This window comes from Chamaea fasciata, unplaced genomic scaffold (assembly GCF_029207755.1).
Source record: "Chamaea fasciata isolate MVZ Bird 193981 ecotype frontalis unplaced genomic scaffold, bChaFas1.0.hap1 SCAF_6, whole genome shotgun sequence".
Taxonomy (NCBI): domain Eukaryota; kingdom Metazoa; phylum Chordata; class Aves; order Passeriformes; family Sylviidae; genus Chamaea; species Chamaea fasciata.
In genome coordinates, this window is record NW_027094091.1 from 22,154,377 (window position 1) to 22,298,555 (window position 144,179).

General features: G+C 39.8%; 1 protein-coding gene across 7 annotated transcripts; it reads left to right on the plus strand.

Annotated features, from left to right (window-relative positions):
• The first annotated feature begins 4,159 nt into the window (after positions 1 to 4,159).
• On the plus strand, positions 4,160 to 109,502 carry TBC1D1 (TBC1 domain family member 1). Of its 7 annotated transcripts, none has more exons than XM_066185606.1 (22): positions 4,160 to 4,691; positions 12,807 to 13,329; positions 53,927 to 54,460; positions 57,554 to 57,643; positions 59,393 to 59,497; positions 60,122 to 60,254; positions 61,642 to 61,733; positions 63,332 to 63,442; positions 66,422 to 66,550; positions 68,601 to 68,687; positions 69,772 to 70,061; positions 71,733 to 71,891; positions 74,282 to 74,401; positions 75,558 to 75,697; positions 86,095 to 86,280; positions 90,055 to 90,216; positions 92,053 to 92,211; positions 97,303 to 97,547; positions 97,973 to 98,132; positions 102,413 to 102,582; positions 105,259 to 105,429; positions 107,705 to 109,502. In XM_066185606.1, the coding sequence occupies exons 2-22, from the start codon at positions 12,913 to 12,915 to the stop codon at positions 107,900 to 107,902; spliced, it is 3,858 nt and encodes a 1,285-aa protein (XP_066041703.1). In that variant the 5' UTR covers positions 4,160 to 4,691; positions 12,807 to 12,912; the 3' UTR covers positions 107,903 to 109,502. The 7 variants fall into 7 exon arrangements, with proteins under 7 accessions (XP_066041703.1, XP_066041699.1, XP_066041700.1 ...); XM_066185601.1 differs by lacking the exon at positions 4,160 to 4,691 and adding an exon at positions 4,867 to 5,039 and having other exon boundaries at positions 71,763 to 71,891; XM_066185600.1 differs by lacking the exon at positions 4,160 to 4,691 and adding an exon at positions 5,481 to 5,819 and having other exon boundaries at positions 71,763 to 71,891.
• The last annotated feature ends 34,677 nt before the right edge of the window (positions 109,503 to 144,179 follow it).

Sequence of the window (144,179 nt, forward strand, 5' to 3'; positions counted from 1 at the left end):
TACTGAAACATACTTAGGATGGCTTTAGAGCATCCTCAAAAACAGTACAGACATAGGATGATGACTTAATCTTTATCATTCTCTCTTCCTAACATCAAGGAATTTACTTGCTCCATTCCTTTCTCTATTGCAGACAGAAGTTCACAATTTGGGGGTGAGGGGGAGCCCAACCAAAAAAAATAGCCAAACCCACAGTGGTTTATCAAGCTGCTTGAGCATTTACAACAGACTACAAAATTACACGGGAAAACTTGTTATTGCTAAAGTCTTTGCTAGCCTTGTCTTGCATCAGAGAAAGAGGATCTAGAACTGAAATAAAGAATCGAAACAAAGGCAGCAAGAGTATAGCAAAGAGAGAAGTTAGTATTGCAAGTCAGAATGGGTGTTAAGCTACAATTTCTTCAGAGCTGGTCTAATTTTTCCACTTAAGTGTTGTGTAAGATAATGAAGCCTACTTAGACCTTATTAGTCCCAAGACAGATAGTCAAACACAGACAAATGTAATTTGTAAAAAAGCAGCCTTGAACTGGGAGCAGGTGCACTAACATTTTATCCAGAAATGGAAATAGCCATGACTGGAATAAAGAGTGCTTGCAGCCTGGACTGAACTCAGGTGTAAGGGAATTCTTGGCTATTTCTAGAGAAAGACACATCCCTGTGTCACCAAAACCATGTATAATGAGCTTGCTTTTTATAACAGATGAAAACAATTCCAGTGACCGTCGTGAGCATTGATCCTATAGGGAATCAGGCCTTTGGGGCTAGAGGGAAAGACTGAGAAGAATTAGCGTAGTACTCAAAACTCTGCCAAAATAAAACCCCAAAACAATAATGCTTTAAGACTAGATCAATGGACTTCACTTGAAGGTTATTAGTTTTTTTACAAGTCCTAGATTCATAAAATTTACTGAATAAATTAAAATTCAGGAATGGACTGAAACAGTTTTGCTGAAAGGAAGTAAGTACATTTAATCTTCCTTACAGGCTATGAACCTAGTCCATGGCATATTATGTAAAAGTATTGTTATGATACTCAAGTATTGTACTTGAGTTGCAGAAGGATTTATTTGATAATTTCGCTATATACAACAAATCATACAAGGATAACTGGAGTTCATTCTAAATGAAGATTTATTATATAAGCAATTTTTCATATTGTACAAGTGTGTGCTTAAATATGTAAGTGATTAACCTACAGAGTTTCTGTAAGTAAAGCTTTTCTCCTTGGTAATCCTTTTAAAAATTCCAGTGGGCATGGGTTTGATTTTCACGTACCATTAACAAGCAAATCTTATGTCCTTGATTAACAATCACTGTGAATAGCAACATTAAAATTATATTAAATTAACAGTTGTTAACCACCAGCATAAGTATTAACAAGTTTGGGGATTTTTAGGATTCTGATGCTGAAGATGCCATACGTATGGATGCCATACATATATCTAATTAATTATAAATAAAAATAATCACCAATAAAACAGTTTTCTGGTTCTAAGTACAAAACTAATCAAAGGTAATAAGCTGAATTGCTTTCCTTTCCAGTATATTTTTGCACTATATAAGATACACGTTCATCAAGATTATTATTTCTGATTAACTTCCAAGTAGAGGCCAACATCACTCTGCTGTATAGCAATTGCCAGGTAACTGAAATGAGGTCACGCACCATCAGAACATTGTGAATAATGGGATGACACTATTAAACTCTCCAATTATATCCAAACACCTGCCTAAATGAACTGTAATATAGGTGATTGCATAGAAACAGCAGCTTCCAAACAGAAGGAAAAGCTTAAAATACTTACATAAACACTAGTAAGTAATTTTCAAATGTATGTGTGGGAATGAAAAAGAGAAGGGGATTTATCATGACATCTGAAATGCTCAAAAATACAGAGACAGCAGCAGGCAGGATCTGTAACAGTAGCTCAACTCCTTCTTGACTACTTATCAGTGATAATAGAAAGCCTCTTATCTACAAAGATAATCACTAGTTAATGTCACTGGCATGTATTCCTACAGCATATGCAGTAGGTAAATGGGCTATAATAACAGATGTGCAAATTTTGTTTATGAATTGAGACTATACATAAATAGTATCTGGAGATAAAATGCCATTGGATAAGGATATAGTACTTCATCCAGAGGTCCCTGAGTCAAAGCATGGCAAAACAGTTAGTAACATCCCTTAATAATGTACTAAACAAATTTACATGACAGAAATCACAGAAAAAGACTGGTTTAAATAATGACAATAGAAAACCATCATTACGGGTTACATAGAGGGAAAAGCATAGACACTTACAAGGCAACTGAAACACAGTATAGGTGCCTGCATTCAAATTCAGAATCCAAGAACAATATTGCTCAGCTGCTGCCCAACTATGGAGAAACTTGAACTCTGAAAACATCTTGGGTGGAAATTTCCTGTTTGCCTCATGGTACTTCAAAGGGTTCAGCACCAAGTTCTGTCCCTACTCACAGGCTGGCACATTCAGCCTAAATTTATATTGATCTACAATCCTACCCCAACTGGGACCAAGCAAGTAGATACTTCTGGTCCTTAACCTACAAAAGAAGCTTCATTACCCACGTGTTGTCATAGAGTGCCTCATACAAGCCTGTATATTCAGGTTCTGCACAAAAGGAAGTGGTGGAGTTTTCCTTGCATTTTTTTAGAATGTGACTGGACAAAGAGAAAATGGTTAAACTGGTGTTATTTTTACATCATGTTTGCAGGATGTTGAAAGCACAGCTTGATTTTCCTCCTCAGTCTGAGGAAGTTAATGTGGTGGTAAATGTTTTAGTTAGTAGGCTACTGTAAAGAAAATTTAACCTGTGAAGGAAAAAAAGAACAGAAATCTCCTCTTTCAGAAAACAGAAAATTATTAGAAAGTCTAGTGCTCATAGCTTTCACAGGAATACTGGGACTCCAGTCCCTGGAACACATTAAAGTGTTTAACTTTTAGGGACTGAATCCCTCATTGTGGTTCTTTTTTTTTTTTTTTTTTTTTTTTCCCCCTACTTAAGTAACAGTTTCATCAGGGAGCAGAGAAGGAATGCTGTCCAGTGTAGCCTGAAAGGTGATGATTAGCTAACTTTCGTTGCAGGCAGGCTGAACATTCTGAGGCTGATTTCTTTCCCAGTATCAAAGAGGAGAAAGAAGAAAGTATTTCTAATTGTGATACTCTAGTATTGACTTCTGTTGTTGTCCATGGATTTTCCAAGAAGCAAGAAATAGCCTTGTAGGATCCTTATCTGTTTCATTACATTTTATGAAAGGCAACAGTGAAGCAGTAGAAAAAGTCTTCCTAAGATCATCGATTGGTAATTTGGGAATGCATGAGCCTCAGCTGAAGTGTCAGGGCTGTCTGGGTGGGAATTGCAATTCACCTTCTGCTAGAGCATGGTTACTAGAGGCGTATTAATGCTCAGTCAAGCTTAAAATGAGCAAAAAGGGCATACTTGACTAAGGTACTGATATTGGGTGATAACTGGAGCAAGAGCATTGTCCTTAGCTGTGATGGTTTAAAAACTAAGGCACTGATTGAAAGGAGATGGCATTCGTCTTTCTAAGAACTTTAAAGGTGTCTCTGAGAAGCAAGAGGCACTTGTCCTTATTCCCATGTCTGGAGTGGAAGCAGCAAACCATGACCTGAGCACAGACTGGGAACAAGTTCTCTGGGTGAGCTGCTACTTACATACCTCAATTCATTTACCAGCGATGCTATGGAAGTATACCTATATGCCAAAGGTCAGGCAGACACAATGCACTTTGTACCTACCTGTGTAGATAAAAAAATCTATACCACATGTGTCTACATGTGTAGATACAAAATCTACACTTTGTAATTAGGGGATGTGCTTGGATACCAAAATCTGACTTCTTTTTCATAATCTGAGGCAACATTCTGCTTGCATTTAACAGCTTGACTCTTTCCCTCACAGGAACAGAGCAGATTTCCTTTGGAAAGTTCTGATTCTACGAATATGGACAGGCTGAAAAGTAAGTAAATCAGTGGTCTTGCTGCCGAGAAGACTTGAAATTAATTAAATGCAAAAGTGGTTTGCCCAATGGGGATGTAGGGTGCCTTAATCATCTCCACTTGCAGAGAAGTATAATTAACTCTCCATATCCATTCATGCCTTATCCTTTCTGGCAACTGGAAGACCTCCTAATACCTACTCTTACAATGATTTTATTAATATGCAAGTGTGGTTTCTTTGAGGAAGCCGTAGAGGTGACTCAGGTGAGCTCTCAAAAGGCTGCCCTTCAGCCAGGGCTGGGCCCACATTTGAGTGGGGACTTGACAGCTTTAGAGCTCGCCAGCCGGGCTCGTTCCAGTTTTGTGAGCAAACTTCGTTCGCCACTTCAGCTGACCCCGCCATGCGCCCAGGCTCACTACCACAAGGCGACAACGACACGTTTTCCGCGAGATCAAAGGCTGTGCCAGACAGAAGGGGCAGAAGTCGCCGAAATGCTCTTCGAGAGGAACTTAACGGGCGACGGGAGGAGGCTTCAGCTGCCCGCTGTCGCGACACGGGTGCCCCCCTGTCGCCGGCTGCCCTTGTCTCTGCCGGGCGCCCGTCCCGTCCGCTCCCCTGTGCCGGGACCCGCCGCCTGTTGCTATTTTCGCCCGCGCTGGCTCGCTGTGCGGCGCGGGTTCCTCCTCGTCCCGGCCCGCCGGCAGGTAGGGGCGGGGCGGCGGGCAGTGCCGCAGGCGGCGGGCGGGCGGCGGAGAGTGGCAGGAGGCGGTGGGCAGCGGGCAGTGCCGCAGGCGGCGGGCGGGCGGCGGAGAGTGGCAGGAGGCGGTGGGCGGCGGGCAGTGCCGCAGGCGGCGGGCGGGCGGCGGAGAGTGGCAGGAGGCGGTGGGCAGCGGGCAGTGCCGCAGGCGGCGGGCGGTGCCGGAGGCGGCGGGCAGCCCCTGGCCCGGCCCGGCGCCCGATACCGGCCCCTCCCGCCTCCCCGCGCGGGAGGTGCCCGGTGGCGCCCGGCCGCTTCTGAGGGCACTTGCCTGCGGCGAGCGCATCCTGCGGCGGTAAGCGGCACCGGGCAGCCCCAGGCCTGTCAGGGGGCGGCGGTGGGGCCCCGCTGCGGGCCGGCCCGGGGGAGCGGCGCTGGCGGGGCCGAGCAGCGTTTTGGGAGGGTGGGAGGAAGGAGGAAGAGCAGCTCTTGGCGCAGAGGAAGTGAAGAGTTGTGGCGAGGAGTGCAGCACCCGCCGCGGGCGGCCCGTGCCTGCACCCGCGCTGCCAGGGGGGGAGAAACCTCCGGCCCGGGCGGGTCCGGCCGGGGCCCCGCTCCGTGCCCGCGGCGGAGGGGGCGGGTGCGCGCTCCCGGCGCCCGCGGCGGGGTCGCGCCGTCGCTCCTGACGGGGCTCCCGGCGAGGGCGCAGCTCTGGCTGTGAGAGCAGCGTTGCTGCGAGACGGGGCGGCCGGGCGGGAGCGCAGCGGGGACGGGGGCGCCGGTGCCGCTGTTCTCGGCTGGTGGGGCTCTGGGAGAGCTGGCTCCTCGTCAGAATAACCAAAAGACCCGCTTGAAATTCATCTGTGAGTGACCTGAGGTGCCTTTAGTTCTTCTCTCTTGTCTGCCGTTTCCTCGCCCGTCTGTGTAACATCGCCGGGTATAACTCCTCCCAGACCCCGCTCCGTCTCAGAGCAGCAAAGCGGCTCTTCTCTGGGCAAAACCGAACCTTTCCTAACCGCGGCACAGCCGAATGTAGCTTTCAATCCGCCCACAGCGGCACAGTGTTCTTACGGCCCTTTAAATTCGCGAACTAAGTCAACAAGGGAATGATCTCTTGAAACTGCCTTCACGAGAGGTATGAAACGAATGTGGTTATTTATAGCGCAGTTTGAAAAGATTGAGACCTTTGTGTGCTGTGTTTTATTTGGGAGAGAGGCTAACATGGCAGATCTGCTGTAGGGACCTTTAGGAGTGCAGATGGTGGGATTTGTGTCTGCGTTAAGCCTAGAGATTGAATGGAATATCGTGGGTCAAAATTAATAAATTATACAGTTTCTGAATAGCGAATACCTCTGAGCTGATGCATATGACTATACTTTTAACACTTGTAAGTGCTGAAATAGAAATTTGTCACGGGTTGTTTTATAGGAATGCTGAAAATCATAGGTAATGCACAAAAGTGGAAATGTTTGCAGGTGAGAAAAACGACAGGATGGAAGGAAAGTGAAACGCATTCAGTGATATGTGGATGGCTTGACACTTTTTTCACTTTAATTTGGTTAACTGCGAAGTAGAATGCAGGCATTTTGGCTGTGGATATGCAATTGAATAGAAAGGAATGGTATTCATAATGTCATTTACCTAGCAAGCTTTTTTTAAAAAAAATCTTTTTAAAGTGCATTACAGTTGTAGAACAGCTCAGTATTTTGTTCAGGCCTTTATGAGGCTGAGTCAGAAGACTTCACTCACCAGCATATTAATTTCCATGGACTTGATTAAGGAAATAGCCACAGGTGTTAAGGGCAGGAACAGTCTGCTATTTTCTTCATTTGATAGTTGATTATAAATGTGCATGTTTGTAATCAAGAATATACTATCATTTTGTTGCATTTTTTTATTAATAGCCTGTTTTTAAAACTTATTTGAGAAGTGATATAAATGCTGGCTGTACTGGTAAATATTTTAGGTGTGTTTATTACTGGCACCAGTACCAGAGTATATGGTCAAATGTTATTCAGCACCCAGTTTGGAGTTGTTGACAAGATTTAAGCATTAAAAGTGAGCATTTAATGGAAAAATAATGGAAATTAAAACTGATTTCTGGGGCAAATTGGTTTCTGGACCTGCACATGCTGTTGCCCACAGCAAACCATTGCTTCAGAAGGAAACAGCAGATAATAAATGGCTATGAGATAAAAAGAATATCCTCGCAACAAGAGGGGTGTATCATGCTTCCTAGTGCCCTTAAAAGCATAAAAAAACCTTTTTAAACACTGTTCTCAGCTAATATATATTCTCATTTGTGTTTTTCTACATATCCTGCCAGGTGGATAGAGAAATCTCTCAGCTTGAGCAGAGACAATGCTAATTTCAGTTAGGGGTCAGAAAGAGAGGGAGACAAGTGGTATTTAGTTCTGGCTAGTGTTCCAGAGTTCTGGCTGCAGGCCAGGGCTCCTCATAATCCTTAAGTAGTATGATATTTCTGCTAAAATAATCAGTGGTGAAGTGCAGTCAGTACCATTGCCTCTGGTTCCATTTGTCAACAGGGTTCAGTGCTAATGCCATGCAGAGAAGAGCTGAACAAATTTGTGCTATTTAAGACCAGCTGTTTTTCATAAGACCTTGCTGTATGGTTGCTTTTTTTTTGCTTAACTTGAAGGGGAGAAAAACTGACTTACAGAAACTTACATAAACTAAAGCTGCTGTCATGTCCCAAGCCTGATGTGGAGTAACGGCGCAGTTGTCTCTCAGAAAAGCTGCAGAGATTGAGGAAGATGGTATCTTTCCGTTCAGCTCCTAGCTCAACCCCTCATTTATTCATTGCTGTGTGAAAGCTCTGCCTGCTTCCTTGCTTGATACGTCTTGTAAGCCCATCAGTTCTGCTGTGAGTCCCAGCACTCCAACTGCTACCAAAGCAGGGAAGGAGCTGGAGAATACTGAAGGGTTGCTTAAATCTGCAGTTACCAATGTTCTGAACAATAGTTTAAAACTTTTAGCTGCATGTCTGTATTGAGTTTAGTCTGGTTGAGAAGAAAGAAAAGTCAAAAGAAGGGTAATGCTGCAGCACTGTCAAAGTCTCTGCTGCTTTTTTTTTTTTTGGGGGGGGTGTGGGTGGTGTTCTTTTGGTTTAGAATATTCTCTCTCCTCTCTTTGTCTTTTTCTCTATTAGTCTGAGTCTATCCCAAATCTGCCTGGTGTTCCCCCAGGTGCACAAACCCAGTTTCAGTGCCTCACTTTCCCAGGTTATTAACACAGTAACCTCACAAGATTCTCCTTCCTAACCTCCAAGCTTACCTGACCCCATCTAACCAACTGGCACCTGGAGCCAATACCTTGCCCTTGTGATATAGTCTTTGCTCTCTTGAGGGAAGGTGAGTTTTAAGGAAAGCTGTCTTGCATGATGCAATGCTGCTTAGACATGTACCTTCACATGAGGCCCAGAATGGCAGAAATAATAATTTCTGTAGGGCTTCCTTTCATGCTGTCTTGCTATCACCCTGACTTCTCTCTGAAGGGGTCCCTTTTAACTTGGTGGCATAAACACAGTGAGAATGTAATTTGATTTTGGAGAGCAAGAGTCTGATGTGTATTTTTTAAATTAGGTTGGGGTTTTAAAAAACAATATCAGATTTTGCTAGAACAGTTTAGTGTTTCATGCTAAGTCTGCTCCCCACTTGTGAGAAGTGACTGGGTTGATTAGAGCAAAAGAGAAGTTGAGGACAAAGGGCACACATGTTCCCATGTGTATCTTCTACATTAATAATAGTCTGATGTCCCGTGGTATAGAAGGCAGGGATAGATACATTCATGTGGTTTGTGTAAATATGCATTACAGTTCTACTGTTTTTATGCTGATGGAGCAAATACAGTTGAATCAAAGCAGGCTAAACAGTAGGAACAGTAAGGACCATATTCTCTATATCTCTGCAAACTATATCTTTCTCAGCAGCAAAGCTGTCAGCTGAGGAGTGCCACTCAAGCTGTTCTCAGTTTTGAGTGCAAGGGCAACCAAGATCCTTCAAAAGATGCCAGTGGAGAGGAGAAAGAGGAGCTGTCCCAGTTATGTCTGTGAGCGCTGGGAGAACAACTGGAGACACCCAGTGTGCTAAGCAAAGCCCAGAGTAATGAATCTGAATGGCGCTTAGGGCTGCCAAAGGAACATCAAAGTTGAGGTAGAAGGAAACCAGTGGACAGCTTTATTTTTATATTTTTTATATTCCCTCTTGGATTAGAGGTGAAATAAACATTTAATAGGCATGAGTTAATCGGACACTTGGGAGGAGGAGGAAACTTGTTTGAATCTACTGTACTAATATGTATGGTAAAGTCCTATGGCACCTGCAGAGCCAAATTTTGGAGGGGATGGACTAAGAGGTGGCAACCAGGGATGGGTAAAGGGGCTAAAATTCCAAGCTGTGGGGTCAGGGCAGACATGGATGGGCTGAGAGCATGGCTACTCTTTGGCCATAATGTGTGCTTAATTTTATGGCTGTGAATAGGCATGTTGAGAAGAACAAAACTATTTTTAGGTCTAAATTAAAGCAGGTACATAAATACTTCATGGTCTTGAAGTAAAACCCAGTCCTTGGTGTAAATTTGAAGGACATTAACACCAGCAGCATGAAATTGGCATAATTTCTGGTGGGATTTGTTTACAATAAGTGACAGGAGGGGAAAACCAAGAAAGAATGGCTGAGAAAGGGAAATGGAACGTGCAGAACAGTAACATACATAATGATACGGGTTAGATAAGGAAATTTTCTGATGCTGCTAAATTTGTGCTCTGAGAAACTGCACTTTCAGCCTCTCCTAACATTAGGAAAAAAACCTAGCATTTTGACTTCTACTTAACTGGTTTGATTTATTTGTATGTGTTTTTCTTTGGAAATAACAAATGCAGACATTTGAGTATTTATGCTGTTGACTTTGCAAGGTGTTTATTATTTTAAAAAAGAGATGAATGCCAAGAAGCTTCACGTTTATATTAAATACATTCCAGCAGTACAATGTTTGTTTAAGTATGACAGAGTATCAACCTTGGGTTTTTTATATACTGTTCAGTCCTTAGAGTTAGCATGCAAAGTAATATATTGTATTGTGATATTCATTTCTCTTTGAGGCTGCATTGCCTTGTAGATCTGGGGTAAAAGAGCATGGTAGATGGTGGTAATCAAAAAGAAACTTGAAAAGTTGATTGAAGCAAGGGTGACCTTTTTTGTATTTTTACTTGCCTTTCATTACATTTTTTAAGAAGGGTTCTCAGAAAATACAAATAAGAAATTGACTACAAAAAGTATGTGGCTAATACATCATTGTCTGTGTGGTATCTCAGTTCTCCTGCTTTCAGCTAAGAATAAAGTTTTCTTAGGCTTTCTTATCCTGAGATTATTATCTATGCCACTGAGTGACAAGAGCACTAAAAGCTAAAACCTTGGTTTTTTTGTAGTTTAGACTACACACCATGGTAGTTATGAATGAATCCAGTCTTCCCTGCAGTTGCTGAACTGTTTTTCCTTGTTGCAGTTAAGGAGAAAAAAATTGTAATAGTTTGTCAAAGAAGAGACCATTTTGATTCTTGGCTGATGGAAAACTATAATGGTAACTGTGTTTAGCAGTCTGTGCTAATAAGGTGTAAAAATGCTTCCTGAAGCTGCTATCCCATTTAGAATCGCAGAATCATTGATGTTGGAAAAGATCTCCAAGATCATCATGTCCAGCATTTGACTGAACACTGCCATGTGAATTAGATCATAGCACCAAGTACCACATCCAGTTGTTTCTTGAACACTTCAAGGACAGTGACTCCACCACATCCCTGTGCAGCTTCTTCCAATCCTTACCACTCTTTCAATGAAGAAATTCTTCCTGATGCCTAACCTGAACCACCCCTGCCACAGCTTAATGGCATTTCATTTAGGATGTAATGTGTGGGAATACACAAGACAGAGAGTAAGACAGACTTAATTAGCTTAGCTAGTCTGATGACTAGGATGCTATGGCAAGGACAAACAGAACTTTGAGATTATGAGAAGATGGGATTAAACTTGCTTAAGGGAAGAGATTTAATTAATTTTTTATGATAAAGATGTTGTAAAATGCGTAAGTTGCATGTATGATATTTTAACTTAATTATTGTAGTAGAAATTATTAACTGTACTGAAATGGTATGTAAGTTCTTGGAAAACTTGAGTAAAATTAAATTCTGATGACCAAATTAGGGTTTCCGTCTCTCCATCAATCCCCAATAGTAATGCATTTATATTAGTCTAAAATATGCTTATTTTCTTGCTCATTTGTGAAATAAACAATGAAATCTCCCAGTTGTAGTATACTTAAAATGAGGTGTACAAATTCTGGATTTTCATGGCCCTTTCCCCCACACCTCCCATGTGCAGATACACAGAGGTTTATGAAAAGACTTTAAAAAAATTGATCTACACTTCTAGAATGCTATTTATTATGAAGTCATTGAATAGTGTCTTGGAAACTTGCACTCTTGCTAAATTTGCTATTCTTGGAACTGGTAATGTTGCCAGTGTTCATGTGTCAAAAGATGAAAAAGTTTCAGAAACATAAATGCACCCAAAGATGATTTCTGCGGTTCTGTTGTTTTTACCATTTGCCAGTTACTGCAGAAACATTTTTCCCCACTGGGACATTTACAGATTGGTTGCATTTTAAACAGTTGAAAATTAATTTCCATCTTGAAATTTAAAAAGTTAGTTTTGTGGCTTTTTTAATCCTGAATTTTCCTTTCATTTTCAACAAGGTGAAAGACTGTTAAAAATTCAGTCTGAAAATATTAGTACAAGAGCAAATGAAGGACAAAGTTTAATGGAAACTCTTGAGGAAAATAGTGCTGGTTTTGATCATGCTTGTAGATGAATAAAGACAAGATATACTGTTACCACAGTAAACAGATGCCACTTATTCAATACTTGTTCACATGTAATTAAAATGTTTGTTAAGGATATCTTGGTACTATTTATGTTTTTGCAACAGATGTTATAATGGGAAACTCTCATAAGACTGATGGTGAACTACTGTCCTGGTATTTAAACACAGGCAGTTGAAGTCCTGTCAGCCTTGTGTCAGTCTCACACAATATAATGTAACAGCTGAAACTAGGATCAATTAAAGAGGAGTTAAAACAGGCTAGTATAACAAATGACAATCTATATGTTTTCATGGACTGCATTTTGTGAAATGGAATTTATAAATAAATGCAATTATTGGATTTCATTACTAGAAGTACTAATATGTAATAACAGTAGTGGTAGTAAATGCTGGGTATAACAGGTTTACAACAGGGTTGTGTGTTACTGGTATATTCCATTTGATATTTTAAGAAATGAAAATGATACAATGTCAGTCTGGCTAACATTTAAGTATTTCTGTCTGGCTGACCAGTGTTAAAATATAACCATGAATTGTGATCGTCATCTGGTTCTTCCCAGAATTGCTGTAAGGACTGCTGCTTGTGACTGCTATCTGACAGGTTTTTCAGCGATCACTCAGTTGACTGCTGCTAGCCTTTTTAGGTGACAGTGGTTTCTAGGGTGTTATTTATTGAAAATATCTGTTTGGTTACAACAACTCCATGTTAGTAGCCAAATTAAAAGTCATCCACCTATGGACAAGAAAGTTGTCAAGCTGACTTTTTTTTTTTTTCTTTTTTTTTTTTTTCTTTTTTTTTTTTTTTCCCAAAATGTAAATATGTCTTAGCAGTCAGTGACTTCAACTGTCATGAAGGTCAGAATAGCTCAGCTGAGTTCTTCCTGTGATAACAGGTTTGAAATAGGCCAGTGTGATTTACATGTGCCTGCTCATGAAACAGACACAGGCTAGAAAGAATGTTCATTGTAATTTAGTTACTCATTAGATAGTTGAGCTAAGGTCGTAAAGCAAATTTTAAATCAGGACTGACTCTTTCCCAAGCAATATATTTATTACAATTATGTTTGTTGGACCTGAAATAGTGAGGCCCAAGGTAAAGAGGGGGAATTTGCTAGATGGGCCATGGTAGCTCTCTTCTGATGTTAAGCTATTAATTATTTGGGTTACTGAGAGTTGGTTTTTCATACAGTTCCAGCACCTACATAACTCTTCCTTTTTCTTTCAGAACTCTTCTGTTCCTTAATCAAAGGAGCCATCCAGCCTCCAGATAATGTCATTCCATGGAACTGAAATATTGGTGAATTAGTCCAGGTTCGGTAAAGGACTGTAAAATGGAGCCAATAACTTTCAAAGTTAAGAAGTGTCAAGCACCTAGTGACTTCTCAGCAAGTTTCAGTCTCCAGCTTGTGGGTTCTCTCCCAGTGCATTCCCTAACGACTATGTCAATGCTGCCTTGGATTGTGGCCGAGATCCAGTTGCTCAGTGCAAAGTCTTCCAAAGAAGAACCCAGCGTCAGCCAAATCCGACTTTGTGTCTCACCAGCCAGTCTGCGTTGTGAGCCAGACACAGGGAAAACCCAGCAGTGGGATCCTTTAATTTGTTCGAGTTTGTTTGAATACAAGCCACAGCAGGTCCACAAACTGATTCACAACAGCCATGATCCGAGCTACTTTGCTTGTCTGATAAAGGATGAAGCAGCAAATCAGCAAAGTATCTGCTATGTATTTAAAGCTGATGATCAGACAAAAGTAAGTTAAAAAAAAAAAAAAGAACCAAAGCAAGCACCCCTGGAGTTGCTTTTGTGCTATTTGAATCAGCTTTCACTACACTGTAAGACCTTAAGGCTGTAGTTACAATTAGAGACTAGATCTCATTAAAACTTACTGACTTACTTTATTTGATGTTAATTGCTCAGTGGAATTTGAACTGCTCAGTATGTGAAATGATAGGTGTGTACATCTCCTACAGGATCAGGGCCTGAATTTCATCAGCTTAAAAAACACTTTAGTTTGGGATATGGGCTGAAATCTTGGCCCTCAAGTAAGTGAGAGCTTTTCTGTTGATGTCACCAGGGCTAGTATTTCACTCTCGAGTCACTGTGAACTTTATCTAATCCTGCACTCAGACCTCTCAAATTTCTGTTTTCCTCAGTTGAGACCTATGTGACTGGGAAACAGAGATACCCCCTTTCTCAGAAAGAGGAGAGGGTAGTGTGGAACCTCCATATGTATCATATCTCTAACAACAGGACCCTGTGGAAACCTTTTCCTAGCTCTATAATTCACAAAGCCTGGCAGGCAGGTTTAGAGAGTAGGAGAAAGGCACAGTCTCTGCACTTCTGTGACATGCAGGCTTGCTGCTGCATGGTGTGAGACAAGAATTGGGTATGCATGTCTGGCAGTGGGTGAGATTTGGCTTAGTCTGCATTTCCTAACCAGTTCCTAACCAGCTGTGTCTTTGCTGAAAAAGTGGAAGCATTAAAAATGTCTGTCTCTTCTGCTTGAGAGTAATGTGAGACACTGACTCTCACGAATGAGTAAAATGAGTAGAATTTAAAACAAAGTTATTGTGAACTGCTGGGAACAAAATGGTGACATATCCTTCACCTCTTGAATGTGAACTCTAGTCTCCATAATGTTGGAAAACAGCATGATCACTTGACTCATAGGAGGTGTCCTGCTGAAGTGCCCTGGAGGTATTATGTGAATATACACCACATATGGGATTTATGCCAACCTGCCCAATAGAAAAACATTGTACAGTTCCAAATCCATGGTCTCAAGCTTACAGCTTAAAACATATGGAAACAGCTTTAGTTAAATCCTCCAAGATAAAATGGCAGTTCCAGTAAATTAAATGGCAAATATGTTGTAAATCATAAGCATTCAAGTGAGAAATCTTGTCAAGTTAAATGTAGAATGCCAAGTTTATGTATGTAAGAGCAGAAATAAGGGATAGATATTTCAAAACTTGGAACTGGATAGCAGTGGGTGAATGCATTTTTCAATTTGCTTATGCATTTCCTTGTGCTTGTGGTTTTCCAGGATTATGGTGAGAACATAGAGCACTGATCATCTTCAGTAGATTTTCTTAGGCATTTTCTTTTGCAACAAAAGATTCAAGTACTTTTTCTTCATGTTTGATCAAATTACTGGATATGTTTGAAATGATCAAGAACAAATTAAGTTTCTAGTAAAATTTGCAGCTGTGTCTACATGTTTTTGGAGACAGCACCCAAAATTTTTGGGTACCTGTTTTAACTACTTAGCTCTAGATTCACATAGATATCTATCCTTTCAAAGGCTGCCTTGTGCTTTGTCTCTTAACTTGTCTTGCATGCAAGAGTTGTTTCTCTTGACTTCTTTGCACTCTAGGTAGACATCTAATCAGCATTTGTGGATGTATGGTTTAACAAAAGGGTAGTGGAAATGTCAGGTGTTCCTACCATCCAAAGTGAAGCCCTGCCTCTTACTTAAATTTTGTGCAATTTCCACATTTTAAGTAAGTTTTTTGTGCTTTGTAGGGTGATATTACTTTGCCCTGAATGTGGCCGTATAATTCCTTTTAGCTAATTGGTGTTTGTGTATTTATTAGGAGGAGTGAACTAATGTTACCTGTTTTGCAGATCCCCAGCTTGAAAGGATGGGGAGTGCATGTATGCCTTTGTTACAGACTGAAGGAGCTGTTTGTTAAAAGCCACTGAGTTGGGATGAAGAATTAGAATTGTTACTGCAGTTTATGTTTTATTCCAGAAGAAATAAATTTTAGAAACGGGACTTTTACAGCAGACTCCTGTACTGGCACTCTTGTTTGTGAGGGCTTTTTTTTTCCTATTTGCTTCAGGTCTGTAAAAGAATCACAGCAGTCCACATATGTTTAGTCACAGAATGTAAATGTTCCTAACAACCTTTTGCCAACAGTCTTGGACATCCAGACTTTTGTGATAATTACTAATTACAATAATATTGTAAACTGCAAGAGCCACAATTCTTTGTGTCTGCACATACAAATCAGTACTAGGGTTATATTTCACAAAGAGTTCTTGGATTAAGTTGGGTCTGACTGAGGATTTGAAGTAGAAGGTACTTTGTGGCTTTGCAAATAAGTTCTGAGTATATCCTCACCTTAATATAAGTAGAATAAAAGGGGGCAGAAGTATGTCTGTGAGAAAAGTACAGTAGGAGGATTAGGATGTTAAGAGGAAGGCAGTTGAGTAGAAGACTAAACAATTAAAGCCTTTAAGAGGAGGACAAGAAACTTGAAAGTCATGCAGACAGAGGCATATCACTGGAGATGGTAGAAAGTACAGAAATCCAGGAATGGCCAGGCTTTTAGCATCGGCATTGCAGATAGACTGCAGTCCATTAACTGTAGTTTTGTTCCTTTATAAATATAAATTGAGCAAGAACATACAACTGATTAGTGAGGGATTATTTTACTGTTTAATTTATTAACTTATTTATTAATTTAATTTTTTAGAGTTTTGTTAATGTTGCTGCATAGCATTTAGCTCAGCTCTGGAGTTGATGGAGGTGCCTGCATTGTGAGGTTTTTTCCTGCATGTGAATACAACGCTCTTGGGTTCCTTGTTGCTGCATTTCCAACATAACCACTTTGGAGAAGAAATTAGTAGACAGGTAATTAACACTAAGTAATGTCAGGATTCTTTGCAAGGCATTTTTTGTTACGCTGCTCATTAGCAGTGAAAGAAAAAGTAGTGTTCTTTGTCTTCCCTCTGTAGGATCTTTTATAATTGTTTCCATTGTACAACATGGCAATGTATGGCTCATTTTCCCTACTGGATAGCAGTAAGTAGGGAAGGATGAGATGACATCACTTGGATAAAGGCATCTGAATATGGAAATCATTCCACTCTACTTTGTGCTTAAAGGGTGGGTTTACTCTGCCTAGAGAGAGCTTCTCTCCTTTCCAAGTAGACTTGTCAGACATGGGATCTGGAGTGTTCCTTCCTTCATGTATAATCTCAGTAAGTTTCCACTAGTTACAGATAGTGGAGTTTCTTATCCTTACACCCTCATTCTGCAGAGGTTCTGATGTGGCCTCATGATTAATTTGTGCCTGAGGGTGGGGCCGAAGCATTAATGCATATTCTTTGTAGGTGCTCAGGAATGGAGCTGGATTCAATTATATTGCCTGCAGAGAGCTTATGAAGGCTACTTATAGGTCAGGTGAGTAATGGTGGGGGAAGCTGGGAAAAAATTAAATCTCCACTAGATCTGTTTGCAGAATAATCCTTTCAGAATAAGAACACAGCCTTGCTGAACACCTTGGTGAGAGTGCTTGGCTACTGTAGGAGTGCAATGGGAATGAAACCATACCTGCTCCACCCTCTTCATCTCCCCAGTGACATTGGGAGATGTCTGACATTTGCTTAATGTACTACAGAAGTGGGATGCTATTGATATCACTGTTGGTGTTGAAAACTTTATGCTTTAAAAATTATTTACATTTTAGTCCTACATTTGAGATCTGCTAGTTCTGAACTGTTTGGAACTGCAGGTGAGGTGTGCCATTTCCTTCCTGAGCTGATTTTCCCCAGCTTTCCTTCTGTATGATGCCCTGCTTTAGCACATCATTCACTCCAAGAAATGAAAGAGATAAATAACGGGAGGTTAATGGCATACTGTAACAGGGTATCCCCCTCCATCAGATGCAAAGTAGCCAAAACATTACGGAGGATGAGTATTTCTATTTTTATTTTCAGCTTGGAAAAGTAATTCCAGATGTCATTATGTTGATCCTTCTTTGGTGTATCAAATGATTTGTTTTACTTAGGTATGTTTAATCTTACTTGGGGGATGTTTGGGCTGGCAAATGGAACACGGGTCACTAGTTTATCTGACTCATGCCCTGAGCTAGTTTAGATTTAAATCAAGTTAAGGTTGTGCTGTCTTTTATTATACTTTTATATTTATTGTAAGTGAAGACTAACAGTTCTACATTTAATGGTTTCACAGAGATCTGAGTCAAAGAGGACATTCAGTATCTCAGCCTTGTCCTGAGTTCCATTCAGAGCAGTCTCACATTTTCCCAAACCTGTCTTCTGTCACCTGCAGAGTTATAAAGACTTTTTTGTTGCCTTTGACAACCCTTGCTAGATTCAATTCCAGGTGGACTTCGGCTTTGCTAATAATGTCTCTGTCTTGGCATGGCAGGTTGTTATTGAGGCTCTCTGGAAACTGGATGGATTGACTATGTCCTGCTGTGTTTTTCCTACAGCAGATAATTGAGTGGTTGAAGTCCCTCATCAGGACCAGGGTATGCCAATAAGGCTACTCTGAGCTGTCTGTAGAATGCATCATCCACCTGTTCTTTCTGATCACAGAGTAATATAAATTCCTGTATGCAGAGTAGAAGTTGGCAGACAGCACTGTCATTTTTAATTTTTTTTTTTAAAGTGAAGCAGATGCTCAGAATGCTTGAAAGTTTCCCCCTTTTTATTCTGTGATATGAACTGGAGGTTTAGAGAATTTGAGGGAAAGCCTAGAAACTTGAGCCTGATGTCTTTCCAGGAAAATATTTCTGTGACATTACCAATGCAGAACTGAAGTGTGAAGAAAGGTAAAAAGTTCAGTTCAGAATTTTAAAGGGTTACATTTTGTACTGGTGTTTTTGTTTGTGTGAGTTAGGTTTTTTGGTCCCCAAGACTCTGGACACAAGTTGTCATAACAGCCTGTAATATATGCTTGTGTTTACCAGAGCAGTTAATGCTATGATGGCAAAACACTGGGAAGAACTTTTCTGCTTAAGAGAAATATATTGCCTGTGATTTAAACAGGATCACAGCTGCACATGACATGAACAAGTCTATGTGGTGCTTCTGAATCTTCTCTCTGTAGTGTCATCAGTCAAGGACAGCTTTTGGCCTGGGCAGCTGCAGGAGTGTTACCGTGAGAGCTGCAGTGTCTGTATGGTCGCAGCAGACTGGGACACCCGCTGGAAACCTGAGCCTGCTGATTGATTTCACCTGTGCCAAATCTACCCCAAGGCAAACACAGATACGACCCATCTCCTTACACTGAGGCACTTCTTGAAATGTAGCTCTTGGACTGTTGTTGAGCTTTTTGGTTACAACTGTGACGTCTTCTGTTGTTAGGGGTCTTCAGGTTTTTTGTCCACCCATTGCTTTAACAGTTACTATGCTTTTAAACAACCTTCACCTGCTTTCATGAGTTAAAATAGCTTATGCTCTTAAGTAGATCACGCTGTCTTACCTGGAATGCAGCACTCTGTTACATGTTGTTTATGATCTGATTATGTGCTGAAGAAGCTGGTTTCAGATAATCAACACTTAGCTCTCTGTGAGGCTGCACAGAGCTGAACTTCACATTATTCATCTATAAAAGGAATGGCAGGGGCCCAGTGAACTCCTAAGCAGTTGTTGTGAGGCTTGGCTTCATGACTGTCGATTCTTGCACAACTTGTTTTTACTTTAGACTCTAAAGTATAGCCTCACTAAATACCTCATTTTTATTAGCACCATTTCCCTTTCTTGAAAGAATTCAGGGAATATAATTTTAAAGGTAGAAGTGATGTTTTTCCTCTCTGTTTTACTGCCTGATGAGTCTAGGGTGATTAAAACGTGGTTCTTCCTTTGCAAAAAAACATAAAACACTGAAACAAAATTAAGTAACTGGACTAATGTCAGTGCAAATGAGAACTTGATTTGGCAGTTTTCTGCCTCCTTATGCACCTTTAGGGTTTTTGATTAGATCTGTGTAATTGCAGACTGCTAGCACTGCTTTTTGATTTAGGACATCTGTATCCCAAATACTAACTGAAGAAAATGTAAAATACAGAAAGAAAAAAAATGCAGCAGAACAATTTAAAAATCAAATACATATTTGTGCTGTGCACATATACAGTCCGGTTTGTAAAGTAGGTCAAAGTTTAGCTGTGTAAATCCTAACAGAATATCCTGTATGATGCAAACAACCAGCTGTGCATTCAGTGCTCTCACAATTAATCAAGCTTTACAGGCTTCTTGAGTATGAGTGTGACACCAGTTCTATCCTGGGATCTGTTCAAACACTTTATGTATGTGAGCTTTTCTGTCAGGGAGCTTTAGTGGCCAGTGACCCTGTCCCTAGCAGCATTATTCCAAGCCTTTATGGGGCTCATGTCAAATCTTAGAGACTTTGTGACATTCTGCATCAGCTAAGTGCTCGTCTGTTTGCTCTCGTTTTATAAAAAATATTGCAGGATTTCCCTAAACTTTTTGTGATTACCACTTGGAGGAATTTGTGTAACACCAGTACTGCTGTTTGACTTAGTCAGAGATAATGTCTGATCAAGGAAGATGAAATTAATCACAAGGTTTTTAAAAAGAGTTGCCTATTCCCACTCTTACGGCAGCAGCAACATAAAATTTATATATTCTTGTGATTTCTTATCTTAGTGTAATAGTTAACTGTATAGTAAACTGATACTTTTCATGTATTTTTCAACTTAAATAATACTGAAAGTAGCTGTGTGTTGTGATTTTACATGCACTTTATTTTAGAGTCAGAGTTCATGCCAAGGCTATTTATTGTTCAAGGCTATTAACTGTTCCTTCAGTATTGGGGATTGTAGCAGAAATACAAAACAGCAGAACTGAGGCAAAAACATCATTAATGGTTTTGTGATGGCTTCTCATCTGATTACTAACCATTTTTTTGTCTTAACTTGTGGCCAGCACAGGTAACTGGAGCCATGAATATTTAAGCATTCTCCAGAGCTGTAGTAGACTTTTCTTTAAAAGCTCCTGTTCACACAGAGAAGAGCTTCCTTACAAATCTCCAAAGAGAAGCTGACTCCTAACATCTTAACCAAGTTTGACTCAGCTTTCCGTGGCCTTGTATTCCCTTGTTTGCTGATTTGCACATTCCCAACTTTCCCCCTATTCTTTATACTGTGGTATCACTCAGTGAGGTGTTTCAGAGCAATTTGAATATTCCAAAGGAAAAGTGACAAAAGTTTCAATGAAATCAGCATCCTAACATGATCACAGAACAGTTTAATGTGCACCTTTGTGGGAGTCAAGAGCATTGCCATCTAGAGCAGAGAGAAGGCTTGGCCTCAGATCTCCAGTTCATTCAGTCTTAAACTGCTGTGGGGTTTTAGTTCAAGTGTAATCTATGATGGTTCACTGAGGAGATTTTATAGCTGTCCTCTGTCAAAAGAGGCAATTCTGTTATTCTTTTCTCTTCTGATCTGTCCCTGGATGTACTTTTTCGTTGTTTTCCCTTGTGCTGGCACTTATATTTGTCTAGCTTTTTGTTGAGCTGTTTTAGGGGCTAAGGTAAAGGAAACTAATTTCATTCTGCTCCAAAACCAATTTAGTGCACTTTGCCAGATCACCATAGATATTTTTTGTCAAATTTCAAGTTGACATAAATCCGGAAACTAAAGTGAATATAAAAAAATTCGGGTCAAGTTTTTCCTGGTCCTTTCATAAACAGGTGGGGGAAATAGATGTGCCACACCAGGTGTACTCCAAAGGGGTCGGGCTGTGGAGCAGGAAACCTGTTGTTCTTTCTTTATAGGATGACATAGATCTTAATAGTAGGACTGTGAGGATGGGGGTGCACAGGGACACTTGCAGGCTTCCTTGGCCTCTGTACACAGAGCCACCTTTGGAGCATGGTGCTCATAACACCAAGTTTGTGGATTCAATCCCTGTATGGGCCATTCACTGAAAATTTGGGCTTGGTTATCCTTGTGGGTCCCTCCCAACTCAGAATATTCTGTGAAAGTGTCACTGGCATTGAAATCTCTCCTGCTAGTAAGGTGTGAGGATAAATCAGTGCACACCTGCCCTGTGAGTCAAAGTAGCCTTGCTGTAAAAAGACAAACATCCCAGAGTGAGTGATCTTCAACTGGGAGACACTCTATCCCCATATTACCCGAGCATTAATCATATTAAAGTCCTCAGCTTCACAACTTGTAACAATAGCAAAAAATGTAGCAACAAAGTTATCCAGCTCACCTTACTGTGGTGTAGTAAAGTCTGATTTCTGCAAAGGTGTTGGATGCAAGGCACAAAGGAAGTGAATGGGTCTCTTCACTGGCTTGCAGCCTCATCAGTCCTATGGCTTCAAACAAACACGCAGCAAGCAGACAGTACTGGGCAAATAAAAACCCAAACTAAACTGAAAAACTTGTGCCCATGGAAAAGTTCGGAGTGAGAAATAGGAGGAGTGTGAAAATGTAAGTTGTGTATACAGAATTAAGAGTTAAAAAAATACTGTTTGATTTATAGCAATATTGAATATAAACTGCATGCACACTACTACATGAAGAAATACTTAAGATGAAGGAACTCCAATGTATTTTCTGAATTACCCACTGCTGAGGCTTGCTGAAGTTGATTTAAGACTGGAAGTTTGGAAGTTTGAATGCTGCCTTATTGATCTCCAAACTCAAGTCAGAAAGTCTAATCTAGACTCAATAGATGGGTTTTATTTTTTTGTTTATTTAGTGAACACTCTTAAGTAATGCAAAGTATAAACAGTTGTGAAGTTCTTAAATTAATTTTATGGATACTTGGTGCAATGATAGTTGTATGCAGTTTAAAGCCAGAAAGTGTATAAGAAAGGGGAGAAAAAACTGCTTTGATAATAACAGTTTTTATTTTAAAAATCAGTATTACCTAAAACAGTGTTAGTTTTTTTGGCACACAGTACAATAGCATACTGAGGACAGTGTGATTTATTTAACAAATATGAGAAGATAGTTTTTGTCAAATACATGAATAAGCAAAGGCCATATCTGTCATGTAGGTTAGTACAGTCTCTACAGACAGACTAAAGAGTAGTTCTCACTCATATCTGATTGATATCTGTTGTCTTTCCTCAAGACTAGTAAAACCAAAACCTCCTATTTTCTGCTTTGAAAGTTTCATTAGGAAGCTTGGGCTTTAGCTCACTTGGAGCTACTTAAACATGGACATTCATGTTCAGGCAGTTGTTTTTTCTTCTTTTCAGATTTTAAAATGACCCTAAAAGACAAATGCAAGCCATCCACATTAAAATATGAAGATGCCAATTCATAAATTATGATACTGAGTAAATCACCTTCCCGAAATAGCTCCTTATGTTTCCATGCAGTTGGCTTTTCATTTTTAGAGTTTTGCCTTTCCTGGGCTGACATTTATGCTGTGCCCCCTAGGTCATCAGATGGGGACTCTTTGGCTGTAGTGAAGCAGAAAACCAAAGCAGAGGAGGCATATATAACTGCTGTATTTACTTTAGCAGTACAATCTCCCATCCTGTTATATGTCAAAGTGAATAATGGTAGAAAATCATTGTCGTAAAATCAGTGCTTTCCCTTGCCTGGTGTAGACATAATTGTTCTGTATTTCTGTTTTCTTTACCCTCTCTGTGGACGTCAAGTTATGGGAAGGGCTGTGGGAAATATTTTCCTAAAGAATGATTTGTGTGACTGGACAAATACAGGCTTAAATGGATATGTGTGTTTGCCCTAAAGGTTGCTCATCGAGGATCTGATATAAGGATTGAGTGGATAATGCCAGTTTATACTTGGTTTGTCCTTTGTATGAAACTGCTGGTTGATTTGGACTTCCCCTTTTTTTCCCACCCTCCCCCCACTTTTCCCAGAGTGACAGTAATTGAGATCTATTGCTGGTCATAAAAACAGCTTCACTGATGGTGATTCCTCTTGCATTGGGTTAAGTTTGGTCCTTGCAAGCTTCTTGTTTCAGCCTTTAAAAGAAACCCACAAAACTAGCTTCACAAAGGCAGGATGTGCTTCAAAATTGTATTTTTAGTAATTGTGATGTGGCTTGTTGTGTTGCTTTGTTGCTTATATGCTGTGCTTCTACTTATAAAGAACTTGCACAGGAAGAGGGAATAAAAGCTAAATCTTATAACTCCTCATTTGAGATTTTTGGAAGCCACGTTTAACACAAAGGTGTAAAGTGGAGCTTGCAGTGAATATCTGGTGGTGTATTTGCATCTAAACCTGTGGGTAACTGAAATGGAGGTGGTTTTTTGAGAGTCAGAAAGCAAATTATACATAAATCTTATTTCTGAGTCTTCGAGGCTGAAAATCTGTATGCACTTTAACTTCAGGCTGGTTCCTTTGAAGACAACAGGCATACTTGCAACAGTGACTTTAAACATGCCTGTAGATACTTGCTTGGTTAGCACCAATATATGTAATATGCATAATATATTATTCTGCTTGGTTTTGTCCTAGATTTTTTTTAATGACAGTTATGTTGTTCATGTAGGAAAAAAAGGTTTCCAATACCTGTAATTAAGTAATTTAGAAAGATTTTTAATGAAACAGTACTTTTAAAGCCAGACAAGAAAATTTATAATTCAAACACAAGAATATATTCAAGATAATTAACATGGTTGATTCAACACCACTATTACAAAAATTAGGTTTCTTTGCTTTTTTATAATTTCAAATAGAAGCATGCCATATGTCTACAAAGCAATAATTTACTAAAGTCTTAAGAAGAGCAAATCCCTGTTCATCACTTTTAATTCTCTATGGACTAAGAAAACTGTGTTCTAATGTGCATCTTCAGGTACAAACGGTGTTGGTACCTTCAGAGGTCTCTCACTGAAGCTGTATTTGGAGGCATTTCTAGAAGTTGTGTTATCATGTTAGGATTTCCTTTGTTGGACCAGCTGTCCAGCAGCAATGAGGCACTTCAGTTTTCCCGGTTTAAGTGCATATTTCAAAGCGACACAATAGTGGGTAATGACACACTGGAAGGAGGCACTCTGATTCCCAGATCAGGACTGGGATTTAGGAGAGAAAGCAGTTGCTTCTGCGGAGCTCTCTGCAGTATCTCTGCTGCTGTGGAGAGCTGCACAGCATTCCTGACAGTAACATTCCTAGCCAGGCCGTTACAGAAGCTTTTCTAATTGCAGGGAGAGAACTTCATTGCTCTTAAAAGGGATTACTCCCCGGAGTGCGTAGCTCCTTTTGTGCCTCCAATCCCTTCACAAGTTCGCAGATTCATCAGGGTTTAAGATAAGGTGTTTAAGTGCCACTTAGTGGCTGTCCGGGGCAAATGTAAGATACTGCGATTGCTGTGACAGTTTTCACCTCTTCTGCTTTCCACCAGCAGGAGAATTGCTCACCTTACCGTGGAGATACCGAGGGCTAAATCTAAAACTGGTTGAAATCAGTTGAAAGATGCTGGTGGGGTTTTCAGTAAGAAAGTTTCAGTACTGTAATTTCCGTTTTCCACTTTTTTTTTTCCCGAATTGTCCTACTGAAGTTCCGTTAGGGTTCTCCTATTGGGTTTTTTGGGGGTTTTGTTTTTCATTGGGGTGTTTTCCCAATATTTTTGCAATGCCTCTAAAAGTATTGGAATGAGTTTGCATTTTACTATGTAAAGTCTGTAGAACAGAAATACTGCTGTTTCTGGAGTTTATTCTTGTGTGTTGAATTTCACAAAACAAGACGTGCTTAACATTGGTGAGTGCTTGAAATCAGCCACTGTTCTGGGGTGTTTCAGCTCCCCTCAGCAGAATATCTGACAGATGTGAAGACATTAGCTCTCTAGTCATGGTAGGAGCTTGCTATGGTAAGTTTTTATGTGTGAAAGGACAAAAGTTTATCTTCTAGAAACTTGCAGGACTTCTGAATATTCTTCACATGTATGTTATTAATTGTGTACTGAACCAGATACATCCTTAAGACATATAAGGATATAGTAGCAACTTGATCTGTGATTTAAGTGGGGGCAATTCTCAAAAGAATAGCTTTTACATCTCATAGTGCCTGCATTGCCTGAATGCAGGGTTCCTCTTTACTGGGAGGAGGTTTCCAGTGGGCTTTCTGCAGTGTACTGCAGAAGGCATGCTTCAAGTTTTTATTTAGAATGGAGTTGTCTTTTGGGGTTTTTTTTCTTCTCTTTCAGTTTTTGTGTTTAATAGACTATCCATATGCATGCTAGATTTGGAAGAGTCAGAAAAGTTCCCAGGAACCCCAAACAAACAAAACACAGATTTCTGATTACATTTCTTGTTAACGTTACAGCACAGAAACTGTCAAGGTCTCAGGATAAACCCCTTCACACGTGTTGAAACAATGTACTTCCAACAAGCCATATAAAACCTAGATACGTGACAAATTTTCCTTAGCCTGATAACCCTCAATGACCTGACTTTAAGTACACGTTTGGACAGGCATATCAGCCTGTTCTGGAAGTCTTGATGCCAGCTTGAAACATCAGCTGAATTAGACTTCCAGGTTTTTGTCTTAACTGGAGTTGTGAGTAAAATCAAAGCACTTGCATGGGGTTGACATTGTGGATCTACAGTGAGAGAAAGTAATACTTGATTCTTATTAAGTTCTTGTTGTTTGACTGTATATTACAGCTTTTTGCATGCTAAGAGAAAAAACTGGGAAGATTGATTAAAACTGGCCTATATTCTACTCATAAATTATAATTGAAAGCAATGGGACACTTGAGAATTTAATATACCCTGAATGAAATGTCCTGTTTAATATCTTTATCAGTGATCTGGACAGGGGGATCAAAGGCACACTCAGTAAATTCACAGATGACATCAAGTTGAGCAGGAATGTTTGTAGGAGGGCAGGAACGCTCTGCAGAGGGATCTGGACAGGCTGGATAAATAGGCCAAGGCCATTTGCAAGAGGTTCAACATGGCAAAGTGCTGGATCCTACATTTGAGTCACAACAACCCCAGGCAGTGCTACAGGCTGGGGCAGAGTGGCTGGAATGTGGCCACAGCCAGCTGAACATGAGCCAGGATGTGCCCAGGTGGCCAAGAAGGCCGGTGGCATCCTGGCCTTTGTCAGAAATAGTGTGGCCAGCAGGACCAGGGCTCAGAACTGGTGAGGCCACACCTTGAGTGCTGTGTCGAGTTCTGGGCCCCTCACAACAAGAAAGACATTGAGGGGCTGGGCCAGAGAAAGGCAAAGGAGCTGGGGAAAGAAAGCTCTGGAGCACAAGGCTTATGAAGAGCAGCTGAGGGAGCTGGAGGTGTTCAGCCTGGAGAAGGCTCAGGGGAGACCAGATCACTCTTTGCCATTATCTGAAAGGAGATTGTAGTGAGGTGGGGATTGGCCACTTTTCCCAAGTAACAAGTGACAGGTTGAGAGGAAGTGGCTTCAATTGCACCAGGGAAGGTGGATGTTAAATTGGATATTAGGAAAAAAAATCCTCAGTAATAGGGTTGTCAGGTATTGGATCAGGCTGCTCAGGGAAGTGGTAAAATCACCATCCCTGGAAACATTCAAGAAATGTGTGCATGTGATACTTGAGGACATGGTTTAGTGGTGAATATGGCAGTGCAAGTTAGTGGTTGTACTTGATGATCTTACAGGTCTTTTCCAACCTAAATTGGTTCTAAAAGACCTGCTCAGATGACTTCTGAGGTTCACTTATCCGTTTGAGTCTTTGTGCCTGTGAACACATTCAAATATATGAGTTAAGACTTGTAAGTTATTCAAGTATGTGAGCTCAGACTTTCAGTGGTATCTGTGAATATACTTCAGTGAAGAATTCAGCTGTCTAGCCCATCCATCCAGCTTTGTACAGGTTTCTCCTGGAATGCCAGTTCCCTATTGGTGCTAAGAATCCCCAGAAAGGAGGAAATGGCAGAACTGACCCATGATTAGTTATGAATTTATGTATTTCAGTAGTGTACTGCATGTCAACTAATAATTTAGACTTTATTCCTGAAAATATGTACACATTTCCAAATTTTTCCAACTCCATGAGTCTTACATGAAATGATGCGACTGTCTCCCCTTCTTGGTGATAAGATGGTTAACAGAACCTGTGGGGAGGGGCTGCGTGGATCCATGTGTTTTTGGATGGCTGACTCAGCACTGCAGAGGCTCCCATTGTTGTGGCAGAGGAGCGGAAGCGCAGTCAGCACATGTGGGTGAAATGTGCAGTGGTGACTTACAGTAGTATATCCTGAGCCCTTTGAAGCCATGCAGTTTTATCAAAACCACAAAAGAGCCATAAGGACAAATCCTGCTGCTGCTGTCTGTTTTAAAAGCCTCTCTATTGTGTGTTATATTTCACAAATGTTTTCCAGTGTGTTTTTTAGAAGTTAAAACAGAATTGTCTTAAAGTAACTAAATGTGGAGTGTTGTTTGTAATGGAACCTGGAACTGTAAATTTCTGAATGGAAAGCCAACTGAACCATGGGGTAGGTGATTTTTCAGATTGGTAAAGACAGTGTTTGAACCTTGGTTTGAAAGATGGTTTTATTGCCATTTTGTGGCTTTCACTGTAATTGAAAGACAGTATGACTTAGCCAAAAATACAAAAGCAAAAGAGTCCATATCACTGGTGAAGATACATGCAATGGGTTAATAAGCCTGCAGAAGAGTGTAGGAAGGGGAGAGATTAGAAATAGTAAGGTAAAATTGCAAGGGAGCCTTGCTGGTAAAGTTTTCCGCTTTCAAGACAGCTGAGAAGGAATATAATCAACAGCACAACATAGCATAATAAAAGTCACAGATAATTTAATAAAAAGGCAGATTTATATGCTCCATAAAAAAATACTGTACATGCAAATTATTATGTTAGTAAATTTCAGTGTATTCTCAATTTCACATTACACTGGAAATATCTAGGGAAGGACTGTGCTGCAGCTTGTAATCAAATGGAAGGCTGGTGATGATAAGTGATGTAGAGCAAGGGTTGGGCAGGCAGCTGAGTGCACTTCTTAATCAACTGCAAGGGGCTGCAATAGTTCTCAGTTGGCTGCTGCAGTTCTCTCACCAGGGTTTTTTCCAAGAGCACCCGAGCGGGGAGGCTTATGATGTGAGGGCAACCTTACAGACATTAAAATTTCTTCAGCTTGATTATGGAAAAGAGCAGGACAATTCAGCATTTGTTTCCTCTTTTTGTTATCTATGCTTGAGATTTGTAAGGATATAGTAACAACTTGGTCTGTGATTTCAGTGGGGCCAGTTCTCAAATAAATAGCTTTTTCACTCAGCTGCCCATCACATGTGAACTGCAATATAGCTCCATTGACTGTAGGTAAGTTCTGGACCCTACACCTACTGGGAGAGAAACATGAACTGATAGTTCTTATTGTTAAGCAATTCCCAGGAAAACCAAGAATATTTTGGTTTGGGGGTAGAAAAGTTAACACTTAGAGTTTTATTTTAACTGTTGGTGTTTTTTCAGTTTACTGAAATGGAGGTTGCTTTAGAGTATGTGAACTACAATATAAGCTCATTAGAATCTGTGTACTGTCTATGGCGATTGTGGCTGGATTAAATAATTTTCAATCAATCAAGAAATCAATGCTGTTAGAAATTTAGTTATTATGTAAATTGTGGAGAACTGAGAAGGCTGGCTACTTTTCATGGCTCTTCATACTATGCAACTCAATATACTTCCCTAGTCTCCTACTGTTGCAACCAAAGTATACAAAATAATATGCCTAGGACAGTGGGACTATTTTTCTATCTATTAATAATTATGTGAACAAAGAGCTGGGCTATAACTCTGTAAAATGATGCATACATGATTGCTTATTTTATATTACTCATTACTACAGTGTTCTAGTAGGCTACAGTAAATAACTAATCTAACATTGTCCCATGTAATGGAAATAGGCATTCATGGTATATATGTCTCCCATATGGGAGAACTGATAAAATTATATAGCATATGGGGAATTGATAAAATTATAATTATGTTTTGATTTTAACCAGTCAAATGAGAGGTGGCATGTTCTGTTCATAGGTTTTCCTCAATACTTTCTAGACATTTTTTACTCTGTAACTTATCTATTATTGGAAGTAGAAGTGCTTAGTAGTTTGTAGGATTTTTTCCACTGTGAGGTAATGCTTCTTTACAAAGGAAATGAGACCGATCTTCAAATGAATTGTCTTTTTTCCCTATCTGACTGAGTTAATCATATAAGCTTTAAGATCAATAAGCACTTTAAGTATAGCTTTTAACTAATTGTATTTTAAAAATGTTTTTTTAAACTTTAAGAGGGTTTTTTTTTTTTTTCTTTCTGAGATCTGTGAGTGCTTATCACAAAGAATCAGCAGTAAGATGATAGAAAAGGGTGTAAAGTCCTTTCAGGACCATGTATCTAGTGCCAGGGGACATTAATGGCAATTTGATTTTCACATGTTTTGCATCCCAGTGCTGGAAGATTTTTAAAACAAGGAGTCTTGCATAATTAGTATTTTATAGTTTATCCAGTCGTGTCAGGGTATGTGTGCATCTGCTGCTCTCCGCAGAGCCACCTCAGCATTCTGGAGAGCTCAGCTAAGTTATCCCTTAGCTTGGTGACACTGAAAAGACCAAAAGCTACTGCCTTACAAGGCGGAAAAAATAGAAGGTTTCCAGCTGTTTCAGCTACAGTCAAGACTTAGCTGATGATCTCAATGGCTTGACCTGTGTGTTTGTCATTGCACACTAGGAGCATCCCCATTTATTTTGTGCTCTGTAATTTGCTTCTGCAGTTTCCTGGTTTGCTCTGCCTGTTTCCTGCTCTTCCTGCTCATTTCACAGCTTCCAGAAAACCCTCATTACTAAACAGAATAAATGCATGGAACCTCTGATGTCTCTTTGTGGCAGTTCCCTGCTGTTGCTCATTTTCCATATGATCCTTGTGGGTTTTTTGCATCCAACTATTCAGATCAAAGTGACCTCCTCACAAGAGATCTTCATAAGTCTTGCTTGGACTTATCTGTAGATTCAGACTGTGTTTTTTCACTCATTTATAGAGATCTGATAATTTGATTACAATTATATCACTCAGCAGCGTGCATTTCATCTTGGTCAAATGCAGACATATGATTATGCTTGAGTGGAATTAGTCACAACCCATGGCAAAGTTCCTGACAGCTTTAAGCTTTATTTTGCTGTCTGTGGGAAGACAAAAAATACACAATCCAGCATAATGCTTGCCAATCCAAAGTTTGCTTATCAATGTTTTTGAAAGTGTTTGAAGTGGCACAGTGATTTCAGTCCAGATGTGCTCTTTGCATCAGATGACACTAATGTTTATGAATAGGTAGCAGTGGACCCTAAAGCTAGATTGTTTCTGTTATGCTGATTATGTATAGCCTTGGTTACCTTTACAGGATGATGGATTCCACATACTGTGAGTAGTATTTTCTCCAGTCCCTTGTTTGACTAAGGATTTCACTAAAGCCCTTCCACTCTGAATTTTCTGGAGCAAGTACTAAGAAATTATCCATTCTGTTCAAGGTAACTGACTGATCATCCCAGCATCTGCTATCACCCACAACTGCCTTCTAACAGGGCATAAGGAAAGCACAAACTATTTTCTCCAGATAGAACTTCTCAAATTAAAAAAAGAATGCCTAAATACTTTCTTGTTCAAAACAGACCCATGGGGAAGAATCTGAAGATAATGGTAGCCAATCAGGAAAGCTGCTTCAACCTTATGAGGTGTTTTATCCTCTAATACTCTCATGACCTCGCTCCAGCTGATGTAACCCTGCCTCTAGGATATTACTTGCCATGGGAAGATTTCAATTCTACGGTCTGCTGAGTGAACAACGTGGCCCATGTGCTCTTACACTTCTCTCCTACAGGTGTAGGTCACCTTTCCCTTCATAGATCTTGCTTTCCCTCAGTCCTCTTGCTGAGGTGCAATTGAGCCTCAGCACATGGTAACCCTCTTATGCTCTGACACTGTTGGAAAGAGAAGGGATAGTGGGGAAGAGGAAGGGAGGAGGACAGATAGCCCATCACCAACATGACTTTTCATTCCTAAGTGAGAAATCCTAATATCACTTGAATCAAAGCATTTTAGCAATTTCAAATTTTGTGGTGGAAAAGGCAATTATATGTAAGCTAAATGTACAGGAGATGTTGGAAAGGACTCTGCTGCTGAATTAGTGCCCAGCAGTCTGGTGAGGAACTGTTCTATCCTGTCTGCCACATGGGGAGTGAATTGCAAGTTATCTCTGGGCACCAGCCCAATGTCATAATTTTTCATATTTGCTACTGGTTAGCAAATAGCCAGAAAAATTCACTCACAGTACTAAGATTATCCAAATCCGTGTAATTTCTGTTTCCACTGAGCATCTAGAAAGCACCAAGAAAGTCATCCCAGGTGCTTTGGTGAAAGGTGGATTTCATCTTTAGCATGGGCAGTAGGCTCCTATGCACTTTAACACAAAGGGAAAGCCACTACCAGTCTGTGGTTAGGTGTTGGGTCTTGCTGTTGTCTTTCATCAGGGGGCTGGTGCAGATCTGGTTTGGTGGAGTAGTTTGGTTTTATGATTAATATTTTATTTTTGTATTGAGAAAAAAGTTTGCTTATAATTTAGCCAAAAGTAACAAAGCTTACTCTTTTCTTCACCACAGTATCTATTCAGAGGCCACTGAATTAGGCTTGATTGAGTCTTTGGATAGGATGAAATCCAGAGGATTCTTTACTCTTTTCCATTGATGGATTCAGATAAATAACTTTTTGCATCTCACATTGTGTGAAGGTGCCATAAAAGTCTAGTGTTTCGTTAGACGTCTTTATTTTGGTATGATTTATTACAGCTGCACCTAAGAACCAAAACATTATTACATTTTGAATTCACATCACAAATAGTACTCTTGCAGTAGTTTCTTTCTTTCTCTTCTTTCTCTGATAAAGTAGAAACCATCACACCTGGAAGGGGAAAGGATGAGACAATACTCAGGGAAATCCTAAAGAACAGTGAGAAATAAGTTATAAAGGGTAAAAATTGTGGATGTTTTTAAACAAAGACCAAATATTGGAAAGGGATAATAAATGGCAGGCTTTTTTTTTTTTTCCTTGTATTCTTTTCACCTGAATTTATCAAGACCTTCTTGTGTACAGGAAGGAAGGAGATAAGTGAAAGTTGCAAATGAATGTGGACAGAGAGGATAATTCATGAGAGGAATAACTGCCAAAATATGTTTAAGTACAATTCAGAAGAAAAAACTAAATGGGAATAGGATCTGCTTTAAAATCACCACTAGTTGTAACAACAGAGCAACAGAAGAGGCCAGTTCTCAGGTACCACAGCTGTGGCTATACCCTTAATGCAAGTTCTTGTGAGACATCATTCAGTGATGATGCACTGTGAACACACAAAAATATTTATGGCCATTAAACCTAGAGAAACTGTAATCAGAGGAAAATGAGCCAGAAATACTTCTTTTTTGAGTTGAAAGGTCAACTGCACCCTTCTTTCTTCTTAATATTTTCTTATGTCTCCCTTCTCTTTTTTTATCTCTTTCATTCTCCAGATTGCTTCTTTTAATGGAGAAAAGTTTGTTGGAGAAATAATAATAGGGATATTCGTGTATGTGTAAATTTATGTAGGACATCTGTAAAACAGAAAGTTCACCTTTCTGATGATGTGGCTTTGAAGTATTTTAATTGTTGCTATTTTGAAGACAGCCACAAATATCTTGCTAATACTTTCCATAACATGGAACAGCTTATAGGACTGAGGGGTTTGTTTTGATTTTTTAAGAGATCATACACTTGGATAAGATGGTGTCAAGTGCTACTTACTATTTATGTAGTACAGATGTTATTCCCTGGCCCTGAATTTTTCCATTTCCCCAAAATGGGTACGTAGTATTTTTGGAGAGACAGTTATCTACACAAGACAAACTTAAAATACTAAAATACAGAGGTTCTCTTTTTAGAAATTTGAACATCCTGAAAACTGAATGCAGTTATTGTTCCCACTACATTACTAAATGCATCTTTTTTGGAAGGTAAACAACACAGTGACCTTTTCATTTTCACAGAAGAATTTCATGTATTACTAAATGTTTTTATAGCTGAACACTTAAGCTTCACATCCAGCTGTTTCCCAAATGCCAGTGTGTCCACTTCTCCTTCCTTCAGGGCCAGCATCTATCATCTCTGTTTAACAGATGAACTAAAGCAGAGAGAGCAGTTATCTAGCATGCCTGAAAGCCATGTTAACAGCAGAAACTGGAATTCATTCATTGTTACTCTATCTCGTAATTCAGTATCTTCACCGCCAGACCACTCTTCTTCCCAGTCCCATAAAAGCATGTAGAAGTTTTCAGAGTGCATTTAAAATCATACAAATGTCACTATAACAACTAGATGCAACAGGTTTGAAGTTAAGTAGTGTGAGGTAACACACTGGAGATGGCTGTTTGAGCCAGTTGCAGACAGGGCGAGAAGCCAGATATCCTGACTGACATCAGTGTTGAATGTGGACTTGGGGGCAGATGTATGTATTGCTAGTTTAAAATTGTGTAAGGATGTCAGTTGGGAAGGGGAAGCTGGAAAAAGTCCCAAGCTGGCTGGATCTCCTCAGAGAAAGGGGAAGAAATAATTATTTAGAAGTAATATTGTTCACACTCAGTGTTAGAGAAATGAGGCTCTTGAGACTCTCATGCTACCACCAAATATAGTGGTGATAATGTGCTGTATAGTGGTTATGAGCAGCGCATAATGAGAAGCATTCTGCCTTGCTCCTGCCCTCAGTTACTTTCTGAAATAAAAGCAGACCTGGTTCTATACTTGAGATGGTATTATTTCTAGAGTTCTTTCAGGTTCTGAGTTTAAGGCCCTGAGAACAGACGTTATTTTTTCATGTATGTGCTCTGTACATCATGAACAGTAGCAGCAGTGAAAATTTCTCCATCTATCATGCCAGTAAGCCTTTAGAGACTGCTACCAGAATGGGTATCAATCATATTTAGTCACTGCTACCAGAATGGGTATCAGTCATATTTAGTCACTTATTTGGCTTACAGCTAAGAACACCTGTACAATTGACAGAGAGAACCACTGGCCATCTTTGTGAATTATCTTTAATCTGTAGAACTATTAAGAAAATGGAACTCTATATTCTCCTTTTATGGAGATCTGAAATGTGTTTAAGGTTTTCATTTCAGAAACTGTTGCTTAGGTAGAGCACGGGAAGAACCACTTCCGTGTTGCCCCCTCATCCCTCTGTGACCCATTACAGACATACAGCAGTGCTAGGGCACTCACCCGCACCACCACGTTAGGAGGTGATAGAGCTCTCTGGCAGCTCGCTGCCTTGTTTGCTTTGCATGAGCCAATCTCAGGGCTGCAAGGTCATGCAGTCTGAGGCAGGCACCAAAACTACCCGTTTTCTGCCTCAGTGAGCTGTGAGGTTGGCTCTGGTTCTCCCCAGCCCATGTGCAGGGATGTCACTCTTTCCCTTCTGTTTTCATTTAATAACTCAAACAACTGGAGCAGTGTCAGCTCTAACGCGGAGATCATTCCATTGGCTGTAATTGTGGAAGTGCAAGCATATGCAGGGCACTCTCACAGTGGAGCAGCTGTCTCAGTGAGTGTCTTTGGGCAAAACGAAGAGCTGCATTTGGCACTTCATCATCCAACTTTGACCAGTTGAATTTTATTGAGAAGTGCATAGCAGACCCCTATGCTTTCCTATTACAGTTGTGCAAATCTGGTTCTTCATGTTGTTTCTGTGAGGTGGTGGAAAATAAAAGGCTTTTTGTTTTGAGCCCAGTGGATTATTTCCTGTGAACTCCAAGCCTTTTTTTCCTTTCCTGGTTCTGTGCCCTTCCTCCAAACTCAGGAAAATTAGGTGTTTCAGGCAGCCCTACGGCCACTTAGAAAGCGAGGAGGGTGTTCACAGCCGGCTCAGCCGGAGCACCGACAGGAATGAGCATTCCTGGCTGAGTGGCAAGTAACATCCCTGGACCTGCCGGAAACATGTACACTACCGTCTGGCCTTCCACAGAGGAGTCTGATTTCTGGAAGTTGAGCTGTTAGTGTGTGATGTCAAATGCCATTAGTTAACACGAATGGCAAGACAGACTGGAAGTGTAACATTTCACAGTGGTTTCAAACAAATGATTTTTCGCTCGATCCTTTAAGGTTGGGAATGGCTTCGATGCCGGCATGTTCTCAGAAAGTTTTAGTTACGGATGCCGTCGTCAGCGCTGAATTACGTGGCCGGGCAGCGCGAGGCGGCGGCCGACGGTTGTCTGCTTTGGCCGGGTGCGCTGCCGGGGGGCGAGCCCGCTCCCTTTCCGAGCACTCTCCCGAGCCTGCTCCCTTTCCGAGCACTCTCCTTTCCCGAGCCCGCTCCCTTCCCGCAGCCGGGCGCGGGGAGTCCGCCGGAGGCGGAGCGCGGCGGGGGCGGGACGCGGCCGCGGCCCTTCCTTTCCTTCCCTTCCCGCCCCGCAGCCCCGCGGCTGCAGCCGGCGCCGCCACGGGCAGTGTCCCCGGCGCGGAGAGTCGCGGTGCCGGCGTTCGGGGACACTCCAGGAGGGCCGGTCCCCTCCCGGCGCATGAGGCGGTGGGAGCGGCGGGCGGGAGAGGCGGAGAGGAGCGGCTGGAGCCGGGAATCGCCGTGCCGGAGCCCCTAGGATGTCACCATTGTTCAGCTGGGTGGCCAAGGTAGGCGGCGCGGCGCCCGCCGCCCTCCGCGCTCGGGAAGTAAAGTCCAGCCTTGCAGATGTTCGCGTGTAATTTCAAGGCTAGTCGGTCGTCTCTGGGAAGGGAGCGGAGCCCTGCTGTATTGTTCAGCCAGGGAAAAGGAGTACTCAAAGTGACCAGTAAAGTCAACCTGCTGTCAGACGGCTTGGGTTTATTTAGGGGCTAAAAGCGAAGCTTCAGGTCTTGTTCTACGTTTTTGCGGGTCTGCCGAAGGGGAGAGCTGTAATTAAAACTGCTTAGAAGGCCTGATCTTAGTGCCTGTTGAAGTCTAACGCTACTTTTGCACTCTGGGGAATGTGTAACAGCGCTCCCACTGTTTGTTTTGGAGTCTTTTTTTTTTTCCCCCATGGTTTTTGTCATGCTCTGAATTTATGCAGAACAATAACTTGGATTTTAGTTGGACACTTACGCGTTTAACTATGACAATGCGCGTGTCGTGCTGGCGTCTTCATCTGTGTGGCTAGGGCTTCAATAGGATTTTCCACTGTAACTGAAATTACATGTGAATACAAAGCAGTAAAGATGGTTAAAGATCTCTGCAGTTGTGAGTTGATGTCTAAGAAAAATTCTAAAGTAACAGTCATTCTGAATTTAAAATGAGCTGCAAATGATATTCTGTGTCAAGGCACAATTTAACACGTAGAAGAAGACAAGGGTGTGAAAAAGCTGTATGGCAGTCAAGAATTGTGGGTTCCTCGAATAAATCAGTTGGGGAAAAAAAACCCTGTATCTTGAAATTAAACAAACGGCGTAGGCTTCTAGACAGACCACATAAAACCTGATTCAACCTTCTCTGTTGTCAGGTGTAAATGGTCAGTTGCCTAATTACTTCTGCATCCCTGTTCCTGACTATTTAACGGGTGAAATACCTACCCTCGGGTGATGCTAAGAGGGAAGTGCTTGATATGTGACTGTTGCCTTTGTTCAGGTTCTCAGATAGAAGGATTTGCTCCATTCTGCTTTGAATGGACTTTTAGACACACCCTGATAAACCGAAATGTGTCCTTCTCTCTTTCTACCTGCTTATTTTTCTCTGGGTGAAGACCTGTTGGGTGGAACACGTGTAGTTACCTCTCCTGTCACTCCTCAGGCTCTGTCATGCATAACATAAGACCCGGTTTCCTGTCTTATCTGAAGGAATGATTCCGGCTGATGCCCGTCCCGACTCTTATATATATGCCGGTCTCCTATACATGTGGCTGCTGTCAAAGATGAGTGATGCCATTGAGTGCGGACTTTAAGGATGCCCCCAAGGGATGGCTCATTTCCTTCCCTTATTGTTCACTTGTCAGCTGGGCAAGGCAGCTGGTCGGAGAGGAGTTGGTGGAGGAGGAGGTCGGAACTTGCCCACCGAGAGTTCGCTCTGTTTTTAGACAAACAAGCTCTTGCACAAACACACTTCTAACTGCTTTCAGGAGTGCTTTCTGGGCTTTCAAAACTAATTATTTCAATGCTGGTACCTCACAACTACTTAGTTTTATTCTTTTGATGGCCATTAATTGTCAGCACTAATTTGGGAAGGAAAGCAAGGCAGTGTACTTAGAAATATAAAATGAGGCTCGATAATAGAGAAAGCTTTCCTGCCTGCCAAAATCTGATCAGTAAAAATGTGGGAGCTGGTGCTGTGGGCTTTCAACACAAATGCAAGCCCTTCCAGTTTTTATGAGATGGTGGCCCATTCCAGAACAGGGAAGGACTCTAGGATGGGGGGAGGAGGAAACTGTCCTCCTCCAACGAAAGCTGTCCCCTTGCACCTATTACTTAAAAATGAGTGACCCCCCACTTAAGTAAGTAAGTATTTTGTCTCACCAGGCCTGCAGATAGTCGCATGTGAAGCAAGTTACTCCCATGTGCTTTAAAATTGATTACCCTGGTGTTTGTATAAACATTACCTTTTAACATGTCTTGTTTACACATTTTACATGCAGTTTTACCCAGCTTGTCTCTTACCTACACACAGGCTCCTCAGGGCTGAGTTTTGTAGTGCTGCCAGGCTCAGCCATGGGGCCCATTCTGGGCTGGAGGGTAAAGCCCTACCTGAGTCTTGTATGAATTGATGTTGCCCCCATTGGCCATATGGATACTGGCTAAATCCCTGAATGATGGCTCTGTGGATAATGAAGTCTAAAGTACTGACTTGTTTTAGTCTCCTAAAATTATTTAAATAAAAAATAATAGTTATACGTGTTTATTCTGCATGGTTTGATACAGTTAGACAACTGACTTAAGGGAAATCTTTGACTAAGCACCTAAAAGAACTGTCTCTTGAAAGTGTAAACTATGTTTGCACTGTTCTGAGTAGAAAATACAGTTGCTTTTGTAGATACACAAAGACTATTCATATTCAGTTTAGATCTCTGAAGTAACTGTTACTAAAAATAATAATTTTGGGGGTTGAAAAATGTCAAAGCTTTCAATCTCAAAAAAAAGACATGCAGAGTTTTAGTGGTAAACTGCACATTATTAATTCATTAGTAGGAGATAATAATGCAGTTACAAGTGTTAAAAGTAATTTTATTTCTGCTCCCATAATATTTAATACACATTTAGTTAAAAGAGAACACATTTAGTTAAAAGAGATTTGTCTTAGTTCTTTACAAATTTCTTAATGTTAAAATGCAAATTTCTCTTCAGAAGCAGCTTTACAGCAACCAGAATTAGAGAACTGGTTGCTGAAGGAATAGAAACAGTTCTTAGTTCAAGAAATTGTATAAATTGAAAATGTTGAATAAATGTGTCCCCAGATTCTCAGCAAGCTCTGAAACTGATACAGTTTTTCTTTCTAGTTACAAAAAAAAAAAAAAAAAAAAAAGGAGGTGCTGTATATGATTTAAAAGCTGTGTTAACTTCAACTTATTTGTCTGAAGGATTATAAACCAACAAGGAACCAGTAAAGAAAATAACTAAGATAAAATGCAAAGCAAAGTTATGCAATTAATTCAAGGTTTCTCCTATAATGATTTTGCTGGTAGGGATCAATCCCCCTTGAGCAGCTGCCTCCCACCTGTAGGACAGCAGGTGGGAAAGAGATTCTGAGGGGAGCTGAGAGTGATAGAGTGTGTTGCTGAAGCCTGAGGAACCTCCACTTATGTGCCACCAGCACTGGAAGAAAAGGGTGGATTTATAATGTAGCTGTCCCCAGCTGGGCTGCCTCATGTTGGACCTTGAGTTGAGAAAGCCAATTGTTTGGATTCCTTCTCCTATGAATATCAGATTTTAGGGTGTGTTCACAATAGATGCTCTGAAATTCCCGACAGCAAAACAAGAAGTAAGTTTTAGTATGGTTTGGGGTTTTTTCGAGGATTTCTGATTCAAAAGGGCCTATGAGCTTTGCTCAGTTTGGGAAGCTCTCAAGCCATCAACAAAGCAAGTTTCTATCCTATTCAGTGCAGCAAGACATGGTTACTTGGCTTGTGCCATCAAACATTACTGAAGAAGTAATCATAATAATATTGTAAATGCTGCTAATATTTCTTGTATTCCGAATACAGCTTTATATGCTCTGTTAGAATTGATCTTGCTGCTGTTTTGCCACCATTCCTACTATTTGCTATATAATAGAGTGCCTAGTAGACCTCTGGAGGAGCATGAGAGTATGGGAGTAACAATATACTTCTTAGTTTAGGTCAGAAGCTACAAATGAAATTAATTTGCCTTCTGCAAAGGAATGAAGAGGATTGAGAGACTGAAAATCAGGATGGTCAAGAAATCCCCTCCTGCTTCTTTTTTTTTTCTCTCCTTTTTAAAAGTGTTTTGAAAGGATGATTTTGGCTTTTTTGCTGGTCTGTTCTAGGGTATATCAAACTCATTTTTGAGAATGTTTTGCTCCAGTTTAACTGATATGCCTCTTTCTTTTATTCCCCACAGCTTCCAGCAAAGTTGAGCACCTTTAGACATCTTTAATCCCTCAGTGAATGACTTACATTTTAGACAAACAAATCAAGTTTTGGTCTCTTCAGGAGGCCTCATAACCAAGCATTTTAAAACTGTCTAAAGCCAAAAAACTTACATGTTTGTTAAACCTGTCTTACTTCTAAGCCCATCTTACTTAAGATAAATTATTTGGGTAGGTAAGTGGTGGTGAAATTCTATGGGGTGCAAGTTTTGTTTGTGCTAGTGCATTTATCCCTGATAACCGTTATTGTAAAGGAATTTGAATACTTGCATACTGTATCAAGAATCAAGTAGTTAATAGTGAGCTAGTGCCAGGGAAGAATTGGGAATCGCTGAGGAGGGAAGGCTCAAAAGCCATAGTTTTGCTTGTGGAAGAATCTCCTTGAAGCCATTGACACTGTGGGTAGGGCTGAAAGGACAGACCCTCACTTGTCTCCCAGGCTGGATGCCAGCAACGTAGCAAAGAGAAAGTGCAGATTTTTGCCAGAGCTGTGTTTTGGTGCCCAAGCTTGAACAATGCCCTTGTCAGAGAACTCTACGTTTCTTCCCAGTGTGATTCTCCAGGTCAGTTTATGTTGATGTAAAATGTTGTTGCCAATTGACAGCTTTCAGATAAATGCAGATTATCACGAAATACCAGGCAGTTCAAATGCACTGTTTTCTGTATGCCAGTCACTCCCCACCTTCCCCTGCAGGGGCCTGGGTGATGACTGAGGAATATGCGCTCAGCATTTGAAATGAAGTCAGTCCTGTGGTGAAACCCCTCAGTTACTCAGCAGTTAAGTTCCCTTTGGAACTATTTACTTTTATTCTTCATCCTTCTGTTTCTTTTTCTGCATGCCAGGCTCGACTTGCACCTGTTCTGCTTAGATGCTCCCTGTTTGATGGGAGAGGGCTGGAATATAGTCGTTCAGATGGCATTTGTGTGGCTGTGCAGGTGTATTAGAGCAGTGTCCTCTGCATTTGTCAGGTACATTAGGGATGCTTAGTAAGGAGTAGAGCTTTCCACAGAGAAATTCCTGGCCATGTAGATTGCAGTTCAGCAAGGTTTTTCTCTTGAATCATTTATGCCTTTATGAATTAATTTCTCATGAGTATCTTCTTTCAGGTTCATGTTGACCTTCAGATTAAACAAGCCAAGCCTGACAAGGTAGCTGAGCTTGCTCTTTTGTACAGGTTCTGTCCTCTGCAATTCAAAACAACTTTTAGCCTGTAGTCAAACACTGTTTGCTTTTCTTTGCTGAAGAGCACTCTGGAAGTTGGTGCTAGCTGTCTTCATGTGGTTAACTTGTTCTGAGCCAACCAGTAGCAAAACTACTAGTAAATCCTGCAGGGTCAGGGAAAACCCCAGGTCGTATCAAAGGCGGATAATACAACTAAGGATTTGTTTGGATTTTTTTGCCACATATATACGTATGTGTGCAGCAGTGCAGTTTAACTTTATTTGCCTTACATTTGATGATTGAAAATACTGTTTCACATCATAGCCTTTTTTTGAAAGGCTACTGTAATGAAGTAGTCTTTTATGTGTACTAGAGGTGTTAACGAGAACACCAAAGCAGCAGTTCCACTCTGGGTCCCATAAATAGAAATATCCTTAGGGAAAAGTCAGGTAAAGAACCTCTTTTACAGTTTGTAACTTCCCATCATCCTGAATGTAGAAGCTGCAGAAACTTTTGCTTTAAGGGGTTATTGGAACTTTTCTACTGTGCCATCTAATAAAAGCTTTAAATGCTTTAAGAAGTCTTCTGAACCATTTTATTTTAAATTTGAAGGAGCTGTGGTTGTGTATGGTGTACAGAGGTTGACTAATGACTTAAAAAGTAAATCCTTAATGGAATTATTCAGTTATTATTTAATTAATGGAATTACAGCTTGGCTTTTTTTTTTTTTTTTTTTTTTATTAGAAGCCTTTACAGCTCAACTGTTAAAACTGAAATACTTTTGGGTGGCAGTGACTCAGAGGAAAAATATTCTCAGCCTCTGCTTTGCTAGTATTTTACATATCAGTTAAGATATACAAAATATGTCAAGAGATGCTTACTAATTTTTATGGGGAGGTGAGGCAGCAGAGCTGGGAAAAGCAGCCAGAATTCAGAGCAGAAGCTGAGGCAGGGGAATGACTTTAGCTACTGCGTACTGGTTTCATCACTGAGTTAACTCCACTGAATTGTATTTGAATTGTTTTCAGTTATTCTTGCTTTTTAACCAAGTTACAATAACAAATCATAACATGCATTAATGCATAAATATAGAATTTTAATCGGAGTGTTTTCACAGAATAAGCAGAGTTGGAAGGGATGCACTAGGATGAAGCCCAGCTTCCTGGCCCTGCACAGGACACCCCCAAGGGTCACACCACGTGCATCATCCAAACACTTCTTGAGCTCTGTCAGGCTTGTACTGTGATCACTTCTCTGGGGAGTCTGTTCCAGTGCCCAACCACCCTCTGGGCAACGCACCTTTTTTTAATATCCAACTTAAACCTCCCTGACACAACTTCAGGCCATTTCTTCATGTCCTGTCAGTGGTCACCACAGAGAAGACATCAGTATTTGCCGCCCCTCTTCCCCTCATGAGGAAGTTGTTACTGCAGTGAGGTCTCTCCTCAGTCTCCTCAAGGCTGAATTGACCAAGTGCCCTCAGCCACTCCTCACACAGCTTCCTCTCAAGGCCCTTCACCATCCTCATTGCTCTCCTTTGGGCACATCCTAACAGCTTTATATCCTTATTATACTGTGACACCCAAAACTGCACACAGCGCGTCAGGTGAGGCTGTACCAGCTCAGAGTAGAGCAGGACAATCCCCACCATTACCTGGCTGGTGATGCTGTGCCTGATGTACCCCAGGACAGCGTTGTCCCTCCTGGCTGCCAGGGCACTGCTGACTCATGTTCAACTTGCCTGTGGGTCAGGACCCCCAGGTCCATTTCCATGGCACTGCTTTTCAGGACCTCATTCCCCAGGCTGTCTGTACATCCAGGGTTGCCCCATCTCAGGTGCAGAATCTGGCACTTCCCCGTGTTGAACTTCTGTGGTTATTGCCCAGTCTGCTAGTTTATCAAGGTTGCTCTGCAGGGACTCCCTGCCTTTGAGAGAGTCACAGCTCCTCCCAATTTTCTATCATCTGCAAACTTGCTTAGTATCCCTTCTTTAAAGTAAAATCTTTCTGAAAAGCTTGGTTTTCTTACTGAGAAGCAAGAGGGAGGTTCAGGCACCTTTACTCTGTTTCAGTGGACTAGAGCGTAACAACAGGATTACTGCTGCCTCTTTTCCTTTGTGCTTTCAAGTTCCCAAAAGACTAGGCCAGTATTCCTGGATCAGCTGGCCAGGGGTATGAAAACTGCAGTTCTTAGCCTGGATGAAATCCCCTGTGGGTTGCATCTATGGTAGTGAATGCCATACAGCAACATATTGTTCAAGGGGGGCTGCTGGTGCTGAGGATAGTCACTCTGGGAAGTGACTTCTACTTTGAATTGGCCCTAATTTGGTGCTGTGAACCAAATGCCTGCAATGAAATGCATCACAAAATAAAGGTTTAGTTCTGATTAAATGGATGACAGTTCTGGTATTTTGAGACACCCCCATAATGTAGTCTGTCACACAAGAAGTGGAATGAGAGAATCCACTCTGAAACACATTCCTTGTTCAAAATAAAATAGTGAAGCAGTCACACCAGATTATACTTCAGAGTCCAGTTAGAAAAGCTGGGCAAACAGCATACACATGGCTTTGGCTATGTGGACACACTGTGGCACAGTGGATGGCCCTGATGGAGGAAGTAGGGGCCCATCAGGGAATTTTTGTTTTATTGGGATGTTGACATTTTTGGCTAATGCTTAGTGAAAATATCAGGCCTGAAGAGGTTATCTGAAATTTCTGTGCGCTAGACTTCTGCCTGTTTCTAACTGAAGAACTGTGAAGAGAGTGTAAAAATGTTTGTTGTCTTCCATTCTCATGGCTCTGTGTATGTAAGCACACATGCTGATGGTTGCATTTTAAAAGCAAACCAAACGTTATTCTGGAGTATCTGGAAGCTTCTTTCCAACTCAAAAGTTGCTAGCTTTGGACATCTTTATGTCCAAAGTGAATGTTTTACTTTATACCTTTGCAGCACCATCACTATAATCAAAAGCATTTTTTTTTTCCAGGGGAAACCTTTGAAATGCAGCTACCAAACAGGATTTTCAGGTACAGATATTCTGTGAAATTGCAGGTTTGGGGAAAAGAGGCTGCTTATGCATAGTTGCACAGGCACACTCCCTGCTACTGAAAATGGCAAAGCTGAGCTAAACTAAATAGCTTCTTTCTTTTCTTTTGTTTTCTTTTCTTTGGTTTTTTTTGATGAACCATTTTGGGGGATTTATGTGTTTTTCTCAAGGACCCATGTAACCAAATATCTTACTTTTACCAGATTTTAACAGTTACCTCTGTATATTTAGTGAACTATTGGTCTGCTGCTGTAGTACCAATGAGGTGAGCTCACTGAAGCCGTTGTCATGGAAATTTGGATGGTTGGCACTAAATGTTTCATGCTGGTTTTGTTTCTGTGGAGCTTTTTATAGCTTCTAATCTCCTCAAATGCAAGTCATGGAAAGGGAAATTTGTAGAAGTGCTTTGGAGTTTTAGACAATTATGTACAAGGAGCTTGTCTTTAAAACTGGTGTTACTTACGCAGAACCTGAACCAGTAGTATGTTTTGGAATTTCAGATTTGGGTATGTCCCATTGGAATATAACCTACAGACTTTATCATTCTGTGAAAGCAACAGTTCTGCATGACATACAGTCACTGAAGGCTGACCTTTTTAGACTAAAAGGCTAAAACATATTTTTTAATGTGCAAACACAGTTCATGCAGCTGATGTGGTTTTGTTTATGAAATGTGGAATCATATTAAAAAATTTATTGTGGTTTGTTGTAATTCCATCAGCATTTTTTTTCTTCTGTTTTACAGCAGAGAAGGATGAAAACTGGTAAACTAACTGCTTTTTTAAGTGAAAGTCAGAGTAGTGTTCATGGGATGTTTAGTCATTACTTTCCCATCCTGTTCTCCTGTGAGTTGACCTGAGGCAGCTGAAATCTGTTACTGTATGACAAAGCAGTAAATGTGCTCATCCACAAGAAAATCAGTTCACCAGGATTTTGTACCAGTCAGGCAGAATACTGGAAAAAGCTGATCAGCTTCTTCGCTCCAGTTCCCATGGGGCCTTCATAAGTTTAATGTTCAAGTAAAATTCCAATTAAAAACATCATCTGTTCCTCTGCCTCCCACCAGCAGCCCTAGGAAGAAGGGCTGTGTGGCTGGCTGTTTCCTTTGGAAGTCTGTCAACTCTGTTGTCAGAGTAAGAGATGGTGTTTTACTCTGCTGCAGATAAAACTTACACGTCACGTCAATCAAAAGCATTCATAGGTTGACTTCCCCCCACTACCTTCCTTTGTGAAAATGTCAAAATAAATTTTGAGGGGAGGGAGATTTTGACACGTATTTGGGTCAGCTGTCAAGAAGGTTGTATCAGAAGTAACCTTAGTTATAATGAGGATACACATGGAGTTTTCCTCCTTTCTTGTTTGGAATTGGATATTGATTAAAAGGACAGAAGAATTCAGGCTTTTTTATTTTTTTAATTTGTAAAGAAATTATATTCACTTCTGTCTGTTTTGCTAACCCCTATTTTGCCAGTTGTACTAATTTTGATGACTGCCAGAAGCCCAAGAGCAGAGGAGACCAGGCGAGAGCCTGTTTTCTATTGTACAAATGAAATTTGTTCTGATTAATAATTTTAAAAAAAACGAAAAAACGTTGCTACCTAATTTCCTGTTTTAAGTCCTGTTATTGCCTTTCAGTTATAAAATACAAATTATCTGCTCCACCTCAAAAAAAAAATCAAAACAGAAATGAACTCTTGTCCTGAAAGCTTTAAAACGCTATTGCTGTCTTTTTCCATTTATAGCTATTTAAGAATAGGCTTCCTTCTGTTTACCACCCCATAGCCTCCGGCAAGGTCCTAAGCCTGTCTCAACCCTGTGAAGGGAGCTGCTTGCAGTTCCATCTTGCACTTCTCCCAAAAAAAAAGATTTAATCTCTGTTGATAATGAACACAGATATTTCTAGTTATTGCTTAACAACAGGTACTGCATTGTTCAGTACTCAGCTTGTAAAACGTGAGCCAGGGACCCTGTAGGTATGACCAGCAGCTATTTCTATGTCTTGAAATGCTGTTTTCATTTGCAAAATTGTGTGAAAAGAAACCTTTGAAACAAAATATGGAGAAAATACATCTGAAGATGTTAATGCCTTATTTGAAATATCTTTCGATTTATTTCACAGTTGATCTGTATGTGTTTATGGTACTGAATGGAGGAGCTGATAAAGCTGTGCAGGATGAAAAGTAATGGTTTTTATTGTAAGGACAGAAAGGACTGGGCAAATATGAATTAGTGAACACTGTGTGATAAGCCCACTAGGTATACGGCTGAGTATACCTATATTCTTCCCAAAAGCACAATTTGTAGGAATACTCTCTTCAGAACCAGTCAGGTGCTGTTGCATTTGGAGGTATTCTAAAAGCATATGGAGACTTTGCCAACTGCAGTTTACTTCTGGGTTATGCATTTTCATGGGGAAGGATCCAATGGTAAGAGCATATCTAGGACATGGCAATTTATTTATGGAGAGTTGAGAGAGCTTTTGTTGTGTTTCAGGCTTCAAATAAGGTATGTCTTAAAAGCATGTGTAAGAAGCCCTCTAAGTGTATCAGCAACATGATGCATCTCTCTCGGGGAGAAAGCACCATCACAAAACAGAACAGTCCAATTTCATTAGAATACTGAGTGCACTTAAGTTCTATTTCTGAGCTTGTTTACAATACTCTCTGAACAAATTCTGCAAATATTGGTTTGGGTTTTAGTTTTTTTTTCTGAAGGAAGTAAAACCTTTTGTATCTCTTTAAATTACATGGAGTGCTCTCAAACTCACGTGATTTTGCAAAAAGTGTACTCTTTTCTGTCTGGCTAAGGAATCATGAGGAATGTTCTTGAGCTGAGATTTGCCTGTAATATTAAAAGGAATGCAATACTGTGAAAGTAGCATACTCATGACATCAGTCTGCAGTACTTTAACAATCTTCTGGAGGTAGCACTTGATGTGTGTGGGAAGTCTAGTCCCCTTGACAGTTTTTTATTATAATCTGTAAACTGTTAAGAGTATGTGTTGGCTACATAGAGCTCTACTCTTGGTGCTTACTGTGTCAGTCATCTCAGACGGTGCTACTGGCATACGTCCACTCATCCAGGTCAAAAAGAACTAGATTTAAAAAGATAACTATTCTGCCCCATACAGAATATCCTTTGAATTTTAGTGCAGATTCATCAGCTTCTTACATACGTCACTGCAAAATTTGAGTCTTAGCCTTATCACCCTCACTTGACGCCCATTCAAACCTTACTAAGGAAACCATGCCCACAAGTAGGCATGTGTATGACTGTTCTTCTTTTCATGGATCCATGGTGATATTGAGCTGTTGAGCTCTCCTTTATTAAGGCTGAAACAACACCTCTGTCTTGCTTTTGTAGGTTTCACAGCCCTTCCTAAGCAACACACCGGCCCCGTGGTTAGTCCTGATGGCTGCTACCCTGGCTACCCCTCCCAACTCTGTTTGTGCTCCAACTTGTTCTCCTTTTCAAGACATTCATGAGTTTCCTGGTTAAGTGGGGCACCCAGTGCATCTTATGTACTGTGGAGAGGAATGTGCTGGCCTGATGTGTGGCTGGTGAAGCTGCTAAGAGTGGCACAGTTTATAGCTCTTTTATGAGCAATGAGGATACAGCAGTAAAATTTGGAATCATTTGTGTTGAGAAGTGAAGTCATGGAGTAAAGGTGACTTGTGTCTCTGTGCACTTGCCAGTCTTAAGGACTTGGGGAGCTGTTGGTAAGCTTGTCACTTTAGTTCTACCCCTGGTGCATTCACTGTGCGCAGAAAAGCTGACAGGAGCCTGCAAGGACACTTGTCAGTCAGGGACTGAAGAGCTGTAAGCTTTGTTGTTCCCTGAATTAAATCTGGGTTTGAAAGTGGTTTTGTGGGAGGAATAAAAATCAAATGAAATCTGTTTATTAAGGGCCAATGGGTAAAAAGGTTTTAAAACAAAAATTTAGGTTAATGACTGGAAAAAGTCATGGAGGTGTAGGAGACTCTTAGAGACCAATCTCTAAGCAAGATAACAGAAGAAAAAAAAAACCCTCTGAAGACACTTGAGATAAGACCGGAATATAAAAGGCAATTCACGGAAATAGAAATTAACTGCAAAAGTTTATAATTCTTTTCTACCTTGAATTTCTGCTAATGCTGGAGTGTAAGGAAATTCTGTCTTGACATTCCTACTTGAAACTTAGCTGGATGTGACTCCCAGCATCTCATCAAAGTTTGAAGTTGTATCTAACTTAGAAGTTTGCCTCGCTTTATGTGGGAGACTGCACCATCAGAAGTCACTTCCAAATTAAATTATTCTGTGATTTTGGGAGGAGAAATTGTGCAGTATCTTAATTTAAAAGAAGAAGACTATCTGTAAAATATATTCATTTAAATGCTTTTGGTTTAAAAATACCAAACTTTAAATCCTGTGAGTGGAGAAAAGTGTTTGAGAAGTCAGTTGACCACTGCTGTGGGTGAAGGAGTGGTTAGGACAGGAAATGCTTATCTGCATTGATTTCTGGACAGCTATTTTGCCACCAGTGTGCTGACAACAGACCAGCTGTTTTTTATTACTTATCAAACTACTGAAATTAAAAATTTAATGCAATCTTTTTAAAAAAAGCAAGTAAATACTGTACTCTATTACCTTTTATATGTGTTGTGTGTTTTTAAAAAATTTAATTTCTTATTCTGCTACTTTTACAAAATATTCCATTATTGTAAATAATTTATGGGTGACAAAAATATTGCTACCTGTCCTGATAGAACTACATGGCTTCTCCCACAGTTAAATAGCTGTGTACACTCTCTTTTCTGTAGCAGTACTCTCTACTAAAATAAAGAAGGAAAGATAACAGCAAACAGTATTAGATTTCTTGGCATATTTTATTTAGCTTGCTCTATTGATCAGGAAAAAAAAAAAAGCAAGTAGAAGCACTTAAAATAATTCAGATGTTCTCTCTCGCTTGAGTAAGCTAGCAAAATTTATTCAAAACATCTACTTGTTTCAAGAGCTCTGTGAAAGGTTTTCAAGGCTTTGCTCCAGCTGGGATGGGGTGAGACCTTCTGAGGTTCAGCCTAGGAATCTGAGCCTAATGTTTTTCAGTCTCCAGCAATTCCTGGAGTCGGTTGCACAAGACCAGTTCCTGTCAGCACAGGTCTGTCTTAGGTTAAACAAAACCCCCTATGTCCTTGAAATCATTAAGCTAGTGCTTGAGCCCTTCACTGACCTGAAGCCTTATGCAGACACTGGTAGGTATAAACAGGTAGATTTGTGCTGCAGGTATAAACATTGCATAACATCCAGAATAATAAATCATCCCACTTTTTTCATTTTTCACCTAGTCCTCCCAGCTGATGTGTTAACAGTTCTTTTTCTGCAGTGGCACATTTTCCTTTCTTAGCTACTATGTATAAAAAAAAGGAGGAATCTCTTTTTTAGTCTGGTCTTTCTTACCAAGTCAGCTGCTGCATTCAGCTGTTACTGGGCTCTTTTCATTAAAATAGCTTCTAACTCTTTCTTACGTCTACTGACAGGATAAAGACCTTGACCTCTTACATGCTTGTATGTAAACTTACAGGGTGACTGCTAGTTTCAAGGGGTAAAAATGCAACTGCAGTTTATATGAGGGGGGAGAGCCGATTTTTGCTCTTCTGATGCAGTAAACCCGTGCATGCTTAAAAATTACTGCCTTTTGTCATGATTTGGGGCATGGCAAAGAAGCTGTAGCTATTTGTCTTGTAAATGAGTAACATGCACTAGGAAGTCCTAGGTGTTGGTTTGTATTTTGCTTGAATACCCACAAGCCAAGTCACAAGAATACTCAGCATTTCAGTTCCTTGCTTTGTCTCTGCAAAGTAAACATTCTCATTATAGCAGAAATAATGTGGTACGCTTTAAAAAAACCCACAAGTCCTGTGTTATTTTAATGGTTATATATACACGATCTTTTTCTGTATCTAATTCAGACACTCTAAACACAAAACCTTTTCCCTAGTACATTTCAGATGTGTCTTCTGCTCAGCAGGCTTGCTTGGCCTGAAGTCATAAGAAGGTAATGCTCTGTGTTGGGTACACGTTCATTGTTGCTTACACTGATGTTCTATACTTAGTTTTGTGGGTTTAGGGAAATAATTTTGGGTCAGCAGTGGTGATTTTTCTAATTACAGAAATAATATTTATCCACTTATTATATATTTATATTAAGAAACAAGTCAGAAAACACTTAAGCATAGAAGTATGCTAGAAAAGAGTATTTGCATGTCAGGAAGAAATCCTACCTGTGTGCAGCAGTCTTCCCCCACTGTCTTAGCAAGTTCAGATTAGTAGGCACAATTACCAATAGGTAAGTATAAAAGCAGTTGGTATCTGTATCACCAAGGTGATCATAGGGTGACCTCTCAGGAGGTCATCTAATTCAGCCCCCTGCTCAAAGCAGGGTCACCCAGAGCAGGCTGCTCAGCCCATGTCCAGTCATAGTTTGCATATCCACAGTGATGGAGGCTCTGCAATCTCTCTGAGCAACCTGTGCCAGCTTGTGGCCACCTTTGCTGAAAAAAAAAAATTTTTTTTTCTTATGTTCAGAAAGAGCCCACAACATTTAAAAGACTCCAAGCAGCATTAACTTAATTCAGGAGCAACTTCATCCTTGCTGCTTTCTGATACAAATTGAAGAGCCATAAAACCTGATTCTGTTTACATCCTAATTAATTTTGGAAGTTTGCAAGAGATGTGGTTACTGATGACCCAGTGGCATGCTGCCTAATCTGGAAATGTTCCAGCTGTGGGTAATAAACATTTGCCAAGGTAGAACTTACATGTTTATTCTAATAACCTGAAATAATTGTAATATATTTATTTTTAACTACTGTTTACTTCATACTTGTTTACTCAGCATCCAGGTCTATTTACTCAGAGAGCCTGTGTCAGAGGATACAGAGGGCAACTGGATTGTTCATTTTCCATACATGCATAAAAAGTCTGGAGTGGTACAGGTGGATAAAAAGAGCACAAATCTTGATCAGTCAAAGAGCAGTTCCAGGGAAATAAGTATTTTGGATTTCTTTTTATTCATCATGGATCTTGTCTTTACTAATGAAAATAGATAAATGTTTAACATACATAAGCATCACAGGGAAAGTGAAGTGGTGATTTGCTGCTTCTGCTGCATCAATTGCCTAATCATAAGTAATAAAATTTTATTAGCAGGCTGAAGATTTTTTAAGGTCTGTAAGTGAGAACAGAAGAGTCTGTGTTTTTTAGCAAGTGTAGCACAGAAGCCAGCTGTTACTTATCAATGACATGATTCAAGCCCTAGCATGTGTGAAAATAAATAAATAAATACTTCCCCTTGATTTTTCATCAAGAGGCCTGCTGACTCTCCTCAGACACAAAGTTTATTAACTACTGCAGAGTCCTTCTGTGTGATGTAGTGTCTTTCCCTAACCACTGTGCATAAAGTATAGCTGCTGTTGAATAGCTATTTTGTCAATGTCCAAGGTGTTTGATAACAAAAACCACTGAAGAAGTTAAATTAAATAGCTGCATATATGTGATGGATCCCTAATGCCTTGTCAGGGCTTTAGCTCAGCTGTAACCCTTGCAGCACCTGCACTGCTGGAAACTGTCCTTGTAGTCACTGATGTGTGTGTTGCTGGGGGAGCTGAACTGTGGTTGAGATAGTGGTCCTCTTTCCCTGGGTGAGAGCTGATGTTCCTGGCTTTACCAAAGTCAGCAAAATTCAGAAAATGCCTCATTCCTTTGCTACTGCCTCTGCAGCCTCAGCAGAAGTGGAGGTGGGATTGCTCGTCTCTGCTGGTGCCCATGTATCCTGGGCAGCTCAGTAGTAAAATTGTCTGTGGCTGGTGAGCCCAGACACTCTCACAAGAGTAAAACATGTTTATGAAAAATTACTAAAACACTTCAAATGTGGATAGAATGAAGTTTTAAATTTTACTGTAATTCTGATATGTTATGCCACTCAAAATTGTTTCTTTGGAGGAATGTTGAGGAAATAAAACTGAGGTAGACCTTAAGCTCCCCGTAGAGCAAATGCATATTGTTTGAGGTACTAAAGATTTGTTCTACTCTTAATGTTCTTCTTGTGTATGATTAAGAAGTTAGGCACAAAGCTGCCTGAGCACAAGACTTTCTGAGGGGTTTGTGACATATCAGAGAATGGACTTATGAATTCCTGATCCTGCTTTTCTTGCCCATTCTTCCATATTGTCTTTGCTGAATGATTAGCTGATGACTCAGGCCTTGCACTGAAGGATGAAGTAATGCTTCCTGAGTTCCTATTTTGTAATGTGTTACTGTTTTAAATCTACTAACTATATGCATATGAATACCTATCTATCTATTTAGCTAGCTAGCTAGCTACCTACCTACCTAGCTACTTACCTAACTACCTACCTATCTATCCATATCTTTATCTTTGTTTCCTTGTCTGTAAAAGGAATCCTATTGAGGTCTTTATGAGCGCCCAGAATATTTATTCAATTTTCACTGTTAAAATTTTTTTCCCCTCAAAGTCCCTTGCTGTTTCCTCAGTTGGTTTATGCACATTACTGCATTATGATTAAGCAATAGATAACCACAAAAAAAAAATGTCTGAACAAAAACAGAGGCCAGGTCTTCCAAATATTCTCTAGGTTTAGTGATGCCTTTTCTCATAGGGGAGGTGGTTCTTCTGGGCTGCTATTTCAGTCTGCTGCTCCCAGACTTTTTTCTGTACTATCTCCAACCAAATACTTGTAAGTAAAGCGAGTTCCAGTTGATGCTTGACAGGGGAAATTTGTTTTGTCAGGACTTTAGCACACTTTGCATGGATTTTTCTCAAACTAACTTTGGTAAATAAAAAAAGCTGGCAGAATTAGCATTTGTAATCATAGATGGTAGCCTCGCATTTTTTGTTATGGCAGGAGCAGCACAGACTTATAAGAACCTTAATCTCCTAGGTCAGTCAACACAGTGTGATGTAACCAGGCATTGGCCTCACAGCAGCTTAGCAGTGAGCATATGTGTATCACTACCGTCTAACCATATCAGCAACTGAGACTGTTTACTGTCACTCAAAATGCATCACATGGCAGTTTGGGTTCTAATTAGAACATCTGTGGTCTGTAGTAGACTACTGTCTCATACAGATGCCCTGCAAGTCATATTGTATGTGAGGTAATATTATTTAAGAGTGTGCTCTAGGATAGTAGAATAAAAATGAACATCTTAAATAATAAATATAGTTATTAAAAAATACAGCTATTTACATTTAAAAAAACCCCCACCAAACTGCCATAACAATGTAATATGCTATTATGAAGGGGAAAGCAAATTTGCAAGAAACTCATTAACCTACGTGGCATGAGTGTTTCAGTAAGAGAAGGGAGTGAAAAATAACAGAGATTATGACTTTGCCAATTAATTATGACTTTACCAATTAATTAGTCCATGGCTTCTTGTATGCTTTCTGAAGTGCTTCTGTCTTTTGTTTTGAATTGGAATTTGTCATGTTATACTGGTTGCTTCAGCGGCAAAAGTTTTACTGAAGATGAAGAGCATTGCAAGGGGCAAAGCTCTTTTGACAAAGTGTTGATGATGGTGAACTCCTGGCAAGGAGACAAATGAGAAATTCCTCTTCTCAGTGTTTAACTGCTATAATGTGTCTCTTGAATAAATACAGGATCACTTCAACTGGTCTTTTATTTTTGAAACTAAATTGAAGTATCCTTCCAGAAAAATCACAACAGGGTGCCTCTTAATTTTGCAATTTGTTTCTCATAAAGCACTGGATGCTAATGTGCATTTTTTTTCCCCTCCTGTAGGTGCCTGAGATTATAAGCTCTATTCGACAAGCTGGAAAAATTGCCCGTCAAGAAGAGTTTCAGAATAATCTCTCAGATGTTGAAGACCCTTTTGCCAAAAAGTTTGAGGTGCTGTTCTGTGGACGGGTAACAGTAGCCCATAAAAATGCACCTCCAGCACTCATAGATGAATGCATTGAGAAATTTAATCGTGCAAGTTGTGCAAAGAATTCAGATTTCAACTCATCATCCCAACAACATGAAACTGCCAATAACTTTGGAGGCTTCTCTTTCAGCAGCAAATTGCGGTCTGTATTCCAGCCCTTGGTCAATGAAGAGGAGGAAAAAAGGCCAATTAGGAAATCTTTTTCTCAACCTGGACTTCGTTCTTTTGCTTTTAAGAAGGATTTCCAAGAGGGAGGCCTTAGGAGTAACAGCTTTGTCAGCTCTTTTGAAGAAGATGCAATTTCACTGAACCTAAAAAGTCAACTCATCTATGGACACAGTGTTGTGCAGCCAACTGACATTGCAGAGAACCGGACTATGTTGTTTACGGTAAAGCAGGATTTGCAGCTTCTGGTGGCGTTTTCACATCTTGGAGTTTGGAGTGGCAGACACCGAAGCAGATGTTCTGACAGATGGCAGTTACTTCTTTGATAACTTAATTGCAATTACCAAAGCTTAACTTAAACTTGCCTATTTCTCTGGAGAGCATTACTTGTTAGTGCAAATTGGTTTACATGTTCTAAATAAGTTTATATTAAATAGTTTAAAACAGTACTACCTGAAGCCTTGGGCTTCTAAAGAAAGCTTTTAGATAGCTCCTGCAAGTTAGTAGGTAGCTGTGCAATTGCAGAATGGTATATACACTTACCCTAGCTAGTAAGAGCAGAAATTAATTTCCAGGGGAGTGAATTACCTGTAACTAGAACAGAAGGACCAAACCATGACTGAGGGCTAGTAGACTTTATCCCATGATAAGCAGTGTAAACTAATGAAGCTGCTCCTGCTGGCAACATGTCTGTGTAATGACGGAGTAGTAGTGTAATAGCTTCCTATGCTACTCCACGCATGCCTCCACTCCTGCCCTGCTTTGGTGTGGCTAGCAATGCAATGATAGCTGAGTAGCAAAACTGTTTTCCAAGAACTTAGAAGCAAGCAAGGAATGTGGTATGTGCTCCTCTTACAATCCTCATGATAGATAAGCTGTGTAGTATATTTTACTTAGCTTGTGTCTTCTGAGCATAAGACAAACTTGGAGCTGATACTGCAAAGACTGACTCTCCTAAGGTCATCTTGGATCCATCAGCTGCTGTTGGAGCTGGGCCTTCTTAAGGCCAGTAGTGGAGTGGAGTGTGTGCAATTATAATAGGGTTTTTAAAGTGGAGAAAAAGAATCCTTTACAAGGATTGCCACTGTGTTATATCTGTATAAGGTAGCATGCAGAAAATGTTGTAGTCAGCTATACCTGAATTAAAGCTACTGTTTGGTTGTGGCAGGCTGACATAAGAGAGTGCAAGAAGATGGAGAGATGTTTCTTCTCTAGTAAAATGAAACCATGTTCACCTTCTTCCCCGTATCATGTATTTCACATAGAAAATATAGGTACCCTTTGTAATAATAATAATGCCTAGTTTTAAATAAATCATGACTCCATTGTTGATTCACATATGATGGTACATATTTTAGAAATAGATTATAGTTGGGCTGAGTAGGTCCAGATGCTCTTACTCCAGTGAGTGCATTCTTTATTTATATTAAATAGATGCAACAGCTCTCAAAGGTACCCCTTCAGCTTCAGCCTGTGACTATAATGTCAGTCACCTGCTGGCAGGCACATTCCTGAATTGTGAGGCTTTGCTGATCTGGCTTTGTGTCTTGGGTTGCTTTTTGCCTGGGAAAATATTGTTTAATTTGCACAGCTGTATTCTTTTCCTATTCAGCCAGTCTAAATTCAGCTGAATATAAGGAAGTGAGGTAACTCTAGTTTGTGCCTTCAGTATCCACAGGCAGCAGCTCATGGCAGAGCTGAGTTTGTTGGTTACCCGTTCCTTGTGTTCAGCCGGTTCTAAGTCAGGGAATGCAGGCAGCATGCTCAGGTCTCATCAGTTTGTGTGTGGCTACATATAAAACACTTATAAGTAACTTAATATCCAGAGGGGGGGGAAAAAAAACCCAAGGTTGGTATATTTTCAGTTAGTTACTTAGATTTTCCCCAGGACTGAAGCAAAAGTTGGATGATGCATGAGGTGTGAAAAATATTCAGACTAGCTGTCTGCCAGCTCTCCTCACCTGACTCAAACAGACCTGATTTTCATATATCTTCCTGAAGAACTGCTTTCCTAGCCAGTTTCTTAGGATCAAGGGGGGAGGAGGGGTTACTATTAGGTTATACTCCTGGGTGTATATTGGGGGGGTGGGGGGGGGAAAGAGGTTCATTGGTTTGGGTTTTTTCCTCTTGTTCAGTTGACTTCTAATGATCACTTCTGCCCAGAGGCCAAATGTGAAAGAATTATATGGGACTGAGCAGTAAGGAGACTTTAGCTGCAGGGAGGGGAAGACAGCAGCAATCAGGAGGCTACTGAGTAGGTGTTGGAAGGAATTGCTCCATGAACACATGCTAGGTCAGCCCCAGGGACAGTACAAGGAAACCAGCAGGCATCTGGGGAAAACCATTGTGACTGGTTGAAATGAAAGAAGAGGGGTAAGGTGAATGCACAGGACCATTTTTAAATGTGCAGAGGTGGCACATCTGGCTTGATCTGTTCACACACAAGATTCATCCCTTTCCCCTTTCTTAAGAGAGTTCAGTTATATTAGTGCTGCTGAGGTTTTTATGTGCATCTTTTGGGATTTCGTAGTAATTGATGCAGGTTTCTCTAAGTCATATTCATGAGTGAATCCAAATTCCACCTGCCTTCCTAAAATCTGAGACTTGTTTTTAGCAGTCTCTGACATTCTAGAAAACATGAGGAATTTAAATTTTTCTGTTACAATCTTACAAAGATGTTGCCAGAAGCTGAAAAAATAAAACAATAGTTTTACCTTAAAAACACCCTTGGCCCATCAATACTTAGCATCATCTTTTGACTGTACAAATGGCCTACAGATTAAATTGCATTAGAAAATATACTTCAGTAAATTCGTTTATATAGTTTTTCAGTTAAGTGCTTTAAATTGTTATGTGTGCCAGAAATAAATAATAAATAAATAAAACTCTAAAAAATTATTAGATGACATACAGGAAGAGGCACACACTTGGATTTAAATTTTAGAGCAATCTCATTAAGTACCTTCTGCGACTGTGGTACATTCCAAGACTGCAGAAAATAAGAAAGGCGAGCATGAGTATATATCTCTCAAGGCAAAATAGGTTATTTGTGATACAACATTGCTCTCATCTGTTTAAACATTATTTTCAGTCTCTTGTCTCGTTGAACCTCAGTGCCTTAATGTGCAGAACTCTCAATGCCAAATCAGTGTTGTTTCAGTATTCTTTCTGGTAGTAATACGCTCATTGGTATAAATATACAGGTAGAAAAAAATCTGAGATCTGTATTTCTGTATTCAAGAAACATTTTTATAGTGGGACAAAGGGAAGTGTAATGTTACTTGTTAGCACCTTGCAATTTATTTTGCTCTTTTTAGATTGGCCAGTCTGAAGTTTACCTTATCAGTCCTGACACAAAAAAAGTCGCAATTGAGAAAAGCTTTAAAGAAATATCCTTTTGTTCTCAGGTAAGATTGTAGTGTATTCTTCTCTTTTTTTATTGTTTAAATGTTCTCTACTTGTGAATGCTCATGTAATCCTCTCTTCTTGCACTCCACATGGATTCTCTCTACAGCAGTTTTAGTGGTTGCTATTGAAAAGCTGCTAATTAATCAGTAATTTTATAAGATCATCATTCTTCTTTCATGCTTTGCATTGTGATTTCTGAGATAAAGACTCACTTCCGTGGGCAGTGGATGAATAATATTAACACGCTGGTCAGGAACACACTCTTGTTTGAGATTGCAGTGAGCATGATTCATGGCTGTGCAAATCTTGGGATCTCTGAGACATATTTTTCAAGAAGTGAGAATGAAAGGAGAAAAACGATATGCAAGAGTGTTGGGGAAGATGAATCAGGGAAACCTTATAAATATGATTGTTTAGCAAAGGATTTTGAAAATATGAAACTTATGATAGAAATGGAATCTTTCTTTGAGTTGTAGGATACCGAGTCTTAGTTACTATATAATCTGAAAACAATAGCTTAGCCAGCTAAAGGAGAATCCCTTTTGATTGAACAGTACCTTTCTGCTGGCTAAGGAACCAAAGGTCAATGTAGCAAAACAGAAAAGTATAAAGAGTAGTTTTTAGAGTTTAAAATATAACATAGTATGGTAATGTAGTAGTTCTTATAGGCTATATGTAGATTCTATAGGATTTTGTGTCTTGTATTGGTTGGTCACTGTAAATTAGAATATTCATCATAAAAGGAGATATAATGCATTGTAATAAGGACCTCGCTCTATTTTCCTAGCTCTATTCCTGGCTCTTACTTCTACCGCTCTATTCCCTGCTCTCTTACTTCAACCTCTCTATTCCTAGCTCTTACTTCTACGTCTTTTAGCTCTTACTTCTACTTCTTTATTCCCTGCTCTCTTGCCTCTTCCTCCTGCTCTCTGACCCCTGCCACCTGGCTCCCTTCTCTCTTAACTCATACCCCCTTGCTCTTCATCTCGCTCTCTTTGGGACTTTCCTTCAGCCGAGGCTGGTGGCTGAAGGCAAGGCCCTTTTTACCTACGACCCATGCAATAAATCCACGTAATCCAGAATATCTCAGGTCAGCAGAATTCCTTCTCCCTGCCGTCCGCGGATGATCCTACACAAGAGTTATCTCAAAAATACTTTAAAAATGTTTTTTTCAAGAATATAAGTTACATGTGTTTAAACGAGGACAATTGTCTGCCATGCAGAAGTACTATATGTCATGCACTGAGGGCAGGCATATGTTAGAGCCTCCTCTTTCGCTATTAATCCCTGTTCCTTGTGCCACAGAGTTTGCTTCTCTGTCCTTCTGCCTGAGTTTGGTTTGTTTTGTAGGTTTTGTTTTCCATAAATTACTTTGGTTTTTTCTTTGATGGCAATAGCTTTCATTACTAATCATACAGGCACTTGTTCTGTAAATTTCAGAGTGAAATACATTTTGAATAGAATTTGTTTATCTCTGGGTCTGCTATATGGCTCTTTTATACTTCATCCATTAAAAACAAAACAAAAAACCAAGCAATGCCTGACTTAATTGAAATTCAGAAGATTCATGAAGTATTAGGTTCTATAACAGGACAGAATTTTATTAGCAAGATGTCTTTAATGTAGCTCTAACAGAGATAAGTGACCTGTATGTAATGCTAATTTGTTCTTTCCTTTCTGGAAGAAATACAGGTACAATGAGTTCATTAAAAGTAGATATGACTGTTTCATTGTTGTTTCTTTGCTAGGGAATTAGACATGTGGATCACTTTGGGTTCATCTGTAGAGAGTCTTCAGAAAATGGAGGCTTCCACTTTGTTTGCTATGTGTTTCAGTGTACAGATGAAGCACTGGTAAGTGAAAGAAAAGAGCAGCCAAACAGAATATTAGGCCCTAAAAGTCTTCTATTGCTTCATGCTCTGTATTTTGCTGAATGTCTTCAAATCCTGTTCCACTCAGAAATACAAGTATTTCAAAAATGTAACTAATATAGCAGTCTGCAAGAGACCTTTTCATTTGTTTTGAAGGCAGAAGTTAAAATCCTCTTTAAAATCCACTAATCTTCCTTTCATTTCACAAACTAAGTTAGACCTTACGCCTCTTTTTGGGGGAGAGTTTTCTCTTAGGCACCTGCTCTGGAAATCAGGAAAACACCTCTGTGCTCTAAGTAAAACCAGTGCATCACAATTGCAAGAAGCTTTTTAATCATAGACAAGAAAGGGGCTGGAGATAGAGAGCAGGATCTTTCATTAAACCACAGTAATAAAATTGGGTGGCCTGGAAGAGACATGAGTTCATGATGAGTTTTACCGTGCTTGTGTGTTTGTGCACAGAACTGACATAGGAACAGCTTGTCTTTTTAATCATAAGCACATTCCCAAGCAAGGGGCAGTATCATTCTAAAAGACTGTTGTGTTTGTGTTAAGGAAAACAGTGGAAGAGTGAAATTCTGTTCTTATGCATGCCATTCTTTTCAGGTTGATGAAATCATGATGACGTTGAAACAGGCTTTCACTGTGGCTGCTGTGCAACAAACTTCCAAGGCACAGCCCCAGCTCTGTGAAGGGTGTCCTATGCAAAGTTTGCATAAACTCTGTGAAAAGATAGAAGGTGAGGTTGAAAAAATTTTCTGGTTGAATATTTTTTGTGGCAGTTTCATTGGGGGACAGTATGTAAAATCCTAAGGAAATGAATGCTCAAAAAGAGCTTAGGACTTGGGGTGGGAACTTTTATTTAGAGGAGCGTAGTGTCAGGTTTTCTGTAGAGAAATAAGAATTTTCTAATAGTTAAGCTCCTTTATTGTGTTTTAGTTGAATTTTTGAAAATCATTTACAAGTGGAAACATTAGTGAGTTGCAGCTCTTTTGGCTCTGTAAATGCAGAACACTGTAGATAAGAAACTTCTGAAGGATAGATGCTGCAATAGCTATGACCTGCTGTCCTATTGAATCCACTTAGAAACTGGCATTGTGCTATCACTATGCAGGAACTGCACAGTGTGCTTTTAATATGTGTATTTGTGGTGCTGATCTATGCCCCTTCATGAAAATGCAGAAATTAGAGTTGTAGCTGTCACTCAGAAAGGACATTCAAACCTCTTTACGTTTCAGCAAATTTCACAGTTAGATTTTGTTCATTTAAGTGATGTTTGGGGTGAATAAAGGGAAACAGCAGCTTGTCAGACCACGTGACAGTGGCTTGTTGGACTAAAACCTGCCTAGTGTTAATTTGATGAAATTGGAGAACTTCCGAAACTACTTTCACTCTGTTTTGGTTTTCAGCTAGCTGTAATTTTTGGGAAGTTTCTTAAATGGAAATGTTCCTTAATGCCTTCAATCATGCCATTTTGTTAATTGTATTGTCTGATTCTGAAGGAGATATTCCATGATCAGAAACTGAAGTGCACAATACTGTTGATGGTTTGCTGGTTTTCCACAGAAAATAGAGGAAAGGAATTTAATCCAGGATGAGAACAGAAAAAATAATCTGAATGAAAGGATAGTCTGCTTTAGGCTGTCAACAAATGTTCTCATCCAGACGCAAAGTAAGACCTTCACTAACAAGCAATTAATTTACTTGTTTTCAGAAGAGCCCACAAGACAGAAATTGGAGAAAATGAAAGGGAATTCTATTTATACCATAAACTAAATCCAAGCAGCACTGCACAGAACACCAACAAAACAGTCTGCTAAAATGCAGTCGATTGTGGGTTTATTTTATCTTGTGTGATAATGAAATCTTCAGCTAAGAGTATAATCCTGGTCTGTGCTCAGTAAATCTCCTCATTGCAGAGTTCATGTCCCTCATTTTAAAGACATGAGTTTAGTAGTAGCTTTAAATTAACCTAGAGTTCTTTCTAATGCCCTCTTAAGAAATCATGGAATGGGCCAGCTCAAATAATTGACAAGCTTTGGCTTAAATTGTGAGCATATTTATGTGGTTGATTAATTCTGAAAAATTTGACCCTGTAATTTGTTCTTTTTTGTTCCTCTTGGTAGGGTTGCATCCTTCTAAGACTAAACTAGAACTACAAAAGCATCTAACCACACTAAATAACCAGGAGCAGGCCTCTGTTTTTGAAGAAGTTCAGGTAAGCTTTGTTTCCTACAAGATTTTAAAGCAGTTGGTGTTTTTTTGCTAACATCTGTATAAAACACAGAAGTTATTTTCATTTTTTGAGAATCATTCATTAATTTCACTTAATAGACTGTTAGCCAGCTTGTGCTTTAATTTCAGTTGTTTTTCTAGAGCTGTTAAAAACTTATCTTTTGATGAAAACGACTGTTTTACTCATTTTTCTTCCCCTAATACTCCTTGCTTTCCATGAAGATGTTGCCTTCTCACTGAGTAAAACTGAACACATTTTTTTTATGGGTGAAGGCAATAACTTGTACTGTGAGGGCATTCAAACTGTTACTTTGACCAAAACAAATTACTCTAATATTCCCAGATTGGAAAATTTCTTGCCTAAAATTTGTCCTAGATATTAATTCTTGTCGAACTAACTAAATAAGTTTAACTTTCTATCTTCTTAATTAAATCTATTTTTGGACAGAGGAAAGCATAGCTGGATTTAAAACAGATGATGTGCATTGTAGGAAATGTCACTGGCATTGACGCACTGTTGAAGATTAAGAAATTTCAGACTTTTTAAAAAGTAATGCTTCCCTCCTCTCTTGAGTCATTTCAGTCTCTTTGTGTGTTTCCACATGGCAGTTTATCACTCAGTACCAAATTTGGAAGTTACTCTGTGGGACCAATTCCATGAGCTAAGTAATTTCTTAGCATGGGGCAGCTAGCAGCACTGGTGCCTTTTAGTGTTGTGTGCACAATCTGAAGCTTCTAGTAGTCACAGGAAACTGTTAATTGCTTCTGGTGAGGGTCTGCAAACGATTAACTTGGTAGAACTAAGGGTAAAGTACAAATCTCCTGCCCATCTTTCTCAGCTAATTTTTTCAGTTGGACAGCCTGGAATGTTGCATTCTTGCAGATCCATGTGTTGTTACCACGATTTGCATTTTTACGTAATTGTCTTCCTGTGGTACTTTTATTAATGTAATGTACTACCTTGGCATTAATTCATACTGTATCCTCTGCATTATAGCAATAGGCTTAAGGCAGCATATGCTTTTCTAAAGTTAAATTTCTGGGATTAAATTCTTTAATAAATTGTTTTAAAATCTTATCTAACAATAACTCAGATCTAAATAAAATGCACCACAGATAAATATGTTCACATTGTGCACCAATTTATAAAAAACCTATGTCATTTCCCAAAAATTAACTGTTCAGTGTGAAGGACTTCTAGGAGAAGCATTGTGAATCCTGTCTCTAGGATGGTACTCCATGTGTGCTACAAATTCAGAACTACAGTGGTTCAATTTTCTTTATATCAAAAGAAAATTGGCAAAAATATTTTTAAAGCCTTTATTTGCTTGTGGCAGTTAGATATCTGTACAGTTGTCCTCTGTCTTAGGTGTCAATTCTATCATGTATGAAGTGAGGTCAGGTGTTTTTGTGCCTGTATTGGTGCTTTGCCTGGGACACTGGTGTCCTCTGGTGGACTGGAGTAGTAGCATTAGCAGACTAAATGTGTTCCTACATTGCTGATTTATTACAGTGACAAATGAAAAGAGTAAATATTTTCTAACGGTATAATTACTGTGCTTGTGGTGACTTCAATTACAGAAATTAAGACCACGAAATGAACAAAAAGAGAATGAGCTGGTTATCTCTCTTTTGAGAAACATGTATGAAGAAAAACAGAAGGAGCATGTTCATGTTGGAGAAGCAAAACAGGTAAGTAATCATTCAATTTTAGTTCATGTAAGGAGAGGCCAGGAAAAAATTTATCCTCAATTTTTGTATTTTTCCAAAGGCAAACTTCCATCACTTACAGTTTGAAACATCAATGTGTAAGCAGTGGTGAATAACTGGGTTTGCTTATGGTTCATAAACTATTGTCATGCACCAAAACAGGTATCTCAGATTTTGAAGTCTCTGGTACAGTGTGATTTCAGGCCTAGGAGACAGAGGTGCAAACAAGACAGACTACTAAATTGTTTATTTGTTCTCACTGCAATGACAATTCAATGTATGTGAGAGAATGTATAATGAGTTTGTGATTGCTCTCAGCTGACCTGTGGCATTTGCCATCTTGCTCTCCATGTTAAGTCAGTGTAATGGCAACACATTGGATTTGATCATTGATAAAGCCTTTTACATTTAGTCAAGACTGAAAGTTATTTCTTGTGTGCAAATAACCATTTGAAGTGGCCTTAAGATGATGACGATTGCTGCAGAAATGGCAGCAGAGACTCTCATCCATGTCCAAAGAGATGAGCTACCCTTTATTCTCTATCAGGTTCCATCAATGCTGTTTAACTGTCTATTTATACAGCACAGTTAAGGTTTTTCCAAAGGAATTAGTGATTTTAGATGCCTTGGTTTGTGAGTAGCTACCTTGAGACAACTCAAGGAGGTTAATATTTTAAAAAGGATTTCATTTATTCTCTGAAAACTTTCATTGCCAATTATTTAAACCCTTTTAAAATCTTGACTGTCCCTCTATTTTGCTTGGCAATTCCACTGTGATGATTGCTGTCAACCATTTGTGATACAAACTAGCAAATGAATAAATGGAGAGTAATTAGACCTGTGAAGAAATTAGCAAAGTAGCAGCAAATTTTCCTTTACTGTACTTTCACTTTGTTAATCTCTTCTCTTTTTATGACTTACTAGCTAGTTATTGACCTCCCTGAGTAAACAGAAAGAAAATTACATATTTCACTCTCTGATTTATTGTCTTGGTCACCTTACCAGAAGTATACTTTTAAGAAAAAAGCATTTCAGCTGTGGGATAAGAGGAAGAAACATTTCCTGAGGTCCTTTGTCATCATATGTGAAATACTTCTATTTGGTGTAATGCTAGCTGATGGTCAAATAGTTGTCAGTCACAGACAGCTTGGAAATAGGGATATACAAAGCAAGATAAGATCTTAGTATGTCTTCAATGATTTGAAAATTTATAAGGCCTGCTGCAATCTGTTTGCTCAATTCCTGAAACCAAATTTGTCAATCTGACACTTGCAAAGATGCCAGTGTTCTAAGAAGAGAACTGACTTCCCCTCAGTCTATCATTTGTCTCAGCATAACATTTTATATTTACTCTGATAATTTATCTCCAGGCCTGTGTAATAACAGATACCTTTGAACACATACTCTGATATTTGTCTCAGCAATCATGAACCCATGACACCCTGATGTCCCTGTTCCCATCTGTTCTGCATATTTGCTTTCATGCTTTTCATTGCCTTTTTAAAAAAATAAATTTGAATCAGGGGAGAAAAATATGAAATGTGATACTAATACATGAATCTTGTTTAAAAAAAAACACTTCAAAAAGTGTCTTCTCATAAGAATATAATAGCAAACAGCATCTGATTTACCCTTGGAGAATGAGGGAAGGTGTCATGGTTTAGGAATGAATGGTACTCCCCATTCAATGCCTCCACCAAGACTCTCCAGGCCAGGCACCTACTGCAGTGGGATGGAGAGGACACTTGGAGGCACAGAAGGCTAAGTTCACAGGCTGAGATAAGAACCATTTACTGGAAACAGCGATGAGGTAAGAAAATGACCAGTAATAGCAACAATACTAGTCACAGAGGGTACAAGAAAAGAAATTATTCACACAGAATCCTCCCCCAGTGATAGTACTAGAAGGCTCCCTCCTGACACATTTTTTTGACTGAAAGGAGCCCCTTCTCTCTGAAGAGCGACCTTTCCCCCCTACCTCCAGCAATGACAGGTATAAAATATCCTTCAGGTCCTGGCCATGCCCCTTCCGGGCCACTGCAAAAATTAACCTTGTCCTGGCATAACCAGGACAGAAGGTAAAAAGAAAGTACAGGAGCCTGTAAAGTTGTCATACTGGAAACAGGATGCTTGAAAATTACATCTAGGCAGGACAAATTGGTGATGATTATAATATGTCACTCAGCTGCCCAGTACTAGTAATTACACAGATCAAGCATTCAGATCTCTGAATTTAGAGACAAGTAGGGAGGGTTACAGTGCCTGTCAGCTTCAAGATGAACTTCCCAAAAGAGCATTGAAAACTGAGCTCTGATTTCTACTGCAGATATTGGGTTTGGATGGTAATATTTGCATCATAGTATTGTTTTTATGTTAGCTACATTAGTAATCACCAGCACTAAAAATGGACTGCAGTATTTATTCAAGATGCAAAACTCTCAATTGACTGTTAGTTTTAAGGTGGAAATGTTTCTACTGCTGAAATATACGTAAGAGTTAGATTGTTACACATCTTCGCAGCCCTTAAAAAGACCCATTTTACTATAAGGGAGAAAGTTGAGAGTTTCTCTTAATAATGATGAGATTTTGATTCGTTTCTTGGTTAAAGAAAAGAAAATCCATGAGAAATCTTTAATCTGTTACACTTAAACATTTAGAATTTGTACAATTCTACATTGGCATAAATGAAAATTTGTCAACAGAGCTGTAAATCCGTATTAAAATGGCAATTCTTCTGAAGCAGGCTAGTTCACTCAACACGTTTCCTGTAAGAGATTTCCTGTCCTTATTTTAGGAGAGTTTGTTAAACTTCAGTGTAAGTATCACTAGAGAAAAAGGCATGACAAGCTGAGGACACCAGGAAAAACTTTTGTTTCAGGTTACAGATGTCTTCAAACAGTTCACTGAGGTTTTCTCCATGCTGTTTGAATATTTCACGTTTCTGTTTTTAAACACTTGCAGGCTTCACAACCTCCTGCTGAGAATGCGGTAAATGAAGTGTCCAGCAGTGCTCCAAGATTCAGATTAGACATGTTAAAGAACAAAGCAAAAAGGTCTCTTACAGAATCTTTTGAAAGTATTTTATCACGTGTAAGTATCTTCATGTTTAATGTCTTTGAACATAATGTCATTGCTTTGTTTATTTGATAGAAAAGTCTTATTTGTTATCATTCCAAGCTGTAGCCCAAAGGTTATTACAGTCACAGTGACAAAAATATTTGAGTGTACATTTTAGAAGACAAAAAAAGCAGGGCTTTGGTAGAGAGAATACGAAGTCCTGGTTGAAGTGAACTAATTCCTAGATAAGAAAGTGCTTATATAGGCATTTCAAAAAATTAATATGAAGTTTAACATAAGGACTTATGAAAAGCAACAATTGTTTTATTTCTTTTTTGGATTTAGCAAATTAAAAAAGTAATTATAATTTTCAATTCTCTTTATGTAGAAGGAAACTACTAAGGAGCTGACTAAGCATTTCTAATGAGATGTGTTTATTAGTGACACAGAACTGATTAATAGTGGGATATCTGAACTTTTAAATCCTGTAGATTATTTGAAAGTGAGGAATGTAAAGAATGGCACTAAGAACATGAAAGCATCTATGCAATATTACATCTGGTAAAATTGTCTGTAGACAGTGTCTGGAAATACTGATTAGTGGAAAAAACTTTAGCTTCCATGTGATAGTGATTCTTTTCCAGCCTAGTTAATTCTGTGATTCTGTGAAAATGTTTATCATGGACAGATCACTGAATTTAGGTTCCAAAATTAATCAGCAACAGCTTGAAATTAAATCAAATGTCAAGTTTAGTCACAATTTAAATCTATGGAGTGTCTTCTCATTCAAATAGCCTTCATTTTGCACCTCATGAGAAAAGTCTGATGAAAATAGTAGGAGGCTTGGAAGGACTTCTGCTTGACAAAGGATTAAAAAAATCAGACCTTCTGCCTTAAAACAGAAGAGTTGTGACATAATGCCAAACAACAAATATTCAGGAATAGAAATTGGACATTCTCATTTGTAATCAGCAAAAAGCTACATTGAAGCAATATGTAGTACAATTTATTAGTTCACAGACAAGCAACTTGCAGTGACAAAACTAGGTTTTCAAAGCTTGTTTCACACATCATATCTAACGCATTCTCTTAAGACAAATGATAGCAAAAGCATGGTTTTCCTGTTACAATTGTACTTACAGAGACAATTTTTAGTTTTGTATCTCCTCTCATTACTTCCAAGACAGCATTTCTAGAATTCACCCCTATAAAATCCTACTGCAGCTGTGCTTGGCATATGAAACATAATGTTAGTGGTGTTACATTAGCTGTAGTACTGTTCAAATTTTTTTCAGTTTGCTGACTGGTATAAGCTGCCTTCTCATACCTGTACATTGGTTGCATTTTCACTGGCATTGCTGTTTTGATGGAAACTCTTGATTTTGATCAGATCTGAAGCCAGAAGTTTTGACTGAACTTCAAAGAGAGGTAGTCACTGTTGTGAATAATTTTATATTTTACCTGGGATAAAACTTCAAAGAAAACATGAGCTTAAACTTAGAACATTTAAAAATGATATGATTTAAGGTTAGGAAGATACAAGTTCCATAATTGTGTTAGCACATCAGGATTCATCAGGTATTTTTCTTGGTTACACAAAAACATTACTCAAATGATACAAAAATATTGTTCACAGATACTAAAGAAATATTTATTCTTTCTGATTTGTAGGCACTGAAATGGTAGTACCAGAAATTATGTTTTCCTGTGTTTTAAATTTATATGGGTTTATTCCTTTGTAGAAGACGTCCTTTTCATTTCTCCGTATCCTTGTAGGTACCTAATACAGAAGGTACTTTAACAGTAGTTCTAGTACATGTGAAACATGTGATTATGTACATGTCATGGAAAGCACATCATTGCCCATGAGAATTCCTTAATTCTGCAGGATCCTTTAAGTTGACAGAGATCATTCTGAATGAGGCTTCTGCTTCCCATAGGGAAAAAAGATATTTTTAGGCATTTCGGGAAATTAAATTTGATACTGCCTGTGAAAATTATAGATTCCAACTGTACTACCCAAATCTCTTTGGTGTGCCCCATATATCATAATCTTAACTGCTGATGTGCTTTATTTCTACAGGGCAGTAAAGCCAGAAGTCCACTGGACAGTTCTGGTTCTGTGGATTTGGACAGCTCTGTGTCCAGTAACTTAAGCAGCACAAATAAAGTAAGTAAAATCTGGGATAATTGTGCATATTTAGACACTTCAAAAAATATTCCCTGAAACAACCAAGCAAGTGTGAAATATGGTCAGATGTGAAATGTTTCAAGTTGCTTTCAAGTTTTTCGTTCTGTTCCCTTTTTTATAAACCAAAGAAGTGCTATTGAATTAGAAATGCCTTGTACCGTATATAACATGTTTTGTATGAACATGTGAGTATATGTGAAATAAAACATTATATAACATCATCTGAGTATTACAACAGTGTGCAGTGTAACAAGTGCTGTAATGACCATGCTGCCTATCCTAATCTGAGTGGTTTTAGCCCTGAAAGTTCATACCATGAATGTAGGATTGTATTAATAAGAAACATAAAACTGAAACAAGAAGTAGAGTAATCTCCCTGTTTGTGTGATTAGAAAGCTTTTAGTCTGCGTAAAACAATACAAACAAACAGCATGGAAGAAGCCAGTCTTCTTCCCTGGAGGCAGCATAGCACTCCGCAGACTTAGATATAGAGCTATTGATTCTGCTGTAGTGCCTGCTCACCATCAGACTCCTGATGTCATGTAAACAAGGGTCTGGTCCTTCTGGTTATGTTTTTGAAAGAATGGCTGATTCTGCACACAAGGTGAGGAATAAAGAAAAGGCATAGCTTGGGACTGAAACAGACATCAAGTAATAGGCTTAAGTCCTTTGTGTGAATCTGCAGATAGACAAGAGAAATACTATATAGTTAGATGGATTGCTAAAGATACAGCATTCTGTGATGCCACCCTTTTCACTGTTCGCCAAACATCACCCTTTTGTTCTGACCCTATTTCTTCTGAGTTGTATTCAGCATACTGTAAAATACAATTTCTCTCAAAATCACTCAAAATTTTCTCAGCAAAATAAAGACTCTGCTTTGTTGGCTTAAGTGATGAATAACAAGGACATAAAACATGAAACATCTTTCTTTGACCTAGCTTGATAAAAACGTGTATGTTTGAAGCAGAGGTCTGTGGGATGTGAATAATGATATGATGCTGCAATCTCAAAGATGAATTCTAAGCCCATGTATTGATAACCTTATTTCTTGCACTGCTAGGAGCCACCATTGTGTGAAAAGGAAAATGACAGACTTCCTAGGCTTCTTGCAGAAAATGCTGTCAAGAGCTGTGGGTCAGTGGATGATCTCTGCAGTGACACAGAGGATTCCTCTCTGGAGCGGTCTGTTGCGTTGCCCCAGCAGAGCTTTCGGAGGCGAGCAAACACACTCAGCCATTTACCCAGGGAGAGCCAGGAATCTCTGGGACCAGCTGAAACATCACCATCTGTTCCTCAGAGGAAACTTATGAGGTATCACTCTGTGAGCACAGAGACTCCTCACCAAAGAAAGTAAGGCTTATTGAAAGCAGGCTATGATTTTGTTTGTTGAGGGCATATTTGGGAATGATAATTGCATACCAGGTATGTCCTCTTAATGGATAAGAGATGTGTTGCAGCAGTGTGTCACTCCTTGGAGGTTTGTAGGTATTCTCTTTAAAAACACCTTTAGCTCTGTGTGCATCACAGGGGAGAGAAGACATGAGATGTGTAGTTCCACAGTATATGTCACAAAACTGCCTGATGTGGTTATATTTGTCCAAGCAATCGTTTTTTTGTTTTGATCTGTGAGCAGTATAAATAAATGCTACTTCTTGTTTTCTATTTACAGAGAAAAATCCAGTAGCCTGTGATCCTGAAAACCTTACTAGTTGCTGATTTCATATGTAGCTTTGAAATAGCACACAAAAGTGACTCAAAGTGCTTAGTTATTGGTAAAGGTGGGGCTCCTGTCTAGCTTTTCAATGAGCCTATCTAGATTTTATTCATAAAAACAAACTACTACTTCCTTTGATATGAATATTCTTCAAGCTGTCCTTCAAAGGCCTGCCTCTGTATCTCTAGCCTCCTCTTAACTTTATGGCAGTTTTCTCCCATCCTTCTACCTGGCTTTTTTCAATTACTGCTGAAACACTTCTGTCCACAGGCTTCTGTTTTACCACCCAAACTGCTCATTTACACAAATTAGTAGGAAATCTCTATGTATTTCAGCCCATTTTTTCTCTGCAGGAGGCAGGGCAATAAATGAACGTGCCTGGAATGGATGATGACAGTGGAAAAAAAAAAAGAGAATTATAATATTTGAAAGGAAACATAACCTGGGTAGCCTTTTTGTCCCTTTTTTGAACCCTTTTAATTCTAAAGTACTAGAATGTTTTTGTAGTGCAATTTAGGACTCGTTGATGGTCTGTTATCTTCACAAGAGCTGCCCAGGAACTTGTAGCTGCTTGTTCAATCAGTTATTATCTTCCTATAGGAATGCAGCTAGAAATTAAGTATATTTTTTATTTCCTTGGTTATTTCTGTTTGGGTTTAGTCATGCACTTCTTAGTAAGGCCTGAGTGTGCTTGCTCCCTCACATAATTCAAACCCAAAAGAAATAACTATTGCTTCCATTTCATAGCAAATGTACAGAAAGAGAGGAAATGGAAAACCTATGAGACAAGTATACTTAAAGTTCTCAGAAATAATGTACATTATAGATTTTTAACAAGTCCTGTTTTATGAGTATTCTTGAGCAGCTTACCTCAATTTAAAAATGGTTTTCACAGTAGAACTATATTCAGTTCATCCTATAGCATTTCACTTCTCATTCACTGGAACTCTTGATCATATGCCTGACTTTATCATAGAAATCAAGGGGAAGCACAAATAAGGAAAAAGAAATGGGGTGTTAGTGCCATTTTTTGGTGAGTTATAATTAGTCATATTCTGAAATGCCTTGCTGAAGTCTGTAAACATGAATTTGGGACTTTGCTGATTGAGTTTAAAAAAAGTTTGTGTTCTTACAGTTACTTCATTAACCGAAAAACAGGAAATGCCTCATTTGTGTATGCCAGCTCCCTTTCAAAGATTAGAGAAGGGATTTCATTTTTTTTTTTCTTTCCCTCCTTTCCTTTCTTTCTGTTTTGTTCTCTGTGCTACCTCAACTCCGTCGCTCTGGTTGGAACCCGCACTATGTGGTGTGAACGAATCTGTCGGCAAATCTAAAAGTTCCTCTGGTCAACTTGCACGTTCTCCTACTCTAGCTCGTCTTAATCCCTCGGCCTCTTCACCCAACTTTTTAAAATATCTAAGGCATAATTCAAGTGGAGAACCAAGTGGGCATTTTGCACAAAAAAGGTGAGCTAGTGCCTCCAGATAGTTTGGGGTAGGGTTTGTTTTCCTGTGTCATAAATATGAAACTCTATAGTATAAGTAATTAAAATAATTTAGTATAGACCAAAAATGGTAGATTTTTATAGGAGAGGGAGGTCTTTAACTCTCCACTACTGAATGTAGAGCTGGTACATAATTTATTGTTTTAATCAATCAAATTCTTTCAGACACTGGCTCTTTCTTTAGAGCCAGTTGTTACAAAGCAATTTGTTGTTATGCAGCAGACAGCAGCACTCCTTAAATTGTGTGAGGGATAAGTTGCCAAGAACCTGAGAGCTCACTCTTGTCCTTCCTGAAGCATTTGGTTCTGCCCTTTGTTCATGGAAATGCAAAAACCTACTACTGTTCTTTTGTGCCTGACATTAAAGGCAAGCTGACCAAGTTAACTACATGGAGCAAGAAGCAGAGGGAATATGGAGAGCTGATAGGAAAAAAAACCCCACCACATACAACCCCACTACCATCCCCACTCCTCACAAAACAAAAACCCAAGTACAAACAAACAAAAAAACCCAACCCATCAACTCATAATTTGTCTTGCGTACTTGCAGCAGTATCAAATTATACTTTTCCATGCCTTCTTTCTTAGAATTAAAATAAAGAGAGCGTTGAAGAAAAGGACATTAACACTTTGTTTCCCTAAGAACCTGAAACTAAGTGGCTTCCTAAAAATCATAAACTGTGAAACTCTTTCTTAACCTCCTGAGCTAAAACTGCTTATTTTAGCTCAAAAGGCTAATGAGACCAAATGTCCTCAGAAGCACTGTCAACAATCACTGCCCACTGGCAAGCAATTTTTATTGCTGTTGCTGTTTATTTTTCATTTTTGTTCTCTCATGTGAAAGTTTCCTGTTTCCCCAAGGTGCAGATTTTTCTAAACCTGAGAAAATACTCAACTGAGGACGCTGTTTCACCAGTGTTTTCAGTTGTACGTGCTGTACTAACTAGCATCTGTTAATTCAGCTTTACCTCAGAAGTATGACATAGCTCAGGGCAGGAAATGTCAGTCTGCAGAATCCTGCTCACTCTTCAATTTAGTAAGACTTCTTTTAATCCTGAAGGTTAAATTCTCAAAGCAAGTGTTTCCAAGTGATTTGGCAATGATTCTGTGCATACAATTGCAACTTCTCCTTTCCTTTCCCTGTCTCTTAAGGATGTGCCATATTGAACATCTAAGCAACAAGACTGAAAATGGAAATTGATAGGGGTGCCAAATAGGTTAATGAGTTTAAATCGATACAGTCAAGTTTCCCAATTCTGTAAGTGGAATTACCATGTAATTGTAATGGATTTACAATGTGATTGTAAGTGAACCCTGTTTGCAGGGCACACCATGCTACAGCCTTATCTTCTTTATCTCAATACCAGCTACTAAAGAACCTACTTCACTTCATGCTAGCGATTATCCCAGAGTATTCTCTCCCCGCCCCACCTCCACCCCCGCTTCCATTCACATCTTCAGGAAACAGTGCTGAATGCCATCCAGATAGAACATTATGGTTTATCAGAAATAATTCTTTCTTAAACTTACTTTTTTCCAGAGTAAATTCTCCTACTCATGATTTTGTGTACTCATCTGAGAAAAGGTCTTCTAATATCATCAGCCAAGTAGTTTTCTATATTTTCACTCCATGCAAAAACTTTACATTATCTGAGTTGTTCTTACTTCATTCTATTAACCTTCTTCTGAGTATGTTTCAGACTTGTTATTTTAAAAGACAAATAATTCTTTTAAATTAAAATTATCTCTTTTAAAGGAATTATATTGGCCAGAAAACTGTTGATGAAATGTGATTAGCGCTCCTGTCTGTTGCATAAATAGAGGCACAGTCCTGAATGATCAGTCAGAAGACTTAAAAGGCTTTTAACTTAAAAGATCCAAGTTTGTCTGAATAAATCTCTGTTAATGCTTTACAAAAGAGTTTTTGCCAAAGTCTTATTTTTCATTTGCCAGCACAATGATTATCAGTGTCAACATTTCCTAACCTTTTCCCCCAAATCTAGTTGGTCATTGAAACTGATACTTAAGAAAATGTGATAAAGTTGGCATTGATTCTTATTAAATTAAAGGAATTTATTTGAAACATGCACTAAAAATCTTGGGATATAGCAAAGAATAATAACTCTACTAGAAGTACATTTATATACATTGGAACATTTTCGTTTGCCCAAACAAGTATGTATCTCAAAGTAGGACTTTGTTAGCAGTTTTAGTTTTGGCTTTGGTTTCCTTGATATTCAGACCTTCAGGATTTAGCTGCTTTTTGTTTGAAACGTAGGAATGTGTATTATCTTTATTCTGTGGGTTTATACTTCTTTGTTCTAAACTATACTTTTCCCAACTGCACTCTCAGCATCTCCTACCGTACTGCCTTAAAGAAAAAGCTTCATTCTTCCTCTTCTGTGCCAAATTTCTTAAAATTTCTGGCTCCTGTAGATGAAAATAACACCTCTGACTTTAGGAGCACAACAAGGTAGGGTTCTCTCTTAAAAGCCTGAAGGTAAAACTGTATTTTCAAAGATTTTTTTTGTCTGAAATATTTCAAATGCTTCTTGCACTTGCAAAACCTGATTTGTACAATGGTTCACCTACGTGTATTCTGCATGTAATTGCTGTCAAAAGGATGAAGCTGTCCCAGACTACTCTCCCATTAGGATTGCAGATCTTAGTCATTTATGATGTTGCAATGGTCATGCAACTTCCATCCATGTACTTCTGTGATTATTCCTGACATAGGAGAGTTTTCAGTTAAGAGAATATGTGATTCATCCTAAGCAATGTCAGTGCCCTCCAATTGGAAGGAGATGACCTGTAAAATGCTCCTCCCTGTTGCTGCCAGAGCTATCTGAATTTCATTTATCCCTTTCAGTTTCTGCGAAGACTCATATATCCATTTAGCCAATGGCTGGAATAAAGCAATAAATAGTTTAAAGTTCGAACAAATGAAAGTTATTAGTGGGATTTTTAATAGGAAAACATCATTGTTCCTCACCATTTCATTTTGTTTTCTGAATAAAAACCTCTGTATAGCATGTGTGGATGACATCAAAGGAGTAAAATCCAAGGTTCTTGGATTCTGTTCCCAACTTTGCTGCATGTTTCAGAGGTACACTTGCTAACAGAAAAATTAAAAGTTTTTCTCCCAGTCTGTGTTGGGAGGGAAGATATTGCATACACAGCGCACAGAAGATTGGAGGTTTAGTTGGTGTTTATAAAGCTTGATGAGTACTTGCATCAGCAAGTCTTTGTGTCTCCTGTGAATAATTGCTAAGTTTTGTGGGTGGCACGTAAATAGTGTAATGGTAAAGCTACATTATTGTGTATGTATCTTTAATATATTCTGATTAATATGCTGCTGCAAATAAAACTGAAAATTAATTAAAACTGGAAAGAGTAGACTGTGCAGAGCTCCCAGCCCCTGTTTGTTAACCTCAGTGCTGTTTGCAGCCATGTAAAAGCTTCTGCCACAAAGCAAGTTTCACCTTCCTGACACTGAGAGCTTGCCCGGCATGTGCACAGCACTCTGCACTCCCAAGGCAGTGGCCCATGTGTTCACTGAAGGCTGTGTCCCTTTTTCTGGCAGATTCAGGTGCCCTGCTCACAAACTGTTCTGTGTTGTGCCGTTTTAGCGACTATGAATCCAAACACGGGCAGCAGGCCCTCGATGCGGACAGCCCCGTGAGGACTCGAAGGCATTCCTGGAGGCAGCAGATATTCCTGAGAGTGGCAACCCCTCAGAAAGCATGTGATTCTCCCAGCAGATACGATGGTAAGGTCTGGATTTGTTTGCTTCTGTGAGCTTATTCGTGTATGTAGTGTGTGAAGTGTGAATCATTGTGTCTGCCAAGGGGATATATTTGTACTGTCATTTGTACTGCCATTGCAGTTTAGCACCTACTTTTTGGTAATACTCAGCTCATTAGCTGTTGAGTTTTTACTTTTCAGCTTCATATGTTTGTAAGCTGTTCCTATTGTCTCATGTTAACTAACCAGAGGAAAAAAAAATTTTGTGTATACTATTTTAAAGAGCTCTGGGGAAAAAATGCATCACCAAGTATTGCTCCGAAGAAAAGAGATGCTTCTATTTCATCTTTCTGAGTGGAGTACAGACCTACAAACTAGAAAAATCCAGGTGTACCAGCAGGAATTACTTTTCTTTTATGATCTCAGTTTATTTCTGTAGTGCATACTTTGTCCTCATGTATGCTGCTCCAGTCTGTGACATTTGTCACTTGAGTCATAATTATCCACTGTTCCATAATTATTTTGTGAAATTCTTTAGAGCTGAAGAACCACAGACTAGAAGAAAACCACGGTGCATAATCATGTATGTGCATAATTTTGTGCATTCACTTTATGTAAGCCAGATAGTACAGGACGTGCTGGGGCCAAGAATGCCTGAGAAAATCATCTGGCTCACTAAAGTTTGAATGTCACAGCATGAGCTTTGTAAGCTATAACTTCTTACTTGCCTCTAAGGCCATTGTATGAGAAATAAGAAAAAGTGTAAGGAAACAGAAAGGAACAGTACCTTATAGTAAATGAAGTAAAAAATAACCATCCTAATGTCACTGAGATGTTTTTCTTGCATCTTAAAGTAGACCTTGATAACTGGAGTAGGCACATAACAGAAGTGTTTCTATCATTAATGCGCTGCTTGCAATGTAATTTGAGTGACAGTGAGGTAAGCTGCATATGGGTACAGATGCCTCTAAAATTTAGTGTATGTCAAACTGAAGTGATCTCAGGGGCATGTCAGGTGGATGTACATGTGAAATGCTCTGTTGTACTTTAAGGCATGTGAAGGGCTGTTATATGAAACTTCTATTTTTACAGGTTCGATGCATCTCTTTGTGTCTGGAAATAGTCTTACTTGTTTTTGAAAGCCACAAAACCTTCCCGTATTAAATAGGAAAATAAAATCCGCCTAAATTGCCTACCCAAGCATTTCCTCTGAGACATAATAGCTGCAAGATACAATCTTAACAACCTACAGCTGGGTAAGCAGAATAGTTTGGGAAACAAGTGCGGCCAAAATGGAAAACAGGATGTGCTATTAATAGGAGCAGTAATTTAAAATATTTGGCCTTTTTTCTTCATTCATTTTCTTTTTCATTTCACAGTATATACTCAACTTATGACCAGAAGAAAACTCAAGAGTCAGCGGGGTTTTTTAATAATTTAGAGCAAATATTGGGTTTTTCTATTTGAACTTCTATGCATCTCCTGGAACATTTCTGGCAGTGAAGGATACACATTTGTTATCCAGTCTCTGTAGCCTTGAAGAGAGCTGCTGTACAGCTGGTCTTACATTGGACCCAACGCCACAGTTAACTAAAAAGCCCCTCTAGTTCCAAAGTAAATGTAACTACCTGTCATTCATCATCTTGTTTTTCTTTCATATTCTGTCTTTTTCTAAGTTTTTCTCACTCTTTTTAGACTGATTTCCTTTAACTTGTACAAACAGCTGATGTATCACCAAAAGATCAATTTCAGCCAAATTCGACACAGGACAAAGGAGGTTTTAAAGATAACATGCTTTGTCATGTTCTGCAAAAGTAAGCATGAAGGGAGGGAAATAAGGGAACATCTGTGATTTATGGGTTTCCCTTTATAGACACAGACTCCACTGACCAGTTTCTCCCTTCAGGTGCCATGGTCAACACCCTAATACAGGGTAACCTGCAGGAGAGGAGTAAGAAAAAAAGCTGGAAAAGGGGTGTGTTTAAAAGCTAGTAAGTCAGTCAGCCAAGAGACCCAGATCTCTGCGACTCAGAGATGATACAGTTTTTCAAGTTTAGCCTAGGCTGCTTTGCTTAACTTTGTGTTAAAGGTAAAATCCACCAGGGTGCCTGAATTGTGCATCACTTTGACCACATGTGGCCAGGCATTGTCAACAAAATGAAACTGCTCTGTGGCTGTAATTTCTCTGGGTTGTAATGAGTAAATTGCACATAAGGATGTGTAAGTTGTCACAAGAACTAGAGACAGCTTTAAGCTTTATACTCACAGAAAAACCTAGGCTCTGACATTTGTGGTTACTTTTGTATAGGCAGGTGGTGAGCTCAATCTCAGGATGCACCATGTTCATTGCTGCTCTCTGTGTGGTTAACAGAGCAGGATATGAAGGTGTATTTACTAAAAGTTTAAAAAAAGAAAAAAAAGAAACCCCAGACAACTGGTACATAGCTTTTGCTGAAATTCTGATCTTACTCTTTTGAGGTACTGAACTTGATAAAAGTCTGATATCCTGAGTTTCCACTTCAAGCTTGAACAGTTTAAACAGCAATGAATCCCACTGTCTTGCACTTCTGAATCCTTTAATTCTTTAGGAAGTGCTCATAAATAGTTTGAGCTAAAACTTCATTTTCTGTAGCTCAGGTGGTGCAAAATGGTTGCTGGCTATGCTTTGGGGGTTGCATCGTGAATTACCAGGCAGAGAGCACAGCTTGTATTGCAGACATCATTATTTAAAAGGAAGGATTTGCTATACATTAAGGAGGGTATCCAGTCCTAAATCAGTAGAATAAAAATACTGCAAATAGATATGTTCAAAAGCCATTTTTTTCTTGCCCGTTGAGATTCCTGCCTTGCCTGATGATTGGACTAATGTAGCAAGGCAAGCACTCTGAGGCAACACAAAGCCTTGTATAGAAACCATTACTTTGGTTTGTTGTGGGAGCAAAGCCCCACATACATGTCCTTTTCCAGCCACTTCCTGCTTTTTGGTGCTGCCACTTTCCCCTTCCCCCAGTATTTGTCCCTCCTTCTGTACATAAATTTACAATTAAGCACATCAGAGAACTATTATGCAATTTGCTCCCTGACAGGAGAGCCAGGTGATCCCTGGTGAGCCTGAAGATGAGGCTGATCTCCAGTTTGAGGACCTAGAAAGAAAATTCTACATGGGTGAAATGATCTGTAGAGACTTCTAATACTTCACAGCTGGTAGCTGGAGGATGGAGTGTTGAATTATGTTAGTTCCATTGTAGCAAGCTGCTGTTCAAATTCTCCAGCCTCAACTCCTGCAGTTAGCTGCTTCCCCTGAACGGCTGTGATGCTGCGAGTGGTGTGGAGCACCAGGGGGCAACGTTTCTCTCACTGGCACCTTCAGACACAGGGTCTCATCCTCAGAATTTCATTTTTGTTGTTTATTTGTGGGAATGTAATGAGTGTTGAATCTTGCAAAGTAGAGAGATGGAAAAAGGGAAGCAGTGTCTCCTTTCAAAATGGATCACGCTTTGATCTGTTACAATACTGCATTTATTTTGAAAGAAGGTTTTTATTATTTTTTAAATAAAACTCTGTTTCTCCTACTCACTGTCCTAAACATTCTAAGTAATAAATGTGTTTCCTCAGTTACTAGATTTTTGCCTTTATACCTCCCCACCCTACTTGTAGGCAGATGTTCCTGCTTCTGTAGCATCACTCAAGAGCCACATTTTTTTGGCTGTGCTAGTGCCTTCAGTTCTCTGTTCGCTGGTAAAAAGGTGAAGAGAACAACAACTCAGTGATCATTTAAAACCAGATGAAGTATGGGCACACTCAAAGGCTCCAATTTTCAGCTGGATCAGTTTTCTAGTCCCATTCACAGTATTACACAAGCAATAGAGCAGGCAGCGACAGGTGTCTGGAAGGTGAGGGTGGGTGCCCTTACTCTGCTCAGCAGCAGGACCATCCCTGAATCAGTGTAGACTGATAATGAAACTTCACCTTGCACTGCAGTGCAGCAAGATATTCATTTACATTTATTAAGCATCTACAAATCTCTGTGTAGTGAACAATTTTCACTACAGTTTTCACATATTGACTGTTCAGAATTGGTCATAGTAGGAGAACTATTTTGCAGATTGCCAGAATCTCCCAGCGCAGTCAAGCCAATTGCTGGATTTAAGGGGGGTGTGAATAGTTTTTGAAGGAAATGGTAGGAAAGTAGTGGTGCTTGTTGAAGCTTTCTTGCTGAGGGAGGTGTGTTGGAAGTAGACAACAAGATTTTTTGTTACAGCTATGTCAGTTTTAGGTTGGAGAATGGGTGATTTGTTTTAACGTGGGCAATGTATGATGAAGTTACCTGTTGAACAGTGAAAGAAGTTGAAATTCAGAGCAATGAGATGCTTGTATCACTTAGCAGTAGCCAACAAATTAATTCAGATTAAAAAATCAACTACATTTCATTTTAGAGCTTGAGTTGCAGAAAAAAATGGTTTAGAAAGCACAGGTGTCTCTGTACAGGAAAATGAACTTGATTCATTAACTAAAATAATTTGGTTTCAGCCTGTCAGATAGAGGTGGCAAACTTAAATCCTAAGTGCTGAAGAAAAGTTTGAATTTGAATAACTGTTATTCTTGAAACCAACTCAGTTAACACCTATCTAGCTGTTTATGTGCTTTGTGGTGTGGGCTATATTTCTTGATTATTTAAAAATAATTTTGCAGTAGCATCACAAATATTATAAACTGTTGCTTTAGCATTCTGTGCTTAGAGTGTTTATGGGGTGTAAATTATGAGTAATGTGTTTGCCAATAATGTTTTAGCAACACAGTAATTATTAATTAAAGCCAGTTGGTTATAACTGATTACTCAGTTCTGTTTCTTTCAGAGCAAATATGTGCTAAATCTTGTTTTGCAGCACAGAAGTTTGTCTACAACCAGTACGTACATGGTTAACGTTTGATGGCTTCTGTGCCCATTGAAATATCAGGGCATTCTTTTCTCAGGAACTGACAATATTAGCAAATGAGGTTAATTTGGAGGTAGTCAGTACTTTTTAAGAAGTCTTGGCTTTAAAAGAAAAGCAAAGTCCAAAGCATCCTTCAGAACTGATTTTAATCAACAGTGTTGAAATACACAATTTTTCAAGAGTTCCTCCTTCAGCCATTGCTTTAAGTTGTATGTCAGATTAGAAGAACTTGTTGCTTCTTGTGATTCTGCATCTGAAACTTTCTGATTACAGAAGGATCCTGGTCATTTTACTACATCTGGTTATGATGTTAAATATTCCAGGCAGTTGTCTAAAATATTAGGACTATTATATCCTTGGTTATAGAAATTTTCGTTCCTCTTTATTTCTGTACCATGTGTGAAAGAAGGTGTTGCACTGCCTGAACGGAAGATCTGAAGAAAACTAAGGATGTTGTTGATGTCTTTCCTTTTGGCAATTGAATCTTAAATGACTGTGAAGTTCTCTTGTTTGCCAAGATGAATTTTGTAAGGTTTTAAAATGCAACAAAGAAAAACAATACAATCCAGTAAATAAAAGGCTTAATGGATTCTTCCATCCACATTCTTATCGTATCTTGTCGACTTTTTAACCCCAGAGAGTGGATATCAGTGGTAAACACTACATGTAGAGAGCCACGTGTAAACAATTCCATAGTGAGGATGGTGGTAATGCATTATTATTGAGCCTCCTCCCTATGAGCCCTTCCTTTCTACTTGAAGCATTGGAGTTTCTAGTCAAAGATGAATCTTGTTGTCTTGGTTTTGATAGTTGAGGTTGGTTAGATGAAGTGCTTCTGAAAGAATGTTTTTTAAATTTAGGCTTTTAGGTTGTTTATCACTTAAAACTTGTTAAATACTAAGGTGGATTGATTAGGAAAACATTTGAGAAACTAATTTTTTCTTAGTGATTTACAAATGAAATATCCCTGTTCATATCATTTCTGATCAGATATTGTCTGTTTTAATCACTACTGAGGTCATTCACCATCTTTCCATGTACAGACTCTTTAGTGTGGTCCCTGGTAGTAATATATTATGGTACTTCATTCTTAATATTTTGTAGTTTGTTTTCTTGTGTCATCTTTCCACATAAGAGATTTGTGTAATGCATTTGTTGATCCTTTTGGAGTGTAGAGATACTCTGCATCTTAGGGTTGAAGCACTGCCATGTGAAGCCAACACCTGAGTATAAACAAATTGATGAGCTGTACAAATTCCATCTCAGTCCATTGTTCCTACTGGCCTTGTCCTTTATTGGGTCTTACAAGTAGTGGAAGCAGAAGAGGAGTGCTTTTGAGGTACATATGGATGTGCTAGAATATTTGGGCAACATTTCCATCTGGTTCATGAGCAGTGTCATCTGCAATTCAGTACCTTCAAGAAGTTCTCACAAGGCTAGGAAAGATGGTGGTTTTCCCAGTGAAGTGCAGTTTCTCAGGGAATCCTTGGGTTTGGCCCACAGACTTGTAAAATTCCATTGTGCAGAATAGTTCTGAAGCATAGTCCAAGTATGAAGCTCAAATGGAAAATTACCATAAAATTACCATTGATCAAATATATTTACAGTTGTTGAGTCAACTTGCCAAATCCTGAACCTTAGAGAACAGAAGTGCAATAGGCTTGTAGGAGTAGCATGTCTGGAGGCAGAATTTTATACGGAAGCAAAAGAAGCAAAATATTTGAAAGGAGTTAGGGTCAGGTCAAACGTGGACTAGGAGTCAACAAAAGCTGACTAAGTTGGCAGATGAACAGGGAAGCAATCTTTCAGTGTGTGCTGAAGCAGTCAGATCCTGTTTAAGTGCACCTACTAATCTCATAAAAGTTCTGAAGGCTGCCCATTGCTTGGAATTTAACACATGGCAGTTTGGTTCAGTGGAATGTGAGCTCCCAGTTACGTGCAGTTGAATCACTCTACTGTTTAGCTTTACTTTCCCTGCTGTCCCCCAGATCTCTGGTGCGTAACAATGCAATACTCAGTTCCTTGTCACAGTATTTCTGCTCTTGTCTGTTCTGGATCTGGAAGCTGGGTGGCATGTCTATCTCTCACCTTGTGTTTTCTTGGACATGGGTTAGTGCTGACTTTTCAAATGTCTGAGTTTCTTACTTTGCTTTGAGGGATTACCTTCACATTCCACCTTCCTCCCTCCTTTACCAGCCAAACAGCTGATGCAACTCTGCAGACTTCCAGCAGGCCACCTGAGCAGCTAAACAGGTTCTTCATAATGTAAATCTTGCCTCATGCCAGTGTGCAGACAGGAAGGAAGGCAGCTTTTGAATGTGTTGAACTTTATCAGAGTAGACTTTAGACTTTCTGTTAAATGTCCACAAGTGATAAGAAGCAAAAGAAAAAGTAGAAAAGGAGCTGCAGTTTGGAAGGCAAAATCAATCCTAGGATTCTTCACAGAAGCATTAGAGGTAGGGTTGATAATCATAATTGCTCAGCTTTTAGAATTTTGTAACCTTTTGGTTTTCTTTTATAGTCTTAAGCATTATTTCTTTTAATGAGTACTGATTTTATCAGATTAGTCAGCAACAGATGGGAAATTTTCAGCCTAAATGGAAGCAGGACCATGGTCTTCAATAATTAATGCTTTGCAGTAGTTCAGGTGTTGCCACTTTATGCTCACTGGAGAACGACGAGTAATGTCTCTGATCAACTTGTGAATTTGGTACTTGAAGACCAGTCCCTAAAATTTGTCCTGAGGAAGCAGGATGTGTACATTAAAGACAGGAAGATTCTGGATGTGGAATGTGTTCATTCTTGCTTTAGGAGTGCAGTGGGTTTAATCCATTTCCTTGTATGTGTTTTGCCAGATAGGAGTTTTTTGGGTTTAGGGCTTTTTAGCAAGTAGGCAGCCATAAACTGTATCTGGACATAGTCTATTATTTTCTAACATATTAGTGCATATATGCATACATAAAATCAGAATATACATCTGACTCTAAAAGAGGTATATAAACCACTGGGAGGATATGTAGAAGAGACTTGTTTCCCCCAGGATGTGCCTGGATTCCATATTGGATGCTATGAGAACGGAACGTGAATGTAAGATGTGAACAGACCACAGACTGTGTGCAATAGATAAGGGGTGTCTTATCCGGATAACTTCTACTTTTTTGCATTGGTGTATGGTGACCACTTCTGTTGATTCCTCTTTCTTATGGTCTCATTATTCTATGCAGCCTTAGAGGAAATTAAAAACTTCCCTTGAAGATTGTCTTTTTGTTTCTTAATTATTTTATTCAAGCAAATTAAGTGAATTTTACCAGCATTATCCTTAAGACCATTTCCCTCTAAATATTTCTTAATATGCACTAAGGAAAATTGGGATCAAAGCTACTATATTTAGAAATTCTACATAAAAATGTACATAATATTGTTGACAGTAAAGCATGTGCATCAAAACCAACAATTGCATCAAAACCAGCAATCAAATAAAAATAATTTTCCTTTCATGGTCAATACAAACTGAAAATTATTGAGTGTGTGTATATCTTCTCTATGTGCTGACATTTACTTGTATCTCTTTCATAATTACAGATCTTAGCCCATTGATGTCTTTCTGTTTACCTGAAAAGAAAAAAGATTAATATTTCCCACTTTATTTTAAATCATATAAGACAGTCTCTTCATTGTATTGATACTTGCTGTATTTCTGAGTCCATCTGTCAGTTTTCATATCAGTGTCAGTTTTCCTGTTTTCTTTGCAAAAATGGTGATAGCCATTAAAGTGTCAAATATTTGACCTTTGCCTAATTCTCATTCCCATGATGTTCATTGCTCTTTGAAATGCTGTAGATACCAGAAGTGTGGGTATCCACACCTATATCCAGAGTGCAAGGTTGTAAATGTTTAAATTATTCTGCTAGCTGAAAATGTTGCACTCATTTTTATATGTATATTTTAGCCCTAGACTTTCTGGTGGCAAGCAAATAAATGTTGTATAAGGAAATGGGTGGTATTTGGAGCCACTGTACTTCTCTCTGACTCTTTGGGAGGAGAAGATTGACAGTGGCAAGACTTAGAAAAGCAGAAGTGAGCAGCTGTGAACATTTCCATTCTTAGTCATTGGAGCTCAGTTGTGTGACTGCCTTCGAACAAACAAGGAAAGAATAGCTGAGTATGAACTGCATGAGTCAAAGTGGAGTGACAGTCTGGGCAGAACTTAAAGGGGGGGGAAAACCTTCCTTTTTTGTTAAATTTGAAGAGATGAGAAGAAGTGTGTGTTTAATCTTTACCACCATGCTGGACAATGATAAAGTGGACCACTGAGCTGCAATCAGAATAATTGCTTCAGGAATGCTCCTTCTGCAGGGGCTGTTTGAAATAGCACACACAGATGGACTTGTCCTTGGCTGGCGAGTCTGTGAGTGGGTTTTGTTGCACTAACTTTAAAGCACTGTCCTGCATGTATTGCTCAGGGAGCCATTTCATAGCCATCCTGGTTGGGTGAAGAAGTGCTGTTTGATGGCCTTCCATTTGAGATTTGGTAGGAAGAGATTGCTTGTTTTGACCATTCATTTTAAAGTTGGTGAATTGAGTAATTTTTCTTCTAGATACAGGTTTTGTCAAATACTACTGAGCCTCCAGAGAAGCTGTATAAAACAATAAAATTAAGTGACACTACAGCAGGTATTAAGAAAACAAAGTATAACAGCTTGTGCTTCTTACATTGATTACTTGATTTTAAACAATGTTATATATATATCCTTTCCCTAAAAATAAATTATTTTTCAATTTGCCTGAGATTTATTTAATGTTCATTTCTTTTCGTAACGTTTTCAGTCTTAGAATTACCTTGCATGCTTGACAAAATGATATATTTTGTGGTAGGCCAGCTGAAGCCAAAAGAAAAAGTGCAGAAGGTTATGATACAGTTAAAAATGAGAAGTAAAATGTCTTAAGGGCCTGTCTCTTTTACTGCCTATTTACTTTAAGAACTGGTAATCATCCCATTGCATGGCCTTAGGTGGTGGTGTATTTGTGCAGCTAAGGGCGTGTGTTTCCTTTGTTAAACATGCTTTAGAGATTATTCTTCAAATTATGTGGGTGCTGTATTTGATTTTATCTGCTATTTGAGTCATGCCACGTTTCAGCTGTAGGTTATGTTTTTGTAATTTCTCAAACTTGCCTTTCCCTTTCAGTTCTCTGCGTGCAAATTGTAATTAGCAAGACGTGGTCTTGGTGTGTGGTACAACATTTTTACCAGGTTATAGAAAAAAATTATTCTGAAGCAGCTTTTAAGTGCTTGAAACTGTCATTTGGGAAACCTTGCTTGGCATTGCTACCTCTTATCAATCTATCTATCTATCTATCTATCTATGGATACATGAGTTAGTGTGTAGATGTGTGTATCTATATATATGTTCAATCTTTCAAATTGTGTCCATTCACCTGTCACTATGACATCCAAGTAGTTAACAACAGCCTCTCTTTTTTAAAGATTACTGTGAACTGGGAGATCTTCCACCCAGATCCCCATTGGAGCCAGTGTGTGAAGATGGTCCCTTTGGGCCAGTGAAAGAAGAAAGGAAACGGACACCCCATGAGCTTCGTGAACTGTGGAAGAAAGCCATCATTCAGCAGATACTGCTCCTCAGAATGGAGAAAGAAAACCAGAAGTTACAAGGTTTGTGAAGTTCTTGAGTACTATACCCTATTGCAATACAAATTCACCTTTTTGTTTTCTGTGGCCTTTGTGGTGGACTGCACCAAGCCTTAATGAAACATTCTAGTAACACAGTGGTAAGTCAGATTAGTAACATCTCCCTCAGCACTCATTAGTGTAGGTGACAACAGATGATCATTTTTTTTATTACTTCACCTTATTATTTGTTTACTTGATCTGAAGAGACACTCTCTTTACCATGGCTGGGGTTTTTTAGGCTGGTTTTAGAAGCTCTCACAAGGAATTCAGCATGATCAGTATAATGAACTGAATTCTTTTCTACATTCACATCCACAGGTCCTTGTCTAAGTATTAGTCATTTCAACGTTGTGTTTAGCCGGTCTTGAGGCTCAAAGGAAGTTCTTAAAGAGGTTGTTGTGGGCTTGAAACTATGGGTTCCTGCAGTAGTACCCACACTGTGCAGGCAAGGTTTCTGTAGAGTGGTAGCGACTTAGTTCAGTCCAAAGGGTGAGGAGAAGGAACTTGAGAAACTGTAATTTGCAGTTGTTCTTAATCACAGTTTTTCTGTGAATGACTTAGCTGTAACAAATCCATTTTGGTGGCAAGTTTTACACATAAAGAACAGCTGTATGCAGAACCGCAAGTGGTTGCCTTTGAGAGCTGCTCCTCTGATAATATGAATGATGACAACAGAAATTTTTATCTGGGTGATTTTAGATGTTCAGAAAGGGAGTGGGCACCTGAACCCTCAAAAGGGGAGGTACCTAGCATGAAAATGACAATATTTATTTTTCTTTTCTAAACTTGAGGAAGGATTGACTTCCAAGAAGTGTGCAGAGAGAGGACCAGCTGTATGAAAAGTTCAGTACACCAAACATGAAATCCTTCTTTAAATTCAGGCTAAGCCACATGGCTGCAAAGACAAAACACCTCTTAGATATTGGATATGGCCTGCCAAAGCGCTTAACCCACCTGTAGGCTGTTTATTCCCAGCAGTGTAGCTCTCCTATTTCAACCCTATCTGAAATACACCTGACACCCAAGTTTCCTAAGAACCCCAGAGATGACAAGCATGTTCCCAGCAATGTATTAGCTAATCCAGTAAAATAAAATATGGCAATGGATACCAGATATACAGTGTCCTTAGCCAGAGGCTGAGACCATCTGGAGAAGAGGTACTTAGAGAAATGATTTATACAATCTCTTCAAGCTTAGAACAGTGCTGTTTTAAATGAGCTTCTGTAACTTTTTTATGGCACTTAGAAATAAATTTTTTCTGTTTTGTGTATTTATACTCCTGATTTTTTTTTTTTATTTCTCTTGTATTTAAATTATCTGAATCTACAGCCTGAAGTCAAATTTTTCGCAGGTGCAGGTCATTAATATCCATGCACATTTTCGCAAGTTTAACTATGCTCCAATTCTGTCTGCCCCAAAAAAAAAATTGCAAAACCGTCACACATACGTTAAGATGAGCATGTCTAGAAAGCTAGTTAGTGAATGAATGAGGTGACTGTTGGCAGAATTGAAGGCCCAGCTGTGCTGTGCTATGTATGCCCTGTGGGATGAGGAAGTTGTCCTAGGTAGCTGCTGCATGAAGAGCTCAGATGGTGAGACAATACTGGAAAACAGCAGATGACTGTGCTGCAGTGAGCACAGCATCTTTACTAGTAGTGCTTATGTGTGATATTGGGAATTGGGCAGTGTCAGGATTTAAATAAGCTTGTTGATAAAGGCACAGTCTCACCTCAGTCCTTACACATCACATTTTTGCACATAGCATAAGAAGACTGAATAAAGCATAAAAGTCTGAAAAGTTGCCAAGTACCAGAAAGCATTTGTTTGTAGAAGAGGAAACATTAAAAGATTTCTCCCAAGTTTGTTTTCCTATAAGCTGACATTTAAATGGCCTTTTTTTAGTTAGATTCATACAATACCATCTGTGTTTTAAGGTTTTTAATATTCTGATTTATGAATGTGTTGGTTTTGACCTGACAAAAATGTGGAGAAGTTGACAAATAGTTTAGATAGACTGAATTACTTTCAGTGTGAACACACAGCTATAATAAAACTATGAGTGCATGTATTTCATGTATCTGTAGTAATCACTGAATTAAAAATGAAACATTCTGAGGTCCAAATCTTGCAAACACTTAGGTAACCTCACAACTCAGATGAATAAACTCATTGAATAAAGTCATTCACGTGTGAAAGCAGCTAGAGGTTGTGGAGGTGCACTTCCCAGATATAAACAGTTCTTACCAGTTTTTAAAATCTAGAAGCTTGTGTAGTGAGTGGGAGTACAGGGCAAGATAACCCTTTTTGACTGTCAGAATTCAATAATCTAAGAAACCTTAATTGCAGATACATATCTCAGAACAAGCTGAGTTTAGTGTGTCATTATGCAATGTAAATGTCAGGCAATGTTTAACTGTTTATTAAATTTATATAAAGGAGTTGAAAATACAAATAATGGAGAGTTAAATTATCAAAAGATAATATAATAACATTTTAACATAGATTGTCTCAAGACTGAAATGGACAGGAGTGATTCTATGAGTTCACACTGTGAAATCCTCAAAAGTAGCAGCAGGCTTGTGATATATGGCAAAATGTCCTCAAAATAAGAGTATCTTATAACATTACAGTAATGCATCATCATAACAAAGAAGTACTATACATATATTGGGGAAAATTAATTAAAAAAACATGGTCACTTCATGATACACTATTTCATAAACATAGTTTCAAATCATGTTATTTGTAGGAGAATTGCCTTTTAATTTTTGTTTAATACTATAGAACCTTTCCAGACTTTTATGTATTTTGAACTTTTGTTCTGCTCATTTTTTGCAAGTAGAGAGCTGTTCTTGTCCTGCAACTAGGCGCATTGAGTACTCAGCCACATTACAGCCTAGTTAAAAAACTAAAACCTATTTTGTTAATTTCTCCATAAATTTCCCACTGTTTGTTGCTCCTTAGTGCTGTCTTTGTAGCTTCATCTTGGTTTCCTTATAGCATTCTCTTTCTTCACTTCATCCTTTTAGGAATAGATGACTGACATATCTGTATCTCATATGAACTACTATTTTTCTCCTCTTCTATTTTTTCAGTCTTATTACCTGCACAAATTCATCCACTGTCACAAAACATGTTTTATTATTTAGTTTACATGATTAACATTAATAAATCTTGTTTTCCAGGCACATTATAGTACTAAAATGCCCCACAGGAAAAAAAACTTAATAGCTTTACCAAGACTCCTTTGGAAATTCTTGCTCTACTTCTAAACTTTGGAATTACGCTCAGCTGCAGAATCATTTTCATTTCTGCCATGGTTTTTTGATGCTTTGCCAGCTATTCTTTTTACTTTGTCATTACTATTATGGGCCTGTATGCATAACAAATAGATGACTAAATTGGGTTTGTGTTTTTATTTGCTGAAAATCTTCTGCACTGAAGAGCTGGGAAAATTAAAATTCCTGTTATTAAAATCTTACGCTTATTTCATTAGTCATTGTCTCTCATGTTTCTTCATGAATGAAGCAATCATCTTTTGATTAGGAGTAGGGAGTTCAATTTAACTGGCCAAACACAGTTAATATTGCATATAATATCTTTAAAAAACCAAACAAACTGATTCAACCCCAGAATCATGAAATTTTACATATGAAATGTTTCAGGTGGATAGGACGAGAGAGTTGTAAGTTAAATTAATCCCTTTTACAAATAGTAAACAATATTAACTGCTACATTCATTATATCACTTTTTAGCATCTGAAAACAACTTGCAGAACAGACGCCTGAAACTTGACTATGAAGAAATCACACCATGCTTAAAAGATGTAACTTTGATTTGGGAAAAAATGTTGAGTACACCTGGAAGGTCAAAGATTAAATTTGATGTAGAAAAAATACACTCTGCTGTTGGACAAGGTAAACAGTTTGTTTTTTGAGTTGTTGAAATGCATGTAAATTGTATCTGAAAAGGAAAAGTGTGGCCACTTAACCACTCCTTATAACCATATTGTCTCTAGTGCTGTTCCTCAGGCTGCTGACAAAACAAGTAACAACTTTTTACCATCATGCTTATGCAAATGCAAGTACCAGTCCCTTTCAGTGGTAGCTGCAGTTGTATCACTGGAGCTACAGCATACATTTTTAAATAACATCTGCCCTTTCCAGGAGAGTTGTATGCTACCTCAATGTATTACAATTTTTGCAATCTAATTTTATAAATTAAGAAGTTACAATTAAAGAAAAAATATCCTGGATAATGCCAATAAATGACTGTGTGAATAACTGAAGAAGCCCTCTGCACTGTTTTCTGGAAATTCTCTCTTCCAGCCTGTGTACTATGTCTGTCCACAAACAGTAGACACGGGTATCTTTGCACAACTGCCTTTTCTCTGAGTTCAAAAACACTTTGTCCCTGCAAACACCACTTACAGTCTTCCTCACAACTGCAGGACTGAGCAACCATCCCTATCTCCACTGCAGCAAAAGGAGTATAACCTAAGAATGTTTTTTAAATAGTCTAAGAAATTGGGCTGTTTATTACTCAATGTTACATTTGCCATGGTTGGACCCAAAGGCCTTAGGCTGAGCGCTATATGGACCAATGGTGAAGATGGCTACTCCAGGAAGCTTTTTGTTGTTCTTTAAAGAGCTTTCCAACATGCAAAGGAAGTATGAAGATTTAACCACTGTCGGAAGTTTAATATTTTAAATATTGCACCTGACTATGTGCAATTATCCAAGCAAGTTAAACCAATTTGCCCATTTAAAATGACTAAGTCTAGATTTCTATCAATATCCAATCCCAATATGTTTTGTTATCTTTCCATGTAACTTGCATGCTTGACTGAGTCTTGATTTCTCCTATTGTTATTGTCCTCCATATATTACACATATACCAAAAGAAAAAGACAGTCCTAAAAACTTCAAGCTTTAAGTTACTTCAAACTGTAGTATCTGGTTCCAGTGCATTATGGATTAGACAGAAGACTTCCCCAAATGAAAATGCATTGATTTCTTGTGTAAATGATTTAATAGTGAGTGATAGTCTTGTGCTCAATTAATTTTACTCTCAGAGCTTTACATACAGTTTAAAAATGAAGGCTATCATTACTTATATGAAATAGTTACGTAGCATCTGCCCTTTTTAAAGAGAAACAAATTAAAACTTTAAAACTTTTTTATGTGTACCAGTCATTAAGCAAGCAGATAGCAAAACTTGATATACAGTACTTGCTGTCTGATTATCTGCCTTGTGTTGTAGTCTCTAGGTAACATCTCATTTGTATCTATTTACATTTTTGGTATGTGTGCATCCCACCTTCCTAAAAGGTACTCATAACATCAGAGTCCCTGCTAGATTAGTGAAAAGTGTGAATTAGTTCTATTGCAGTGCTTTATTGTGCATTTTACATGGAAAAAAGGGAGATAAGTATGTAATTTTTCAGAGACAAGTATTGCAATTCTTGATGCCTCTTCCAGTGCTTCTGAGACTGGATGTAAGTATTAACCTTAGACAGTTCATAGGATTTCTTTCTGCTTTAAATCACTAATGTTAAGGTGCTGATGTGTTTTATTGGTTGAGGAAGTAAAAGCACTGTAGTTTCATCTACTTCTATGGTCCATTAGAGTTAGCCAATTGGGATCTGCCTGCCTGTGTAGCAGATAGGCATCTTCAGTTCCTCAATCCTGTTAGCTCAACTATGGCAGAACCCTCAGCAGGAGGTTACTGGTTTAATTGCTTTCTCTGCTCAGGCGTACCACGTCACCACCGTGGGGAGATCTGGAAGTTTCTAGCTGAGCAATACCATCTTAAACATCAGTTTCCAAGTAAACAACAACCAAAGGACACACCTTATAAAGAGCTCCTAAAACAACTAACTTCCCAACAGCATGCAATTCTTATTGACCTAGGTAAGTACAGTAGTGGTCTGAAATTAAAACAAGGGGTTTATGATCTCTGTAAGATACTTAAAGAAGGTAGCACACAGAATGCTTTTCACTATTTAATAACAGGTTGTTGGTAAGAACTGCTTTTAGTCTGGTGTGAGAAACCAGGAGCTGATGTTTTTCCGAGAGGATCACAGCTCTTGTGTGTGGGATAATCCCACACTGAACTCACTATTCATTATGGTCTTCCTTAATAAAGGCAAAAAATCAATGTCTTCCAGAGTGTAGCACTGACACTTTGGTTTTGAGGAGCTGTGTGGGTCAATTTAAGAAGTCCATTATCACTACATTTGATTAAATGAGTTTGCAATGAAAAACTCCATCAAAGGAAATTATGCACTGCAAGTAACCAAATGTCATGTGAAAGAATGATAAAAATTTATGGGAAAATTTGTACTTTTTGGACTGATCTGAATGATTAATACCCACTGCATTGTTCTTTGTTACATCTTCTCTGTAAAGCAGTAGTACAGAATTGTCCCATTATAATTCTGCTCTTTATAACTACTTGCACAGTATTTAAACATTTTTCACTGCAAATGGATCTACCCCCTTTCTTGCCTGATGAGGAAGGATTACCCATACCCAGAGCTGCTTGGGAGCACCCATTTATAATTTTATTTAAAAAATCAATATGCTGACTGTCTTCAGTGGTACTAAACTGTGAGAAGATTTGTCAAGTTTAACTGGTGACCTAAGCTTTAGATGATAAAGAGGCTATTTTCTCCATTTTTTTGCAACACTTGATAGAGTGAGTCAAAATACTAAAGCAATGCATAGAAAATACATAGAAATGTGAAAGAACAGGTGTGTTTCTGCAGAAAGTGGTGTGGTGGGAGGTGGGAAAGGGTGGTGGTGGATGTCACCTTTACTTTCCCCTACTTGGCAGACTGTAGTGGTTTGAAAGCAAAACAAATGAGAGTCTCCAAGTCAGAGATACAATTTAATAGGAAGAAAGTAAACTAAAATAGATGCAATAATACAAAAGACCACTGACAGAGTCAGAATACAACCTGAGCAGAGTGATGGAAGCAGTCCAGATGAGGTGGTCTTCCTGAAGCAGTGATCCTGTAGAAAGGTCTGGTAGCTCAGGTCCTCTGGGAATCCAGTGGGTAAGCGCCCCTCTGGTGTTCAGAGTCTCAGCTTATATCCAGGCTGGAATGCTTGGTTCCTCCCTCTGGGCGGAGCATCTCACAATGGGATGGTGAGTCGTGATAAGGCCTGATGGGCCCATTAACAGAAGATAAGCCAGAGTGGAGGAGGCAGGGAGCACTGCCTCACCTGGTTTCAACAGTTCATGAAGATGGTGATTGAATATACTTCAACCCAGGACACAGACCTGCCTGGTTTTGACTTGGCACTGGGAATGTAACAGTCCAAGGAGCTTTAATACCAGCTAGGAATAAGCAGTGGCAGTGTAAACTGCCTCCCTTCAGACTTTGCACACTGATCTAGGAATTCCCCTGGAATAAGCAGTGCCAGACAACAATCTTTTGTGTTTGAGACAGACATTTCCATGCAGCCAGAGATGATTTACTAGCAAATACCTATTGGTCCAGCATACCTGCTGTTGATAGCCCTGGCAGTGAAGGGTGGGACACTGAAGTGGTTCAGTAAGAGGTGAACAGTTTTGTGCTGGGTTAGTTAATTGAACACCTTAGCAGAGGGATGGTGCTGGGATGACTCCTGGACAGTAGGGAGCACAGTCAGTCTGAGCTTGGTTGTCTCAAACAGCAGACTAGGGCTTACTGGCTCAGCAAGCTGTTCATATTTTCTACCTGGTTCTGCGCACAAATATTCTCTTAGCTATGTGCTCTTCTTGTTGAAACAAATGACTGCATGTGTTGGCAAATTGGTAACTTCATGGAGGTTTTCATGCAAGGTGTGTTTCTGCCAGGGTGCTATTTGTCAGCCCATTATCTAATAGAGGGATTGGGCCCTGTCATAACCATAAAGTGAATTAGGAAACTGAAGACTTCCTAATGATTTACACTGAGACAGAGCTGTGCTGCACGGTAACAGACAGCATAACTGGATAGGCCTCTAGAAGGGATTTGCATGTTCTGATCTGTGTTCCTTCAGGCTATCAGATGCATTTTCTCTCAAATCTTTAAGAATCCTTCTCAGAGCATGCACTTTCACCTTGAAAGAAAAAAAATATGTTCTCGCAAAATAGTGATTGTAATACTTAAAATTCTTTCCCAAATTAGGCTAAATAGATCATGTTAACACAGTATGAGCCAAAGCTGTATTAGTGTTGCTCGCACTTAGTTGACTTGATACATCCTCAGATGTAAATAGTGCTTTCTGAGGCCAGGAGTGTGCATATGGATGCAGAGCTAAGGTGTAGCAGCTGCTACACCGGGCCCAATTTACATGTCACAGCACTATCAGTGTAGGAAACCATCCATCACTGGGTGTTTGCTGAACACAGTAAAAAATAAGATTTTGTTTTATTACATTTAAAAAAATAAAGTAATAGGTACTTACTTTCACATTCTGGGGCTCTAGAGATATCACAGTTAATTTAGTCTCTTTTTGGCAGGGCCAGAGATCTTTGCTCCAAAATAAAGGCTAAAATTCTTAGTTAAGCCAACATCAGAGCACTCAGAAACACATCAACTTGGAGTTTAGCAGCTCTTTTCCTCATCCATTTACTGGGTTTTAGAACTTCTTAGCGTTTTTATTCTTGCTAAGCATGTAACTCTTTTTCATTACTTACATGAAATAAGCTTTGCTGCCTGAGTGAGGCAGTGCAGGTATGCCTTTAGACTGTGATGTAGTAATTTGTCCTTCAAGCAAAGGGATGCAAGTTCCTTTTCATATGAAAGCTAGAAATACTTATTCTGTAATATTCAACTCTGACACCCTGGCCAGGGAGACCTACTCAGAACTGAATGCCATGTCCCATGTGACAGGCTAGAGCAGCTACCAGATGGCAGAAGGACTCTGCCCCCGGCTTTGTCTTGAAACAGGAGTTCTGATATTATCTGGCAGCACAGCATCATTCCAGGAGCTAAAGGGTGGGGTGGTATTTAACTAGTGGGCAACCAGAAAGCAAGCTCCACTTAATACTAGAACAAAAGAGGTATTCAAATTTTTCCTCTCTTGAGGTGTTTTACAGAGGAAGTTTGATGGGGGAGGGTTTTTCCTAAAAGTGAAAAATTTGCCTTTGGAAGTTTTTTTAAAAAATCTGTAAAGGTTAAGTCTTTAATGTCTTTGTTCACAGAATCACAGAGTGGTTGAGATTGGAAAGGAGCTCTTGCGATCATCTAGTCCAAATCCCCTTTGCTTAAAGCAAGGTGTGCCCAGGCTGCCTAGGATCATGTTTTCTCAGACTTAGAATATGTCTATAGATGGAGACTTGACAACCTCTGCGCACCCTGTGCCAATGTCTTTTCACCCACAAAACAACAACAACAACAGCAAAAAACAACAACCCCCCCCAAAACCAAAAACAAAACCAAACAAGCAAACAAAAAAAAACCCAAAACAAAACCCCAAAAAGGTGGAATTTCCTGCTTTTTAATGTATGCCCATTGCATCTTGTTCTGTCAGTGAGCACTGCTGAGAAGAGCCTGGCTCCTTCTTCTTCATTCCCTTCCACTGGGTATTTGTGCACACTGGTAACATCCTCCTGAGCCTTTTCTTTTCTGGGCTGAACAGTCCTAGTTCTCTCAACCTCTCTTCATAGAAGAGATGCTCCAGTCCCTCTGTTATCCTAGTGGCCCTTTGCTGGACTCTGCAGTATGGCTGTATCTCTTTTGTAGTGGGAACAGAGAACTGGGCACAACACTCCAGATGTGGCCTCACGAGTGCTGAGTAGAGGGGAAGGATCAGCTGCCTCCAGCTGCTGGCAGCCCTCCTAATGCAGCCCAGGATATCATCAGCCTTCTTTGCTGCAAGGGCAAATTGCTGGCTCGCGTTCCACCTGGTGGCCACCAGAACCCTCAGGTCCTTTTCTGCAAAGCTGCTTTCCAGATGGGTGGTAAATACTGGTGCAAATACCGGTTTGTTCCCTCTAAGTAAAGGAATTTTGCACTTAACTTTGTTGAACTTTATAAAGTTCTAGGCAGTTCATTTGGCCAGCCTGTTGAGGACCCTCTGAATGGTAACAGGTGGGTCTGTCACTCCTCCCAGTTTGGTATTACCTTCAAGCTTGCTGAGGGTGTGCTCTGCCCCATTGCCTAGGTCATTAGTCACCCACCCTTGTAAGAGATCAGCTGGAGCAAAGGCTCCAGACAGCCTGTCATCACTTGTCATCAAGGGCGACTGACAAGGGTTGGTTAGCACCAGCTTTACCAGCATCAGCCTCACCAGCCAGCAGCAGTACCCTCACGATTCCAGGAGTCCCCTGCTGATCCTGGACATTATCTCTGTATGCTCAAAGCTCAAGGGAACAAAGCCCAGAAATGGCTGCACAAAATGCTGTATCTGTTGGCTGCCTCGATTAGCTGTGCTCTCACATAATATTGATATAGCATATATCATAACTTACATACAGCTACACAGTTCTTGGTATTGTACAGGCTGCAGGAAAAAAAAAGCCAAATGGAGGGACCAAGGCAAGGATGGTTGTGACAAGAGACACATTTACATGAAAAAGACACATTTACGAGAAAAAAGTGAAAGTGGAAGGAAGGAGCCTCAGCCTGAGTAGATCAGATGTTCTAAGTCTGTGCCTGGATCCTAATAGTTGTCCTCATTAGGACAACTTATAATAGTCCTTAAAATAGTTTATTATCCTTTAATAAACTGTTCAGGGGCCAGTCTTAAGAATCAGGTATTCAGCTGTTCCAAACAACAGGTTTTCCCCACCCTCTGACAGTTTCTAAATTAACTTTGCAATGACTATAGCAAAACAGTGGTAGAGTATAGAAGTCAGTTGTTCTGTATTGTTAACTTTCTTATGGTCTTCTTGTGGGTTGATTCAAAATCTACTTCTCAAAAGAATCTATATTTTGAAAGACTGTTTAATTTGACAACATGACAAGGTTTTGGGGGTTTTGTTGTTTATTTTTTAGTTTAAATCACTAACTTCAACTCTTTTCACAGGGCGCACATTTCCAACACATCCATACTTCTCAGCACAGCTGGGAGCTGGGCAGCTGTCACTCTACAATATTTTGAAGGCCTATTCACTTCTGGACCAAGAAGTGGGATATTGCCAGGGCCTTAGTTTTGTAGCAGGAGTTTTACTGCTCCATATGAGTGAAGAAGATGCTTTTAAAATGTTGAAGTTTCTTATGTTTGAGATGGGCCTAAGAAAACAATATCGTCCTGACATGACAATTTTGCAGGTATGATTTCATTTTTTTTAAGTAGAGGATGCCAGTTCAATACAACTAGCATTGTCAAAACCTGAACTTAAATTGAGTTCTAAAAATAGGGAAGGATAATCTAGGAAAAGAATACCTCATCTTAAATGCATGATTTTTCAAATCAAAATACTTCTGGGGAAACTATGGAAACCATAAATAAGAAGACTTCTGTTGTGTTCAAATGAGGTTCAAATAACCCTGCAAATGAGCCTGTTGTAGGCTCACAGGTGACCCATCCTGTGTCTTTTACGTGGCTCCCAAGTATTTCTTGTTTCCACACAATTTCATTCAAACATCAATTGACAAATACCTTCCTCTGTTTCTGATGAGTGTGAAGCATGAACTTTGCTATTATGAATGTTAAAACACATTGATCTTTAGTCTCTTGTTCTTATTCCATGCAGATCCAGATGTACCAATTGTCTCGACTTCTTCATGACTACCATCGAGATCTCTATAACCACCTAGAGGAACATGAGATTGGCCCCAGCCTCTATGCTGCTCCCTGGTTTCTCACCATGTTTGCCTCCCAGTTTCCCCTTGGATTCGTATCCAGAGTGTTTGGTAATTCTCCATAAAACTTCTCTCTGCACTTTCTGAAGTCTTACATTTGGAATCTTGTTATTAGGAACAGCATTACTATCCAGCCTATTTCAGACACCCAGGAGAAATACTTTGCTTACTGTGAACAGAAGAAAAACAACAGAGGTCATCCTATGGAGTGTGCAATATATCATTAAAACTGGAAGAGAGAGGAGGAAAGTAAACGACAGTCCCTAATGTCTTTTCATCCTCATTGTAACCTTTTCCCACCTTGCAACCACTGTTAGAGAGGATGTAAAATTTGATGCCTTGAAGGCAGCCATTGTATCATGACAATGACACTTCAACACCAACAATTAGTTATTTTCAAGCTGAAAAGAGATGTAACAAAGGCATCATCTGAGAAATATATCCATTTACTCCATTATCATCATTTCCAGCTGTGTCAGCAGAAAATTAGCTTGAGGGTTATGTTTTAAAACACACACAGAGATGGCCCTTGCAGTGTAATCATGGATTTACTCTGCAGAAATACGAGATATTTTAGCTAGTGTTTCTTATCCTGACAATTTAGTTCCAAAAATGTTTGGGAATCATCTGGGGTTTAGTTTCTAAAGTCACTTCTGTTGCCTGTTTATAGAATCTACAGAAGCTCTCTTTTTAAATTAAATTCCAATTAAAAATTTACCTTGATGCTATCATCTGGATGTATATTTCAGAGATTGTTTCGTGTTTGAGAAGATGCTTTGTTTCCTTTTCAGTTGTGTGTTTTTCATTATGTGGTCCTGGATTGTCCATAATGAGTGGGGTGGATTAGAGCTTTCTTCCCAGTCCTTCTCTTCTAGCGAGAAGCTAGTTTGATTTTCCTTAGTCCATCTCATTTAAGAGATGCAATGAAGAAATTATTTCTTAGTGGATTAATATTGACACTTTCCTGATTAAATAACAATATGGTCCTGTCTACCACAAATAGTAATATAGAGCTCAAAAAGAACCAACAACAATTCTGTCTGGTTTCTGTTTAAGAGCATGCTAAAAGTAATGCTAGAAAAATTCAGAGTGAAAAGGATGGTGTATAGGGTAGAACTATATGTACCATGATCAGCATCCAAACTCCAGGGAAAACAGCTTCTTTTTTTTTGCTTTTTTTTTTTTTTTTTTTTTTGCTTTTTTTTTTTTTTTCTGGAAGAGTTCAAAGCAGATTAATGTACATCAACAAGTATGTAGCCGACAGTAATAATCTGTAGGAATCAAATGAAGTGTTGTATGAGAGTGTCATATACTGAGTTTATAATCTGCTCATCTTTTTGTTATACTTAATCTTTCATAGTATTGTACATGACAAGCATTTGAATGAGGCAACTGACTGCAGTGAGGTTATAAAAGTGTATCCAGTATATTTAGATTTCTGCCTCAATACACAGATCAGTATTTTCTCTGTCATTGAAGGATTGTAGGGCTTTAGAAAACAAAGACTTTGCATTACAATAGAAGACACAGATCTTCACACATCTGATTTTAGGTCAAGAAGAGAAATCATGTGTGACAGAAGCTGTTGCCTCTTAAAAATCTCTGATGTTTTTTAAAGAGAAAGTTCAGTGTGACCAACACCCTCAGTTTTGTATTTAGTATTTTCCTTAAATTTGGTATTTCCTTTGTATTTAGTCATTTCCTTAAAACACTATTTATTGGAGCTATGTAGATTAGGAACATTGGACATTCTCTTACATTAGAAAGTAAAATCTCATCCTCACCCATACTAAAGACTCTGAAACACAACTTTAAACAAAAAAGACTAGAGCTGTCACTCTGCCAGTGGCTGTTACTAGCAGCATGGCAAATTAAAATCTAATCATTTTTGACCTCTGTCTTCACACACTTTAGCAGAACATATATATTTTTTTTTTCATTGCTCACTTATTAGAACCCTTAGGAGGAAATAATGTTGATGCTGAAATAACTGATTTATAGGTTACTAACAGTCTGAGATTGCACTGTCATTTTCTAACATGTTTTCTCTGAACTAGTATTTGAAACTAGCCCACTCCTATTTAATTATACAATTGTTACTGAAGGCAATTCCCTTGGATTTCCACAGAGTGTGCTTTTTGCAGACATCTAACAGGCAATATGTAAAAGAAGTGGGATATACTGTTTTATGAATCAAATAACAAAACTCCTTTTAAGTTTTTATTTATCTGTCCAAACTTTCGACAGTTCTCCTGAGCAGGAGCTGATGAAAACACAGTGTTAAGAAAGATGCGTTCTTTAGTACCCCTGCTTACTTATTAGTAGAGGAGATTTGATGGAATAGTATTTATTTTGTTTCACAATTGTAGATAAAATTTAATTTTGTTTAATCCTATAGGCTGCCAGTCATGCTGACATTAATTTGGGTACCTTCTCTGTATTGTTGTTGGCTGAGAGCCCACTTAATATGAAGCATGGAAAGTGGATAACAAACAGGTCTTTGTTAAGTATTTGCTGTTTTAAATGAGAGAGGGATTTCAGCCATGTATTACCAGCTCAGTCATACAGACATTCATTAACAACTTTTAGGTCACCTTGAGTTAATCTGCACATCATTATGGGGCAGGTGCTGATTCATAAAAACACATTCTTTTTAGCTCTGTTTTTTTCACTCTGTGTTTCTAACTGTTCCTCAGTATTTCCTGTCCTAATACAGAGCTTTCCCTATGAATCATTTTCCCATAGTTCTGAGTTTCAATAGAGAATTGAGGCAGATGCCTGCTCTGTTACCACTTTTTAATCATTTCTGCTACTGGAGTTCACATTCAGCTCAACACAGAGCTGAAAAATGTTATACCCTTTTAGGACAAGCAGCGAGATAGTGTGAGATTTGTGGTTAGTTTTTACTTGTGCTTTTCTTTCTTGAAGAGAGAGTGTGAAATGAATTCCGGCTTCAACATTGCAAGCTTAAGAGTGAAAGAGGGGAATTTCATTATGATACAAATTTGGAAATAGAGTTTGATTTTACTAAGAAAGACTATTAGACAGTGCATTCATAGGTTCTTCACTACATCAGAGATAACTGTAGTTTTGCTAGTAGTTTTTTCTCTTACATCATGGTGGATTTTTTCTCTATCTCTTTGCTTTAGTCTTTTTTTTTTTCCTTTTTTTTCTTTTTTTCTTTTTTTTTTTTTAGTATCAAGACATATCTTTCTTTTTTGTGTCACTGTGCTGCTTTGATGTGATTGATTGTGGGTGCATTCTCAGCTTCAAATACAAAGCAGGGAAGGAACAAGAGAGAAGCCCTTTCTAAGTAAATTTTTATTTAGGAAATATGATAAAACCCCCACAGTATCTTCTATTCCTTTATCACCTCCATCAGTATTGTTTCATTTGTTAGGTGCTTCTGTCTGTAGCAAGGTGAGTCCTTCAATGAAACCAGGAGCAGATTCTGAGTTACAGCAGCAGGAAATGCAGGGCAATGCTGTTTATACAAATTTGGTTTCTTGTCTGATGCCTTTATTGCAGACTTATATTTCTTTACTCTATAAATATATAGGCACTTTGTAAAAGAAAGGAAAGGACATTACATTGAAAGGTCACTGTATACTCTGGTTTCAGTGTGCTTGGTATGCCAGGTGCTGTCACTGCAGACCCACCTGCAATATTTACACTTCAGCTGTATGACTAAGATTTTTGGGTACTTATTAATATAGTTATTAGCATAATAACAGAAGTGGTTGAGACACATACTAAATATAAACACATGCACCTGAAACTTGAGGCTACTGAAAAGCATGCATTTAGCCTCATGTGCTCAATGTTGTATTGTGGTTTTGTGGCTTTTTCCACCACATGAGAGAAAAACAGAATTTCAGATCTTCTGTTGTATCTTCATGTATAGGTTCTTTCTCTCTTATATTATGATTTTTAAAGGGCTTTGGGATTACATTTCTGTTCAAATTTATATTGCTACCAACATCAAAACAGTCCACTAAACTATTACATGCACAAAAAGTGGCAACATTGATAAACTTGACTACTTAGTTTATTGTAGACTTAGCCTAAAATTGAATTGCCTTTTTTTTTTTGTGAAAACTCACTAGACAAATTAGTATGTGATTGTGTTAGTCAACTGTGCTATTCACAGTAATAATCTTGATCCTATAAAACTTCTAAAGACATAGCCAAAAGCACGTGTCCACCACAGTGTATTTAACCTCCAGGTCACTCCTATCAGAAGTTGTTTTCCTTGGACAATTTATTGTTTTGATATTCTTGTCAAAAGATGTGCTTGCTTGATATAACCTGTTTTTTCCTTGTTTTCACAGATATGCTCTTTCTTCAAGGATCAGAGGCTATATTTAAAGTGGCTTTAAGCCTTTTGGGAAGCCACAAGCCCTTGATTCTGCAGCATGAGAATCTAGAAACTATTGTTGATTTTATTAAAAGCACTCTCCCCAACTTGGGTTTGGTACAGATGGAAAAGACCATTAGTCAGGTATGAAATAAACTGAACACTTGAGAAGTATGCAAAGGAATGTTTCTATTAAGTTCTCAACAGAAAAACCAGAACAGCCACTTCAAGCTGAAAACTCTCTTGTAGTTTGGAAGATATTGAAAACTTTCGGAAATAGATGACTTGTAAACTAAGACAACTTAGTAGCTTTGTATGATATTGTAAGCATTGATTCTTGTCACTTTATGAAGTCTATAGTGAAAATTAATTTTTTTTCACCAAAGAATCATGCCTTCCAAGTCTCATATCAGAAGCAAAAATTGACTTATAAGAGCCTCACAAAGGTTAACCTTACTTAATGAAATTAGAAGCCTCCCTGCATCCACTTTGTCTCTACAGGCTTTTATGGTGTTGGCCCATTATGTAACAACAGCACCTTTGTAATTCTCTCAGGAATACATGGGGCAGTGCAGACTCTTGCAGTGAGTAGTGACTCTAGACAGCAAAACTTGGAATCCTTGATACAATTCTTTTAAATAGCAGACAAGGAAAATGATGCAAGGAAAATATTGCTAAGCTAGCAGAATGCTCCAGATGATACTTAAGAAATATGAAAAAATTGGAAATTATTTCAATTAAGGCTTGCCTGTTTAAAAACCCTAAGTGTTTTTACACTTGACATCTAAAGTGCAGCAGGCACATAGAAGATGGGATTTAGCCAGTTATTTTGAAGGCCTTTTGTGGTCCAGAACATAGGGGCTGTACTGTGCAGAAATGCTGACAATCCCCCAAGGGCTGCTGGAGATCAAAGCCCATGGGTTGATAAAGAAAGCAGCAGCAGCGCAGTGCTCTGCAGAGGGGCTCCCTCCAAGCCCTGGCAGCAAAGCCGCTCAGGGACACAGCTCACATTAGGGCCAGAAAAATGACTCCTAGTGCTTACTGTCAAAGGAAGGAAATGAGAACTAGGAAGGCTGTGCAAGAGGAAGGAAAGCAAGGAATTTCCAAGGGGCAAAAGTGGTTGTATGTAACCTGCCAGGCTGAAAGACTTGGAGTGCTTGGGTCACCTGCAGAAAACCACGTGCTTTGAGTGGAAGGAGGGAGGGATGCTCTGTTTAGGCAGCCCTGACTGCTCTAAATTTGAAGTGGGTATGTAGAAGTGAGTAGAAGGAAGAGCAGTTCCCCTGCTTTGATCAGGGCTGATTTTGAAGAGAGCAGCTGTTTGACCAGCCCACAGTCCATACACAGCTCCTGGATGAATCCCCATGCTCCTCATCCTTCTGCAGCATGGCCTTTGGTTCTGTGCCTTAGCATGCCTTCAGTTGGCTAGGTTTCAAATCAAACTTTTTATTGCCTCATGCTTCCCTTCTTTCAGATTTGATACTCTGGTTATGACAGCAGGGACTTCCCTCCCTCCTCAGGAGCACAGAGGCTAGAAGTGGCAGAGGTCATGAGAGGAACCAGCATTGTGCCCTGCTGAATTGCACTGCTTGTTTTATTGAAATTTCAACAGGGTGTCTTCTCCAGAGAGGCTCAAATTCACAGAAAATGAAAATTCCCTGTGTGTAATCAAAATCAAATTAAAATCGTACTTCAGCCTTCTGTGCTTAGATGCTTAGTATATATGTTTGTGCTGCCATTTAATGATGAGATATTTTTTTATTGGACATGTGACAGAAACATTTCATAAACTGATGTTGTCTTAACCAACAGTTAAAGTTTTGTAGACAGAGCAGATAAATAAAATAGACAAAAGTTGCTGTTACTTTTAACAGGTATTTAGATTTGACATTTGACTTATTTCCAAAATGAATAAAGTACAAGAGGTTTAGAAATTAATGACCCTGGAACCTCCCTTCTTGGGCTATTTTTCAAATACACTTTTAAATCAACTTTTATTTCTTCTATGTTCTGTGATTGGCACACTTGTCCTTTTAATTGACTACCCTCTTCACTGCTTGTAGAGGAGATTGGAGTCATAGTTAAGAATAATTTGAAGGCAGATGCATGCCAAAACCTAGAAAAAGAAAAAGAAAATAGTAGTTTTTTTCCTTTGGCTCACTCTGCATCTCAATTTATTTACCTGCTTTTAAAATAAAAGGTTTTCTTAATGTTCATGGATAAGACTGAGCATTCATTTCAGTGATTTGTAGTTCATGATCATAGAAATCTATTCTGATGTCACATAATGTTTTTGTTAAGTGTGTAAGGATAGATAATTTCACTTTCTTTCTGTCTGTAAAAATACTGCAGAATCATAAATAAAGATAGCAAAAGTCTACTGGTTTTCATGTAAAGCTTTTATTTTACTTAGCCTTACATTTGTATATGTGGCAGGTGAGTTTGAACCAAACCTTTTTATGAACTGACAACTGATTCTGGGTATGACTAGGAGGGTTTATGACAAACTGAGATGTATTAAATTTGAAAAGGGGAATACCCTACAAAGTCCACACCCTTGAAACCTTTACTGTAAGTAGTTTTGCTGAAGTCAGGCAGCAAATCAGTAGCAAACTTTTTAAGTAGATCCAATGCCAAGGTTTTGCACTCTACTGCCTCAGGCTTGCCGTTTCCACAATAGGAAATGTCAATGCCAAAAAATGAGTCCTTTTTTTGTATGCATTGATTAAATATCTAAGTCTAGATCAATACATTTTAAAGCCTTGAAAGAACAATGGTTTTGATCTGAACAGCACCTAACAATACCTTTATATTCAACAGGTGTTTGAAATGGATATTGCCAAGCAGTTACAAGCTTATGAAGTTGAATATCATGTGCTTCAGGATGAGCTTATAGATTCATCTTTAAATGACAATCAAAGACTGGATAAATTAGAAAAGGCAAACAGTAGCTTGCGCAAACAAAACTTTGATCTCCTGGAAGAACTGCAGGTACAATTTATATTTCATATATGATTAACATAATTTTCTACTTTATACACCTTTTCAGAAGAGACTGTTCTACACCACATCACAGAAGGGGATTGATGTTTGGTCTAGTGAATTTAAAATGTAGCCACTTAAAAGTTTTATTTAGTTTAGCCCTCAAAGTTTACATGCAGAAGAAATTCTAAAAGAGGGGTGGTTAGACCATATACTTGTAGTTAGTGAAAAGTTGATTCAACACACTGCCTCTTCTCTTGTAATTAAAATCATATTTGTAGAAGATAACTAAAAATAAAGTGCTTTTTCAAATTCATTTTTACATTTTCTGTCAGTGCTTTATTACAGCAGGGATACTACTCTGTCAAAAATGGGTAAACTGAATGCAGTGTCACAATTTACGGATACCTTAGAGAAAGGATGGATTGTCTATAAAGACATACTTTCTATTACAATTTTTTGACTGTTATCCAGATTGTTTAAACATTATGTGGAATACTAATTTCTAATATATGCTCAATGCCTGTTCAATCTGCAGCATTTTCAGAGACAATGCACCCGTTCTGTGTAAGGGGTTATTCTTTGATTATCTGAGCAAGAAGTCAGCTTTTCTGGCTGCTTTATAACAGGATGTTTGCTATAAAACTTTTGACTGTGCATTAAGTTTGATGGAGAAAGGGACTTCAAGGGTAAGAAGCAGACATTTCAAACCTCTTGATTATTGTTAAAGACATAAACTTTGTAAGATAATTGGGAGGGAAGTTTAGGTTTCTCAGACATTGGTTCTTTATCGTGGGGGCTGACTTGCTAGGGAGCAGCTCTGTGGAGAAGGACCTGGGGCTCCTGGTGGACAACAAGCTGTCCATGAGCCAACACTGTGTCCTTGTGGCCAAGAAGGCCAATGGGATCCTGGGCTGCATTAGGAAGAGCATTGCCAGCAGGTGGAGGGAGGTGATCCTGCCCCTCTACTCAGCCCTGGTGAGGCACATCTGGAGTGCTGTGTCCAGTTTTGGGCTCCTCAGTACAAAAGAGACATAGAGCTCTTGTAGCAGGTCATCAGTATATGAAGAGAAGGTGTGAAGTGGAGCCAGGCTCCACTCAGAGAGTGCAGAGCAGTAGGAAAAGAGGGAACAGGCAGAAACTGATGCATAGAAGTTTCACCTGAACATGAGAAAGAACTTTGCAATGTGCTTGACTGAGTACAGGTGGCCCAGGGTGGTTGTGGAGTCTCCCTTACTGGAGATATTTAAAAGCAGTCAGGGCACAGTCCTGAGTGATATGCTCTGGGGGACTGTGGTCGTACAGGGAGGTTGCAACTAGATGACCTCCAGTGATCCCTTCAACCCTATCCAATCAGTGATTCTGTGATCTTCCACCAACTCCCATCCTTATAGACTTGACAGCCTTAAGCAGTTTATTATGAAGCTCATCTCCGCTTGACTGTTGGCAAGTCAGCAGCTAGAGTCACAGCAAGGAACTTAACCATCTAACACTGTAGTGTTGGAGCAATCCTTTTGTCATGGAGTTGGGCTTCATCAGACTTTGTTTCATAGCAGGAAAGGTGATCCATTGCTGATAGGAGGAAAATGCATCACCAGATAATGTGGGTCAATATTATTTGTCAGTATTTTGTCCCCAAAGGCTGAACTTTTTAACCCATTGTAGTTACAGGATGGGTAGTGGGCTCATCAGAAAGGCAAATACTTTCCTGAAAGCAAGGACCACCCTGTACTCATGTCTCCAAATGTTATCCAGTGCTGAAACTTCCAAACAGGTATCTGATGTTGTCAAAGTACCTACAGGTCTCACATAATGAATTTGAACAATCTAATACTTTGTTTCACCATGAATTAGAATGCCAGTATGTGCAGCCTTTTAAGGGAGAATTTTTTGAAATTTTTCACGTGTTTTTCATTTGCATATTGCTCTAAATCCTCTTTTTCTCATTTACCTTCAAACCTGGTATTCGTTGGACTCAAAGTTGAGATGAAATGAGGATGCAGCTAACATGTTGAGTTGTCTTTGTTTTGCAAAGCAAAAATATCTCCTAACTGACCCATACGGAAGCTTATCTTAACCTGCAGTTCTTTGGTATAAAATTTGCAGATTTGGTAACTTTCTAATTTAATTTCTTTGCATTGTATTCTGACTTTAATTTTTCATAATTTCTAAAGTATTTTATATGTATTAGTGTATCTCAAAAATAGTTTAAAGATTGTTTCAGTCCTATTAATTTACCTTTTTTTCCCATCCTTTCTCCCCTCCTATCTTTTTATTTTGTTAGGTGGCTAATGGAAAAATCCAAAACCTTGAAGCTACAGTAGAGCTTTTATTGACCAATGAAGGCAAACTGAAGCAGTCCATTCTCACTCTTGAGCAGGAGCGAGCAGTGCTGCTGAAAGCTGTGGAAGAGATGCGAAAAAAGACAGCTGATACAGATGGGAAACCTCTACTTACTAGACAAGAACTGGATGCTGACTGACCTGCACAGTTGTAACGCAGCAGAGAAGCTGAGCAAGAAACAAAGGGAAGAACTGAGTCGTTTTGTTATGATCCATAGGGATTTGACGTTGTCGTGTTCGTTGTACATGCCTTACTGTGGCAAAGCAAGATATAGGCATGGTGGCTTTCCATATCAGAGAAGCTGGTTTCTTGGGGAAAAGACTCTTCTCTTCTTAGTATGCAGAAATACTATGAAGAGTAAGATGCCAGATAAGAAATAGTAAATGCATTACTAGTGCGTGCAGTCATACACAATACACTGTAAATATGGATTCTTCAATAAGTGCTTCTAAACCCTAAGTGCTTTGGGTTTGTCAGATTTTTGTTTGTGTCTGGATCACTACCACGTTAAATAGCACATCCTTTAGAAGGTCTTTTGAAGAAATACATCAGTGTAAAACCTTTGAATGGATGACTGCCCCATTGCAGCTATGCAGTGGTAACATTTACAGGTCATTTGTGATTAGACTTGGGATTTTTGACAGTGTAATTGCCCTACAGCTTGGCTGGGTTCTGTTAATTATGTTGTTTGCACCTCAGAAAACTGCTTCCTGATGCTTGAAGGCGTCAATCCATTGGATTCCAGGGAGCTGGACATTTTCATATGTAACTATGCATAACTGGGGGTTGCCTTCCTTTTTTTTAAGTATGTTGGTTTAGTATATTTCTTGTTTAACTATCATATAATTTAGTGTATTGTTAGATAGCATTATCTGATAAACATACTGTATATAGTAACTGCATTATTCTTAACAAAATATACTGACATTAATTTGGTGAAGCCTGTGACTCTTACAGGATCATTCAAGGATTTATATTCAGACTCCTCAAATTTCATCTTATTTATTTCTGATCAGCTGTGTGATGTAAGACATCTTTTTTGCTGGGAAACGAATGTCCACTGTCATTTTTTTCCCTTTATTTGCTACTATGTGCCCAAGCATCCTTTCAGAAATGTAAAGAATTTTTCTGAAGAATTGGAGTAATTTCAAGAGCTTCATGGTGTGCCAGATATGTTTAAACTGTTTCATAAAGGATATATAAGTTCTAATTAGGACACCATTCTTTTTGCAATGCATCTTTCAAATAAGATTACATATCTAAAAAAGTAAGTCTCACTTTCCTTAATGCAAAAGTAGTTTACAAGCCAGTTAAAGCAACACTGTGCAATAATACCCATGGATATGCTGTTGTTTAGGTTTGCTTCAGAATTAGGAATATTGCCATAGTTTTTTTCAGTCTCTAAGCACTGAGTTAATAGGCACTGGTGTTTTGTTATAGTGGAGATTCACCCAGGATGTGATTTTTGTATGTTTGTTTTTTGCAAGTCCACTTTGTATTCACTTAGTATTGAAATTCTACATACATCAGTTATTATTAATCTATTTACCTCTTACGATTGGGTTTTTTTAATTTGGATATCCATAGTGAAGCTTACACTTCATGTTTAAAATCTTGTCATAATGGACCTCAAACTGTTAGATCACTCAGTAACATTGCATTTTTACAGCATAGTACCATAGTTCATACACTGACTTTTTTAACAAGAGCAATAAAAACAATAATAATCTCTGCCTACATCTATGTTGTTACATTTTTTGACACTGAAAAACAAAAGCACAGTTGGTGGGGTGCCAATTCAGAACCACGTGGGATGAGACTTCTGGAAGTACGGTACTGTCTACAGTGGTTGTAAATTTCCATTCAGCTCCCTGGTACAGTGAAACAGTTGCTTCTGTCTAGTTAGAAAAGCTTGATACCCATTTACCAGTCATGCTTTCTGAGAACAGTGGCTCTAGTTCTCATCTAGGTGCACTTAGTAGTGCACAAATTCTCAATAAAAGACTTTGGACTAGAAGTTGAAGAGAAGTAATACCACTCACCAAGTTCGCAACTTTGTAAAAGCTCGGGGCTTTTCCCTCCAGAAGTATGACAAAGTAATGGAGCCTAGAGTTCATCCCAGACACTCAATGCTCCCAACTATGCTGTAGCTGAGCATCCTTAAGAATGTGTAAAATTAGATCTCCTATTTTCTGAGTACCAGAAATTGTCATCACATACTGTTTTCCATATGAACAGTAATTTCTGATCCAGAGAATTTTTTTTTTTTTAAATCCACCTGAAAGTCCATACATTGAATCCCTCAGCAGAAACAGCAAATTAACCACTCCTGGAAAACTGAAGTTGAAACAATCAACATTTTCTCCATATCACTTTTACATATAAAAATCCCCGACAGTGATGCTTAATCTTTGAAGAAAAGAAAAAACAGTGAAGAGGGAAGGAAGAAGTTCATTGATATGTGCAACTTAGGCTTCCAAAGGTGCATGACAAAGGCAGCAAGGGATGCAGTGTAAGTGTGCTAGTGAATTACATGGATGCAGTAGTCCAGAGAGCAGTTAGCCAGAAATGTGGAAAGAACTAATGTTGACATGTGCAACAAGAAAAAGGCAAGATCTCGGAAACCTCTGCAGTGAACAGTGCTGCATGTATGGAGGACCTGCTGCAGTGTGTTGTGGTCACGCAGTTCTGGTTTGGTTTTTTTCCATCTAGTGTGAGTGATTGTGGTAGGTACCTGGGACTCCCCATGCTTCTGGCTGTTTGGTGCACTTCTGTATTTTGCCCTGTTGTCTATTTCCAGAGATCGTTATTTAATACAGAATCTGAGAAAAGATACAGTGCCTATCGTGGGAAGATCAAAGCACTTTCATAAAGGTACAAATTCCCTTGTTTAGAGTGAGAATTGAGTCAGAAAAAAGTGTGATAACTTGCATCAAATATTTCACTTTCTTGCTGGTTGCTGGCATCCAGTGCAATCCAGATCTTCTAAGTAGTATCAAACTGTCTTACTGGTTTTCTGAAAGATGGTTCCAGAAGGTCTGTAATGTGTACTTGGTATGTCAGGCAGTGCTCTGCCAAAACAATGTAAAATGGGAAATGCAGCCCCTGGAACCTTGTCCTTTACTGGCAGCTATTCCTCCCTCCTGACAGTAACTCTCTCAGTCCCACTAAAGCATGTTGTGTCCTTACCAGGTACCTCCTCTGCAGGTACCCAGCACCCACCAGTTCTTGCTTGACACATACTAGAGTGGAAGCACTGCCAGGCATCCCGAGCAACAAGAACTGTAGTATAGTAGTCAGTCATTGTTCTTGGGATTTTTTCAAACACAATAATGTGATAAGAATTGCATTATTTAGGACTAAGTCACAAAACTGCAGCTAGTAGGACTGTGAATGAAGGACAGTAGTCTCTGCATTGCAAAGAAGACAAGATAGCTGGCGCTTTTTCTCCTTTGAGATCTTACTCCATCATTCATGGAGCAAGGAACTGAATCCAATTTCTTTTTTTTATTTCAAGCCCGCTACAATAGGTGCTGCAATTTCACTGTAATAAAACAGCCTGGTGTGTCAAAATGGCAGAGCTCACCACTTCTTAGCTAAGTCAATAGGATGCTGTCAGTGCCCTCAATACTTTCCCCTCTCTCCTGGAGATTTGGCTGCTTAATTAGATAATGCAGACACCTGGCTTAGATGCACTTCAGGCCTCCAGAAGCTTTGGGCCTCAATGCCTGCTAGTCTTGCAACCATTCAACAGAAAGCTGGAAGAAGTCAGGTGCTTCCCACACTGCCACCATCTTTTAGGAGGTGCATCTAAACCGAGTCTCTCGTGCTTGGTCCCTGCCTGAGCTATGTTGCAGCCACACCTGCATCTGGCTATGTACCCTTGTTGATCCTGAGCTATGGGCTTGGCTTTCCTGCTTGAGCTCAGCCTTGACTGGGGATCTGAACTGCTGACCTGCCTTGCTTGTGTTTTTTGCAGGACATGCCCCTTGTCAGTAAGTTGTCCCCTTTGCCTGCCTGTCACCCTCAGCTCCTGGCTCACTGTCCCCTTCAAAGCAGCCCTGCCCTTGCTGCTCCCCAACACACAGCTCAGGTTTCATATCTACCCTGCTGCTGTTTCCGGGGCTGGGCTGGTCAGGGCTTGTTTAGGTGTCTGTGCAAGAAACTGCGCTTCCCTGAGCAAGCTGCCTGATCTCTTAGAGCCCGCTTAGGCACCTCCAGCACAATGGTTGCTCTATGTAACACAGCCCTTACTAGTCTCCCATCTGTTTCAAAATTCTGTGTTCACCTTCTTTTCCACATCAAACATATATACAATCCTGTGTTTGCCACATATTTGCAAACACAATGTTGGTGTTGATGACACCGGAAAAAGTGCCTGAAATGAAAAGAACACATTTTGACTACAGTTGGATGAATGCCGTGGTTGCTTGAGGCACCTTAGATCATTGCACAGCATTTCTATGGTGTCACACCCATTTTCTTCAACAGAGCTTTACAAGAACAGGTGTGTGGGAGGGAAAAGAGAGCTGGCAGCCAGGCCAATCATTGAGAGTGCAATCATTGCCTTCAGAAGGCACATGTGTAGTTTACACCCACTAAGTTTTACATAACCTGAATTAGGGTGGATCACTAGGTACTCATTTGCTCATGTAGCTGCCAGAAAACATTCCTTTCATCTAGACAAACCTGAGGCTGCAAGAATTATGTGCCTCAAAGTAGGTCTTTTTAGCATAACCCAAAGCAAATCCAGAAGGACTTCATTATGTATAAGACTGTAGTTATTCTTTTGTATAAATGCATTTTTCCTTCTAATTGTATCATATATTTCCATGGTGCTAGAAAAGTGTTGGGGCTATAGATGCTGAAAGATGATGAAACTCCTCATGCAGAGAAAATAGAGATGATTAAAACAGGGCTTCTGGAGAAGCTTGTACTAGCTCCCATCCCTGACTCTTCTCATACATCATTTCCAAACCAAAGGGATTTTAGGAAAATTTAATTACTTTTTTATTAGGAGCAACTGACAAAAATGTTCTGACAACAGCCATTGATCCTAGGTTCAACCAGATACCTCTTTCTTTCTGTCACTCTCTAGCACTAGTCTGTTAATACCTTTCCTTTTGTTAACCTTTCACAGTAGACTGCTTGTCTGCAAAGGAGATAAAAATACATTTTTCATTTTTTACCTAAAAGCAGAATATTATCTTTTGCATCAGTCTGCTCCTCTGTTACTAGTGAGGCAGCAAGTTTTCATTTCTCAGTAGTTATATGCAAGTCATTCTAATCAAGATGGTCCTCAGGAAAAAAAGCCTTGCCACAATTTGGTTCGTCCTATTGTCCTATTTCTTTTGGAAGCAGAGATTGAGGAGGGGCAGGGGTTGACTGTTTAACCAGCATTAAGAAATTTCAAGTTCTGTTTTCTCAGATTTTTTTTTCATAAGCTGTTAAAGGATGAGTGAATACTAATAACGTTCCTATGTACAGTCTCTTTTTTTTCGTGTTTCTAGAATTTGATGCACAGGATGTTGTTGGCTCTGCAGATAGTGACAGTTCTTGTAATGTTGCAGATCTGAAATTGCCAAGGCAATGGTTGTCTTAAAGAGCATTTCTTCCATGTACTAGTTCAGATGAGCTGAGTAGCTTCAAGAGTCAGCTGCCGACTGGGACTTTGATCTCATGAAGCCATGGATTCTTGGTGGGATTAGTGGCACATGTATGTTTTCTCTTAGGGCATATCACAAAAAGTCTGATTGCAAAACAAACAAAACCTGAAATGCAGTTGTTGTTTAGCGTTTAAGGCCTAGGTACACCAATTGTCTCTAGTATTTTTTGATAAGGAATTTTAAATGGTGGTTTCAGTGGTTAGAGACTGAGGTAACAGGCAGATACAGAGGAGCAGTGAACCTTGCAAATGGCAAAATAGCAATTAATTAGTGTGTAAGTACAGAATCATTCTAGAGCCTTTGAAGTGCATTGAATACAGTAAACGTGTCCAGCAAGTTGTTGATAGACATTATGTTCATTTTGAGAGAAGGAAAAACCAAGATGCTTATTAAAAATGGAAGGAGATGGACTAGTAAGAAGGCATGTAGGGCCAGACAGGATAAAGCCATGACATTTTCAAGACCTGCAGTGGGATGTCTGACGTACCATGAAGAGATGTGAGTGAAAATATCCATTGAACTTAGAGGCAATACAAATCTGAGCATGGTGAAATAATTGGGATAAGCCTCAGAAAATGTTCAGATTTTTTGCAGTTCCTGATGGAGCTCATAAAGGCAGGCTTCAGTGTCAACAGGGTTTTTCTGATAAAGAAACTATTCTGTTCTTTTCAAACAGTGAAAAAAGTCAAGTAAGACCTGATTACATAACATAGTCACCTTGTCAGAATTACCTGCTAGAATGGAAAATAAAAGAAGACTTGTTAATACAAAAACATCTTCCATATTTTCCAAGAGCTTCTGGTATATCTCTAGGATGCACTGACATCTTCATTATGCTGTGAACCTGCTTCCATAGCACCTAGAAATCAAATAATTAAAGTAGCAAGTTCAGCCACAGACTCTTAGAATATATAACTTTGCTGGAGCCTACAAAAAGGCAGTCCATGATGTTGATCTAGAATTATACAGCTGGAACCATTTTTTGGTGATACCTGCCACCTTACCTTACATTTAATGAGAAAGTTATTTGCTCACAAATTTGGGGTTTATTGTTTGACTGTCATGTTTCTGACCTTAACTTCATTGTTTGGCATTAAACTGCTAAACTACATCAAAGGAGTAGAAAGATTGCTTTAATGCACTAACTGTGCAGGAAAACAAGAAAAAGGATGGTGAGACAGAACATATGTAGGGTTTTTTTACTGTGCCTAAACAGAAATTGTAGCTGCAGAAACTCCAGGTGGCCCAGTCAGCTCCTGCAGGATTTAATGGGATAGAGTGATGGAGTCATTTATAACTGCTGACTTCAGTGTTACTGCATGCTGGCTTAGATATACTGGCTGGCATGAAAGGTGCCATAGCAAGCCATTACCCATACTATGGTAGCTGCCAAGTTCCACTTAGGGTAGGAAAAATAAGTCAGTTTTAGCCTAAATCAAGCAGGTATAAACAGCATCTTCTATCCTCAAAGCATCTTTAGGCATCCAGAATTATTAGCTTTGTTTGGGAAAAAAAAAAACAAAACAAAACAAAATAGCATTTCAGGTGCTCTCCTTATTTGTTCCAGATCTCAATTCCAGAAAGCCATACCATTTTAACTGGGGCCGATGTTTAAAAGACATGACTAAATAGGTACAAATTAAGGCAGTGGATGCTTAAAATTGTGGACAAATTAAAGAACATATATTTGGACATTTGAGTGGATCTTTACTAATTATTATTTGCCGAGTTTGCGTTGCAAGTACAGTAAGTTCTTGTTTCCCCTTTTAAAAAACTTCATGCCTCAACAAAAGATTAAAAACTTCCATTGTCAGCTTTTGCTTAAAAAAGAAGTAGGAAGTTCTATGATTAAAGGAACATAAATGTATGTGAGAGAAAGAGGAAATGAGAGTTTCAGAAGCAAAGAGCTGACAGCAGGGATTTACCCAAACCCTTTGTATGACCTCCAGAGAGATCCCAGCAGAAAACATGCAACAGCTCACTGCTGTGGGCTACAAATTTTAGGAATTTTGAGTTACTGCAGTGACTAAAAATTCTCTCAGAGAGAAGCTTATACTATACTTTCCCTCTTCTGTATTCCCCTCCCACCAGCTACTCTATCTTGCATCATAAAGCTGGGACATGCACACAACACAGACAAAAGCCAAATATCTGCAAGCTCTGTTGTCTGTCACTTGAACACCCTGTCCTGGTGAGTCAAACAGTCAAGAGCAAAAACATCACTGAGGACTAAGGTACTTTCCTCTGTGAGCTGTGAGGTCCACGAGAGTCACTGGCTCTGTATTGCAGCAATCCTGTGCATTTTGGTGAAGCATCTCTTCTGGAAAACCAACAGGATATGTATGATCCAGCAAGAGTCAAGCGATGGTGACTCTTCCACTTTCCATGACAGTATGATCTAGAAGGGTCAGACAAGAACAAAACATTGAAGACTCTGCAGAGCCAAAAGATTTTGTTGTTGTTGTTCAGGTAGATCAACCATTGGAATGAAGTTCTTAAAAGATTTTATGTTTTCTCCCAGATTTCCTTCATTACCAAGCATTGTTTCTGTCCAGAAATTATTGTCACTGCCAGCCCTCTTCACTAAGGAAACTAAGGGTATGGGCAGTCTGGAAGATTTTATGCGTACCATGATCTTGCTGTTTCAGTCAGGAAAGAAAGATTAAGTTAGACCATGTACCATTCCTGATGAATGGTTCCAAATTCAGCTCCTCTCTTCCATTCCAGATTCTTGGCTATTTCTCAAGGCATATCTCCACAATTTCTGAGAAGCAGATTTACAAAAAGCTGTCTGTGATTTGAGATATACTAAACCTTCCAAAAGAGGTAGTTAATTTTACCCAGAACCCACACCTTATTGCTCTGTTTCCTGGCCAAGTTTGTTAGTCAGAGCAGTGCAGTCCCCAACTCAGGCAGTTACATGATTCCCAGTTTGGAGTTAGCCTGTGCCCAGCAAGCTTGGAGTGTAAGAGAGAGCTTCCTCATGTCAGCCTACACCATTCCATGTTGACTTACTTTGAATGTTTTCAGGTCAACTTCAAGACTTCACTAAAGTACAGTGAGCATGAAGGCAGTATGAGGCATTTTACCAGCCCCTGACCATTTATGTTGTGGGCTTCTGTACCACTTCTCATTTTTCATAATTATTGGAAGACAGACATGGAATTTGTATGGGATGGTTCACTGGTGGTCTTCTGCATGTCCCTGGTTAGTCCATCATCTCCAGGTTTGTAGATAGCATTCCTGTTCTAGCACCCACTGGGAACTCATGTTAAATTTACTGGCAATGGCCATCGCTCCTAAGGTCTTTTCAGTCATTTTTGATCATCCCAAGATTTATTCTGTAGTTATGGCATAGATTATTCATTCTCTCCCGATTATGTAATTTCCACTGCATTAAGGCATTTAGTTTCTATAGGACACAATACCATTATAAGAATCAAGACCAGTCAGAAACCTTCCTAAGCTTGTTCTTCTGAAACACCATCTGTGCAAAAAATCTTCTATACCTGCATTTCTTTTTCTCCTGTGGAGGTTTGCAAGATTCACTAAAGTTCTCAGTCTGGAATTATGTGCATCGGGACCACCCAAGTTCTCCTGTTTCCAGTCCCCACTGTTATATAGATGGGCAGGGCACTAGTTTGAGAGCAGATTGTGGTTGCATTTTTTAAAGATAGGAGCAACATTTAAAAACAAGCAGCATTTGAAAGAAAGCACTCATGAGTTGTCAGTGGTATTAGTTTACCAAGCCCCTGGACATCCAGTCTAATGTTCTCACTGGATACCAAACTGGCCTAATTTAGAAGCAAAACCAAGCAGTTATGAGTCTCACTGGAGGTTAGATGGAATTGTGAAAAGATGTACTGCATATTCCACAAAGAAAATTCCAAATTCATTCCCTTGCCTTAATTCATTTGGCCATTTTTCCTATTTTCTGACTGCAATGAAAGAGCTTTTTCCAGCTCTCTCCAACCATCTTTTGCAAAAGGATTGTAAAGCTTCAGGCAATTAGCCTGGATATGTAGCCATTGCTGTTACTAGAAAAGGTTTAAAAATTAAACAGATCTCATACCCAGGCCTATCACAAAAACCAGGCTGATTTCAATATAGCCTTACCCTAGGCAGATTGTAATGATCCTCTTAATTACAAGTTTTAAGGACTTTCTGTCTCTATCTAGCATGTTCTGTCTATGTAAGTGAAGAAACACCAACAACTGTGAAGTAATTACCCTGCTGCATCTTATCAGAAGGAAAGAAATTTGATCCTAAAAAGAAAACTCACAAAACTTTTGGCAGGTATTTTATTGTCTCATTTTACTTTCCTTTTAATGCCTGTTATTAAAGCACCGAAATTTATCCCCAGGGAGGAATTTGATCATCAATTCCAACAGGAATGGGATGACACCCTGATTATTCCTACCTCAGACAGCAAACTGCCTCTGGGGGAGGGGCTCTGTTGTTGTTGCTGGGTTATTTTTTACTGTGTTTATTACCCTTGGAGTTTAAGACCTAAGCCTGTAATCTCCAAAGCAAAGCAGCTACTGTGACCCCAAGCAAAGGAGGTGCTGTAACACTGTTGTTCAGTATTGTGCAACCACTGCGGCTGTGCTGCACAGAGCGCTTCTGTCTCCTCCAGACAGCAACTCCCACGAGATGCAGCTTTCCTCAGTGATGCCAGGGGTTGTACGGAGCAGCAGGGAAAGTAGAGGAGCTGAACCAGGTTCCTAGTATGACTTTTCACGTGTGTGCATGTTGCTCTAGGCAACCTTCTAAAAGTTAAAGCGTGGCCCCCATCATGGGTGGATTTAAAACCACTCATTAGCCTTGATTTTTCTGTAAAGCTTTCCACTTTGGCATTTGAGCACTGTATAAAGTTAGTGTCCCCAGAGGATGGTGTGTTTTCCTAAAAGTTAACTTTTGCCTAAATCAGAGGGGTTTGGGCCACAGAGGATTGACAAGCTAGCCAAGTTTAGAACTGCCAACCGTTTTCAGCTGCAATGCTGAAGTAAATGTGGCAACGAGGGAAGAAGCATGGTACATCAGGAATGACACAGATGAGACCAGACAGATTTAAGAGAGTTGTTACATGTCCTGCACGCTCCTGGAGCTGTGCTTCTCTGTGAAGGCCCCGCTGAATGCTGGCTGTTTTACCAAAGCCTGTGCAGGGGAAGCAATTGGTGGGACACAGTACAGAAACCCAATAAACAAACTGAGCATCAGAGAGAAAGTGTAGGAAGGGCAGGGTGGAGGTGCAGGAAGTGAAAGCCCTGTGACCAGCATTCCTGTCCTCTGTCACTGGCCAGCTGATCACCAGCTCCTGTTCTGCATACTGGAAGTGCTGCACAGTGTTCAGCACCAGAAACACTGAACCGCCTGCACACAAGGGGATGGACAGGGAAAGGACAGCTGGTCAGGCCTCAGAAAGTTTCCAGAACAAGCCATGTGGCTGAGTCTGCCTCGAGATTTCCATTTACACCAGCCTGAAAGAGGAGAGTTTGGGTTTGATTTGTATTGATTAAATTCAGGCTCTAATTTTTTACATAATTTTTTATAGAGAGAGTAATTGCATTTTGATATCTCTTTTCCAGATAAAGATGTAGCTGCTTTGTCAGACTGAATATCAGAGTTTTCTTCTGAAAACCTTAAGGAATTAAAACTAATCTAGAGATTCTTATACTGATTTCTTGCATTTCTAGTGTTACTGTTCTACAGTATGACTCAAAGTTTCTTTTACTTCTCTGTTAAACTAGTCAGCTTACTTCAAGCATTGATTTTCAAAATGAATATTAATTTACTTCCTAATTCAGCATTTGTGCGACAGTCACACAGTGTATTTCTGCCTTAAGGACTTCACATCAATGCTGGAAGATATTCTCCACTAGATGGTAATGTTGTTTCAAATAGTTTGTGTTTAAAGGCGCTTCCTTGCCAACAACTCCAAAAGAAAGCGGAAGCCATGAGATGTGTCCAAGAAATTATCTTCGGATGACTTGAAGCAGAAAAAAAGTTTCTGGTTATTATAAATAATTTTTGGTTTGAAAAGGTTTTGCTGAAAACTTTGTATGTACTGTAATTACTAGGATCATGGAAGACTTAGTCCATGAAACAAATTTGAAAAGGTCTGAAAGCAATGAATCAATTGACAGAGAATGCAGAAGACAAGCGGAGTGATCTCTGCTTTATGCTATCTGATACCCCTCGTTGTTACTGAGTGACTCAAAATCCTTCATTTGTTTTTAGCCACAGTTTTTCTGGCGAGTAGAAAAGCGCTCTTCTCCTCCTTTTATGGCAATGGAGACAGAGGAGGGAAAAACCACTTCTGCAATGGTCCTAGACAACCCCTCTGGCTCCATGGGGATGTGGGGCAAAACGGCAACCGTGGTGCTGCTCCCCCGCTCCCTGGGGCTGGGTTTGGCAGGCAGCCATGCTCGGCTGAAGGCACACGGTGTACCTGCAGCGATCTGCGGGCAGGCCCGCGGCTGGGCACGGCCCCGCTCCGCAGCACAGAGGGGCCGTGAGAGGAGAGCGCAGGGCAGCGCTGCCCCGCGGCTGCACACCGCGGGCCGGGAGACGGCGGCCTGACTGCCCGCCGAGAACGGGGACTGCCCTCGGCACCAAAGGGCGGCCCTTGTCACACAAGCGTGATTTATTTATCTGCATTCAGCAAGACACAGCCACTATGAAACAAAAAGGCACCAACTTGCCCCACAGGAAGAAACACAGTTCCAGGGTGTGCTGCAAGCAAACAGCTGCAGGCTCGCTCCCAGGCAATATCATAGGCCAGTGCAGCTCTGGAAAATGTTTTTAAAAGTCTTTAAATAGCACGGAGCATTAAAGCTAAACACTGTTTCCACCTTAGAAACCCAAGGTTTCCAGCTTCTGTATTAGGATTTGTCATAAAATTCAGTGAAATCCTTGACATTAAATTTTGCTGTAATGTGCTGACAGATCTAAACTGATGTATTACAAACCTAAAATTAGCTCAGTCTGTTTCTTCGAGGTGACCCACCAATGTTACAAATCAAAAGCAGATTTACGCTGTTTACAAACAATAACCTGCTCCCCACTAGCACTGGCTGAGAACATCATCATTTAACTTCTGTGAAGTAAGAGAGTCCCTGTCAACACTGGATCCTCTGATCACATGAAACTCAATTACATATACTTCAAAGTTCATCTGTGCTAGTTTTATTTTTAGTAATAAAGTGAAGTTTAAAAAAAGACTTTTCACCTTTCACTTGGAACAAGAGATTAAAAAAGGTACCACCCAGGAAAATTCAAGAGAGGTTCCATTTAAAGTAGCAATTCCAGATTTTGATAGTTTTGCAGCATGATTCCATTAATTTTTGTTAACAAATTAATCCAGCCTTGGCTACAGACATTGTTATGACTGCTACACAGTTATGGAAAAGCACCATTTGGTTTGGAAGAGAAAAACGTAATGCCTCTGCTTTAAGTTTGGGGTCATATTCCTTATTCTTTGCTAGATGGAATAATGGATAACTGCCGGTTTTGCTTTAAATCAGAGAAACAAGTTTGTCCCTCTCTCAAGAGACATGAGATGAATCTCACACTCGGGGAAGTCTTTGCAGGCACTTCTAAGGGCACTGTCCCATTGCCAGTTGCTGTGCCTGTGCCTTATCTGGAGAGGCAACATTTACTATGAGAGGCGATAATTTTAATCCAAGTTAACAAATCTGACATCCTTCTGGATGTACTCATTTGTCCATGCAGAAAGCTGCAACGTTCGAACTGAAGGAAGATTAGGCACCCCACGCATTCCACACTGGTTGCTTTTGCTGGCCTCCCCACCAAAGACACCTTCTTGTGGCTGTGTCTATTTCAGTCCCCAGCTGAGTAGCAATCACACAAGCCAGAAGGACCTTAGTTTTAAAAGGCAAAGGTGGTGTTATTTCGAAAGATGCTAAATGGTGCTGTCTGCCTAAACTGCCTCTGAAGTCTAAAGACCAAGAAGAAGGATGAGTCCATCATGCTTATTACCCAGTCTGCACCACACCACAGCATATACGCTGATTTTTTCACAATATTCTGTCACGAACAGCTACTCTGAAATGTGACAAGATAATTTAAGGTTCACATTATATTGTTACAACCTTTACAACCCTCTTGAGCCTCTAGTTAGGCAGAGCAGAAGTTTCTTCATGTTGTGATCATGGGGACACAGAAAGAGAGCAGCACCTCTGACATGCTTTGCAGAACAAACCCTTAAGAAAATCTCTGGGCAGCCCATCTTCTATACACAATACAAATTTCTCTCCATACTTGGTGACAACAACCCATGAGGCCCAGTCAGCCTTACACAATGCACATGCCTGACCATTGGCAGAGCCACCTAAATGTGCTTTTTCCATAGGAAACACACAAGAGAGCTGGAAAATATTTTTTTCTTGCCTTTTTTCCTAATTTGCACCTGCTGTCCTATGTAATTCTGGGGCATCAGAGTGTCTTGGATGTCAGACTCCCAGAGATAAGGCAGTACTTGACCTCACAATTTTCTTCTGAGTCAGGTGTGAGGGGCAGAACCTGTTTCACATTGTGGACACATGGCATAGCTGCTGGGTCACTGCTCAGTTTGTAGATACATGCAGAGAAAAAGATCTGAAAACAGAGATTTTTTGTTTAAGTTGACATGAGTAAGATGTTTGTGTCATACTGCATCTTATTTTGATCATAACTTTTCAATCTTACAAAATTTAATACTTTGTATTGTAATTTAACAATTTTCAAAAAATCTTACCTAGACAAAAATTAATGTTTTCAACTTATCACTTCAAATTAGAACCCAGCAATTTTACATCTCTGTTACCAAAGAGCTAGTTAGAAAGCATTACTCCATTTCTCTGCTCTTCTATAGAACTTTTCATCTACAGATTTTTCAAGGCCTTGAAGAGGATGTCCCATTTTTTCTCTCTTTGTAAGCACAGTGCTGGAAACATAATGAGTTTAACTGTTTCTGTTTGCGCTCACCATGCTCTGAAAAAGCAGAGGCAGAAGGGAGATGGGTGCTGGAGAGTCCTTAGCCCCTCTCAGACACTCTCACCCTGAAATAGTCCTGCCTTTCCTGGGCATAAACTCGTCAAAGCGCAGAACATGGTGGCACTGAGCCAGGACAAAGAAGCTCAGCTGTAGAGGCAGAAAATGTTGAAAGTTATTGCTGGGCTGCAGGGGCTGTGAGTAGTGCTAGGACATAGGGATAGGCAGCAGTCTGCTTGCACCCAAGGCTTTAAGAAGTACCTTTCACTTTTGGCCATGTATTAGATGTCTGAACTATTTTCTCTAAATAGATCACAATTAGACATGTATCTTAACCTTTAGAAAGCAGGAATATTTAGCTGTTCTTCCAAGAGTGGGCCCTAACATTAAATCACCACAGATCTATATTGCTGCTAGATCTGCACTGCAGTCATCCCTATTTTTAGCAAAAGGTGATTAACTTCCTTTGTCCAAATTAATGTATTTCTATAAAAATACACCCAAGAACACTGAGACTAATGCTTTCTCCCATGCCACAAGAGAAATATATGCAGCACCAGTAAGCAATGAGAGACTGGGCAGGGCACCCCTGCACAGCAAACACCCCTTGCCTGCTGTGGGGCCACTGTGACTGGCCAGGGATGTGTGAACAGGGCAGGGCTGGAGCAAGGCATGTCAGGAGCCCAATTTTGTAGACCAGTGCCCTCCAAAATTGCCTAGCTTTGTATTCAGTGTGAGCAGGGTGGCAGATCCAGAGGAGAGTAACCCTTAAGACAAGAGAGAGCCTTGAGAAAAGCATCAACATGTGAGAGCCACTGGGCACCACTGGGACACGACTGATGCTGATTGAAGCAGGCTGTTCTCCCAGGTTATTCTCCTGTGTGTCACTGGAGGGACAGCGCCTTGGAGCACAGCATGACAGACTGAGTGGGTGATAGGATGCATCCTGCCACAGTCTGTGCAGAACAAAACATGAGGGGAGGCGAAGCAGGAAACACCTCTGGAAAAGGCAGACTGATAGAGCTGAGATCCCTTTGCCTGAGAACAAGTGTGAAGAGATTCTGTGCTGCCTCTCTACAAGCAACCATGCTGAGTCCAGGGAGAGGGTGACACCAACAAAATTTCTTGGGCCATTCATGGAATTGGCAAAGGAGCCACGGCCTAACATAACCTCATGTCTTGGCTTCCCACAGGCTAAACACCTGTTTCTGGGCAACTCTGCAGCTGGAGCAGAGCTGTCTGCATTGCTGCCCATACATAAACCAGCATAGGGGAGTCTACTTGCACTCCCATCACTGGTGTGAGATAGATAGGTATATTCCAAGTTTCCATGGGTCACTGAAGCAGCACTGCTGGCCAGCTGCAAGCTGCACCCCAAAGCAACATGTTTCTACAAAAGATGCCCCAGTGCATCCTTGCCTCACCTGTTTTGAGCCTCTTCAGCAAGGTGAACCCCCTGCAGTAGGTAAAGGAGGTGAAGCTGAGCTGAATACCTCACCTATAGCATCTGTGTGCTTTGAAATGTGAGCAGCACTGAGGGAAGAAAGCTTGTACAGGAAAAAGCTGGGCTAATAAAGCAGGGCAGCACTACTGAAATTGGTGTAGGCCATTGGAGCAAACGTCCTGCAGAAGGACTGGAAGGGGCTAAACCATGTATGTCATGTGCTGTAAGTTGACTTTTTCATGTCATTAGGTGCCAGTCAGTAAGGCTATGAATAAATACCTGTGATAATTAGGAAAGTAAATCCAGAGATTTTAAGGAAAAACATACTGATGATGAAACAGGTACTCTCCCTCTGATCTTTTTGAACTTAATATCCAGAACAAGCAGGAAGCATTACAGCAAAACAAGGATTTCCTCCTAGTAAATTCAATTTCCCTTGTTTAGGCTAATTATATTGTACTAAGGGATGTAATCCTTTTTTTAAGTTACAGACTGAGAATTTAAGGAAAATGAGGCAGAAAACCAAAAAAGAGGAAAAACAAGGAAAAGGATGAGGAAAAGCAAGAACACATGTAATTGCATTGCCTTTGTGGTGTGAAGAAGTGCAGCCAGAAGTGACTTGTGGATAGACTGTGCCCTAGGGCTGTGTACAACTTGTACCAGTGCCTGGGCTGTCCTTACTGCGCTCGCTCCAAGCAGCTGGTGCACAATGAGTTTGGATTACTTTCCATGCATACTTGCTTGTATCTACTAATGAAAATCAAGCCTAAAATATCGCGTTTCTTCAGCTATGTCCTCTTTATTTAGTTACTGCCAACCACTTGATCCCACTGTGGATTTCACCTCACTCTAGTTGCCTGATTTTACCCCATTCTAATTTTGTCTCTTTTTTTTTCCTTTTTTTTTTTTTTTCTGTAGAGCTTCCCATTCATGCAAAGAAATCTCATTTATTGATGGTCTTTCCTCAATAATTTAGTTGTAAACTCAACAAAGTTTTTGTTACCAAGGATCTGAAAGTTAAGTAGATTTTTTTCCTTTGCTGTCCCTTTACATTTAGAACAGTAACTAACACAGACTTCAAAAATATTCTTCTGGAGGTTTTTTTTTGTAGACGTGCTGGCTTATGCAATGTGCCATTGGGAGAGGGGTAAAGGGAACAGGGGCTTATCCTGGGAGAGATCACCACACAGGACTCCTCAAGGCAGCTACAGAAGGTGCAGTACGGGAGGCTGAAGTTTTGGAAGGTTTGCGCTGTGAATTGGGCCACTGTGACCCACCAGCAGGTGTGGCTGGCGCTGGTGGGAGCAGCGCCTTTTCTATTGGGAGCCCCAGCAGAATGCAAATGCGGAGAAATTGGCAGGAAAGCCGTGCTGGGGGCAAAGCCAAGAAATCATATCCGCCCAGAACTGCGTGCTGGGGGCCAAGTGACAGGAACTGTCCCGGAGGGTCAGGCAGCCCCAGCAGCTCCGCATTGCTTCATGAGAGTGGCAGTCACTTGGCAGCGTCCCGCACCCTCTCCCGTCCCGTGCCCGCTCCTCCGGCCGGGCTGCGGAGGGACCGAAATGGGACTGCAAAGGTCACCCTGCAGCTTCCTGCACACGTCACAGAAACACGGCTGGCAAAGGGTGCACGCACCGCAGCAGACCTTGAACCCTTGTGCAAATTTACCAGGGGATATGGAAAAACAAACACGGAGGAGCCCGGAGAGAGCGGTGGTGGTGGTTAAAGCTGCCTCTGAATAGCAGTTTTCAAATAGAGTTGGTCATGAATTTTGCAGCCAAATGCTTTTGATCATATATTGCCTGCTCTGGTCAGGCTTGACAATCTTTCACTAGGATGTGTATGTATCGAACAAATCCCTTCCCTTCCCTTCCCTTCCCTTCCCTTCCCTTCCCTTCCCTTCCCTTCCCTTCCCTTCCCTTCCCTTCCCTTCCCTTCCCTTCCCTTCCCTTCCCTTCCCTTCCCTTCCCTTCCCTTCCCTTCCCTTCCCTTCCCTTCCCTTCCCTTCCCTTCCCTTCCCTTCCCTTCCCTTCCCTTCCCTTCCCTTCCCTTCCCTTCCCTTCCCTTCCCTTCCCTTCCCCCTTTCTTCTTCATCATTTTTATTTTAAGGGAGAGAAAGAGGAGTGTTTGTAAGGACAGAACAGGCTATTTGGTCATAACATCCCATTTGGTTGGGATTAGAGGCCTCTGGAATGAGAAAAAAAGCCCAAGGCTGGATACATACCCTGCCAGCTCCAGGCCAAGGGAACAGCATTCACTGTTTTCCTTCCCAAGTGTTTTCTCTGTTGGGGAGTGATAAGGAATGTGTTTTGGGTGGTTTCTGTGAAAGCTCCTATGCTTATTATAGAAAATTGCTCATTTTGCAGACATAATTGTTTCTTTTCTTGATTAATGGTTCCTCTCACCTTGGGGCAGGTGGAACAAATGGTTTCCTAGCCCAGGAGAAGGACAATCAGTGTGAACACCTCAGACCAGGCTCTTGGCTGGTTTCTACAAACTGCCTCAAAAAATCTTGAGTTTCGTCCAGCTCAGGATAGGAAAGATTTCAAAGTCGTGTAGTTTTGTGAGAGGAAGAAACTATTTTCCACCAGATATTTTCCTCAGAAAATATGTTAGGAGGCAGCTAAGGAAATTGCCAGAACAGCTAAGTCTTCATGTGTCAAGCTTACTTTTAGTGGGGTCAAGGAATGGTTGGGTGTACTTCACTTCAGGGCTTTTCACATTTTGCCTGCATCACTGTGTGAGTTTGTAATAGAATAGAGCTCCCTAAAGCATTTTCAGCCAAAAACCATGATTCTAAAAAATTGAGCTGAAGGATATTTCTCTTTGAGACTGGGTTGGGAATCATTTGGACTGTGAGTTTAGCAGACAAGGAGATAAAGAGCTTAACTCTCTGTAAGCAACTCCAAGGTAAGAAAACTGCACACTTTATATAAACTTGTTTTAATAATGGTGTGTTTAAAGGAAAAAAGCTTTGCATTAACAAATATTTGTTCCACTGCTACTCTTTGAGACAGGTCCTGAGTGAAGTCACTGGCAATTAAAAATGAGTGGATATTAGGATAACTAGTTTGAAATGACATTGAGGAATTTGTGTTCTTAACCGTGTATGTTAAGAACTTTGTGAAGTATTTTGATAAATCACTACACTAGAGACACCATCTTTTTCATCAGCATTTTGGTAGCTCCAGTCTCTGTGACCCCCAAGGAAGGAAGTTTAGCAAAAATGTTCTTTAGGATTTTTAACTTCACTGCTTTCATTATCCGGAATAATTTTCCCTTCCTTTTAGCTTGAGTTGTCTTTTACTTAGATGAGTTTACACTTTTTGAAAGGCTAGGCAGTAAAAGTTTGTTTATGATAACATTAATGAATTAATTAATAATTCAGTGTGTGCATTATTTATTTTGCACATTACAATAGGCTCTTTGGCTTAGATATTTCCCATTTGTTGGCTGATGCCTGTCTCTGAAAATGAGTTTCTAAATGCCATTAATTCCAAATCTGCCTAGTTCCAGTAGCCTGCCTGATGGAAGATTATGTTTTGGTTAGATGGATAGTTTCCTGGACTCATAAGCACTAAGAGTGCAATCACTCTGTGAGGTTCTTGACATGAAAGCTATGTGTGTGGTCGATATAGTTTCTTTTGATGTTTTGGTTAGTTCACCCCAACTAATTACTAGCTAACTTTGTGCCAATATGGAATACAAAACATTTCTCTCTCTTTTTCTCTAAAAGAAATTTCTGGTGTAGATTCCTAAGAGAGAAGCTTGGCCCCTCCATGAAGGAAAGTGACTTGTATTTTCCACAAAAGGTGTGTAAAGATACAGGTCCTTGTGTCTGGTCCCTACTTGTGTCTGTTCCTCCCCTCCATATAACCTGAAGTCCACTTTGTGGTTCTTGCTTTTTGTCACAACAAAATTCATGTAAAGGCAGTGAGGGAAACCAGTGGCTACAGTAAAGGGGAAACAAGTGGCTGAGAAAAAATTTTGGCTGGTGTGAAACAAAGTGAGAAACAGGAGAGTCACTGAGTGGAGAGAAGGGAAGAAAGCTGAGTGAGGTCACTGCTGTGACAGGGTAAGTAAAGGCTGAAATGTGTCTCTGTCACAACCATTGCTTTGGACATTAGCAGCCATCAGCAGTGTAGTAGTACAGAGCAAAAATAAAAACTGTCTTTTTTTGATGTTCTAAATTACAGTTGCCACATATTTCAACCAGATATTGATTAAGCAGCCAGTATATCATCAGTGCACAGTCAAATGTCACCCTCAGGAGAACACAGGAAAACTACCTGTTTAACACAGCTTCATTTCCCAATGCAATTCACAGAGACTTGTCTAAAGGCATACTGGACAAGTCTCCTCCAAATATTACATATCTAGGAGACACTTAGGGCCTCTGAGATGATCCATAACTCATCTTTTTTCTTGGAGTGCTGTTTGATATCTTTCCAAGCCAGACAAATCTTCTTTAGCACAAATCTTTATGGTCTTCCTTTTTTCCCTGTAGACTCCACTCCATGGCATGAATGCTAGCTCTGATATCTGATTTCCTCAGACAGTGGCTAATCCATTTCCACTTTCTTTAATAGTAGCTTTGATGTGTCTCCCTTGTACTGTGCTCTCATTTGTCATCCATCCAACCATCCATTACAGTCTGAAATGTGGAGGCGTAGCAATGTTTAGAAGTACTCTCATCAGTTCCTTTGTGGTCCCCAGTGTCTCTAACCTGTTCAATAAAATTTCCTTTACATTTCTGTTTAGAACTGAAGTTTATTTCTCCATTAATCTTAATTTACACATCACTTTGAAACAGTAAAAGCAACTGTTCCCCTCCAGTCCCAGTACTATTATTTCCTTCTTTGCCATAGCATCAAACTCATAAAGTTTTCGGCCTGAATGTCTCTACTTCTGCAGTCTGTTTTGCTACATATTTCAATATCCTTTTTATCTTCCCTGCTCTATCAGCTTCCTGCTTTGTAAGTTTGTGTATTTCAGTTTCCTCCCATTGTCAGTCTCTGCGGTCACATGCCATCATGTCTGGTCAATGATTCACATATCACCTGTGAAATCTAGGCCTTCCAGGATTTTAACTGATGTTCACCATATCCCTGCCAATGATATTCCTCAGTCAGTGATGGAAGAAGTAGCAACAGTGTTCAAAAACCTGCTTATCTCAAAGCGGTCTCTGTCTTGAATGATCAAAAAGCTGCTTTCTCAATTGCAGCATAAGAAAACATTCCGAACTATTAACAAAACCTTAAACTGTCCAATTCTCCACAGATCAAATGTGTTCTCAGGGATTATAAAATGCATGAATTTATTTGAATACCACAGGATGCTCTGTACAGTAGATGACCATAACATGATCTTAGCATCCTATTACTATTTCTGTATTCTGAATTTGACATAATTTCAAAATTAGGAATCCACTGGTTGTCTCAAATTCTCCAGACTGTTCTTGACAAGAATATGCATGAAATAGAGATAAGCTTTCTCCTTGAGGTATTTAAGAAAGATATGTCCGTCTACTCATGTACAACATTTTCTGTTTCCTCCAAATTTTGCAAAGAAGTTTTTTGTGGCAGCAGTAAAGGTTGGATGTCCTGTATTTAACAGCTAAGCTGCAATTCTTCAGTTCCACAGACTGCATTTTCATTATGCAGGTCTGGAGCAGCTTACCATATTTCAGCATGTTTTTAAAACCCAGATCAAGAGAAAGGCAAGAAAATGAAGAGGTTTGTGTATTAGTAGACAGAAGTGTTGATTTTTAATTTTAGTTCAGATTTTTTTGCCATATAAATGTTTAATGTGATCTTATTGATGAAATTTTGGCAGGATGACAAGCTTTCAGGGCCAAAGCTTCTTGTCATGCAGCTATGACTGTCCTTACCTTCAGCAGAAGGGACACAAGATGGGCATGCTCAGCAGCTGGCAGGAGCAAGCTCTTAATTAGTAGAGAAACCAAACATCTCACGGTGCTCCTTGCCAGGCAGCCAGTACCAGATGCTGCAATGACAGCTTCTGGGGCAGTGCTGGTTGGCATGCATCACATACCTTGATGAAGTTTCTTTATAATATTGCATAGAAAGGTGTTTTCTCATGCTCCAGTGTCATACATTTATGATAACTTTCTTACATCCCATCCATCGGCCAATGCACTTGCCACTGTCTTTATTTTTCCTCTTTAGTCTTAGGGAGATTCCAGGTGAAATTGCTTTGAGTATTCTTCACTAACAAGACGGACATGTAGGCATTTCCAGGGACCATCAGCAGAGTTAATCTATGCCAGTAACTTCAGTGACTGCTCTTATTTTTGTGAAGTCTGAAAGGTTTTTAAGCATATGGTTTTTCTCATTAAATGCCCCTCTCCAGACTGGATGTCACACCTCATCACAGTCTGAAGCTGCATGAGAAAACCTGGCTGGGAGAGCCACCACTTCCCTGAGCTCTCTCTCAGTGTGGGTAAAACCAGCCAGATCTTCTTTACCCAAATATCTGGTGGGTGTTCCTCAGAAACGCAGGAGTCACTTTTTCAGAGGTGACCATAGGGGACCATCGCATGCAAAGAGCAGATTTCACCTGAAGTGTTGCTACAGCGTTCATTTTAAACTAAGCTTGCTTTGCAGAGAGACTTCCAGCCTGCCATGTCTGCAGCCAGACCACAGCTCCTTCCTCACAGCTGTGTAAGGGGAGGGAAGGATGTGTGCTGGGTGTGGGACATGGCATCATGTCAAGGATGGAGGGTGAGGATTTGGGTCAGGTGTGGAAGCAGAGGAGGCAGGCAGAGGCTTCCCCGGGCATGAGAAAGGTGAGGGGAGGAAGAAAGCATGGCCTGCCTGGAGATTAATGCAAGGTAGAGCTCTGGTATATACTTATCCCAACAACTATTTTAATCCTAAACAGCCCGAGCTGGCTCTAGCAAAGAGGTTTTTGTCTGTGCACTGTGAGAAAACACATGTAAAGGCACTGCTGGTTGCAACTGCCCTATCAATGTTTTCATTTAAAGGATGTGGATTGACTGGCTGCAGAGGAAATGTAAGGGGATGCTCACGAGGAAAAGGTTCTGCTCACTGTGTTTGTTTATTTAGAAGATGTATGAAAATGGATTTCAATTATTGGTAAAAATGACCATTCATCATGTGAAGTAAGACAAATGGATCTTCACCTAATTTTTCCCAGTGGTCAGGTCCTGAGCTTCTCCTGAGGCACTTCTCCCTGGGGAATCTCCGAGGAAGAGTCTCCTCCCATAGGGGCAGTGTGGTCAGGCTGTTAGCACCTTTTTGGTGCTAATCTTCCCTCAGTACCAAGCTGGGCAGGTTCCAGACTGCTTTGTTCCACACCTTTGTTTTGGGGGTGAACTGAGAGCTGCTAAAGCTGAGGGCTGGCACTGATCTCTGTGTCACACCGGTGAACGTGTGTGCCGGGGTGTCCTGCTCTGTCACCTGCAAGGACGGGGGGACGAACATAAAAGCACTGAGCAGTGACCTAAGCCTGTGCCTGCTGACATCAGCGGGGATTCTCGTGTTGACTTAGGGAGCAGACTTTCTGAAAATGCCACGTGTGTGTGTACTTTGCTGCCTTGTGTGAAATGGAGCGTGTGCCTGTAAGGGAGCTGCCCAGCAGCCTTCTGCCAGCTTACCTCAGCCCCACGCCACCGGGAGCCTGAAGGGATGGTAAGCCTTGCTTATGAATTAGCCGGGTGGGACACGGAGTGGGGTGGGAAGCTGGGATCATTTTGTCCTGATGAACCAGATCATCCGGATGCATTTCAGCAGGGCATATCTGTGCAGCTTCCTGCTCAATCCCAAGGTGAGTGCCTGGAGCCATGCTTCAGTTTATCATGCAGTCTCTGACCTGGGTCAGATGTCTTCAGTGAACTAATGCCTCTCAGGCACACCCCTGCCTGATTTATGTGACCGTTGGACTGGGTGAGATCAGTGAAGGAAGGTAGCGTTACAGCATCATCGTGTTTTCATTTGGTGGATCCAGTTTGCTTTATTCACCTTCCTTCTTCTGCCATTGTAATTACATTGTTTGTTTTGGAGGGGGTTGCTTTCCCAATCTTTGTTCTATCTCAGAAAATGGTACAGCTTTTACTTCTGTTGTGATGGTTTCAGAACTGAACCTAAAGCACAGGACCACATTCTTACCGGTTTGGTGTTTTTTTTTTTTTTTTTTTTTTTTTTTTAAATCCAGGAAACCTTTTTACTGAGCCTAAAGTCCTACTCTTAAAGGAGTGGCAGAGAAAGCAGGATCAAGCTCAGTTTTACATTTCTACACATATTTGAAGAGCCAAACCCTATTTCTGCAGAAACAAATGGCTAAACTTCCCCTTGTCTTTAAAATGGCAAAGAATGAAAGTTTCAGTGAAATATATATCATTTGATGGTAAAAGTCAGCAGTCAGTCAGTGTTACATAAGTTAAGTATCCCCATACAGTTGAGAAACTCAACCCAGCCTTTCCTGCCCAACTGCAGATTGGAGGCCTCAAGAACCTCCTCTGCAGCTGTACTTCAGCAGTGATCTTAAACAGCGAACTACTGGCTTTTGTCACTTGGCAAACATAAATAAGATTATTTGGGGCCTCTCCACTTATCCTCTCTAGAGAATTTTCATACCAAAGATCTTCCTTAAAGCAGCTATTACATGTGGAAGCTTAAATAATAGCTCTGCCTATTTATAGCTATGTTAAGTTTTCCATTTACTTCCATCTTGGTCTTGTGTGTAAGCCTCTGCCATGCCTGCCATTTCTGAGCAGTGAGCACTCTGGGAATTCCTGTGACTGCGCCCTGGGAGAGGAATGCTAGCACTCTCCCACTACCTTGGGTATAAAACTGACAGCACATATGGAAAAAAAAAAAAAGCTGCATAGAGGAAGTCACTGAAGACCAGGTAGGATCTCTGAGCAAGAATGAATTAGACATGGTTTTCTTCATTTCAGTGTCTCTGGTCATGGTAAGGTACTGTGTAATAGAGATGATTAATTGATTGATAAATGTTCATTTATAAAATCATATGCCTGAAAAAAGTTATGTGGCACTGGACAAGGCATGAAGTGATAAGCTCTTTCACATGGTGAGCGGATGCAAGCGGCTTTAGGATTTCTATGTAACGCATGAGCATTTTGTGAGAGAAGAAAGAGAGATTCTTGATCCACTAATCATGCCTGTTTTTGGTATTTCAACTACAGTCACATTTTTGTTGTATGATCTCTTACAGAGATTTTATGGCTTAGCCAAGGACAAGGTGACCCTCCAGAAAATGTTCCTGGTCACTCAGATGCTGCCTGTGGTGTTTAAGCAAGCCAGCTCTAGCACAGGAAGTATGCTCAGGTCACTGCCCCAAGAGGTGTCCAGGAATGGAGAGCTTCAGAGTTCTGAATTTGGTTCTAACCTCAACTGAATTTCTAAAGGCCTTGAATTTCAATCAGGAATAGCAATAACAGAGCTCTTAAGGACGGGGAAACAAACGGGACTGGTTTGCCAAGGGCTTCAAGCCTACTTGTAGAAATGGCATCATTGGTTTAGACTAAGTGCTGGAACCTGCCAATGTCTTGATAACTGATTAACATCAGAGAGATAGGAGGAGGTATCTTTAGTTTCTGCTGTATCCGAAACAGCCACTCCTATGCCAGAGGCTTTGAATTTTTAATTTGCTGCCCTATCAACACCCAGAAGGGTGGAACTGAGAAAGGTTTTCCTCAAATAGATCATCAGCAGATATGACTGAGCTTGTTTTTGGAGGAGCCCTGCAAGGCAGGCATAAAGAAGGGGATAATTACTTCGCAAGTCAAATGTGTGATATATATCATCACTTCCATGACAAAGGAAAGGCTTTCAGAACAATGTGTAGAAGAAGTGGCGGGAATAAAACAAAAGAGACTTTACAAATGTGGACCCAAGCTTGGAGGGGAGGAGGCCCATAACTCCCTCCCACTGAGCTAACATTGCCCAGTTGCATCTTTCTAAAATCCCCTCCATCAACATCCATCAACTGGCCCCTCTCTATCTTATTCCCAGCTCAGTCAAATGAACTCATGATTTTCCTAGTTTGAATCTCACTACACACTTTTGCTTCCCTTCAATTCAGTCCACAGTTGTTCAGCCCATATCCACGCAGTCCAGTGGTACAGTCACAAGTAATCCTAACCACTTACTTGCATTTTGGTCCAGACCAAACTGAGTAAAAGTATTTATAAAATGCATCAGTATAGCTATTTGCCTCAGAAAAAAAAAAATGTGTTGGAATGATAAGACTCAGGGAGAATTATTAGCATATCTATATCATTTTCAACAAAAATCTCAAATTCTTAAAGGCAGCACATGACTGAGTGGTGGTACCTGTTGTCTGGCCTATTATCAACATTTTGGTCAGTCATCTCTAGTGCAGGGTACTGTACAACTGAGAATAAACTGGCTAAGGATGAAGCTGAGAAACAAATGTCTATGGCTAATATCTTATTAAGAACTTGTTTATATAGACAAATATACAATCATTTACTAGCAGATCATTTAAGGATACAACAACAAAGAATTTTGTTAAGAAAAAGATGAGATATATTTGAGATTATGAAAAATGTCTGCATTACCATAAATCAATCAGGACTTTGTCTACACACTTGATTTAGGCTGAGATTCATAGAGCTGATAGCTAACATTTATTCATTACTGTTTTTCATACAGGAAATATGAAACAGGAAAATTTAAGAAGGTCATTAGGGACAATAAATGAATAAGGTTGATATTTTACTTAAAAATAAAAAAAAAAAAAGGAATGAGAAAGGGAGGAATTTCACTTCCTGGAATATCACAAATAGTAATCCAGAACATGGTAATTTCAATTATGGGGATAAATTACAAGAAAAACTGCCACGAGTCAAAACAACATCAGATTAATTACTAACTGGAGATCAGACAGTGACTATGTCTCTTTGCCACTAGAGGGAAATGTATAGATCAATTTATAGACTGTTTATCCGGAAAGTTTTCCTTTTACATTGTAAACAAGATGGGTCAAAGCCTTGCCTGAATTATTTCTTCTCCAAATGGTTATATGTTTTTAAGCAGAGAATTATTTAGAAATGAGAGATGGAGAGCTCATGGCATGTAAATCCTTTACATGATTAATTGCTATCACTGTTTGGAAATTAATTTCACAGAATGACAGAAGGGGATCAGGCTGGAAGGGACCACAGTGGGTCATCTGATCCAGGCTCCCTGCTCAAGCAGGGTCATCCCAGAGCACATGGCACAGGATTGTGTCCAGACGGTTCTTGAATATTTCCGGTGAACTCCACAGCCTCCCTGGCCAATCTGTTCCAGTGCTCGGTCACCCACACAGTAAAGAAATTCTTCCCTATTGTAGTGGTTTGAAAGCAAAACAAATGAGAGGCTCCAAGTCAGAGATACAATTTAACAGGAAAAAAAGGAAAGAAAGTAAAATAAAATAGATGCAATAATACAAAAGACCACTGACAGAGTCAGAGTACAACCTGAGCGTAGTGATGGAAGCAGTCCAGATGAGGTGGTCTTCCTGAAGCAGTGATCCTGTAGAAAGGTCTGGTAGCTCGGGTCCTCTGGGAATCCAGTGGGTAAGCGCCTCTCTGGTGTTCAGAGTCTCAGCTTATATCCAGGCTGGAATGCTTGGTTCCTCCCTCTGGGCGGAGCATCTCACAATGGGATGGTGAGTCATGTGATAAGGCCTGATGGGCCCATTAACAGGAGGTAGTCCAGGAGGGGGTCATGTGTGAGCTGTGCAGCAAAGGTGCTGATGGGCCCATTAACAGAAGATAAGCCAGAGTGGAGGAGGCAGGGAGCACTGCCTCACCTGGTTTCAACAGTTCATGAAGATGGTGATAGAATATACTTCAACCCAGGACACCTATATTCAGGCAGAACTTCCTGTGCTTCAGTTTCTGCCCTTTGCCTCTTGTCCTATTGCTTGGCATCACTGATAAAAGCCTGGCTCCATCCTCTTGGCACCTTCCCTTTATATATTTCTAGGCTGTATTTGCTCCACTACAACTCACAGCCTTTGAACTTTATCTTACTTTTGCCACATTGAGCTCACTTTCCTTTTCGAAATACAGAGTACTCTCCTTGGGACTGTGAGAAGGGCACACTGGCCTAGTGTCAGCTCAGTATGCAGGGTTGCAGGATGTCTCTGCTCTTTTTCAGCTCTGGCATCAGCCACTGGCTGGTTCACTCAAGTAACCCCTTTATGACTTATTTAAGCATATAAATCCCCATGAAATATAACCAAGGAGAGTGTTTAAATAAAACACCACTAGCCCTGCAGATTATTTCCATCTGAGTAGATTGACACATTGAGCAAATTCTTTTAAAACATGTACTTCCAAGATAAGCACATAAATACAGCTGCTTTTGGTGATCCTGGACATACAGCACCTTTCACTGCCAGATTTTTTCCCAGCTCACCAAGGGCCCCAGGGAGCAAAAGGTCAGTATCCTCTTCCTTGTTCACTTCCCCCATCATGCTCTCCCCCAGGCTGCTGGGCTCCACTCTTCACTCAGGCAGACACACTCCAGCTTCTGGAAACCCCCCATCTCACAAGGAATTCATGCTCTGCACAGGAATAGGTGCAGTGTCATCAGAGATATGGCCTCTTACTTGATTGGCAAGCTTGCTGGATGAACTTCAGTTAGAAGGCGTGCCACCAATACCTTGCCCAAGCTCTTATTTCTCCATCTTGCTCAACTAAAATAATGTTAGACCAACCATATAGCATAAAGAAAGTTGATTTTGAAAGTTGAAATTGATTATTTTAAAGTCATGACTATTCAGTAGCATCTGTTTTGAGAGTAATAGTTTTGGGATGCTTGAGGGGTTTATTTTATTTCATACAGAAAATTAAGCCCATTGACTCTGGCTTCTTTCCCTTATGGCACCTGTGCTGGTTTTGGCTGGGATAGAGCTAATTTTCTTCACAGTAGCTGATATAGGGCTGTGTTTTGGATTTGTGCTGAGAACTGCTGATAACGGAGGGATGTTTAAGTTCCTGTTGAGCAGTGCTGACACAGAGTCAAGGCCGCCTCTGCTTCTCTCATCACTGCACCAGCAAGTAGGCTGGGAGTGCACAAAAAGTTGGGCGGGGACACAGCTGACCAAAGGGATGTTCCGTACCAAATGGCATCATGCTCAGCAGTAGTGTAGGTGGTGGGACTGCCCTTTGACTGGCTGGGCATCATTTGACTGGTGGTGAAGTTTGAATGTTTCAATTTTTATCTCATTTCTCTTGGTTTTTACTTTTCTATCTCTTTTTTATCCTCTCACTCTGCCCCACTGGCCCCCATTTATTAATATTATTTTTGTTACCATTAATTAGTATTACAATCATTTTCATTTTAATTGTTATTTATTAAATATTATGTTTTTATTTAATTATTATTCTGCCCTGAAGAGCAGAGCCATTGCTGTCTTCTGAAGGCCACTGAAGCTGGCCCTGCTTTGAGCTGGGTGTTGGACCAGATGATGTCCAGAGGTGCCTTCTGACCTAAACAACTGCATAAGAAGCACTGCTGCTGCAGTGAAATGGACAGACTTACTACCTGTGAGCAGAAGACTTTAGGGCCTTGGTAACCTTGTACCTCCATAATGTGGCCACGTCATTGCTACTCACTTTTGCAGTGAGTTTGCATAGCCTTGGGACTGAGCCTCATCAGGTTGCTCTCTCCTTCATCTGCCTGAAGCTTTGTTTTACTGAGTTTGGCTGTTGCAGCAATTTTTTTAACTAACCTAGTATCTACAGATAATTTACTTGTTTATCATTTCATGGTATAATCTCAGTTTTATATTGGTAGCCATGATAAGCAGTTATTTCCTGCAGAATAAAATATTAATTGAAAACTCTAATACAATGATGGAGAGAAACATAGGTCTGTTACAACAGCAGAGGCCCTGAGAAGCAGAGACACAGGGGATAGCATAGAGAAAGACAGATGTGGGATGATAAAGTACAGAGCTGCACTAAACTGTATTTAGGGAAAGCAGAACAAAGAAACAGTAACTCACCTATGTAGAAGGCATCATGGATATTAAATTCTGAAGTAATGTAGACCAATGAAGATGTAATGTAGTGTAGACCAAAGAAGAAAAATAAAAATGTGTAAGTATGTTAGCAAACTAACAAAAGTACCTCATGTGGATCCCAGAAGGAGCAAGAAGAAAGCAGTTGCATCAGTACAATCTTCCTCCCAAAGAGGCACTTCAGAGGCTGATGACTTACTGTGTCACCCTCTTCAGTAGCCCAAAGCTGCTGACTTCAGGACTCAAAGGTGCAGTTCAAGGGTGACCCCATTACCTTGAGAAAAAGAATGTCTACTGAGAACTGCAAGTGTTATGATTTCAGTGGTATTACAGAATCACAGAAACGATAAGGTTGGAAAATACCTTTGAGATCATCGAGTCCAACCTATGACCCAACAACACCTTGTCAACCAGACCATGGCACCGAGTGCCACATCCAGTCTTTCCTTAAACACTTCCAGGGATGGTCACTTCACCACCACCCTGGGCAGACCATTCCAATACCCAGTCACCCTTTCTGTGAAGAACTTCTTCCTAAATGTCCAACCTAAACCTCCCCTGGCGCAGCTTTAGATGGTGTCCTCTTGTTCTACTGCTGATTGCCTGAGGGAAGCATTGGTTGGGGTCAGGACTGCTCTGTACAAGGGCAATCAGGGCATCAGGAAAGCCCTAAGAGCCAGATCAGGTTGTCAGACTTTGGAACAGGAAACAGAAGTGTGAGGGATGACCCAAGGAAATACAAAGTAAAACAGCAGCAGCACTTGGCAGCAATCAGAGGATGTGTAATCCAGGCCTCCTGACAATGTCTAATGCCCTTTTCACTGCATAACAACAACCCCCTTCCAAACCAAAGCTAAAGTTTGTCTGAGCCTGCTGCATCTCCCTGGGTTGTGTAGGATATCCTTCCCAGTCACCTTCTACACATCCCTGCACCCGTGCACCTCAGACTTTCTCTTCTCATGGCTTTCTTTTGTTATAGCTGAACATGATTTGGCAACATAGCACCAAGGAGATAATTTCTTTCCTTACAGAGTCGATTGACAGCACAAAACAAGCTCTGAAGGAATACAGAGTCCTTCTGCAGGGGCCACATAAAATCCCTGTTCACAGTTACCTCAGTAACTGTCACGTGTATCTCAGCAGACCTCAACTCAGGGTGTCACCAGAAGGATGCTCACCTGGCAGTATTGGACTGAGGCTCTCATCTTCAGTCAAATTTTATGTTATTCTGTAACACTTCTACATATCCAGAACTGTGACCATGGCATTCACAGTGATGGTGCTGACAGGACTCCTGCACTGAGGAATCTGGGGTATTAGAAGGATGTGACAACCACACCTGTGACACCTGCCCACATACAGGAATAAGTGGGTACTTAAAACAGTGCTTCCACTTTATGTTGATCAGTGCGTGGGAACTCTGGCTGGCTCCAGTGAGGTTTGATATAATTAGATTAAACAGTGGTAAAAGGCCACTAAGGCTGGAAGATCAAAGCCCAAAACCTTGCTTAGGAGGTTAATAAGTTAGTAAAAGGCCTAAATGTCTTTGATTCACCTCTTTGGCATACATCATGTAGCAACACTTTCACTACCTGACCACATACTACTTTTCAAGAGGCTTTCTGCTCCATTCAAAGCAAAGCTGATTCTTTTCAAGATTGGTATTGCACAATATTGGTGGGGAAAGGGTGTGAAAGGCAGGATGTGAGGGAGGACATCAGCTGACATCCAGGCAAAGGGTGCTTATTTCGCCTGTAAAAGCAACAGAGGTGAGATTTTGAAATCCAAACGCCTTCAGAAACAGAAAGAATGACGTTCTTCTTTTATAATACATGTTCATAAATAAAATAAGATTATAAACAAATGAGTTTTAAGCCCATAAGAGAGGTGAATTTTTAAATTGGCAAACAGCCATTCATTTTGCTAGATTCAAATTCATGTAAACATGTAGCTGTTGCTGGAACTCAGCTTTCATTCTCACTCTTGACTATTAACAAATAAATCAATCCAAATCCTGTACTGGGCTTCATTGATGCCTTTTGGCCTGAGTTTGGCTTAGTAAATGAAGGGATATGGAAAAAAAAACCCCAACCCTTTTTGTACCAAAGTCCTATGAAAAGTAAATAGCTGAAAGGAGCATCCAAGTGCAGAAAAACTGAGATACCTCAAGTTATCTCTAGTTGTGAAATCCCTGAATAACCAGTCCAGCTTTTTATGATTATTATTAAGTTCTTTATGTAATGATAGAGAAGCATTATGTGCAGCAACTAATCGTTATGGTTCTTTGCTTTCTGGAATTTTGTTCTGAGGGGAGGTTGACCCAGTCAGAAGCAAAACGAGGCAAACTACTGCATTTGATTTATAACCCCTCACACTGCAGGTGTGGGAGAGCTGGGAGCAGTCACATGTAGCTTCATTATTCAGCACTGTAAAGCAGCTAGACTTTGTGAATTAAAAAGAAAAGCCTAGTTTTCAAAACAGTTGTTTTTGTTTGTTTTTTGTTGTTGTTTTTTTGTTGGTGGTGGTGGTGGTTTTTTTATTCCTGAAATGTAAGAATTTGAGAAGGCCTGTAGGCAACTTCATAAGGACTGTATGAGTAGCACTGATTATGTGTCCCTGGAGAGGCCAAGAAAACAGGAAAGGGACCCAGCCAAGAGGCATATTTAAGAGAAGGTTCTCAAACTTCCCTATTACCTTTGGGATTGTTGCCAAATTCTAAAGCTAGGAAAGAAAAACCTGGACTTGGTAAAATAAATAATCTGCACTGTACAATACATGGTGTCCCAGGATGATTTGTGACATTTAGTAATACCGTATGTCATGAACAACCCTGAGGGAATAATCCACAGAAATACAGCTGCTTGAAAATTGCTTCCAAGACCACTTCTAAATGAACAATTTAAGTCAAAATTTTGCCCATTTTATAAGCACTGTTGCACAAAAACCGGTGTTTTCTGTCCACAAAAGAGCTATTGCAAAAGGGAAATCTCAAAAATATTCTTACTGGAATATATTCTTCCTTGGAAGGGATTATTTTGATATTTTTCATAATTTGTTATTTTAATTTTAGGATGGTTGTGACTAGGAGAAATTATTCCCATGATATAATTCCTTATCATTAATTAGACTTAGAGTGATCTTACCGTCACAAATATGCAAGAAAAGCAAGTTTAGTATTTTACTTCTTCCAAATGGCCCTGCACAGATGGTTCTTATAATTATTTTCTCAGAGATAACCTGATTATACCCAGTTTAAACCCGACCTACAAAGAAAGGAAAGGAAAGACATTTACATTATTCAAGAGAGTTCAGATGTATTTACATCTTTTCTGCCTAGCACTGGTCAGTGTGTGGGGCACTATCCATAAACAGTAATAGGGAAAAATGGCTTTGATCCCCTATTCTCCACTGTTTGTTTTTTTTGGTTGGTTGTTTTTTGTTTGTTTGGGTTTTTTGGTTGGTTGGTTAGGGTTTTTTTGTTTGTTTGCGGGTTTTTTTTTGTTTTGGGGGGAGGTTTAGTTTTGTTTTTGGGGGGTTTTTTTGGTTTGTCGTTTTTTGTTTTGGTTTGGTTTGGTTTTGTTTTTTTTTGTTTGTTTGTTTTTGTTTTTGTTTTTTTTTTTTTTTTTTTTGAGGGACCTAGTGGAAAAAAGCCTTTCCTTTGTTTTGGAAATTTCCTTTGACAAATACGTTTTTTTTTTTAAAACCATCTCAATATATTTATAATGTCTAGCAAAAATAAAATTAGCACTTATTTGCCATATATCTGTAGCTCTATCATGTATGCTTTTATTGATAACACTTCAGAAGAAACTGTTTTCTGTGATACCTGAGCCATGGATAGCATTTAAATATCTGTAATTAATGTCATACCGTGAAAAGTGAAGTAATTAAAAGCATTTACAGACTATGGTTAAAGGAGTAATGGACTTTTACAAAGCTATTTTTGTCAGTAGAATAAATGAGGAAACCGAAATTTGCTTTCAATTAAGATTTTAGATCTTTATAATAAGCTTGAGCTACACTTCAGCCAAGTTTAAGGGACTGTTACTGTGTGGGAAGGACGATGTCCATGGCGAACTGAGGAACTACCAGCTGGTTTTTTGCACTTTCTGTGCCATCATTTACTTTCCAGCACAGGTTATGTGCTTACTGCTACTGTGCACTATTTACACCATCATGTATGCAATATGATTAACATGCCAGAGTGCAATTGCAATAAACCCAGATAATCCTTGCCTTCACACTCTTAAATTCATTGTGGATAATAACTATATACACTCCAGCATTATCTCAGATGCAAATTTTCATGAATGTTCATCATACCTCTCTCATCTGTTTTATCCCTGTAACAGACCAAATAGCATCTTTTGTATGTGTATACTTTCTGGAGACTGTAGTAGAAAATATGGTGGAGAAAAAAATGACCCAGAGCCCAAGCAGGGAATCTTGTGAGTTTGTGTTTGTGCAAAAGAGATGCCCAGTCTATTACAGGAGGTCTTAAACATTACCTAAATAAAATACAGTGCAGAAAGTAAAAGGTGCAGTGCATGAAGTCAGAATAAGATTATTTGAAAATTATAATCTGATTAGCTATCATATGTTTTCCCATTTTAATGCAGACTACATCTTTATTAACAAAGCTATTTAAGGGGAAAACACAGAATCCCATATTCAGCTGTATTCTTACCAGATGTTACTACTGCTCATATCTTCAGTGTGACCGACACCTGGATTCTGCTCTCCCTGGAGCACTTTCTTTCTAGTGTGCCCTAGGGCCAGCACTGGTACTTCCCTGCTGGTTCATGGGTGCTTTTCATGGCACACATCCAAATGTAGTAAAGGTATCCTCTGCTCTATCAGCCCTGCCGCCCTTTGTCTACTGATGAAGGACTTTTCAAGGACAGTATGAATGCCAAGCAGTCAGCCTTTCAGGAAACTTCATTCACTGCCATTGCTGCCAGTTAACAAATTAAAGCTTCATATGGTGTTAGAATAGTAATGGGCCATGGTCCACACGCTGTCCTGGCTCAATGGAATAATGAACCACCCCACAGTTGGAGATGTGTATCTGCATATGTGTATGTGGCAGAATAATATTTTGCACACCAAAGAAGGATTTTCCCAACCTTACTTTAAGCATCCTCCCTATTCTGACTACCAAATTTGCCAGTGTATTTAAAGAAATGAAAATCTCCTCTCCAGGTTGAAGACTACAAAATGTCTGACAGAGAAATCCTGCTATGGTGTGTGCAGAGAAGTAGAACCTCAGGGAGACTCTGAGGAGGTGAGCTTTGTGCCATTCACATTGTGAAAATTGTTTAGAGCCCACTTCTGACAAAAAGCCTGCAACTTTTGTTTTGTAATTGAAAGCTCTGCAAAGGTTTTACACTTCCATTTTCAAGTAAAATATTGCCCAGAGAGTTTGCGGACTCCCCATCACTGGAGATGTTCAACACAAGACTGGATGGGACTCTGAGTAACCCGGCCTAGTGGAAGGTTCCCTGCCCATAGCAGGAGGGTTGCTAGATGATCTTTAAGGCCACTTGCAACCCAAGCCATTCTGTGATTCTATGAAATACCAGTTCATTTTGTGCTTATCTGGCAAGATCTGAACTCTTGCAAACACAGGGGGTCCAGGAAAGTGGAGTGTTTCTTCTTAGCACATTGCATGGCAGGCACTATGTCCAAAGGCTATTCTGTCTGTATCACTAGGGTTGGTGAGGAAAGGCTTCTGCCTCCCTCGTTGTACCTGCTCAGGGGACACCCAGCCACACCATTATTATGATAGAGTTCCCAGGAAAAACAGGAGGAAGTATTCTTTGTTAAAGATTCGTTTGGCTTTTTGTGGCTCTTTAACATTGAAATAAGAAAAGAAGCACAGAAGAGCCTTTGCTCTTTACTCTTGAGCTAATAAATAGTACTAATAATTTCTGTGAGAGCCATGCCAAATTCTTTTCCACAGGTGTCCCCACATCTTCTCAACATAACTTTTACCCTTCGGAATTTTCCTGCCTCTCCCATTTCGTGGCTCCACCTCCCAGCACTGGCTGCTGCCTGGCTCTCAGGCAGCCCCGGGCTGAGATATGGGTGTCTTTGCAGGGCACTGCTCCCATTCTGCTGCTCCCTTCCCCTGCCTAAGACAGGAACTTACCTGAGGACAGAGATTCCTGACTTGTGAGGCACATGCATGCTTGGGTGCCAGGAGGGCGGGGAAGCCACTCTCAGCACCTTAAGGGGTGTAGCACCACATGTCTGCCCTTCACCCT

Bases quoted from the DNA above. Each gene is read 5' to 3' on its own strand.
- TBC1D1 (XM_066185606.1), top strand. From the start codon at position 12,913: ATGGAGCCAATAACTTTCAAAGTTAAGAAGTGTCAAGCACCTAGTGAC. The intron at 57,644-59,392 runs GTAAGATTGTAG...TTTCTTTGCTAG, and splicing joins AAATATCCTTTTGTTCTCAG to GGAATTAGACATGTGGATCA. The intron at 61,734-63,331 runs GTAAGCTTTGTT...CTTCAATTACAG, and splicing joins CTGTTTTTGAAGAAGTTCAG to AAATTAAGACCACGAAATGA.